The sequence below is a fragment of the Scardinius erythrophthalmus genome (assembly GCF_964197995.2).
Source record: "Scardinius erythrophthalmus genome assembly, chromosome: 12".
In the NCBI taxonomy this organism is placed as follows: Eukaryota; Metazoa; Chordata; class Actinopteri; order Cypriniformes; family Leuciscidae; genus Scardinius; species Scardinius erythrophthalmus.
Window position 1 is genome coordinate 32,704,802 of NC_138232.1, and position 144,179 is coordinate 32,848,980.

A 144,179-nucleotide genomic window follows, 5' to 3' on the forward strand; every position below is an offset into this window, starting at 1 on the left:
CGCATGTCTGATTCACCGTGAGACGGAGCAGACCTGAGGTCCATGCTCGCGCTGGTACTCGCCGTCTCAACCATAGTTGAAAAGGGCGCATATTCATCAAACCCAACTGTAGTACTGACGAGGCTGAGGCCATGAGACCCATCATCCTCTGGAACACTCTGAGGGGGAGATTTTTCCCCACAGTTAATGTCGCCGCCAGGCGCTGTATCACTGCCGCGCGTTCTCGCGTCAGGCGCGCCACCATACAGTTGGAGTCCAGTTCTATCCCCAGAAAGGAAATTTTTCCAGAAAGGAAAGGAAAAAAAGCGCTGTACATTTCCTGCACTTAGAACATGAACGGCGTGAGCCGGTTTGACTGATATGGACCCTGTGGTACTGTGGGACACTGCATGGGTAGTGCTTGTGTGTAAGAGTGAACACTGGGGAGTGGGCACAATTCTTACACTTAGTGGTCGGGCGGCTTGAGCCAGCTTTATTGTTTTCGACCTTGAATGAGTGTGACACACAGTGAGGGTAGTGTTTTCGTCTAGGGGTGGGCACTGGGCAGTGGGCACCTGTCCTACATTTAAGACACCTTCGGCCTGAGCCGGAATATGACCCGAAATAATGCTCTTTTTGAGAGATATGTGGGTCGCCGTGAGAACAGCGTTTATGTGCAGGTGAGCGAGTTGTGGAACTGACTCGTTGGCTGCTGGATACACCCTTCGAGTCGCCTCTGCTGAGGGAACTGAGAGAGCGGTTCGTGCATACTTCGATGGCAGTCCGGCTGCAGCGGGGCTTGACCATCGGCATTTTCCTAGAGTGGCTAGGAAGACTTGGGAGGCTCAAAGCTCGGCGCGAGTTTGTGCCTGGGTCCCCGGGCGGGAGGCGGTCTGCGGCGGCTGGCAGAGCATGAACGGTGACGTGCATCCCGACCCTGGCGTTGTGAGGTGGGCGGAGGAGGCGGTGGGGGCACTGTTTTCCGAGCGGGCGGCTGCTTCTTAGCGCGGCCTGCTGTGGAACTAGAATGCCGCGGCAGAAAATGTCTCATGACCTGGGACGTTTGCTGCACCTCTGTATAACGCTCCGTGAAGCCCTTCACCGAGGGACCGAACAAACCCGCTGGTGACACGGGGGCGTCGAGGAAAGTGGCGCGGTCAGGCTCGGACATGTCGGACAGCGTTAGCCACAGGTGACGCTCAGTGACGGTGAGAGCGGCCATGTTGCGGCCGATAGCTTGAGCAGCGGTCTTGGTAGCTCTGAGAGCTAAATCTGTTGCGCTCCTCAAGTCCGTCACGCACTCGTCCAGTGACCGGAGAAGGTTGGCCTGGTGGATCTGCAAAACGGCCATGGCGGCGTAGGCGCGACCGATCAGCGTTGAAGTCGTTCGGCAGGCTTTAATGGGTAGGCTCAGCTTGGACCGCCATCCCGCAGAGGGCGGGCACAAGTGAGTCGCTACCGTTTCCTCGACGGGAGGAACACAAAGATATCCCCTGTCTTTCGCGCAGTCAACCGCGGAGAGCGTCGAAGAGACAGAGGATTTTAGCCTGGCTGAGTACGGAGCTCCCCAAGACTTGGAGAGCTCATCATGCAGTTCGGGGAGGAAGGGAGTGGGCCTCGAAACAGGTGCAGAGCGGCGTCCAGGCAGAAAGCAGCCATCCAACCTGTTAGGCGCGGGCTTCTTGGGCGTTGACCACTCGAGGCCGAGGTCTTCTACGGCCTTAGTGATAAGACGGAGAAGCTCGGTGTCGACAGAAGCCCTCACGCTGGATTCCTGCGTCGACGGGGCGGGGTCAGGGATGGAGCCTGACCAGCCCTCACTCTCGGATGCCAAAATCGAACAGCTGTCGTCCTCCGCGATGTCCCGCTCCATCTCGTCGGGCGCCGCAACAGCGGGGCGTTGGCCGTCGAGAAAAGAGACGGGGGACTCAGAGAAAAGGCTCGCGGGGACGCCGCCGGCGAGTGCTCTTTCACAGAGACTTCTGGTGGCCCTTGTGAGCGGCGCTTTTTATGGCGCGGCCCAGCAGAAGGCGTAGAGATAGCGGTTTGATGGCGAACAAAGCCTGTCGAGCCCGCAGGGTCGAGAGAGGCAAAGATTCGCACTCACGGCAGCCGCCCTCGGCGAGCGCGTGATCCGCGTGGTCCTTTCCCAGACAGGAAGCGCACAGCTCGTGGCGGTCCCCGTCGCTGAGAACGGCTCGGCACGAGCCGCAGGACATGATGGGCATTGAAAAATGCCTTAGCTCTTTTAGAGGAAAAGAACGTGCGTGTCGCAGCGGCGAACACACACGAAGAGATTGTAAAAGGATATGAGCGCCGGGAGCGCAGCAGGTACGGCGAGCGAAGGTGGCGAATATCCAGCCGGGTCCTTGACTCGAGCTCCTCCCGCTGATATGCTGATCGACTGCGTTGCTTCTCTCTCTAGATCCAGCGAAGTCCTTCGCTGAAGGAGACGAAATCACTTGTGCAACCTGTGCAGTGGGGTTTTATAGGCAAAGCCACACCCTGTTCTGGCGGGCTATGACGATAGCGCGGGAAGGCTTCCCATTGGAGCTGGAGTCATGCCAAGACGCACTGATAGGTTGCAGCAGTTGCCGCAGAGCAGCCAATAGGCGCGCGAGCTGTCTCGCCTATGTCTGCCTGCTGCAGCAAATGCGTTTTACATTCTAAAAATTAAAGGATAATTTTTTGCTTCAGTATTCTCGAGAAAAGGAGTTTTCCCCGTAGCGTAAGCTAAACTTACGCAACACGTGAGTACTCTCGTAAGAGAACTTTAAAATAGCATAATAGGGGCACTTTAACAAGCCATTAGCTGATGTTGTATGGTTAGTAATTAATTATGATGTGCCTCCTCAAGTAAAGTCATGACACAATGATACACTTACAAATCATTAACTAAAATTTGAATAAAGTGTGCCATCCTTATTCCTTTACATCCATGGTGCAAAAAAACAAAGATAAAAATGATTTTTGGTTATTTTATTTTTATTTATATAATTAAACATATATGGACTCAAAAGAAAGCCCAAACATACCTGTAAAGAGACACATAAGGCACGTTTACATCTACATTACAGCTAATGCTAATCAAAGTATATGTGTACATTTAGATAACAAAGAATACAGTTAATTACAGTGCATAACTTCCTGAAAACTCCAAATAAATCATACATGCAAACATCAACGTCTTTAATTATTAATTCTGTTTACCAAAGCAGTCAACATTTATTAGATTAAAATGCCAGCATTACCGTAGGAACTCAACTAATGTGCAGAGCGAGCTCTGAGTGTGCCACTAATGAGTGTCCAACCAAAAACAGTAGCTATTACTAAACATAAATGGACTATAAAACAAAAAAAAAACAAAAAAAAAAAACCAACAGAAAACGGTTTAGATCAAATAAATTTTATTAGTGGTAGTTATTAGTCTTTTTTCCACATTTGGTTAGATGGATCTGTCTAATTAATGGCTAAATAATCACGTACCATTCCAACTATGTCAAAAAGCTGCAGATGGCAGATTATGATAGTTTAAATTATGGCATTATTAAATTATATGTTTAATTAAAATTCAGATTACTTCTTATTTATTCTTTTAAAGCCTAATTGATTTAGTTTACACCTAAATCTTAATTAATGCATTAACTATCAAACATGTACTTACATGTAGTTAAGGCTGCTGTTATTCATGCATGAATCCTTATGACTCCTGTCTTAGATAAGGATAGCTCTTCACCTGTTCATGATTAGTTCATATATTCACTAATCATGAGTTCATGCTGAAGTAACTATTAATTCAGTACCTTTATAGTAAAGTGTTACCTTTACACCTCTACTATTGAATCCAACGTATCATCAGCGTTTGGATTTGCTTCAATGGTGCTGTCAAGTAGGACTTGCAGTCTGTGAGGTAAACTAAATGCTATTGGCTATTTGAAAAGGGGGAGGAGCCATTCAATATGTCCTGCCTTAGCTTCCTGTTTCAGTGGAAATTACTTCAACGCATCATACAAAGTTGCGCGTTCCAAGTCACTTCAGTGGGCCTTTAAGTTCATGCCTTTCATTCCTTAGTTGTCGGGTAGTTGTCGGGTATTGACAGGGAAAAAAATAAAAGTTGTATCAGAATTCAAATACTTAGGCATCATAATAGACTCTAAACTAACTTTTAAATCACAGATAAACAAGGTCTGCAATAGAGTCAAATTTAACATCGCAAATTTCCGGTTCATAAGATCAAACTTGTCACTTCAAGCAGCTAAAATGTTCATGTACAGTATGGTTCTGTCTCATATCACTTACTGTCTTACAACCTGGTCACAGGCAAATAAAACAACACTAAAATCTTTAGAGTCACTTTATAAACAGACAATCAAAATTGTGGATTAAAAACCATTTAGGTATCATCATTGTGCCATTTTAGAAAAGCTTAAGCTTTTAAGTTGGGAAAATGTCATTAAGTATTCAAACCTCTGTCTGTTTTACAAAATCATCCATGGTCTGTCATCTCCTCCACTGAGTCAGTTTGTAAACATCAGAAACACCACACAGAGAGTAACACGAGGGTCGGCCCGAGGAGACTGTGTTGTTCCTTTACGGAAAAGTGCTTTTAGTCAAAGTGCCTTTTCAGTCATAGCAGCACAGGAATGGAACTCTGTCCCCCAGAACATCAGAGTACTCACCACATACACTCTGTTTAAAAAACATCTAAAAAAACTGCCTAATAACACATCAGACATGTCAGCACTAATAAGAATATGTATCTTCACTCAACCCAACCTGCTGCCACTTGTGTCTCTGCGGTGTCAATGTGTATAATATTAATTCTTTTTTTTTTTTTTACATAATGTCTGTATTTTGGTAAACTTGTATTTATCAACAGGATGTGAGGAGTACTGCTTTTTATATTTGTATTGTTCATTGTAATCTTTTTATTGTGTTTTTTTAGGTAGACAATTTTAAGATCTGTCCAGGGACAACGGATGAAAAATAGCCTTTTGGCTAATTCTGGTGCATTTGCAGCAATGCTAATTAATGTACACTGTCCCTGTCAAATAAATTAATAAATAAAATAATTTTTTTGTGTCTACACTTTGGTTGTTATTGTTATTTGGTTGTATATATATATATATATTATAAATATGCTAAAAAATAATGACTTTGACTAGGGCTAAACAGTGATGGCAAGGCGACTGGGTCAGAGCTTCTCCAAAACGGCAGGTCATGTGAAGTGTTCCTGGTATGCACTAGCAAACGTAGTGCAAGACAGGACAAACGGTGAACCAGCTTCAGGGTCATTGGTCTGATGAATCACATTTTCGATCAGGTGGAAGGCCAGGTGCATGTTGTTTATTGAGGGAGGTGATGGCAGCAGGATGCACTGTGGGGAAGAAGGCAGGCCGGCAGAGCCACCGTTATGCTCTAGGCAATGTTGTTCTGGGAAATTTTGACTAGCCTGGTTAGACAGGTTTGAGAACACAAGGGAGTCCATTATATTTTCTTGTAACTTGCTATGACTATTTACAATGTCTTAAACCTAGACAGCAGTGTCAGATGCAAGTCACTTTAGTTTTTTAGAACCCAACCGAATCGCAAAACACGTTTACTGCACTAATGCGGGCAGATGAGATTCCCATGCTCTGACTATTACAGCCGGTTTAGACAGGTGACATGTCTAAACAGAACAGGCCATGGTTGTGATGTATGAATGCATGAAATAAACTTTCAGTTAATTTAATCTGATTTGAAAGACCATGGGCCCTATTTGAACGATCTAAGCACACTTAAGGCATGTCCGAATCCACTTTTGCTAGTTTAACGACGGGAAAAATGTTCTGTGTGCCCAGTGCATGGTCTAAAAGGGTTGTCCCTATTCTATTAATGAGTAATGGGTGTGTTTTGGACATAACGTGCAAAAAAACAATCAGAGTGTAATTTCATATTTCCTTTAAAGGTCCCATTGCATGAAAATTTTACTTTATGAGGTTTTTTAACCTTATGAGTTTCCCTAGCCTGCCTATGGTCCCCCATTGGCTAGACATTTTGATGGGTGTTAACCAAGCCCTGGGTATTTTTGAGAAAATAAAAGCTCAGACAGGCAAATCTAGAAATCTTCCCCTAATGTCGTCAAAAGGGGAAAGGTTACCTCCCCTTTCTCTGCTTTGCCCGCAAAGAGAATTTGGCCCGCCCATGAGAAAATGAGCTGCGAGAGCGCGACATTGGTTTTTCCTCGAGAGACATGATGGCTTGCAAACAAGAAAAGCATGGCAGTTGCTCAGTGTTTGTACAAATGAACACAAAAGTATTTTTTTAGTTCCTTCGTCCGAGCCTCTGTAGAACCAGTGGGTTATGTGAATTTCTGATGTGTAATTGTTCAAGTTCAGACAGATAATCTTTCTCTCAAAGTCGTTCAATACTGTTTATGCATCAGTAAATCAAACTAGTAACATCAACTTCACGTCATTTCTCTTAGTAGGATGAAAATAATCTTACTTAAACGGTGATTAATACAGAAAGCGATCAAAGAACAATCCCTTTCCAATCGCCCAAGCTGTCAATCACACAGCGCGAGTTTATCTGGACACTTGCCAAAACTCGTTATGAAATCAATGACGCTGTTACACTGCACAACGAAGCTCTTACTGTACTTACCTCATGTTTGCATTGGTGAAATCATTAGTGAGAGTGCAGAAACTGCGTTGCAATGATAAGATCTTAATTCACGCGATCAACAGGCTGTCATCTGCTCAATGCTCATCACTGCAAAATACTTAAAAATACAAAATACTTTTTTCTAAATACTTAAAAAACTTCTCACAATCCGTTAATCTCGATAGCTGGAATAGTAAAAACATATAATAGCTGTAATAGTAAAAGTATTCGAGAGAGTTCCACGTGTAATGCTAGATATTTCATATGCAAGCATGTCAGCCAATCACAGCAGTGGGCGTTTACACTGATGTCTCACAGCAGACACGCCCCTTCAAACAGAGTGTTCAAATCAGAGGCTAAAATCAGGCTAGCAAATATGCCTTTTATTTCTAAATTATAACAACTTTTGTTCTAAAAAACATACTAACATTATAAGGGCACCCTAGGAAACATTCTAAAATAATAAAATAATCCATGCAAAGGGAACTTTAAGAGTCAGTTGCGCTTGCGCAATGGCGGATTACTATTTATATGGCGGAATTTGCAAGTGGAAAGACTGAACCAGCCAGAGAGCTAACGGATCTGCTCGTGTGCAAGGTTAAAGCGTGCAAGCAGACCATCTACAGGACAAGCCGGATTCCACCATATCTTTATGTACACAATATAATCCTTTACATTGTAATCCTTTTATTTGTAATATTTGGCTAGTTTGTGTGCTGTTCGGGGTCCCTGTGTGTGTAATAAGCAGAGTGTATGCGCGTTGTGGACCCGCCTATAGGCGCATATTACTAACGTGCTCTTTAATAACAAAAAGAATTTGCGCAATTGACTTTAGACCAGGTTTCAGTTGGTCAATGGCGCAGTCTATTCTAGTTGCCTCAAAATAGCAATACGCCAACAATGCACCTGAACACACCTCGTTTTCAGACCAGCATGCCCATGGGCAAACAGATGGGCGCAAATGCATTTGCTATTTAAACAACGTGGTGCAGGACGTGAAAATGATAACTGCATCAGGCTGAAACTAGCAAAAAACACTGGCGCTGCATTCCACCAGGTATATGACAGGGCCCCAGGTGTTCAAAGTAAAGGAGCTTCTCCTGAATCTTCATTCCATCATATCCAATGGAGAATTGCTTACAAGACCAAACTTTCATGCCATTCTGTGAGCAGACAATGGAACAGCCCATGGCCTGATTTTAAAACTGGCAGAAAACAGTGTGTAGCTGACATAGTCTTCTTTCACTGTAAAGATAATTTGCATAACGCTTACACTCAAAATACACCAAGTGGAACATTTGCTCAAGGCGTGGACATGACCAACCAAATTCTGTAATTGGTCCATTGAGAATTCAACAGTGCACAGAGCCTTCAAAGCCATCACGGGAACTGTGGGCACCAGCTGTATTGACCCATTTGGATGACAGCTTGCAGAAACAAAGCCCATTCTGGTAGAGCATTGTTAATGGGCTGTATAGTGGGCTGCACAGGACAGCTGTGCATGTGCCACTCTCCTCAGATCTCCCTTAATGTTGCCGGCCTAAACTGTAATGATGCCGGCTGAATCAAAGGAGGAAGCAGGATCCACATGCAACAGCTTTATTAAATAAACTCAAAACTAGACAGACAGACAGACAGACAGACAGACAGACAGACTTAGACTAGGGAACATGACTCAGGAACAGAACAAACAACATTACAAAGTCAAGAACCCATAAACACTGACACAAGACACAGGGCTTAAATACAGAGGCAAACAAGCTAAACAAGATAACAAGGGGACATGGCTAATCAGAAACACCTTAGGAAACTAATCAACATAACGGGGAACTGCTAAACAAGGGACAAGACAGGGGAACACAGACATGAATCATGACATAAACATTATTTTCTAGTTTCCTAATGAGCAGAAGTGTGTGAAGGTATACAGTACAAGTTGCAAATGGAGAATATGACTGAGTTTGAGTAGTTATAACTTAAATATACAGTTCAGCCCAAATTTAAAATAATTTACCCAGCTTTATGTCCTTCCGTGGTGGTGGGAAAAAAAATGGGATGGGAGAAAAAATATTTTTCACAACTTTTGTGTTCCCCGAGAAACTTTGCGTTCCCTCACCAAGATATTTACGTTCCCGTGCAAAAACTGTTGTGAGCTCGGACAGACATTTCCCGTTTAATATCCACTAGCAGTGTTTCAGACAACTCCATGCGTTAAACTTGGACTCAAATATTAAAAAAATTTGGTCAGAGTGCTTCAAGGAGTTCAGTGAAGTTGGCAATAGGCCTACAGTATATTCAAAGATTCGAACTTCCTGGATCAATATTCGTGAGCTAAACATTGTTAAAACACAAATGACACCTTACAATAGTAACGACAACGAGCTATAACCCAATTTTCCTCAAAACGAGCTTTATAATATAAATTTGTCTCTAAGCAGGCGGTTGAAAGACATGTCCGAATAAAGTACTGTCTACAAAGTGCAAAACCCAAAACCCTTTTGCACATTTTATATCATGAAAAATATTCAATAACTTCACTGTGACAAACTGTACTGTCACCAAATTCCCCTTTAAAATACAAATGATCTGGTGCTCCCGGCACACAGGGTGGAGCTTCAACAGCTCCTGTGTGTGTGTGTGTGTGTGTGTGTGTGTGTGTGTGTGTGTGTGTGTGTGTGTGTATTAGTAGCTCTGATTACCTCACACAGACAAGCACTAAAAATGTCATGTCATGTTTATGTTTAAACTGGAGTTGGACAATGATGGAGAGACTCAAGAAGAAGTGACAACATGTAGAATGCAACAGGACGTTTTTGAATGTTTAGTTGATTTATTTATGTTCCTGATGTGGAGTTAACTATCTTCATGTCTTTGATTAGCATATTCTGTCATGATAATCTATAAAATCGGTCGTGTGGGAACTGTTGGAAGATGCCTACAGAGTGACATGCTATTGCGTACTGCATTGCATGTAAAAAAAAAGACGGATGCGACAGCTTGAGCAGACTCAAAAAATGTGCTCAGCAACTCTTCCTCTTCTCAACATGGACTGCGTGTTCCCGGGGCCGGGGTTTTTATTTTATAGTTTATATTTTAGGGTTGGTGATGTCACTAACCCGGGAGGAATGTTGTGTAGTCCCTACCAGTGAGGGGAAAATGGCGGCGTGAAGTTGACAGCGTGAGTGAATCAGTCCGTGAAGAATTGTCTTTAAACGTAATTTAAAGTGCATCCTGTTTAATAGATATAATCTGTACTCGAAAGCACTTTCTGATCATTTAAGGGTCTGTTTTGTTACTTATTTTATTTTTTATTCTGGGATGTTCGTTGTCGTGAATTAGGCCTATCCTTTTATTTAGATTTTCTTTAATTAGGCCTAACACATTTTAACTTTCTCGTCACCTTCATTTTGTTCGTCAGCGTTACGTGCTTGAACCGCTGGAAGGATTTTTTAACTATGACATAAGATAAGAAACACAAATCTAAGCTGATGGATTCAACTTTAGATCTCGGTGCAAGTGTTACTGTGGACTTCGGCTCGTGCTCTGATACAGTCATTTCTCTACCTGAAACTCGGATAAAGGAACCATCACACAAAAAAGGCAGGAATGATGATGATGATGAAGATCTGCATTCCCCTTTAGCCATGATGATGATAAAATCTCTCAAGTCTGTCATTAATGAAAGAGCCGACATCCTTGACAAAGGTATTGAAGAAGTGAAGGTATCAGTCAAATTTCTGGCAGAAGAAATTAAAGATGTAAAGGGGAATGTGGAGCGAGATGATAAGCAGGTGACAAATGCCAATAGACAAATCTGTGAATTGGAGAACAAAGTACAGGATCTTTCCAGATACAAAAGGAGATGGAATATGCGGCTCCACAGTCTACCTGAACAACTAGGAGAAAACATCAGGCAGAAAGTTCTGGATATATGCGACTCATATATAACTCTCATGAGTTAATTGATGTGGTACACCCTTTGGGAAAAGTGAGGAGCGACGACACTCTGCCCTCTAGTAAAAAAAACAAAAAAAAAAACATGCGAAATTATTCTTCAGTTCCCAATGCGTTATTTTCAGGATGCTCTCTGGAAAGCCACAAAGAACTTTCCTTATCTTACTACGCACCACTTGTGTTTCGCAGAAGACTTGTCCCCCGAGGATCGTTGGTCTTTACTTTGTTGGTCCAAATGCGTACATCGATGGCAAAGAACTTATTTTGCAAGACATGGAGGTCGTTGAATGATTTGAATTTGATTTTGTTGCTAGTGGTACCGTTCTGCTTTTATCGTCATGTTTCTGACTTAAGTAACAGTTCTCAATCCTCAAAATGCTTACTGAAAGATTAACAGGTTATTTAGAAAAAGTCACTTTGAGGTTCATCTGCGGAATATTATTATTATTATTTTAATTCTTATTTATTTTTTACTGTACATCTTTTTTTTCCCCTGAATGACCCCAATCTTGTTTATTTCCAAGTAATTATTTTCTCATTTACAGGATGTCATGGACTGACTCACTTGTTACAGTTCTGGTGTCATATTGTTCATAATGTTTCCTAAACTTTCTGTTTGCTCAATTAACGCAAGAGGGTTACGTAATGACTTCAAACGTAAAGCTATTTTTCTGTATGCTAAATCTCTTAGCACTGATTTTTGTTTTATACAAGAGTCTCATGCAAACTCTAGCGATTTTAAGTTTTGAAAATCACAATAGGGTGATGAGTTGTTTTCTTCATATGGTTCTAATCTTTCAGCAGGAGTCTTAACTTTAAAGCACAAGTTTAAGGGTAAAATAATAGGGACAAATGTCTGATCCTGAAGGTCATTTTCTTTTTTTATGAATTACCTTAAATTATTGTATCTTTGTCCTGGGTAACATTTATGGATTTAACACTAAAAAACTTTAAGTTGTTTAATTCAAACATATTTAGACTATTTTAAATCTAAATATTCTAATTTGCATATTATTTTGGGTGGAGACTTTAACCAAACTATAAACAGCTCTTTGGATAGATCACCACCTAGAATATCTAATGGATCATCAGGCCTCTGTGAGTTGATTTCCCGTTTTGGTCTGACTGACATTTGGAGGGAAAAACATCCTCATGCTTCACAGTTTACCTGGTCTAACAGCTCTGGATTGACTTCTGGTTAATATCTGACTCTTTATCTGATTATGTCACTAAGGTTGAAATTTTGCCTTCTCCACTGTCCGATCATAAGTCTATTATTCTGTCTTTTGATAACCCATCTTACTCAAGAACTCAAGAACAAGTTCATATTGGAAACTAAACTCAATGAAACTTGTCAATCTGTAATTTCTAAGATTCATTTCTTTTTAATAAAGATTGAAGTCTCTATTAAAATTATTCACAATTGCAGTTAATTATAAATTTGCCAAATTTAATAATAGTATTTCTATTTCCCCCTTGTGCTCCTTTTGTCATCAGTTTGATGAGACAATTATTCATTTGTTTTGGGAATGTGTGTATTGCAAAAAACTTTGGGTTGACTTTTCAAACTTTGTTAAAAGGTATCTATCTTTAAACTTCTGTATAAGCCAAAACATTTTGTTTTTTGGTGACTCTGAAATTAGACCCTTATCATTTTTAATTTGTTCTTAACTTGCTACTTTTTCTTCCCAAATTTTATATTCACAAGTGTAAATTTTCAAAGAAAACTCCTCCTTTTTTATTATTAAGAAAGATTTTTATATATATATAAATTATTTGAGGAACTCTACTGCATGTAAGACTCTGCAATGGTGTCATTTAATCATCAATCATTTAAGCTTAATTTTCTTTGTTTTTGTAATGTAACCCTCTGTATTGTTTAATTAGGGGCCAAGCCCCGAATGGGAGTCAATGGCAGCCCTATCAACGGAACATAAGAAAATGATGAAATTTGGTACACTTGTAGTGATGGTAGTGAATAGTAATTGGACCAATTTTTGAGCCTCTAGGACCAACTCTATAGCGCCACCACCAGTTCAAAAATTCAACATTGAAATGGTTATAATTTTTTAACCCTTTGATCTACAGAAATGAAACTTAGTACACTTGATTCCTCTCATCATGGTGATAAAAACCAATATAGTCCATTAAGACTCTGCCCATTACAGTAGTAGCCATTTTGAAAAGTACAGTATTCAGTTTTTTCACTACTCCTCCTTCAAATTTTGTCCAATTTTGTCCAAACATGTGCTCAAATGATCTTCAGACTGAACTTATACTAGAAAAAAAAAATTATGATGTCGCAAACTTAAGGAGGTTGACCCAAAATTGGTTCAGAGGCTGTATCTCGGCCAAAGTTTGATCAATCGAAATGAAAATTGATACGCTTCATCGGAAGTACGGTTTGAGGGTCCATGCCAAAGTTGGGAACAGCGCCACCTACGGGTCATTAGATATGGAAAATGGGTATTTTTGTCAATAACTTTTGAACAGTTTGTCAGAAAATCATAAAGTGGTATCTATGGATTCCGTGGATACTGATTTTGCCAGGATGGGACATGTCCGCCATTTTGAATTTTGTCATAATTTGCAATAACTTTTAAACTATTTGGCATATCTTCACAAAATTTAGTATGGATCATCGACACAATGTCCTGAAGTTACATGAGAATATTGAACACAGCGCCACCTAGTGTTCCAGAGATATAAGTTTTTTTGCAAAAATGCTTATAACTTTTGAAAACACTGTTCAAATTTTGATTTCTTTATGGCATTATGTTCCTTGGCTTATGCCGATTCCGACGATATCTCATTTGTCATTTTCCAATAATGTGACTCTCCGCCATATTGGAGCAAATGAAAAACAGTTTTTTCGCTACTCCTCCTTCAAATTTTGCTCAATTTTATCCGAAATTTTATCAGATGATATTTGGACAGAGCTGCACAGTGGCTCTGAAATGACTGAACAGATTTTTGATATTCGCTACAGTTCCCGAGATATTTGTCTCCGAATTTGATCTAGCCTGTGTTTGTTGCCTTATGCTAGTTAGCTTAGCATAATAAGTAATTAGCATGCTAACCAGATGACATTCTTTCTAATGTGGCTCTTCAGCTATCAGGATAACCATAAGCTACATTAGCATTAAGCTAGCTTAGCATGCTAATCTCGTTAACATGATTTTGTGTGTTTATTCTTACACTGAAGCCTCTCCTCTGCAGCTTTGTAATTTACGTCCTCTGAGTGGCGCAAGTTGCTAAACCACGTGTCATGAACCCCGAACTATTCTGATCGTAGGTTCGAGTCCTGTGAGGGATTGTGTATTTAAAATTGTGTATAAAGTTGTCATTTCAATTCCTTGATTATCTGGGTAAGAGCTGTACTAATGTTTCTTACAATGGGATTATAAACAAGTGTGTTTTTTCTACATTCTGTGTTCATTCTCATCAGAACTTCTGTTCATTTTGATTTCATCCTATCTGTACTTCTGAACCCTTCTGTTCTTCATGTACATTCTATTTCTGCTGTTTTTGCTCTTCCGGCTCTGCACTGCTGTTAGTACTTAAATGCTTGCTGCACTGCTGTGCTTACAGGACTTGCTGTGCTGCTGTACTTGATGTGCTGCTGTGCTTGCTCTGCTTGATGTGCTGCTCTGCTAGCTGTACTTGCTGTACTTGTAGCTTGCTGTACTAGTTCTGCTTGCGGTGCCTTCAAGGGCTTGGCCCCGGATTTGTCACATGTCTGTCCTGTCTTGTTCTGCACTTGGGTGTCTGTTATGTTGAGCCATGTGCTTGTGTTATTGTTAGCCCCGCCCTACTTGTTATCTGATTATTGTTTGAGTTCTCCCACCTGTTCCCCCTGATTAGTTTCCCTTTATTAGTTCCCTCTTGTTTGCAGTCTGTGTGGATCGTTGTCTCTGTTTCCCCCATGTTATGTTCTTGAGTTTTTGGCCTGTCTTGTTTTCCCCCACGAGGGAGTTTTTTGTTCTGTTCTTGTTTATTATTTTTTAAATAAATTCCTTTCCTGCAAGTGAATCCTCGCTTTCCTTGACTACCATGACAGAACGATCCACCGCAATGAGGATTCAGCAGAAGGATTCCTGCCCTCACCTTAGGCGCATCATGAGAGTCAGCAACTTGGTTTCTCTCCGACAGCAGGGGACCAGGGTGAAGGATTTCGCCCTGAGATTCAGCGCGGCAGCAGAGGGACTCGGGCTTGGGGATATAGTCCTTAAGGACTTTTTTAATGTTTGTTTGGACGATCCCTTGCCTCGATGGGAGATGAAGGGGCTGGAGATTTTAGACTTTCCGAGGTTCACTAAGTATCTCCACTATCGTGCTCGGTGGGATACATCGGACCCGCCTGCAGCCCCGCTGCCCAGCCCAGAGAATGCATCGCCGCTGCCCAGCCCAGAGAATGCATCGCCGCTGCCCAGCCCAGAGAATGCATCGCCGCTGCCCAGCCCAGAGAATGCATCGCCGCTGCCCAGCCCAGAGAATGCATCGTCGCTGCCCAGCCCAGAGAATGCATCGTCGCTGCCCAGCACAGAGAATGCATCGCCGCTGCCCAGCCCAGAGAATGCATCGCCGCTGCCCAGCCCAGAGAATGCATCGCCGCTGCCCAGCCCAGAGAATGCATCGCCGCTGCCCAGCCCAGAGAATGCATCGCCGCTGCCCAGCCCAGAGAATGCATCGCCGCTGCCCAGCCCAGAGAATGCATCGCCGCTGCCCAGCCCAGAGAATGCATCGCCGCTGCCCAGCCCAGAGAATGCATCGCCGCTGCCCAGCCCAGAGAATGCATCGCCGCTGCCCAGCCCAGAGAATGCATCGCCGCTGCCCAGCCCAGAGAATGCATCGCCGCTGCCTAGCCCAGAGCTCCATCCACCATTAATTCCGTCCAGACCAGAACCTGCACCTCACCATCGAAGACGGCGGAGGAGGAGGAAGACCTCCGGCCTCCCCAATGTCCCGGAGGATTCCGTTGCGGAGGAGCCAGAGACTGTTCACGTCACGTCTGCCCAGCCAGAGACTGTTCACGTCACGTCTGCCCAGCCAGAGACTGTTCACGTCTCGTCTGCCCAGCCAGAGACTGTTCACGTCACGTCTGCCCAGCCAGAGACTGTTCACGTCACGTCTGTCCAGTCGGAGCCTGGTCACGTCACGCCTGCCGAGCCTGTGTCTTCGGAAAAGATGGCCGCTACCGAGAGTGTTCCCGTCACGTCTGCCGAGCCTGTGTCTTCGGACAAGATGGCCGCCGCTGAACCTGTTCACGTCAAGCCTGCCGAGCCTGTGTCTTCGGACAAGATGGCCGCCGCCGAGAGTGTTCCCGTTACGTCTGCCGAGCCTGTGTCTTCGGACAAGATGGCCGCCGCCGAACCTGTTCACGTCACGCCTGCCGAGCCTGTGCCTTCGTACAAGATGGTCACCGTAGAGCCAGTGTCTGTTCCTGAGTCGGAGCCCGTGTCTGTTCCTGAGTCTGAGCCCTCAGTGACCGCGACTCTGGCCAGTATGGCCACAGCCATGTGGTGTGTGTGGGCTACACACACACTTGAGCCGGTGGTGTCTGTTCCTGAGCCGGTGGTGTCTGTTCCTGAGCCGGTGATGTCTGTTCCTGTTCCTGAGCCGGAGCCAGTGTCTGTTCCTGAGCCAGAGCCCGTGTCTGTCCCTGAGCCCGTGTCTGTCCCTGAGCCGGAGCCCGTGTCTGTCCCTGAGCCGGAGCCCGTGTCTGTCCCTGAGCCGGAGCCCGTGTCTGTCCCTGAGCCGGAGCCCGTGTCTGTCCCTGAGCCGGAGCCCGTGTCTGTCCCTGAGCCGGAGCCCGTGTCTGTCCCTGAGCCGGAGCCCGTGTCTGTCCCTGAGCCGGAGCCCGTGTCTGTCCCTGAGCCGGAGCCCGTGTCTGTCCCTGAGCCGGAGCCCGTGTCTGTTCCTGAGCCGGAGCCCGTGTCTGTCCCTGAGCCGGAGCCCGTGTCTGTCCCTGAGCCGGAGCCCGTGTCTGTCCCTGAGCCGGAGCCCGTGTCTGTTCCTGAGCCGGAGCCAGTGTCTGTTCCAGTGTCTGTTCCAGTGTCTGTTCCAGTGTCTGTTCCAGTGTCTGTTCCAGTGTCTGTTCCAGTGTCTGCCAGTTCCAGGGCCTGAGCCGGTGGTGCCAGTCCCAGTGCCTGAGCCGGTGGTGTTTGTTCCAGTTCCTGCGCCGTGGCCGCCCGAGGGGTCTTCACCGCCGTGGCCGCCCGAGGGAAAGTCTCCGCCCTGGCCGCCCGAGGGGTCTTCACCACCGTGGCCGCCCGAGGGGTCTTCTCCGCCCTGGCCGCCCGAGGGAAAGTCTCCGCCCTGGCCGCCCGAGGGAAAGTCTCTGCCCTGGCCGCCCGAGGGAAAGTCTCCGCCCTGGCCGCCCGAGGGAGAGTCTCCGACCTGGCCGCCCGAGGGAAAGTCTCCGCCCTGGCCGCCCGAGGGAAAGTCTCCGCCCTGGCCGCCCGAAGGAGAGTCTCCGACCTGGCCGCCCGAGGGAAAGTCTCCGCCCTGGCCGCCCGAGGGAAAGTCTCCGCCCTGGCCGCCCGAGGGAAAGTCTCCGCCCTGGCCGCCCGAGGGAAAGTCTCCGCACTGGCCGCCCGAGGGAAAGTCTCCGCCCTGGCCGCCCGATGGACAATCTGCTCCACCCTGGTCGCCCGATGGACAGTTTGTTTCTCCCGTCCCGCCCTGGTTTGTCTCTTCCGTCCCGCCCTGGTCTGTCCCTCCCGTCCCGCCCTGGTCTGTTCCTCCAGTCCCGCCCTGGTCTGTTCCTCCAGTCCCGCCCTGGCCTGTCCCTCCCGTCCCGCCCTGGTCTGTCCCCCCCGTTCTAGTGGAGTGTCTGGAAGCCACTCCTTAAGGAGGGGGTTATGTCACATGTCTGTCCTGTCTTGTTCTGCACTTGGGTGTCTGTTATGTTGAGCCATGTGCTTGTGTTATTGTTAGCCCCGCCCTACTTGTTATCTGATTATTGTTTGAGTTCTCCCACCTGTTCCCCCTGATTAGTTTCCCTTTATTAGTTCCCTCTTGTTTGCAGTCTGTGTGGATCGTTGTCTCTGTTTCCCCCATGTTATGTTCTTGAGTTTTTGGCCTGTCTTGTTTTCCCCCACGAGGGAGTTTTTTGTTCTGTTCTTGTTTATTATTTTTTAAATAAATTCCTTTCCTGCAAGTGAATCCTCGCTTTCCTTGACTACCATGACAGGATTGCTGCTTGCAGCTATATTATTGTCTTGTTTTTGTATTTGTTATTATAGCATAATAAAAATAAGAAAAATAAAATAAAATCCCTACCAGCCGTTTGTTGTAGTCCTTAAAAAACGATTTCTTTAAAAGCAAATATCTTCCTTTGCTTTGAACTTTGAGTGTTATAACTTTGTAGATGTTGTTTATGCTCAAACAGCAACATTACACAGTGAAATCATAATCCACCACCCCTTTAAACAGGAAGTGTCTGTCCGAGCTCACAACAGTTTTTACATACGCAAATATCTTTTTTGGGAACGCGAAATATTTAAAAAAAATAACTTCTCCCATCTTATTTCCACCACCACGTCCATTTACTTGCTCCACCTTCCAAACTGTGAACATAAAAGATTAATGTGCTCTGTTTTAAAATGTTTCCATTGCATGGTAAACATATGAACTGAGTAGCGTGTAGCTCATTCACTTTCAAAACGTGTGATAAACATCAATAACAATGATTTATTCTTAGCCATTAATCAGCTGTTGTCACTAAGGTATGTAAATTTAGTGAATGCAAGTTGAATCAGATGTCTTCATGCTTTCTAAGAATCCATTTCACCTGAGGGTAGGCTATAAGTACTATTCCAAGTAGTACACTGTGCCGAAGGTGGAAGTGTTTTTTCTCAGTACTGTTCCTCCCTTTTCTCAGTACTTCTTTGGTTTGTCAGTACTAAGTTCATAAATAAGATGTTTTATTTTATCTTATTTTTATCTTATTGCTAACAAGCATCGGTCAATCCTGAAGCCACTTTTTTAAAACTCTTCATACAGTCTGCATTACCAAGATGAATCTGGGCCAAACAGTTAATCTCACCTCCAAAAACTCACTCAGTTTGTTTGTTTATGTGTAGAACTCACAGATTCAGTGTGCAGGTGTTACAGATGCTATTCAATCTTTCCATATTTCAGTGTCAGACAGGAAGAATTGAACAATTTACAATGCAACAAACTTTTATTGCAATTTATAACTTGTTGCAACCGTCCCCAACTATCAGCCATGACAGAACATCATATGCCTGCTAGAAACAACTGACTTTGACACATGCTAACCATGTTACTTAGAAGTCAACAAAACAATAATTCAAACTAAGTAGGCTAAGTTTTGATTAATTCATACAAAATGTCAGGACAGTATGACAAAAATACATCTCATGAAAAAATTTACTTTCATACCTCCAAAACAAGTTTTGTTCAATAAATGCAGCAGCAGCAGATGTTGAATACGTCTTCTGTCTTCTTGGTGGGGGGAGGGTGTAACTGTGCATGTGTAGTATGTTAGCCTAGAAATCTAGACGCACCCTAGCGGCAGCAAAATTTATTTTGCAGCCAGGGTAGTCTAGCAACTCTCCATTGACTTTAGTGCTGGAAAAACCTAAATTGGGTCAGGCCAATCATGTCGTGTATAGAGTAGGTGGGGGCGGGCTTAACATAATGATGACAGAGTTGCAACGGTTCCCTGCTACTTGAAAACAAAGAATGGCTGCTGCTGCTGGAGAACAGTCTTTCGAATCGGCTTTGGCGGTAACTCTGGAGGACTTGGAGTCAAGTTTAGCTCCGCTGTTGGGAAAACGCTCTGGCTGGTTGAAGCGCTGTCCTATTGGGTGCAGAGGGAATTTGAAGGACAGCTGTTAATCCCGCCCCTCGGATTGAGCCGTGTCTATGGTGAGTTGCCAGAACTAACATCTTGATGTGGGTCTGGCTTGCCAGGCTAGCAGTATGTGTCACTCTAGCTATGTGTCACTCTAGCTTGTCACTCTAACCATTCCCTGTTGCAACTCTTCAAACCACCTCACTCTTCAAACCACCTCACTCAAAACTCTTCAAACCACCTCACTCAAAACTCATCAACTCTTCCGTAAGAGCCTTCGTTGAACTTCGTCAAAGAAAACCCTTGCAGAGTTGCTCCAGCAGCTCCTCCAGAATCAGAGGAAACTCCGTTGCATAGCAACCCGCAAATCAGAAATAATTGTCTTGGGCCCTCCAAAACTGAGGAATAGTCTCATTAAGGAGCTGGGTAACCATTTCCCCTCCGTTTCCTCTCAGGTCAGGAACCTTGGAGTCATTCTCGACTCAGAATTATGTTTATCTAAACAAATTAATTCTGTTGTAAAGAATAGTTATCAATTGCGAATAATTTCCAAACGTAAAATTATTTTTGTCATTCCAAGACTTGGAGAAAGTTATTCATGCTTTTATTACCTCACGCTTGGACTACTGTATTACTGTAATTCATTGTATTTGGGTCTTCCTCAATCATCGCTTGCACGCCTCCAGATGGTGCAAAATGCAGCTGATATTTTGATAGCATCATGTCGAGGAGACGCTGTGCTCTACAATGTGAAGCCTTTTTTTCACTGCCCAAGCACAAGCATGTGAAGAATCAGTGGTTAAAATTCATCTTTACCATGATATCATAGCAGTATAATTCTAAACTTTTGCTGTGTTCCCTTTATTTCACTGACGACTGCTTCTCAAATGTCGGAGTTCAATGCAGGATTCGCAAACCGCTTGCTCTTGAAACATGGTGTTCAAAATACTTAATTTTGAGTTTCATATTGTGTAGGTCTCCTGCTAACTGGCTAACTCACATTATTACTGTCTTACTGAAATACTTATGCTAATCAGTTTGTGGGCCAAAACTGTGTCTATTAATGCAGATTGCCTGTCATTCTCACTACTTTGAGGAAAGATTAAAGGTGCTCTAAGCGATGCCACGCGTTTTTTAGGCCTTTTTTTTTTGTCACATACAGCAAACATCTCCTCACTATCCGCTAGCTGCCTGTCCCCTGAACACACTGTAAAAAAAACGCGGTCTCTGTAGACACCACAGGCTCCACAAACGGCAACAAAAACAAACTGGGCTCACCCGCACCACGAAACATAATAAACAGTGCTCCAGCCAATCACCGACAAGAAAAATTTGAGGGTGGGGTTTGTGCACGTTCACATGAAGTGGGTGTGGAGCGTGTGGAGGAGAGAGAAGCATGAAGAGGGAAGTTTGAATTATGGCCGAAACACGACCAAAGAGACGACGTTCCGATGAACAAATTGCAAAAAAGAGGGACAAGGATAAGGAACGCGCGAAATACCGAATTTACATCGGAAAAACCTTTTAAAGGTGGCGAGAACTCCGCCGGCAGAAGGGCTTCCGATCCGACATTCAGTTGCTCTGTTTTTGCAGAACAGGTAAATCCATCTTTCTTTCTAAACTGACGTTCATGTTCGCCAAACCAACACAAGGATGTAATTAGCTAGAACTACGCAGTCAGCGTTAACTTTGGTGAATACAACATATAACGTTATGTTTCTAGCAGCTAGTGATCAATCTCTATTGTAAATGATCAAGCAAATTCACAGTAGGGCGACAATTTGTGTGAATGATTGTTTTCATCCACAGTTTGTTATGAATTTGAACGTTTATTTATAGGCTATTAACAACTGACTAAATTTGTTTACGACGCCGCCGTTGTTTATGCTCACTGGGAAACGCGAAGCTAACGTTATCTTGTTATTATTGCGTCCTTGTATGGGAGCTATAGTTATAACCTCAGGTGGCGAAATGATTTTAAGATAGCCTAATGTTTCTCTTTTTCTGCATTCTGTTCTGCAATATATAAAAGCATTTATCTAACTTGGCGACATTACACATTGAATGAAGTATCAGTAAAACTTAACTTTGTTTGTGACTACTTTGACTTTCCTTTATGTCGGAAGGGAGGGGAGGAGGGAGGAGACGGGGTGAGGAGGAGGGAGGGTCTAGCTAGCCTCCATTTTGTTTGACAACAATTCGAATGTCAACAAGAAGTTTCGACTCCCGGGATCGCTTAGAGCACCTTTAAGCATGGAGCAAGATTTGTTTTACCAACATTTATGTTACATAAGTCATTCATTGCATAAATGCACTGTTATTGATACAGTTTCCACGTGTTCACCGTAATATATTACAAAAATACTCTGTAAATAAATAAGTACAAGTAAAATAATCAGTTTGTTGATGGATATGCACTTGTTAATGCTGATGGTGAGGAATTACAGTTCATAATGTACCTAAAACTGAGTAGTGTATCACTGAGAAACGTCCTGCTCGAGTCGTCCTTGCTATGGGGGTTCAGGTTGAATAACTAGTTCTTCCAGTGTTTCATTATAAGACTCGCGCTCGCATTGATATGGTAAAATTGACGTCATTGTTCTTTACTGTGTTTAGTTTACGGTGTAGGACCAAAGACAGTATAAGAAGTGGACAGAGCCATCTCATTGGAACTCAGTTGAGACAAGTGAAGCCCATTTTTAGCTATTTTTTAGGACTTCCATTCCTGACGCGCAGACTCAAACTGACCCAAACAGAGCTTGACGACGTAGATGTGACGTGAGCAACCCGTCTGTCTTCTAGTGGCTGTGGCATGAGAAATCTGAATCATTCCCTTCCGAAACTTGCAGAGACGGAGAGTGTGAGTAGGAGGTGTCCATGAGCTTGGAGCAGGAGAAACTTTTGCTAGGTATTCTGATTAATTATTTTGTCATTTTGCCTCCACGTCTCCCCGATTGCCCGCGAGCTTCTCCTCCCGTCCATACGGTAATCTCTCTACTGTGCGACAGAGAGTCGCGTGGTTATGACGCAATCGTTAGCCTACTTTTACAAAAACTGCTTCTACGGGGCCATAACATAAGCTACAAGGTAATGGAGCATTTTATACATTGTCGTGTTTCTTTAGAAATAAATAATGGACAAATGGAGTCTTCAAACGCCTCAGATGTAAAGTTATTCGCTGTCAAAGTGACGCCAAAATGAATGAACAGCAGGTGAAGTTCTGCTACAAGATGGTGGCACGTGGCCGGCTTCAACTTCCGGTCGACTTCCTTCCCGCTTGTGTAGGACGCCTCAGGAGAGCTGACGTTGTCATGGCAATGGCCATTTTTGTTTGCGACGCTTGCACTGTAAGTGGTGAACCAATCACAACAGACTGAGCTGTCTGGCCAATCAGAGCAGAGTAGCTTGCGGAAAGGCGGGATTTAGAGTGATTGATTCATCTGACGAGTCCTTGAGAATCATTGAAAATGTGGTGATGTGCAAATGTACATTATGAGGAAATTAAACTGTTTTTTTTTTTTTTACCTTTGATGCATGTAAACCTTCCAAAACACAATTAGGAAACTTTAAAATAGCATTATAGGGGCACTTTAACCTAGCTTCATGCCCGAGATGCTGCAAAAAATGCAAGCACAACGTCCATCTAGTGCGCGTTTGCCTAGAAAAGAAATAATAAAAAGCAGCGCAGTGGAATGAAAAAGTGCGTTCTGTATGAACGGACCCTTATGCAAAAACAAATATGCTTGAAAATATGTTTGTACTCAGATTTCCAGATACAACGTTTCTTGATTGTGTACAACGTTCTTTAACAGATTTGGAAAGGTGTGCTCCTCCATCTATATGAAATCCATGGATCACCCTTCTGTGTTGCTGTTTGTTCATACACAAAAATACAAAAGAATATTACAAATGAATAAAAGACTATCTAGTAGGCTATGGAAGCCCGTCTCATATACTGATAATTTATCATTAATGTTATTCACTGCAGAGCGTGCCATGTTTGCTGTGATGCATTTACACGGCTTTGACCAGCGGATGTCGTTAACCCTTCTGCTCCACTGCTTTGCGCATGCGTAGAAGTGCGAGAAAATAAGTCATTATTACGAGAAAGTTTCTCATTATTATGAGATGTTAAGTCATAATTATGAGAAACTTTCTCATTATTATGAGAAACTTTGTCAATATAACGAGGTACAAAGTCATAATTATGAGAAAGTTTCTCATTATTATGACTTAAAGAATTTTTACTCAACTATGGTGGAAACGGGCTTAAATAACATAGTTTTGTTTGTTGTGTTTGGGAAAAATGGTGCACAAATGATTGTGATTTTTGTAAAAAACAATAAAAAGAGCTGCATTGTTTTTTTCCTGATATGTTAAGGTTTTGGTTGGCTGTATGAATACTGTGAAAACATCTGGAAATTTTGTGCACAGTGTTTTGAGAAAATGATGCATGTGATTTGTAATTTGCATGAAATGAAGGAAAATTTACAACCTCTTTAGGGCAATTACAAAGTGTTCAGATTACTGTGTTAACGGTTTTGATAACAGTTACCTGAGTTTGGCGATATGTGTCAAATCGATTGAGGAAAAACTGTAACTGTTGTCTAAATTGTTTTGAAGTGGAACTATTTTCTTGGTTGAGGAATTTCTGTGGAAGGAGTCTGTTTGCATAGTCAACAGTGCTAGGCAAACAGCCAATTCTGCCTACAATCCCTTCCGCAATAAAAGAGGAACTTCTCGTCATTCTCTTCTGCCTCTTTAGAAAGTTTAAAAATAGCACCTAGAAATTAAAAAAATATATATTTTAAAGGTAATTTAGCTAGATACTGTCAGATGATACCAGACTCAAGAGATGTTAGTATAGGTTAAACCCAATTGCAGATATTTATTGAACAGTTCTTCAAAGACAATGGTAACACGTGAGTATGATAGACGGTTCAACGGATAATGGCAGAATAATGATTTTAGTATAGTTGTTTACTCAGATGCAGAGCACACTTGCAGTGGAGCAGAGGAGACAAGTAGACAGACACACAAGGATTAATCAGGAGACACTGGAGATCAGGAAGGTTTTCAGTTAAGAGAGTCACTAAGATGCTGAGTGAGTGGTTATGTGTGCTTTTGTAGTGCTCTGAGTGGGAAGGTGATCGGAGGGAGAGCCTGCAGGTGTGACTGTGACCGATTACTCACGCACAAATAATACAGGACAAAGGGTAAGTGACATCAATAGAGACCTCCACAGTTAAATGATGTGGAAGTAGGCTACATCACAAAACTGGTGTGTGGTCTACATACACAAGCATATGCTCTTTTCCATCATCTGTGAAGCACACAGTTTTAGTAAATAGCAGTACACTAGTTTAATATTATAGGATACCAGTAGAGAATCAGCACTATTTTTATTGTAACACTTTGGATGCTGAGGATTTTTTTATATAGCACTTTTTATACAATACAGATTGTATCAAAACAGCTTTACAGAGATAACAGGAAAATAATGCAACAAAGTTCATTTCCAGAAGAAAATAGCATCATAGTCCAGCTTAAGTAAGCTCAGTGATGTTTCATTTTTGTTGTAAAAAGTTATTAATTTAGTTAATTTATAGATATAGCCGCTCTTGAGAAAACTGTGATGTCATCGTCCAGCTCAGTTCAGTTCTCATATAATAGTGTCAATGCAGGCAGATCAATAATATTGTTGAAAATTAAATTAAATGTCCCCCAGATACTGTCACAGATCAGCCTAGTCACCATCCTCTGCACTACATTTCCCATCACTCTCCTCGGTTCCCATCTGCATGTCATTTCCCCATCACTCACAAAGGTGGCACAGTCCATAAAGACATGCTTTCTGTTGTGTAGCTGCATCTTCAGACTTTTCATCCAGGCTTGTTGCAATAGCAGTTGGTCAGTCTTCAGTCTTTGTTCTCCTTTCAGCCCTGCATGAGAAGGCTCTATCAAATGGTGTTGCACCGTTCATAGATATGCAATCGAACACTTCACACTCCCACAAGAACAGGCACTGAATATGGGAGCAAACACTGGTTCCTCTTTCTGAGGCAGGATGCAGGATGTGAACTTGGGTAGCAGGGATCCTGTGATTTTAAAAGAGCATAACAACAGCAAAAGCATACATGTGGCATTTGTCATTGGTCAGAGGACTGATATGGTCAGATTAAAATTTGTCTCTGGCAAAAAGCCCTTAAATTGATGTACTTAAAAAGATGGTCAAGGGAGAATAAAATAAGATCTTACAAGCTCTTACACTTTTTTTGGAAACATTTAAATAAATTGCATTACAACAAAACAACAAATGCTGGTTTAAAACCCCATTTCATGAAGAATATCAGCAAAATAACCAAACACAGAGATTCAATTGAATTAATGTCCAAAAACATTGTTGAAGTCAAATGGATAAAATACAAATAAGCAGAAATCAAATAAGTTTCAGAAATGTTTCAAAAGCATTAATGAGAATAGGCTGGAATACAAATATTTGTACTTGGGTAAAAATGAGAAATACTGACATACATTTTAAAAGTTTAACTTGGTGAGACAAATAATAACTTAAGTGATTAAGTAAATCCAAAGAAAAACAAAACAAACAATTACAGTGTATGATATTCACAGTTATAATTCAGTCTAGATGTAAAGACTTTAAGAACACTGTATGCATTATTTTTTTTGAGGCAGAATCAGCTGCAGATTTGACTTTGTGTGTGAAGATCAAATGATGTCATCTATGGCTGCATTTAGCTGTGGCTATGTGTAAATTCAATCATGCCCCAAAACAAAGGTGAGGAGGTTTTAAAATTGTGATGCAAATTCGATCCTGTTTTTATTTTCCAAAAAATTGCTATGCAATTCAGGTACAACAATTATTTCCAGTTTACACAAGATACATGATATAGAATGCATAGCATCTACAACCTTTTAACCTAAGTGTTTCATACAACACTTTGTAAATTGTAAAGCAATTATGTGTTTTAAAGAATACACTTAATTAGCCTATGTTTACATGTAGTAGCACAAACAACTAAGTGTGTTCTATGAGCACAATGTGTTATGCACTACAAATTTGAAAATACAAACAGGATCATTGCAACTTGGATATTAAATTTGTTGCTATTGGGCTACTAATCCACAAGTGAAGTTAATAGCTGAAGGCCTTGCATGAACAAGGCAGTTAACTCACTAAGAGTTTTACCTGTACGTGCAGATCGCTGATTTTTACCCTTAGAAAGTGGTTTTGTATTTTTCTGATGGTGGAGGTCTGCCCCTTCCCAGTGACCAACATTTTTCCTTTGTATGGCCTATTTTCTGACAGAAACTGCAAAACATGCTTTCTTTACCATAGGGATGTTTGCTATGTTCTCCTGGAGTTTGAGGGTTTTGTAATGCTTGTACACCATGTGTTCTGTTACATGACTCTGCGCTTTTACGGTGTTGCATCACCTTAAAAACTGAAATAGGCACACTTTCTTGGACAGTTGAACATGCATTTTCTGAACTAAACGTTTCAGATTCATCAGAGCAAGTCACCTTCTGTGAACATGCTTTTTAGTCCCATCGCTGTTTTGCATTTTGGGAGACATGGACTTTTTAGCATTCAGCTTAGCCTTGAGATCTGCAATGGTCTCTTTGTGATTTTTACACTTTTCAGTCAGGGCTAACAGTTCAATAGTAATTTATCTAGCTGTGTTTGAAGATCTTGAATCTTTGCCTCAGACTTTTGTGCCTCTGCATTTTTAGATTGCACTTCTTTACATTTAGCATCTATACTTGAAGATAGACACGTTGTTAACTCACGTAGCCGTGTAAAACGTATGAAGTTTAAAGCCTCAGGTATTTCACCATGTTCTGATTTCTTTTGATGTTTGCCAATGGTGTCCCACCATTGGAGCATTTCCTTCCAATGTACTCTTTCTTGAGTTTACACAAGGTAGGCTCAACTTTTTTGCTCATAAAGCAAACGATATGTCACTATTATCAGAAATTTTCCCTTCCATCCCTGAGCAGATCTGAATATTCATGAATTGTACATTAATGGGACTGTTGAAGCTATTTAAATCCTTCTAAATTCTGTTTCATTCAATTCATCAAATGGAGACTTTTCCTATCATACCATAAAACAATGAAAACAGACTTACCCATTCCATGGTCAGAAGGTCAGCTTTAATCCATTCACAAAATCAACTGTGAAAAAATGTCCTCATTCTGATGACCGATCAAAGTAAAGGGTTCCCGGGTTTCGGCACCATCTGTAAGGGTGGATTCCTGCAGAGGTTCAAGCTGCAAGACTGCCGAATGACTAAAGAAATGTTATTCGCAAGATGGTAGAAAACTACATTTCTTGTCTTCCACCCACTGCTACTTATACCAACAACGGAAATAAGCACAGGTACAATAGCTTAATATGTGGGAGAGCGTTGCTATAGAGAGTGACGATATTGTATTGCAATTTGTAGCACTTCAAAGTCAATACCAAATCAAAACTAGTTAGCACATTATTTGTAATTGAAACAGTTTAATGGAAAAAATATGGTTATGGTTACACTTAAAATGTTACAAAATAGATGTATGAGATGATGATAACTTATACCAATAATCTTACCCAGCATGTAAAATGTTACCAGAGAGAGAGAGAGAGAGAGAGAGAGAGAGAGAGAGAGAGAGAGAGAGAGAGAGAGAGAGAGAGAGAGAGAGAGAGAGAGAGAGACCCAAACAAGGGAGCCAGAGCACCAAAGAGACAGAACATCAGTTACAATCTTGTTTTATCCTTTTTTTTTTTTACATTTTATTCCTTGTTTTAACTATTTGAACTTGACATGGGAACTTCAAAAACACAACACTGAGTGCTGAACTCTGGTCAAGCCAGTCACAGCGAAAATAGTGTGCACAGTTATTATGACATTATTATATATACATATTATTGGACAAACTGATTAATCCAGGTGTGTCTGATTATTGTTACTGAAGTCAGGCACACCTGGATTAATCAGTTTGTCCAATAATGGCAGACAGGAAACAAAAAAGAGCTGGCTGAAGTTCAGGAAGTAGTGCAGCTGTGCATAAAGCCCATTAAGAATTTATGGGTGGACTTGAAAAAGGCTGTCCACCATTCAAAATGATTGTGTTTGAACAGTTTACTTTAGCTGTTTATTTTGGAAATGCCAACTTATTTCTGCTTTTCAAATTACCGTATTAATACTTCCCAAAAGTCACATTTTCACAATTTTAATTTTATAAATAAAACATATTTTCTCCCTGTTTTTTCTGAAATGAAATTGATAATTGTTTGGAAAATCTTTCCCAGAACTGTTGTAAATGAAGTAGCATTTTCCCTCCATTGAAGTCTTGACATTTACTTTGCCTTTGTTTGATCCAATTTTAAATCACTAAGTCTATGACGTTCCCTCCACGAATGCGAATGCATAAAGAAACACACGTCCCCAATCATGTAGCATAAATGCATTGAACAACAGTGAGCATCCGACCGGACAGTGCTTGTGCTCAGGGAAAGACATCGCGCGCTTTGGCACTGGATATTAAGCACTGAGGGCGGGCTGATTCCGTAGTCGTCTTTCTTTCGTTGTCTGCACTCATTAGATCTGGTCCCAGAGTTTTGCGAGCTCATGTGGAGCGTGACTTGAGACAATAACATGCTGGTTGCGTAGGCTACCGAACTGGCATAAAATAAAGTAATGACAGAGAGAAAGGCTGTGGTCCAGTTCTTTGGCGTGGAAACGGCTCAATGGATTACAATTTTAGTGTAGTAAATGTTCACACGTGGACATTTATTACTGTTCAGTTTTGTTAAACAAGCGGCGCGAGCCGCAACTCGATCTGTCTACAGCTGCAGTAAGTGCACACTACTCCTTCCTTTCCATAGACTTGTGGTAGAATCTGTGTGTCTGATTATTGTATTCAGAACTTTGTTAGCTTTTTGTAAGATGATTCTAACTCCGTTTGTGTGTGTGTGTGTGTGTGTGTGTGTGTAATTTGGCTTTTTAAATGAAAGAGTAGTTTAACATTTTAATCTGAATGTGTAATTGTTCAGTGCATTTGTGGAGTTGCATACTTTCACAGTGTAATGACTGTTATTGAATTAATCTAATAGGATGTATGCAGTGTTTAAGTTATGTTGAGGACCTGCTGTCTGTTTGAATGACTTTGTTCCTTATAAAATAGCCTAATAAGTTGAGAAGGAAATTACTGCATCTAAAAAGCTCAATCCATGAACGAAAAGGGAGTTAGCCTACTTTTATTTTCAAGTCTACTTCTGCATGCCAAAATGTAGATTATATAACAAACAGAACATTTTCAGTTGTATGCAGATAACTCTACACATACAGAAGGGCATCTGTATCTACATCTGTCCTAGACAACACATTACCACCATTAAACATTAAATACTGACATTATCAATCAGCTTATGTTTGCCTCCTGTTTTTACTCCACTTTTTATGGAAAAATGACATCCTGCAAATCTGGCTTCTGAAAAGTAGGCTACTCTGACTGTAACAGATCTGTGAATATTGATTCAATATAGAATTAACGATTTGCAAACCATGTAAATAAGACTGGTAAAATAGAATTATAATAAGGAAATATATCACTCAGTTTTTGAACATATTTTATTTTATACAGTTCTTTTTCAGAGACTTGATTTTTGGCAATAAGTACAGTCAGTATTTGGTGTCTCACACAAGGGTTAAGGATGATTGGTGATATATTTCCTTATTATAATGATATTTTTTCCAGTCTTATTTACATGGTTTGCAAATCGTTAATTCTATATTGAGTCAATATTCACAGATCTGCTACAGTCAGAGTAGCCTAGATTTGCAGGATGTCATTTTTCTATAAAAAGCTAAGTAAAAACAGATTGTGCCTGGCAAGATATATGTTTAGTACTCTATCCTAGTTTTGGTTAGACTATTGGATCAGTTGTCCAAGTGCAGAAAAAAAGAACCAGAGAACCAGATCATACTTCCATCAAAGCAATAATAATAATAATCATAATAAGTGTTTTTTTTTTTTTTTTTTTTTTTTTTCATTTGAGGAGCACTTGGTTTGTTCCTCTGCATACTACCCATCAAAATTTGCCCTTATTCTGTCTCCATTTTTTTTTTTTTTATAAATTTACAAATTTTACATTTTACAAAATGTCATGCAAACCCTCTGTTTGGATTGAAAAAGCTTTTCTTCATTTTTTTCCTCTCTTTGGCAGGTTTGCTTAAGTGTGTTTAAAAGCTTTGCTGATTTAAAATTCTCCTCCACTGTGTATTGCCTTTGCTGTCGTAGGCGTTTGTTTCTCTCGGTGGTATTGGACACATGCCAAATATGAAGGACCAAGAGGCAGCAGGTGAAATTATTTATATCCTCTAATTTGTGATAGTGGTAGCCTAATGGTTAAGGATCTCAGCTTCAAAACAGAAAGATTGCAGATTAAATCCCATGGTGTGATAGGAGAGGTACATGATATTAATAATTATTCATCACATTTGTGCCCTTGAGTAAGGGCACTCAACACCAGGTTGTCACAGAGATACCTTGTCTATAATAATTTTCACACTGGATGCAAAAGAGCATTAAACATTAAATAAAAAGAACTGTGGAAAAATTTGCATATTTGGGGTGCTGCCGTTGTACTGGCACTCACTTAGTGATTTTTTTTTTTTTTGCCAGCACAAAGCTGGAATTGTGCACCTGACTCACACACTTTAAGCCTTACTAAGCATGGTGTTTGTATCCATTTGTAGCATTTGTGTACAGTAGGCAGCTTATCAAATGCTCTTAGGTGTCTAAAACTATGATTAGAGAAGGTTTTTTGCATGGACAGAAGAATATTTTAAGTGAAAAAGGATATGGAGACATTGTCTTGTATAAAAGCTCCCCTTTAGCAGATTTAACAACAGATCCCAACCACATTGAATGCTTGATATTATCTTCCAAAAAAAGACAGATATTTCATAAAATCTTTCATCTGAAATCTTGCAGGAGCATGCTCCTGTTAAGACCAGAAGCGTCCCTTCCACCCACTCTTCTCCTTGGTACACCCCTGAGCTTCGTATCTTAATAGAATGTAGTTTTGTTTTGGGTTTGTTGTGGCAAAAATATTCATTAAACAATCATCACTGCGTAAGAGACACTCTGAAATCAAATGATCATTAAAAAGTATTTTATTCTTGCAAGAAGGCCCAGTTGCCACACAGAAGTCACCAGTACAGTCTGTGAAACAAGTGCGACGACGAGAGGGAGGGCAGAGGAGCCTTTATACTGCTTTCAAGGTCTCCTGCTTACAGGCCCTTATCTAAACAAGGGAAGGTTTCTCTGCTAGTCATCTAATTCTGCTGAGTTTATTCTTACAAACTCACAAGTTCTAAATTGGACGGTCTCTGACCCTAGGGGTCAGAGCCCTTTTTCAATCTACCTCCTCCTGATGTCTCACCTGTTTCCCAGTGTTTAAAAACACACACACATTGGTCATATGTTGGCAGACTACGTACAGTCCAGCAAAGATCATTTCAATGTCTTAATAATGAAAATAATGAAAATCAACACTGTAAATCAATGAAAATCAAAAATTTCCATTACAAGGTCACGTTTCATGTTACAGTCATGTTTCCTGTCTTGTCATGTGATTCCCTTGCCCTCATTTGATCCTGCCACGTGCTTCTAACTATTGCCCTTGCTCAAGGGCACAAAGGTGAGGAAGAATTATTTATATCATGTACCTCTCCTCTCACACCATGGGATTTAATCTGCAAGCTGAGATCCTTAACCATTAGGCTACCACCATCACAAATTAGGATATAAATATTATGAGAAAATGAAAGTTTTTTGACCTTTGTAAGACTGGAAAAACTGGAAGAACTGGAAGAGAAAGCTACTCTATTTGAACTCACTCTTGTAAAGTTAGCATCACCATTTAAGATGCAAAGTCTCACCTCAGAATACATCTATTCCCCCACTCCCCCTCTCTCATGCTGAGATCACATGAAAATCACCCAAAAATCCATATGGTTTGATGTGAATAATTATCAGAGTATTATACATGTTTGGCATCATTTGAAATGTCTCAGTGCGACTGGTACAAAGGTCTCATTCCCAAATAAGTAAAACAAAAGGGAATAAGGTTTTTAAAAGTTTAGAGATAACTGGCACACAAAGGAAGGTGGTCTCTAGGCAAATTGTCTCCTACTCCCAGAAGGTGTCAACTCTGAATGTAAATTCCCATTGTTAGCAGATGTTTCCATGTGAAAGAAGTTTCTGTCTATATAATGAAATGCAACTAGAGGATCAGGGCGATTCTGTAACCTAGATCAGCCTGTGATGCGAAGTTTAAGCAAAACACTTTGCATCATGTATTTTATAATGTCAATTCCAGAGCATTTGATGTTTTGTATCTATTATCTTTGAACTGATTATGAAATTGGCATGATACATTTACCTGACATAATAAATTGTAAACATTTTATTTTATTCTAATCGACTCTGACATTATTTTCAGTAAAGAGTTAAAAGGAATAGTCAAACATTCGCTCACATTTAATGTTGCTCAGATATCATTAAAACCTTTTCATTCATGGAATCAGATGAAATAACGAGAAAATACATATGAGAACATGTATTGCATTTAATCAAATTACTTTGCCACTCGGAAAGACAGTAACACGCAGAGACCTTCCCCCACTAATCGGATACCTCCATTGGGCCGATTGAGCGTGGACTTACACCTTTGAGGTAAACCTGTTGTAGGAGACTCCAAAACTACATTAGGAAACTTTAAAATAGCATAATAGGGGCACTTTAAATAATGTAAATTGATAAATCATTTATTTTATAATAAATGCTGCAATATTCCATAAAAAAAAATAGAATGGTCAATTTAATTTTTATTGTGACTTATGTTTAGTTTTTTTTTTTTTTTTTTTTTTTTTACTTTATACTGCCACTTTTTCCAAGCTAGAAAATGTAACTTACATTTTTTTACAGCGTGAATCTGAATCTGGTTGCTATTTTCCATGTAATTACAGAACATTAAACAGGGACTGGACATTTTAAAGAATGCTTTTTCATTTTTTCAACTTTAGTTAGTGTGTAATGTTGCTGTTTGAGCATTAAAAGGTTTTGCAAGGTTACAAACTCCACTCCCAAAGGGAGATAATTATTGTCTTTAACAGAAAACCGTTTTCAAGAACTACAACAAACAGCTTATTGGGACTATATTTGTTTACTGTACATACATTAAGGGAGGTATTGCCAATATTTCGCCTGTAGTAAGTCAGTCTGGTCACTGGGACAATACTACAACCTTTGGAACATGAAAAAAAAAAAACTTTTTTCTGAAAATAATTGTTTACTGTAAATACATAAATGGAGGTATTGACAATGTCACCTGTAGTAAATCAGTCTTACCAGTAGGAACCTACTGCAAGCTTTGGAATTTGAACATGTCTGTTTTTAAATGTTAAAAGTCATTTTAATTAATACAAATTTTACATTTTAAACACTTCGTGGAGATGGGGGAATTGAATTGGGAGATGTTCCCTTATATGCATCATGCGCTGTTGTAGCACGTCAAAGCATTCTCAGGTATAAATATGTTGCTATAATGCATGTAGGTTGTTTTGAATTTCATGTTGATATACAATGGTTACATACTGTTAAAACTAACCATGGTATAGAGTGGTGGAGGTGTGACGTCACTTTGTAGGCCAACCAGCAGTTAGCATCACACTGGTTCCCTCGACAAAAACCCGACGTTTATCTCCTCGGCAGCCTCTGTAGTCCCATTTAGCCACTTGTTAGCAACCGCCTTTTTCAAGACACGTAACAGTCAGCTTCCATGTAACAGAATTACGAGTGGGACAAAGTTCATGTTTTATGTTGTACAATAAAACAAAGGTTTTTTGAAGGTGTCTTGAGCTTGTGTTCACCACAGATCTTATTTCAGCCATTTAACCAAAACCCCATTCAAAAAACCCACTGATCTCGGGACGATGGAACTGGAAGTGCTAAAATGCTAACTCTCTTCCGTGTTTTGGCCTACAAAGTGATGTCATACCTGCACCACTCTATTGATATCTTTGTAAGACTGCCGACTCTATAGAACAGTGGCAAGGGAAAACGAATATCGAACCTAAAACTAACTTTACCACGTTCTGGGTGTCCCCTAGTGGTAGGGAGCATTTTCGTTGTGTTGTGGCTTGATTTCGTTGTGTTGTGACTTGTTTCTGTTGTGTTGTGGCTTGATTTTGTTGTTTTGTGGCTTGATTTCGTATGTTGTGGCTTGTTTCTGTTGTGTTGTGGCTTGATTTTGTTATTTTGTGGCTTGATTTTTGTTATGTTGTGGCTTGTTAACATTGTTTTGTGGCCTTTTTCTATTGTGTTGTGGCTTTTTTCTATTGTGTTGTGGCTTGATTCCGTTGTGTTGTTGTGAACTTATGTTTGCTTTTTAAATTTCGTTGTGTTGTGCACTAAGGGGGGACCATATTAAACAGAGTTGTGTTTTCCGAAAGCATCGTTAGCCAACTATGGTCGCCAGCTCCGTCGTTATCAACATAGTTCAATGAGTCGGTGTTTCCCGAAACCGTCGTTCGAAACCACTCGCAAACAGCATTGCAAAGTTGTGTGGTTGAAACTACAGCTCTCGACCTGTGGTTAGAAGCATAGTTTCTAGTTTGCATGACGTGGACTTAATAAATCCTTATCTTGAGAAAAATAAGCAAGCTGACATTCAGTGCAACCTGTGTCTTATTTAGAATACATACAAATGTAATTTACTTTTTAGTTGGTCAAGAGATTTAAAGCACCGTTTTTGAAGACTGCAGATGTGCAAATGTGCTCTACTATGTAAGAACAAGCCTATGATTGAATCTGGAAATAAAGCAAAATAACTGAGAAAAATGAGAAATAGTCCTCAGATGCCATGTCTGTAATTTATATCAAAACATCTAGCGTTGATTCGATCTTAAACAGTTTCATTGAAAATAGTTGTTACTCCACCACGTGCGTGATGTCATAAATCAACATGGTTGAACGACCACTTTGCAACAATTTGGTTTCGGGAAACAGTCTTGACTAGCTAGTTGATTTCTTCAATGATGCATCGTAATATGGTAGCGAACCAGCGAGTTAGATAATTGTACGGGAAACGCACCCCAGTGCGTTTGTGACACACTGGGAAGAAAGGTGCTGCAATAATGTAAAATATGTGACAAATATGGCATTAAATATTGCAGCCAGTGACTTCACTCGTCACCATAATGGCAGTCTGTCATCTGTAGAATTTTTGCCTCAAGCCCTTGTTGATTTCTGAACTTTGTGACAATACAGTTAACACACTATAGCCTACATAAATGCTGGTTGGAATAATAGCATCTGAAATGCACCTGATTTCCTCTGTATCATTTAAAACCACTGTTATTAATACTAATAGGAAACAGAGACTCTGACCCCAGGCAGATATACCAAACGTATGGGTAACCTTTCACCCTTATCTCATTTAATACTGTTATTGAATGAAACACAGAGAGTAGGTGCAAAAAAAAAAAACACACACACACAAAAAAACATGTTTTTCCGGTCTGGGGATTAGATCTGTGTCTTTCCATCTTATAAAGTTGCACAACTACAAATACATAGCTATGTAAAAATCTTTGTGCGATTATGTTGTACTGGATAACAGTCAATTACACAGTTAGTGGTCAGTATACAAAAAAAAGAAATGACAAAAAGTATGATTTTTGCAAAGTACTATAGAGGTATTATTAAGGTTGTATTTTAAGGTATAAGGTATTATAAGGTAACTATTTTTCACATTACATTGACATTTAAGTTTAAAATCTTGACATCCAAGATATTGTAAAATAAAATAAAAATAAATTCCTAATTTGCATTCCACAGAATAAAGAAAGTCCTACAGGTTTCGAACAACATAACAAGTAAATTATGACAGATTTTTAATTTCTGACTGAACTATTCTTATAAATGTGCTATATATATATATATATATATATATATATATATATATATATATATATATATATATATATATATATATATATTTAAAACGTTCAACCATCTAATAAGTTTAGATACCGGTTTCTTCCCAGTTGAGCTAAAATTTTCTATTGTTTTTCAACTTTCAAGCTCTTTGAAGTGTCTGGCTAAACATGTTTCAACACTGAATGTAATTTCAGTATAATATTCCGTCATTTATTTTTCTCTACAGAAAATGACATTTAACTCACCATTAAATTTCTCTGTACTGTAGGCTACTATACATGCTATAGCCATTAAAGAAAAAACATTTATTTTCATATTTATGTTTAAATAGCCAAATATAATGTTTTTTTTTTTTTTGTTTTTTTTTTCTGTTTATTGTATATTAAAAGTGAACAGCCTGAGTAAGATAGGATCATAAGATGCGCAGTATATCGGGAGACATATGGAGTGGTTCAGACATGATTTTGACCACTTCATTAAGTTTTGTTTTGTAGAAAACCTTTCTTTAAACCAAGTGAATTTAGTTTTGTATAAACTGTATCATAATTTTAATCAATGTTTCATCAACCAATTGCTTGGATTTAATAAATAAGAATATAGCAGACAATATAATCAGGAAATGGAGGCGCCGATGCGATCACTTGCTTTCCACGTGAACTGGAGCTCGTCTCATAAATGAACCGAAACTCGGCATATAAGCTACTTGCCTCACAGACATGAGAAATATATATATAAGAAAGATTGAAACGTCTACTATTAAACAAAACAATTCAAAATTAAAAGAATCAGACTACTCTCTGCTTATGTAATCCATATGAAATGTGCATTTATCTCTATAGGCGCATTCAGTAGATGGCGAGTCAGCATTGTCAACTTCATCTTTGCATTTGTACTGCGGTTCAATATAGCTGAACACGCTGTTTCAATTTTAATAACTTAAGGCTACACTGTGTAGGATTTTCGCCCATCTAGCGCTGAAATTGTATATGACTACCAACTGAATATTACTTTCTAGCCCCTCCCATTCCGAGGGCATTTTAACTCCTACGGTGGCCGTATTATTTAAAATCTGCCGGCAGTCACGGGTAATCTCCCCCTCGCCTTCGTCACGGTGCCACTGAGTGTAAAAATGCGAAAGGTGAAGCTTGAATTTCCAGGTGTGTCCCTCTTTGGCTAATGTATTATCAAGATGGAGGCGCACCATTCGAGTGACTCGCTCGTATGTATTCTAAATGGCAGATTCTACGCTTACAAAAATACTTGATTAGTTGGTAGAAGCAATTACACATCAATGAGCACAGATCAATTTAAAAAGAACAAAGTGTTTTTTGCTAAGAATCAACTTAAAAAATGACACAGTGTAGCTTTAACTTTATTATTTAACTTTAACACATTATTTTGCGATGTTTTAGCTATAAGCCGTATGCTCTGTTATGGCTATAATAAGGAACTCTAGCAGTTACAGTATACGGATTGATCGTGCTTGTGTCAGAGACTCCTTTTCTATGGAAGATATTTATTCCACGCAATTTTTTTTTTACATAGGAACGATGATCCAGTGTTTAACCAGAGTTTTTTTATTTTTATGCAGTTACATGAAATACGTTTTATGTGTTCCTTTCCACATCCGTTTTAACGTAGACTATTCCACACAGGCTTTACGCGATCACAGTTAAGGCCCTGATATAGCTACTCAGGGCGAAGTTCTTTTTCGTTCTTCATTTAGGGGTATAATGAAGAAACACGTGAGCAACGATATACTGTTAGAGAACATCTGACGCCGCCCACACTGCTGAGAGTTACAGTAAGATGAGTTAAAGGGGTACTTCACCTCTGGAAAGATGAATGTGTATTTAAAATAGGTAATTTATGTACAAGAAATGTGAAATTATTTTTGAATTTGGAGCTTTCTAGACTGAGAAAATCCAGAAAATTTATTTTTGGCTTATGAGGATGAAAGACAGCAACTCCCAGAATGCACTTGCTTCGCTGCCCTACGAGGCCACTCCCAAGCCACGCCTACCGGTAAGAAAGCGCAGTTGAAAACAACAAGGCTAGGCTACTAGTGAGACTCTGTGACGAGTTTGCCCGGGATTTCGAGATCGCCCAAAATGTCCGGGATTCGGCTTTTGCGTTCTACAGTCGCCATTCATCATGTTTACTGTGGCGAGCAGGACGAGGCTGACGGCCGCGGGAGAACGGCCGTAGGCCGGTGGTGTCATTACTGAGACGCGCCGGTCTCGTATCTCTCACGGAGGAGCGGGAATTTTCTTAGCAATGTTAAAATGCACATCAACCAATCACTTTTTTAGCGTTCATGCAAACACTACATTCAGATTCACCAATCGGAATGAATTCAGTAAGATTGAAACAAAAGGTGTGCATGTAAACAATGAATGGCGACTGCAGAAAGCAAAAGCCGAATCCCGGACATTTTGGACGATCTCGACGGCCGGACATGTCCGGGAAAAAGAGGATGGTAACCCCTACTACTTAGCTTTCTTTTACTACTCGGCTTTCTCCACAGAACAAGAGCCTGCTAGCTTAGCTTCCAAAGAAAGACGTCTGAAACTATGTGTACATTCTGTGAGTGAGATCCCCCCCTCTATGGGTGGGTTGAAAACATGCGGGACAGCTCCTCCTACTGGCTGTAGTCTTTAGCCTCTGGCCAAAAAATTCTCAGATGACGCAAAATGCCGATTTTTGCATCATCGGAGGATTTTTTCCAGACAAAAAATACAGAAATCTCTCGTCTCAGGGGGATATGAGGGTGGAAAGCACGGTAATTCGAAAATACTACATGTTTTCTACTAATACAAAGCTTAATGCTAAATCCTGAAGTATCCATTTAATTTGCTGCGCACTTTCCTCTCTCAATAATAAAATAAACACAACAAAATTAAGAAAATAGCAAGCTGTTTTGTAATTAGATACATGTTAAGGGATTTTCTCTAGATTTGAAGCAGGATTTTTATTTATTTTTTGCCACCCCAATAAAATCACTGGGTCTTACCTGGGCTGCGTTCAGCCCCGACAAAAAGTAGCAAAACGTTTTTTAAATGGAAGCGGTGGTGCGTTGAACACCCTGTTCTGATGACCCAAGAGTTGCAACTATGGCAGGTGAGAAGGCTTTGTGTACTTTTTGAAGATATGTCGGAGCCTGATGAAATCGGTATAAATGTGTTTAATACTGCAAAATACACTTGATGTTACAGTCACTGCCTTTGCCGTCCAGAATAAAAGAGAACATCCCAATCGAGTGAAGGGATTTGTGGAAACTGTGGTTCCTAATTATTGTGATCCAACATTTGCCTCGCATTTCAGGATGAAACAAACATTTCAGGTGAAGGATAATCCACTTCTTACCTTCGAGACTGTGTTATGATCTATATGACCGTATTATTTTTATTGTATTAGGCTTATCATTATTTATGATCACTGTTGATATGCTATATTTTTACTATAAAACGCTTACGACAAACATGTCTTCTAATATCTTCAATTGTCGGACACATTTGTAAACGACTTTACTTGGACCTATTGTGCGAGCTGTCTATTTAATACCGTGTGGTTTACATGTTGCTGACATTTTTGAAACACCCACCAAACAAGAGAAAAAGTATCTCAAACCCGTTGCACACAGTTTCCAGGAAACATGTCGTTTAACCTTTAAACCATAGCAAAGCATGGCACACCAGTTTAAGCTTGAACGTGCCCCTGGCCACCCCTGAAAAAAAGTTGGGGGAGGCAAAATAGAGCCCTGTGGAAGGCCACAAGTCATAGGTGCCATGGAAGAGGAGAAATTACCCATCTTTACAAAAATTTTGTCAGACAGGTATGATTGAAACCATTTCAGAACAGTAGCTTTTAGACCCACCCAAGACTCTAGTCTAGATAATAGAGTAGGGTGGTCAATAGTATCAAAAGCAGTCGGAAGATTTAAAAGAATCAGAACTGCAGTGTCTCCGGAATCAGTAGAGAGATAAATATTGTTTAACACTTTCAGGAGGGCGGACTCAGTGCTTTGAGCAGACTTAAAGCCAGATTGAAAAACCTCATAGATACAATTACTTGACAAAACGTGTTGGAGTTGATCCAGCACAATTTTCTCCAGTAGCTTAGAAATGAAAGGTAAAACAGAAATAGGCCGTTTTTTTTTTTAAACGAAAGGATCTAGTGAAGGCTTCTTGAGCAGAGGAGTGACCGTAGCCATTTTAAGATTGGCAGGAACAGAGCCCATTTGGAGGCACTTGTTTAAGAGATACCATACCTGGCCCAATCGCATCAATAATTAATTTTAAAAATCTCAGGTGAATGATATTGTTAGGACAAAATAAAGGTTTGCGCTTGACAATCACTTCCTTCAGTGTCTGGAGGTTGATAGGTTCAAAAACCTCCCAAAAATCAGAAACAGGTGACAAGATTGTGGAAACAGTTAAGTTAGGGCAGACGCTAAGTCTTAAGTTAGTAATTTTGTTAATAAAAAAATCTCACAAAGCCTTCACATAGAGCATCAGAAGCAACAGACAATGTGTTAACAGAAGGATTTACAACAGACTGAATAACTGAAAACAGAACCTTTGGTTTAGAGTGATTGGATTGGAGACATACAGCCTGTCCCTTTTCCATTTGCATTCTGCCTTTCTACAAATTTGTCTTTGGTGACGGGTGTCAGAATGTTGCCAATGTGCAGATTTTGGTTTGCACTTGTGAGGCTTTAAGGGAGCAGTCACATTTGCTACCTTAAGCCAAGCTGAATTTAAAAGGCTAAGATGTTGATCCGCATCCAGGTCAGATAATGGTTGATCCAAGTGCAACTGAGAGCAAAGTTCAGCAAAGCACAGATTGAAGTTTGTGCTAAACTGTGGAGAGTAGAACTGAGACAATGTTACAGGTGTAATAGAAAGTTGAGAGAGATCCAGAAGAGAGAGTGAGAATAAAATAGGCTTATGATCAGAGAACAGAAAATTTGAGAACACAATATCAGTGACATCAAACCCATAAGAGAGTACAAGATCCAACGTATGGCCCTGAATATGAGTAGAGTCTTTGATCCACTGCAATAGATTAAAAGCATATATTAGATTAAGGAACTCCTGCGACAAGGGATTAGACTTACATCACGTGGTTGTGGAAATAGCACGAAGATGATGATAATGATCTTTAATGACAAAACTAAAACTTTGACAAATGTTTTACAAACTAAAAAATGACAAAACTTTAAGGAGAAAACCACACTAAACATTGACGAAGACTAAGGGAGAACACAGGGTATAAATACACAAAGCAAACAAAAGGTACTAAATTACAGTTACTTGATTTTTGTATCCTGATTACATAGCGCCGTTACATGTATTCCGTTACTCCCCAACCCAGACAATGGCACATACAATGACACATGAGCCAGGGATTCAGAGGGGAAAATATTTTGATTCTAGCCCTTACAGTTAAATAGTTATTAGCAGAAACGTAAGTGCTACTTTAAACAGTTGGTGGCACTAGAGGGATTAAGTTAGAGACTCAAAAATTGTTGTGGTTAATGCGGGAAATGTGGGAAAACCAACTGATACAATAGGTGCCTAAGCACCTTTAATTTTTTTACCAATATTCAGCCAGCTTTGTCAAATAATGTCAAATTGGATACATAAACAGCACAGTTCTGACAACTTCTATAGTGACTGTCAGACAGTAGTGACATTTGATCACAAATAACTGTGGATTTGAACATTCAGATAGCTCAAAATAAAAAGTAAAATGACAGTAACAAATATATTTCCTCTGAAATGAATCATTTCTGGATTTATTAGTGTCACTTTTCCTATATGTTATCAATGATTTTTGCATATGTCCCCTCAAACTCATATTAAGCACCACCCCTTTCTGTTTCATTCCAGGGTGAGTGTTGTGAAACGGAGTGATGATAGTCCTGGACTCTCTTTTGCCGTGCCTACGGCATTTCATAAGGCAGTCGTCTCAACTTCTCCTGCTGGTCCTGCTGGTCTGGATGCTGCTCTTCTTTGCCATCTTTTCCTACTTCACTGACTCCCAGGTGAACCAGCTCCATAGGATGACTTCCGTCTTCAACTCTGAATCTCAACACTCAACCCATGTTCAGCGTAGTTCCCGGGCCATCATGGCGTCCCATAATGTCCCCTGGGGTATGTTTGCGGAGAGGAGGGGTACTTTCCAGCGCAAGCAAGTGTTTCAACCTCCTCGTGCTAGAGAAGAGTTTCATTTCAGGAATTTTGGCAAACGTCGGGTTGAGTTTAGGAAGAAAGTGATGAAGCCCCCTGAAACTGAATTCAACACCTGGTCGTTGGTCCGTGGTCTGTGGAAGGGACAGGTGTCCTCCAAATTGCTAGGCCAACGACTAGAGAAAGCCAAGAAGAACTATATTCTCTCTAATGATCTCAAAGCTTTCTATAAAGGCCAACGTAAGGCAGACAAAGGTAGGCAGGAGATACTGTGTCAGATAAAAGAGCAAGCTCAGCTCAGGACTCTGAATAGCTCTGAACAGCCCTTCGCTCACCTAGGTTTTCAACAGCTGGTTCCTCCTCAACTGCAGCAGGCATACAGGACATGTGCCGTGGTGACTTCAGCCGGGGCAATTCTTAACTCATTACTGGGGCGTGAAATTGGTGAGTTGGGTGGGGATAATATGCATATATACACAACTACCAGACAAAAGTTTGAAATTTAGATTTTAAAATGTTTTTGAAGTATTTTATGCTTACTAAGACCGCATTTGATGAAAAATACAGTAAAAACAGCAATATTGTGAAATATTATTACAATTTAAAATAACTGTTTTCTGTTCATTTTAAAATGTAAATTTTTCCTGTGATGACAATGAATTTTTTTTTGCAGACATTACTCCAGTTGTCAGTGTCACACGATCCTTCAGATATCAATCTTGTGCTGATTTGGTGCTCAAAAAACATTTCTTATTATTATCATTGTTGAAAACAGTTTTTTGCTGCTTAACAGTTTTGTGGGAACCATGAGACACTATCATTTTAAACTGTAGGGTAAGTGTTTTTTCAGCAAGGATACATCAAAAGTGATAGTAAAGTCATATATAATGTTACAAAAGATTTTTATTTGAAATAAATGCTAATCTCTTGGCCTTTCTATTCATCAAGAAATCCTGGAAGAAAAATCATGGTTTCCACAAAATATTAAGCAGCAAAAAAAGTTTCTAATACAGCTGTTGCCGTAATGCATCTCTATATATTTTTTTCCTCTTTTAAAATGTCGTTAAACAATTCTTTGTGGATTTTTAGCTTTTGCTGATGGAGCATGGGAACAATAATATTTGGTTATAAATTTTATTAGCAATACAGTTATGTGTTGTCTTTGATATTCATCAATAATAAAGCATAACAAATATTTTGCGCGGCTACAGAGTGCTGCAGAGATAACATATTGTTGTCGGTCAACCCGGAAATCAGCATCACCCTGGTTCCCTTGACAAAAACCCAACAGGATTTTTCCATTGGCTTTTGGATTATTGCAGGAAATAAGATCTATGACCAACAAAAGTTTATGTTTCTTACACGTTCTGTTCATCAAGATAATCTTCTCGAATTAACACAACTTTTATGAATTTTGAAGCCTAACCAGAGGTAGAAAGTTAAAGTAAGGCTAAAAGAACGTCTCAGGTTACGACTGTAACCTATGTTGCCTGAGAACAGGGAACGAGACATTGCTTAGAAATGACGCTAAGGGGAACGCCTCAGGCGTGACAGGTGTCTGAAATCACAATCAAATCACGGCAATCAGATTGACCGGCGACAGCCCATGAATCAATAGCGTGCGACCTGGAAGTATAAAAGGGCTCCTTGCAGACATGATAATCACCTTATTGTCTGAAGGGACTGTTAGGCAGGCAGGCCCCGAGGCATGGCGAAAAGACGCAGTGTCTCGTTCCCTGTTCTCAGGGAATAGAGGTTACCGTCGTAACCTGAGACGTTCCCTTTCGAAAGGGAACTTGCACTGCGTCGAAATGATGCTAAGGGGAATGATATACCCACGCCGCCATGCTAAGAGGAGTGCGTGATCATTAGCAGTAACAACTGTTAGAGCCAGCAAATTCAAATTAAATGCCACTCATCCTCAGGTCACACTGGGCTGTCAGTGACAGCATTCTCTACAGTCATAGCCCAAGCTATAAGCCTCACAGGGAAACCTCCATAAACATTGTTTACCGAAAGGCCTACCTGTGCCTGCTCAGGGGCCTGGAACCACAGCTTCAAATTAGAAGGGGTCCCTTCTAGGGAATGTGGCTAGGTAACCCAAAGGAGCCCCAGCCATTCAATATTCAGGGGAACATACTCACCCAAAATGCCACCAGAAAGGCCTGACCTGGTGTCACTTACATTAGATACATCAGTCTGGCCAAATTCCTGTCTAAATAATTATACATGAGATTAAATAGTGATCTGAGATGTCATCGCTCTGCTGCAGAATTTCAACGGCATCAACATTGATTCCATGTGACAATATTAGATCTAAAGTAAAATTATGACAATGAGTAGGTTCTGACACGTGTTGTCTAACTCCAATAGTGTTTAGAATGTCTGTAAATGCTAATCCCAATGCGTCTTTTTCATTATCTACATGTATATTAAAATCACCTATAATTAGGACTTTATCTGCAGCCAGTAATAACTCTGAAAATCAGCAAATTCTTTGATTCAAATATGTATGGTGCCCTGGTGGCCTGTATATAGTAGCCAGCACAAATGTCAAATGGGATTGATCACTTACGCTAGATAACGTTACAGAAAGCACCATTACTTCAAAATAATTATACTTGAAACTAGACTTCTGAGTAATACTGAAGATATTGCTATAAATTACAGCAATACCTTCCCCTTTTCCTTTTAAACGAGCCTCATGTTTACAGCAGTAATCTTGCGGGGTGGACTCATTTAAAGTAATGTAATTGTCTGGCTTTACCCAAGTTTCTTTCAATCACAGCACATCTAGGTTATGGCCTGTAATCATATCATTAGCAATAAGTGCCTTTGAAGAAAGGGATTGAATATTCAGCAACCCGAGCTTTATCATTTGTTCATCTGCATTATATTTGTTTTTTATTTGTTGAACATCAATCAAATTTTTACCCTTAAATGGGTTTGGGAGTTTTTTGTATTTCCTAGTTCAGGGAACAGACACTGTCTTGTGATATATCTAGGTGAAAGAGTCTCTATGTGATGGGATTTATCTGACCTCAGTGACTTGAGACAGCTAGGCAAGGTCGTGAAGGATCCATCTGTTGTATCCTTCATCCACAGGAAAAACGAAGGCCACATCTGAAGGAGCCTTCAAATTGGGACAGCCTTCGTTGCGGCGCTGTGATGCAATCGACCTCTTCGAATGCGGCCTTCGGAGGATACAGCCTACATTGGCCTACATCTCTTCCTCTCATTTCAACCAGATGATCCCACAGTAGCTGCATGGATCTCAAGCTGTCTGGCGGACATCTCGACATGGATGAAGGAACATCACCTGCAGCTCAACCTGGCAAAGACTGAGCTTCTCGTCCTCCCTGCCAATCCGTCTCTACAGCACAACTTCACTATCCAGCTAGAATCATCATCAATCACCCCATCAAGGTCGGTCAGAAATCTTGGAGTAACGTTTGATGACCAGCTGACCTTCACAGATCACATTTCAAAGACAGCTCGATCATGTAGGTTTGCACTGCACAACATCAGGAAGATCAGGCCTTTCCTAACTGAGCATGCAACACAACTTCTCGTCCAGGCCCTGGTCATTTCTAGGCTTGACTACTGCAATGCTCTTCTGGCTGGACTTCCATCATGTGCAACTAAACCTCTGCAAATGATCCAGAACGCTGCAGCTCGTCTTGTCTTCAACGAGCCCAAGAGGGCCCACGTCACTCCTCTGTTCATCTCTCTGCACTGGCTACCTCTCGCTGCTCATATCAAGTTCAAGGCATTGACGCTTGCTTACAGATCTATCACAGGCTCAGCTCCCTCCTACTTTCACTCACTCCTACGAGTCTACATCCCTACCAGAAGCCTACGATCGGTCAAAGAGCGACGTCTCGTGGTTCCATCACAGAGAGCCACAAAATCACTTTCCAGAACATTCTCATTCACAGTTCCATGCTGGTGGAACGCGCTCCCCACCCTCATCCGGAATTCAGAATCCCTGACAACATTCAAAAGACAGCTGAAAACCCATCCCTTCCGTGAGCACTTAACCTCATAAAAAAAAAAAAAAAAGAAGAAAACCTTTCCCTTTAAAACCTCACTTATCGGGCTTATGCTACTCTGAATAATGCCTGAACTTTGTATCTTGAGCACTTCTTGCGTTGTTTTTGCCTCCTCATGATGACTCGCTTAATTTAGTCCTAATTTGTAAGTCGCTTTGGATAAAAGCATCTGCTAAATGACTAAATGTAAATGTAAATGTAAATGTAGATGGTTCCAAAGCGGCTTTACATTGATAATAGGAAAATAAAGTAACTTTATAAATTGTTTTGGCTTTATAATAATCAAGCATGTAACGCAAATAACGTTTATGATTCAAAACTATGAATTTTCAGCAAAAGGGGGTGTGTTTGCAGCATTCATGTTCTATCTATATTTGTGAATTTTAATTATCAAAGGAAAAAATATTTCTTTTTGGGGAAGGAAGTTGCATTCAAAATCTTAGCTTCAAAAATCTGTGTACAACGCTTCTTATTACACACCAGCTTGTGCTAAAGTTTCTTCTCAGACTTTTATATGCCAAACTGCCACTTTCTTGTCTTGTTTTGATAGTTGCGCTCTCTTTCTTTCTCTCTCGATTTTACTTTCTCTCTGTCATGCAATTTCTTTCTACTCAATTCATCGTCTCTCTTTTTTTTTCTCCTTGTTAGTCCTTGTTTTGGTTTGCTGTTGAATAGAGACATTGATGCACAGGGTCCTAATTGTTGAATGTGTTGGAACATGAATACTGCAGCTGACAGCCAGTGGCGGATTTAGCAAATTGGGGGCCCAAGGCGAAGGTATGTATGGGCCCCCCATCCGATCTTTAAAGGTGCAATGTGTCATATTTCTGAGGATCTATTGACAGAAATGCAATATAAGATCCATAACTATGTTTTCAGTGGTGTATAAAGACCTTACTTAATGAACCGTTATGTTCTTATTACCTTAGAATGAGTCATTTATATCTACATAACCGCGGGAACCCCCTTCTATGAAGATCGACTTATTGTGACGTCTAAAAATCACACACTGCACCTTTAAAAGAGAGCGAAATCTTTTTTTTTACAGACTGAATGGTGAATAGGCAGGTAAAGGTTGGAGAGGAGAAATAAAACTTCCCCTTTAAACCTTGCATACACGTATTCACTCCTAAACAGAAACGTTACAATGTTTACATGGTACAATTTCTGGTAAGCTCTGTTTTTTTTTTTTTTTTTTTTTTTGCTTGACAAATTTCACCATTTCGATTCAATTCTTGTGATTTGATTCAATATTGACTCATTTGGATACATATTAGGTACACAAGATAGGCGTTAATTTTTCTCAAGAAAAAAAAACTCACATAATGCTGTGAACATACAGAGAGCCATATCAGCTGGTATTATTTAAGGTTAAAAATAACTAAAATTAAACAATGCTTTTTTATTATAATTAAATTATAAGTAAACAATATACTAAATAATTAATATAGTAGGCCTACACATAGGCCCTATTTAGCTAAATACTCTTTATATCTTATTTTTCTAGTCAACTAACATGCTATAGCCTATATTATGGTAACTAAGTGGATTTCCTGAGGAACGTTAGGCTAAATGTTATGTGACGATTGTTCTCCAGCTGTTTTACCTCTTTCCGCGGTTGAAAAACACTGATTGGTCGATATTATGAATAAGGAATACATTTTGGTAAGTTATTACCGAAGATGATCAGTTCACGTGCCTCTAGGGATCGGTCACGTCACATTACAAGCTCCAAACGGTATTTATTATTTCGTAATAGAATTGACAGAATCTGAGACCTGAGATTTTTCATATCATAAGTAATTTAAACTGCTCTGTTTTGTCTGTCGGTCTCCATGTCCTCTTTGCTTCACGATCTTTCTGTGCGTTGGACGTTTGTTGTTCCTAGCCATAAAAAAGTTTGTCATCTTTGGCAGCTTTCCCAAATAGCCTACTTACAGTATCTGAGTCTTTTTTTCTTTTATTTGAGACGCTTGGGTAACTTCGAAACTTTTCATTTTCACGTTTAGACTCATCTTGCTCTGTTTGTGTATTTCCTGTATCGTTGTTGTCATTGTCAGCGGGCATCACAAAAAAGTTTGTTACCTTATTCTGCAATTTTTCCTCCTTTTTTCAGCACCGCTTGTGTAGCTTCGCTTCATTTTTACTCTACTCTGTACACTCTGTCAATCACTTCTTTTTCTCTGTCAGTTTTTTGTCGCAATACAGCCTTGTCACTTTAGCAGATGCGTGAGATAATGGAATAGTCCAATGTAGTGAGGTGGGGGGCCCCCTCCTTTCTGCGACTAATGATTTGATGCCATTTTTCGCAAATGGAGATTTAGAAATATATAATTTGCGAAAATTAAAAAAAAAAAAATTAAAAAAAAAAAAACGTAAGCATAAATTAATGGGGCATTTTGGGGGCCCCTAGGTAGCTTGGGGCCCAAGGCAATTGCCGACCTTTGCCTAATGGTAAAGTCCGCCCCTGCTGACAGCCAAGATAAGCATGAGAGCAGTGCTCCCTGTTCTCTGGAAGCCCTTGAACAGCATTGCCCTGTTTCATTGTCAGAAAGAACGAGAGCAATTCTGTCACACACGTGTTTACGTGTTTTTGTTTATTTGTTAGTGTCTTATTGGATGTTTTATTAAACAGGTTCAGAAACTGGACATGGACTTATGTCTAGAAACTTACAGCATTACAGCAACATATTTTACATTTCAAGCCACCACAAACGTGTGCTCTGAATTGTTTATTTGATCGTAAAATTAGTTTTACTTACATTACTAATAAATTGAAAACTTGTGATGTGAGTCTAGATCAAATGGTTTCTATTGCCAAGTGAATTGCATTTTGCTGCTATCTAGTGGCGATTGAATGTCTTGCACGTGAAATATATTGATGGAAGAAGATAATGCACAGCAGACAGATGTTTTGATTATTCAGGTCAGTGAATACGGAATTACTCAGTTTACTAGGGATATAGAAGAAGAAAAACAAGCCAATATACCTGTACATCAGGCTCCTGTCCATTAGGAGTTTAATATGATTAATATGAGAATTTGCCTTACAACATTTTTTTTTTTTTTTTCAAAAATCATTTTCAAAACTAGTTTGTCACACAACTGGTTTGTCACACCTGGTGTGTCACATATAATTTGTTCTATCTCAATAACTGTGGTTTTGTGTCAAATGTCCTATAACACATGCTTGTTTTATGTTGGTTTCAAATACTAAAAATTAATTAAAAAAATACTATTGAAATCATTATTCAATACATTCAGACAAGAGTCAACTATTATGCAGGTATTTTGGCTGAAAGGTTAAAAGGTTAGTCTGTTATCTCAGAATTTCAGACAAGGGTATGTTTCATGTCTGGTCAGGGCAAGTTTATTGTTATAAAAATTAAGTACATTTATTTTGGGGTAAGTTGTCAGATGTTTCAATGTACGCAATTTATAAAGGTGAAGTAAGTGATTTCTGAGAAACACTGTTTATATTTGAAATCAATACAATCACACCCCTCTCTTCATTGCTCTGCCCTCAAAATACATGAACACTCAGGGCCCTATCTTGCACCCAGCGCAATTGACTTTGTACACCGACGCATGTATCATTCCTATTTTGCACCCGCGCAAAGCGCGCTTTTCCCTCCACAGAAGCACGTCGCTAAACTAGGGAATGAACTTGCGCTCCCTGGGCGGTTCAGCGCAAAAAAGGAGGCGTGTTCCAGCTCAAACGTTCCTTCATGCTATTTTGCAGGTTTAGAAAACAATTGCGCAACTAACCAGGAAAAAATAGTTTAAAGTCAGTGGCGCGTTGCGCATGTTATTCATATGCTATTTTAAGGGCGCATGCTTGGCCATAATCAATGTAGCGTGTGCACAACGCGGATACACTTTGATTCTCTCATCTACACAGAAGCAGCAGTTTTCATTTTTGCAAATCATACATTATTATGATAGATAGATAGATAGATAGATAGATAGATAGATAATTTATTATAAAAGCATACATCTAGCTTACACATTTACCCAAATTATCATACGCCTTTTTAACCGAAGTTAATTTGGGTGGGTTTCTCCATCCCCAACGTCCCTGACGAGAGCGTTGCTCTCCTCGGCTGTGAACCGCTCCTGGCGCGCACCTGGCAAATCTGCCGTTACAATAGGAATCCGCTTTAGAAAAAGCGCGTCTGCTCTTAAAGGGAATGTGAGATGACTGATTGGTTTATTTCACGTTACGCCCAAACCACACCTATGAATAATGAAGCTACTTCAGACCAACCCATTTTAGATTTGCGCCTGGCGCAAGAGTCATTTATCCCGCCGGGAAAATAGCAACAGCGCCAAGACCCGCCCACAAAGTTACTTGCGCTTTGACACTTGCGTTTCAGATCGTTAAAATAGGGCCCTCAATGTCTCTTTATAGTGGAACTTCAGTGAAGCAAAATAATGCTTCACAAAAAAATAAAGCAAAGATGATGAAGGAATGACCGAAAAAAAAGAAAGAACATACAGTACACAAGAGTATTTACAAGCAAGAGTTGGTTGTTAGTCGCCAGCATCACAAGTTCCTGACAAACAGTGACACTCAAAACTGTTCTGTTACTAGGGCTACCATAACTACAGCCAATCTTGGTTCTGTGAAATATAGCAAAACCAATGTTACTCGCGTATGGAGCGAAAAACAATGCAATGTCAGCGTCCGTTTTCAGGCCTTCCCGCTTAGGTCTCTCCAGTGCTGGAAAGCTTTTCTATTATTAAAGGTGCTCTGAGCGATGTTGGGTGACGTCACTTCTTGTTGACGTTCGAAGTATTGTCAAACAAAATGGAGGCTAGCTCGACCCTCCCTCCTCCTCATCCCGTCCCCTCCCCCTGCCTTTCGTGCTTCCTGAAACAGGCTTTTACGATGTAAATTCGGGACTTCGCGCATCCCTTCTCCTTTTCCCTCTTCTTTGCTATTTGTTCATCGGAACGTCGTCTCTTTGGTCGTGTGTCGGCCATATCAAAATTCAAGAGAATATAATTCTAACGTTAGTCGTTGTCGTTGTCTAGGACATCTCTCCTCCAGCTAACTTCCCTCTTCATCCTTCTCTCTCCTCCACTCCCCCGCCCCCCACCCCCCCTTCATGTGCACGCGCACTAACCCCCCCAACCCCCCCCCCACTTCATGTGCACGCGCACTAACCCCCCCCCCACTTCATGTGCACGCGCACTAACCCCCCCCCCCCCCCCCCCCCCAATAATTCTTGCCGGTTATTGGCTTGAAAATTGTTTGTTATGTTTCGTGCTGCAGGTTGGCCCAGTACGTTATTATTGCCGATTGTGAAGCCTGGGATGTCTTCAGAGGCCCCGTTTTTTTTACAGTGTGTTCAGGGGACAGGCAGCTAGCGGATAGTGAGTTTGCTGTATGTGACAAAAAACAAAAAAAAATCAGCCTAAAAAATGCGTGACATCGCTTAGAGGACCTTTAACATGGATCCTAAAGCTTCTGCCTGATCATGACTTTTCTTTTACTCTAGACATTTCTCTTTTGTAATGTCTCCCAGCCATCTCTTTCTTCAGATCTTCCTCTTGCTCACTCTCTCTACTCCACATCATGAGTGGACATGCCCTCGACTGCTGATTGGCTACAAGTGTGTTGTGGTGCTTGGTCCGATCCACTTTCAACAGCGTTTCTCAGAAATCGCTTACTGTACCTTTAACTAAAATATTTTTTCATCAAAACAAGGAACTGATATTTAAGTATGTTTTACTGTATAATTATACTGTTTAAATTTACAGCAGCTAAAAAAAAAGCATGCATTGCTGAATAATGACAGGTTTCACTATGACAATGTACCCCATAGTGCCACAAAAGGTCTGCATGTGTTCTCCCTTTGTAATTTAACTGGTCCTTTGGATTGACTGCTGTTTTTGCCATTCTAGATTCTCATGATGCAGTTCTGCGTTTTAATGCTGCACCCTCCAAGGGCTATGAAAAAGATGTGGGCAGCAAGACAACCATTCGAATCATTAACTCTCAGGTTTGGGTCATTTGCATTAATGCACAGAGACACAAACCTTCACCCTCTGACTCATTCCCTGTCTCCCTGTGTGCAGGGATTAAATGGAGATGTGTTCTTCTTTTTTATCAGATTCTAGCTAACCCCCAACACAGATTCAACAGCAGTTTGATCTATAAGAACATTACCTTGGTAGCCTGGGATCCGGCTCCTTATAAAATTGACCTGCATAAGGTATGAAAATCATATCAGAGGATCTGTCAGGAGTGTTATGCTCTTCAGCCCTATTAAACTTTGCTTGTGTTGTTTTCTTGCTTGAAAAATATATTTTGTGAGGCAGGAGCAGGGTGACTTTGTAGGTATTTAAGTGACATTATCAGCGCACTGGCCGGCAGAGGAATCATTTATAATGATTAGATCCAGAGCTTTGCATCACTGACTGAGAATGAAATCAAAAAGCGGTGGACGTAACAAAAATGGCTGATATTTTCGCTAGAGTAGCCAATTTGAGAGGAATACAAAGATGACGATGAAACAGAGTAGGAAGGGGAAAAAAAGATCCCTAGACTGGGACTATCATAGTAAAATCTTTTGCAGTCTGGTTTTCTAAAGTAGTCTCCTGATTCACCAAGGCTGCATTTATTTGATCAAAAATACAGTAAAAACAGCAATACTGTGAAATATTATTGCAATTTTAAATTAACTGGTTTCTGTTATAATATATTTTGCAATACAGGGGCAGTCATGGCCTAGTGGTTAGGGAGTTGGACTGGTAACCCAAAGGTTGCTGGTTCGATTCCAGAACCGGTGGGAAATGACTGAGGTGCCCTTGAGCAAGGCACCTAACCCCTAATCGCTCCCCGGGCGCCACACAAAGGCTGCCCGCTGCTCTGGGTGTGTGTATCCACGTTTGCAGTGTGTGTGTTAACTACTCACTACTCTGCTCCTAATGTGTGTGCATTAACTTGGATGGGTTAAATGCAGAGGTCAAATTCCAAGTATGGGTTACCATACTTGGCCGTCACGTGTCACTTTCACTTTCACTCTCACTTTCAAATATAATTTATTCCTGTGATGGCAAAGCTGAATTTTCAGCATCATTACTCCAGTCTTCAGTGTCACATAATCTTTCAGAAATCATTCCAAGATCGGTTCTTATTATTAATGCTAAAAAACTGTTTTAGCTGCTTTTATTTATTTAATTTTTGGAAATCACACTACCATTCAAAGTTTGGGGTAAGTACAAAAAAAAAAAAAAAAAAAAAAAAAAACAATACAGAAATTAATACTTTTATTTAGCAAAGGCACAATAAATTGATCCAAAAAAAAAAAAAGTCAGTAAAGACATTTATGACATTAATAGTTATTACAAAAAAGTTATATTTATAAATAAATGCTGTTCTTTTGAACTTTCTATTAATCAAATCCTGAAAAATAATACAAAACTAATAATAATAATACAAAATATTTCCACAAAAATAATTATTATTAATTGTAATATTATTTGACAGTATTGCTGTTTTTACTGTATTTCTGATAAAATAAATGCAGTCTTAGTAAGACTTTCAAAAACATTAAAAAGCCTTAACGTTTCCAAACTTTTGACCGGTACGGTGCATGTTTTTATATATACCGGTATTTATATATATATACGATCAAACCAAAAATTATTCAGACAAAAGATGTATTTTTTTTTATATTTTTTTTACTAGTGGGTGCAGGAAACTATAGTTTATAGAGGATAGCAAAATAAAGTAAACTGTGACATATCATACCCAAAAATTCTTCATACAGTGGACTATCAGTAAAATTTATACAAATTTGGGACCAAAATGTATTCCGACACTTTAACCTGACCATGTTTTGCTTAAATGTTTTTTCTTTAATTGCAAATGTGACCTTTTTACACCACAAACTGAACATAATTATAAGGTAATTGGTTGACCTAAATTGGGATTATCTAATTGTGTACTTAAATTTAACAGCTGACAGCTATTCAACCTGATTAATTTGTGAAACAGTCTAGAAGGATGGCCAAAACCAGTGAAATATCAACTGATTTGCTAACTTTGATTTCTTGTTACAATTTTCTAAACTATAGTGGATATACTGTGATAATGTGAGAAATGTTGAAGGTGTCTGTAAATTTTGGTTTGACTGTGTATATATATATATATATATATATATATATATATATATATATATTAGGGCTGTCAAAAGATTAATCGCGATTAATCGCATCCAAAATAAAAGTTTGTGTTTACATAATATATGTGTTTGTACTCTGTATAATTATTTTGTATATATAAATACACACACATGCATGTATATATTTAAGAAATATTTGCATACATATACTGTATATATTTATATATAATTTATATTATATATAAATATAATTTTTTTTTATATATAAATTACACATTTTTCTTAAATATATACAAGCATGTGTGTGTATTTATATATACAAATTTAATTATACACAGTACACACACATATATTATTTAAACACAAACTTTTATTTTGGATGCGATTAATCGCGATTAATCTTTTGACAGCCCTAATATATATATATATATATATATATATATATATATATATATATATATATATATATATATATATATATATATATATATATATATATATATATATAGTTTTTTCCTTCACTAATTCATTTGTTTTTTATCTTAGTATTAACAAAATGTTTTACCAAATTACTTGATACGGCTTTCTTGATAATGATTTTTTCTTCATTTTCTTCATCAGCACAGCTTTACCACTTTTTAACTTTGTCTTCCAAAACTATCAAAATAATTTTTTATTCAGAAATGAAAAACATGTTCATCATAGAATAGGTATATTACAGCCATTCTATTTATGGATTGCAATTTTAAATAAATCAATAGATCCAGTGTCAGCACTTTATTTTTAACATAATATTTGACACTTTTCTCAATGTTCACAGTGGTACCAGAATCCCAATTATGACCTTTTTAATCCATACATAACTCACCGGAAGAACTTCCCTGAGCAGCCATTTTATATCCTGCATCCTTCATTTATCTGGAAACTTTGGGATATTGTGCAAAGCAACACACTGGAAAACATTCAACCCAACCCTCCTTCCTCAGGATTTATAGGTGAGTCTTTTCACCATTTACATATTCATACATATACACAATATCTATCCTATTTTGATCCCTGCACTCAAGAAAATTGTTGTGCCACATGTTGTGACAGTAATTTTAGAGGGATTTGTCATGCTGTGCAGTTGACACACATTCGACCCTAATTTAAGCAAGATCATGTTTCTCTGCCTACTTCTCCAGCGTCTTCTGCTGACTTACAATTCACGAGTTCACACTTACATATAATTTGAATGGGTAAGTTTAATGCGTATATGGCGTGCTGTCTGGAGGGAGGGCTCCGAGCTCGGAGTTCAGCCCGAACCCAGAGTACTCCCCCCGTATGTAAGTGTTTAGTACTAGAAGTGTGGAGAAGGGGTGGTGGAGGGATGCTGCAAAAACTGTCAATGGAATGAGGTGAGACTGCTGAGTATTTATAGCTCTCACCATTGATTGCTGAGTGCTTTCCACTTGTGTTAATTATCTGAACGTGCTCCTCCCGAACCTTGTTAATAAAACATCATATGATAATCACATCTGTTTGTATTCAATGTTCCTCTTGAATTCATTTATGTCTGAAGAGTGCAGGATGTGTGTGTGTGTGTGTGTGTGTGTGTGTGTGTGTGTGTGTGTGTGCGCGCTAATGCTGAAATGTGTTACTAGGTAATATCACTTTGATAGATGCCAGTTTGGGTGCATGAAATGATTATTTCAGTCAGAAAGGCAGCTCATGTGAGGAAAGTAAACTCTCCATAAAATGTCTAGAGGATACTTACCTTGCCGGAGGCTGTACTGGCAGAAACAGTGCCCAGTGCCCGTGACAACAAAAAGCCCATGAATGTTCAAGGAAACACACACACACTTTCTTGTTGTCTCCTTTTGTTTAGCAAGTTCATTGCTAAATCTTAAAGGACAAGTTCGGTATTTTACACTTAAAGCCCTATATATGAATATATGAAATATAACAAAAAGGCAGCCGTGGCCTACTGGTTAGGGCTTCGGGCTTGTAACCGAAGGGCCCACATCCACGGCTGAAGTGGTCTATCTAAAAAATAAATTGAAAATGTGCTGTTTGTTTGTGAAAATGTTAACTTTTTAAATTTCAAAATATATTTCAAATGAAACAATTTGCAAAAGTTAAAACATATATATGTAAACATATATGAAAATATATTTATTGGGCCAATTTCAAATATTTGCATATATTCCAAAAATATATTTTGAAAATATATTTCTAATATATTTCTTTTGTGTATGGGAGTATTGGATTGTACCTTTAACATACCATTAGAGCTTGGACGTAAAGGAATATTGTCATCATTTACTCCCCCCTCATGTCATTCCAAAACCATATGACTTTCTTTCTTCTTCGGGGAACAAAATTTAGCATTATGTGATTCTTTTACAACAAAACAAAAGTAAACAATGCTTTTAAATCAAAAAGCTTTTTTTTTTCTTACGTTACATAGTGATATTTCACAAGCTCAGTGCCAACTTGTTTTTGCATAAAGGATTATGGGTGATGGTAGAATATACTTGATGCATCCTTTAAAAAATCTGAATAAAGGACGCAAAACGAAGGCTGCCTTCCAGAGGTCTTGATTACGTGGAAGCCCAGATATGCAGCCTTACTAGGGCTGCCTTTAAGTCCATTTTTTTAGTAGACTCGCTCCCTGTGTCAAAATCGAGGGGGTCAAGGGTCTAGCCAAATAAACTTCCCTTGTCCACTTGATGAAGTTGAACACACTTCAAAATGGCGTTGGGGATTCCCCCGAGGGGAAGTACTTAGGGAAGTTTGCAGGTTCATGTCTGAAATTGGACTTGAATGCAGCATAGAATGCAGCCTTTCGATTGAGAATATTTGTTTGGGTGAATTCAATACCGTTACAGTACATTGCCTCCCTCTGGACTGGAGGGTGATGTGCAGGATGGTGCAAAGAAGGACAGTGGTGTCTGCCATGATTTTACTGTACAGCTGCTTAAAGGAACACTCCGACTTTTTGGGACTTTAGCTTATTCACAGTATCCCCCAGAGTTAGATAAGTCCATACATACCTTTTTCATTTCTGTGCGTTCTGTAAGTGTTATTTGACGCACCCACCGCTAGCCTAGCTTAGCACAAAGACTGGATGTAAATGGATAAAGTAGCATACTAATCCCAATAAGTGACAAAATAATGCAAACATTTTCCTATTTACATGTTGTGATCTGTATAGTCACAGCGTGTACAAATAACAAGGCTATATGAGACAGAGACCATTTTTAATCGTATAAATACTGGGAACTATATTCTCACTAGGCGTAGGAGCACAGCTACTTGGGCGGAGTGGCTACTTGGGCGGAGTGATTAGCGCAGCACACGAGACGCCCTGTTGATGGTTCCGTAACCAAACAAAAGTGACTAACTAGCTAGTAGCGAACGTGACTCATGATCATGGCTGACTTTGAGGAATTGTCAGAGGAATTTTACTGGGTATCAAACCAAGATCCAGAACCATATAGTTTTGAGCCAGAATACACAGACGAGGAGTTACAAACTTTGGAAGCTGTAAGACAAGATACAGCGAACACCCATGATTGTAAACTATAAATTTACTATCTAGTAATTGCTGACTCTATTACTCCAACTCTGAGCGAACTCTCTGCTCCTCACCACAGGGCGTCTCTTGTGCTGCGCTAATCACTCCGCCCAAGTAGCCACTCCGCCCAAGTAGCTGTGCTCCTACGCCTAGTGAGAATATAGTTCCCAGTATTTATACGATTAAAAATGGTCTCTGTCTCATATAGCCTTGTTATTTGTACACGCTGTGACTATACAGATCACAACATGTAAATAGGAAAATGTTTGCATTATTTTGTCACTTATTGGGATTAGTATGCTACCTTATCCATTTACATCCAGTCTTTGTGCTAAGCTAGGCTAGCGGTGGGTGCGTCAAATAACACTTACAGAACGCACAGAAATGAAAAAGGTATGTATGGACTTATCTAACTCTGGGGGATACTGTGAATAAGCTAAAGTCCCAAAAAGTCGGAGTGTTCCTTTAAATATTGAGGAGTTTTTCACCAAAAATGGTCAGATAGACCACTTGGTAAATGATCAGTGAGCCACATGGACTTTTATTTTTACTTATACTGCCATTGTACTGAATTCACCCAACCGGATATTCATTAAATAATCCATGTTCAGCAGCAGGAGAAGAAAAAAACATACAAGTTTGGAATGAAGGATTTTCCTTTTATTAAACTATTCCTTCAACATCACCACTAGTGACCAAGTTTGGATATACTGTCTTGGGTCACTGGACTACTTTGAAGCAATGATGTGACTAATGATCCACTTGTCAACATCCTTGATCTCCAGAAGCTAATGGTAAGATTAGGATCAGGGTACAAATAGAATACAAAGTAGTCATGGGTGGAGGATTTTACCAGTTTTGAGGATGTTTCCTCCAAATTTACAGCTTTATTCAGACCGGGCCTTAAATGGGTTGGGAACATAAAAACAACATAGGGCCAAGCACATTTATAAGTAATGCACCAGCACATGATCATCACATCCAATTTAACAAGTCACCAGTAACTGGTTGCACTTTTCTCGCTCTTTGTAACATTTATATTGACAAATGACATACAAATACTGGTTGGTGTGTTAGGTCAGACAACAGTTTGACGGCTATAGAGATCACTTTGCAACAGTTCTGATTTTCAGCTTTTGATTGGTAGGCACTCAACAACACTACACAGACGATTTTGTCATAATTTTTTCAAAAATGGATGTCGTGTTTTGTGTAGGGTGGAGCTGGAACATAAAGGTGTGATTTGTGTGTGTGTGTGTGTGTGTGTGTGTGTGTGTGTGTGTGTGTGTGTGTTTGTGTATTGGTTCAGCCCGAGACAGGGGTGCTGCAATCATTTTGGAGACCAATGGAAGGAGGTTCGGTGCCAGCCACTGGGTTGCTATAAGCCCTTCGGTTGAGCTGGATGACAGTAGTTTTTGAGGGCAAAGAGGACTGTCCATTCTCTAGAGAGCTGTGTTTGCAATGAAACAGGATAAGGAAACACCTGTAAAACTGCACAAAACACAATAAATTACCACTCATATTTTCAGAGACACAAAAGATGCAGAACCATTAAACATTTGTGTGAAATCCTTTGAATTGCACCTTCTCAGTACATTTTTGTAAATTAAATGTAATTTTTTGTTTCATTCTTTTTATGGCCAATTGTAGTGGGATTATCTTAATAGTAAGTGTTCACAATAAAGGAACAGACAAATAATTAAAAAATCAAGTTTAAAACACATGTGCCAAGTTTTTTATAATGTACTCTTCATTTTAATGTTGGTTTCATATGGTTTAAAAAAATAAATAAATAAAATAAATTCTCTAAAATCTTTATCTTACAAGTAATACATGGAAGTGTACATATATTAATCATTCTTTTCAGAGGTTTTATAAGACATAATTTTACATGAATTATTTCTTAGTATCATGGATTATTAATTCATGAATATTATTACATTTTTAAAGGGTCATCCCACATGACATTTTACAACCTGAACTAAACTCATGTCATAAAAAGGTCAAAATTATCTGATATTTTAAGAGCTTATTGACATTGACTCACTGCAGGGGTCTTTTCTGTGATATAATTTCTTGTTTAAAAAAAATATATATATATACATGTTGATTTGCGCACTTTTGTTAAAATATTTATTTTCTAAAAAGTATTCATAAAAGATTAAGCCAAGCAACTTGATGTCGTCTCTTCAAGAATTTGAAGATTCATTTTATATAATTTTATTATTATTATTATTATTATTATTTTAATTTAATATTTAATTAATATATAGAACAAAAATTAGAGTCATTAACCCAATAATTACTTGTTTCTTATTTCTGATTAGATGTCGGATGTTAGATGTGTAGAAATAGCTGTTTACATTCAAACCAATGTGTGTGTCTCTTCACAGGTTTTGTAGTATGCCTAGGGATGCTATTTAAATTCAATCCAGTCCACATTGGCAGGACCTGAACTACAGTAAACAACATAAATCGCACACCCTGCTGATTCTCAAATGATAGTTGCAGGGTTGATGCTAGTCAATACACTTGGATCACTTTGTCACCATGACAACCTATAGATGTGTACACTGAACAAATGGTCTAAGATGATTGGCTATCCCAAGGGGTGGATGCCCTGTTGTTCATCTCATGATACACATTGTCTGATTGGCTGGGTGAGTGGTCTCGACCCATGCATCCAAGCCCCTGATTGGCTTTCATATTGTATGTGGTTACACTGCCAAGTGTTTGATGTGTGTCCCCTGCATGTGTGCGTGTGTGTAGTGAGAAAACTCTGTGTCTGATCTTGGCAGGGTGCTGTCAAGCTGTGTATGTTGACAGCCTGCGGGCAGATGACAGAGTCTTGATGTAAAACAAAAATTCAACAGTTCACAGAGTTGGCCAACATTAGACCACCGTATATACAGCTGACAATGTGTACCGTGTACTAACATAGATTTAACATAGACTTTGAGTAGATTCTTTCATTTACTCACCATCATGTCATTTCAAGTATGTATGACTTTCTTTCTTCTGTTAATGTACTGGTTCTTTTTTCTTACAATGACTTCGGTCTGGAGTTTTCAAGTTTCTTATGAAGTCTTTTGAAATCATATCCACCTCTTTCCTGACGAGCTAACTCAACTGCGTTTTGAATTATGGGTGGCACTTCCGGTTTGGGATACTTCCATTAAAAAAAGACCGAAATGAATCATTTCAAATAATAAGGTTGCCCCTACAAATAAAGCTTATCCACCAGTTTGACTGAATGAGCTGTCAGTTTTCCTTCATGTTTTATTTTCCGACATCATGACGTCATAACGTTACACTTGGTATTTTAACGTGACATGATATAAAAAGGATATCTATGGCAAGAGCTATTTTCAGTCACTGCATTGTGTAAAAGTATGAAAAAGGACAACATATACTGCACATTTGTGGTCTTTTCTCACGATTTATTTTATGATATTCTCCATTAATAACTCACTAGAATGCATGGAGACTCTATCGTTTTTTTCTCCTCAAACCCTCACGTCTATTTCCAGGTTTGTTTTTGCAGGTAAATACAATTTATTTATCTGTCTAAATGACGGAAATCACTACGAACATTTAATGAATGGCAGTTAATGAACATTTTTCATTAAGGCAACGTATGTTACACAATACAGATATATATTACTACAGTGATTTTTAACCCGTCCATTATTGCTGTGGAAAGAATCGCGCTTTGGAAGTTATTCATGGTGTGTTAAAAGTACCTTGTTGATGCTTTTACACTTTTTAATGTCCTTTTAATGTTCGATGGTTCGAAGGGTGAGTAGAATAATGTCATCTCATTGTACCCAGTAAAAAAAAAAAAAAGAATTATTGCGTTCATAGAGCGAGCCTTTCACTGATTGTTTACAGCTTAACGGAAGTTACGCCCATAATTCATGCAAAGCGTCATGGGGCGTAGGAATAAGGTGAATATGATGTATGTTTACAGTTACAGTACACAAAAGATTGTGTGAGGAACAAACTTAAATGCAAGTCATTATTTATTGACTATCTTTCTCTCTGGTTCCTTTCATTCTTCGCTTGGGGTAAATAGTTCAAAATACCTTTGCAGCAGTATACTATTAGCAAACATCCGACGCTGCTATAGGAGCAGCGTTTAGGTGAATATGTAAACATGTGCTGCACACCTTCCTCTCAATAACAAAATAACACAACAAAAGTGACAGCAGAGAAAACAGCAGTTAAGAAAGCATCTGATTGTAGCGATGTGAATATGTTTGCATCAGCTGTGCAATTCAGCACTCCAGTCAAGTCACATTTATTATTTTATACAACAATATTTTATACAACAGATTTCTTTAAAGCAAGCAGATTTACAGTATTAAACAGTGTCAGTGTCACTTTTAATTAGAATTACAACTTCAGTTTCGAAATTAACCCCAAATAAACTTAAATTTGGCTAATTTTGTTTGAAATGACGTGGATTTTTTTTTATAAATATAAAAAACTATTTTAATAATTAAACCCTAAATATAACCGTCACTGGGGAATGAGCAGATTTTACAAAAATAAGAAGTCATATGAATGAGAATGTTTGAATTCATATAGTTACAGATTGTATACTGTTTAACTGTATTCCATTTATTATAATGAATATATCAACTTTATGTGTATCTGTGTGTTTATGTGACAGGTATCGTCCTGATGATGAACCTTTGTGAGGAGGTCCATGTGTATGAGTATATTCCTTCTATGAGAACAACTAATCTGTGCCATTACCATGAGAAGTATTACGATGCAGCCTGCACATTTGGGGCATACCACCCTCTGCTTTATGAGAAACTGCTTGTTAAGCGTATGAGCACATCTTTTGAGGAGGACCTCAAGAAAAAGGGAAAGGTCACACTGCCAGGATTCAGTAAGATCAACTGTCCACTGTGATTTAAAGACATATCACAGTACAAACCCATCTGATCTAAACCAACGCAGACTTTTGTCATCTAATAGGGGTTTTACATATAGTTCTTATAACAATCTGAGACAAGACATTATAATTAGGAGGATAATTAAACCGCACTTTCACAGAATTCTAGATGAGAGGCTTCGTCTCATATGGCCCTTATACTAAAAGACTGGCAACATGTTCAGAACTGACCTCTATTCACAGATGCTGTGAATACAAAACATGTTTGTGATGCAGGACAAGACGAGAGTTTCAAAGTAAATTCTCAATTTACTTGGACGAGCTACTGAAATTAGCACAGAGATTGTAAATATAAGGATCCACTTACACTATTTAATGAGTGGAATCAAATTCTAGTTTGTGTTCTAATTATAACAAAGAAAAAAAGTGTGAAGAGAGGATTGAATAACGTAAGTTTTAAATTTTCCAAACGTTGGGATTTTTTTTATCATTGTCATTTAAAGGTGCAGTGTGTAATATTTAGGAGGATCTGTTGACAGAAATGCAATATCATATACATAACTATGTTTTCAGTGGTGTATAAAGACCTTACTTAATGAACCGTTATGTTTTTATTACCTTAGAATGAGCCATTTCTATCTATATACACCGCGGGTCCCCTTACATAAAAATAGCCATTTTGCACCGACATGTTTCTACAGTAGCCCTAAACGGACAAACGCGTTTCATCACAATGTTGTTCTTCATGTAAAGAAGCTAGCTAAAGTTAGCGAATAAAACACTGATACAATGATGAACAAGTAACAATAATATTCGCAATAACATATCAATTTACTGAATAATTAAGTAAACCTAAATTCTTAATTTATTTTGTAAAGAAACCTCATTGCTTAACTAGCTACTCTCAGCTGTCTCAGATGACAACATTTTTTCCTGTCAGTCACCGTAACTTCAGTTGGTTGCAATTCGCAACCTCACCACTAGATTTCGCTAAAATTACACAGTGCACCTTTAAGGCTGCTCACATATTGTAAAGGATGATTACCTTTTTTTATTTGAATGTTTGATGTGGTTAGTGGAAAGAGATTTCTCAGATTTCGTTCTGTTTTGTGGTAAATTGTGATTAAATCTTTTGCACTTCTCATCAATTAGATGAAAATTTTAAAGCTGTTATTATATTATAGAGCCAAGATAATTGGATTTTTACTGTAGATAATTGAGAAATGTTTTTATTAATTTAATTTAAATTTCATAAATTACTATGAATACTACTGACAGACCTCTCTGAGAAGCTGGACTCATATGCATATCATTTCTATTATCCTTTTTACTTGTTGCTCTATATAATAAAAAAAATGGTACATGTATTTTAAAAACCTGCAATGTATTTTCACAGAAAGAAAGTTTTGTTTTAAGCTGCACCAATACTTATCTGCTGTTATTGTCTAAAGAACTCACATTTTAATAGGGCAGTGGTCGGCAATGAATGGCATCTATTTACCGAGGGTTAATCACTGGCACGAAAGCAAAAGAGAGGTGTATTTATTTCATTAAGATAAAATACCTTGTACCTACATTCAGATGTAAATGGTGTAAATGGAACTGTTTTACCAAAACGGATAGCCATCTGATAATTTAATACACATGCATGACCTGGTATAAATAGGCCTTTTGGAAATCTGTTCTTCAAAGTCTAATTTAAACCTGAAAACAAACAAACTAAAGGATTTTGAAAAATGTAAAACAAATTTTATGAAAAAACTGCTTCAGGAATATTTAAGGTTCTGTTCTAAGGTTCTATTTCTATGTTAGCCATTATGAATATTTAAAATGTGTTTGTGGGGTGGGGGTTGTGGCACAGACAGTGATTAACCCAGAAACGTAAAAATGGCACTTCATGACTAAAAGGTTGCCGACCAAGGGTTTAATATTATTTATAATTTCTTACAATCATTCCAGTACTTGACATTGTTACTTCTATTGGGTGGTAATTTGTTCTTCATTGTTGTGGATGTAAGTTTTTACTGAGTAAAGACAATGAAATCAGTGTATTTAATGGAAGGAATGTTAATTTAACCCTTGTATGGTGTTCGGGTCTGTTGGACCCGTTTTCATTTTTTATCAAAAGAAAAATGATGAAATTAATTATTTTTTCAAACTGAGACTCATTGGCCTTGGCTCATTTTCTGTGAGGAATATATATCAGAACACATTTTTAATGAAAACACTGTACACCCCCCCTACACATTTATATTACACACAGGATGTTCGGGTCCACTGGACCCGGGGCTAATAAAAGTGTGGAAATTGTAGGTCCTGTGTACCTTTACTCTGTCCTCCTCCTGTCAGGGCCTGCTGTTAGTGTGTGTATGTTCTTGTATATGGTTTATGAGGACACAAATGTGTATAATGACATGGGTATTACAACGTAAACATGGTTTATGACAACATCTGTGTCCTCATACTGAAACATACTAAATGGTGTTTTTTGAAATTCAAAAAATGGCAAAAGTTTTCTGTGATTGGTAGGTTTAGGGGTAGGGTTAGTGTAGGGGGATAGATTATACAGTTTGTACATTAGAAAAACCATTATGCCTATGGAGAGTGACCGTACACCACATATCCAAGTGAGTGTGTGTGTGTGTGTGTGTGTGTGTGTATGTGTATGTGTGTCTGTGTGGGTGTGTGTGTCTGTGTCTGTGTTGTGGGTGTGTGTATGTGTCTGCATGAGTGTGTGTGTGTGTGCGTGCGTGTGAGAGAGAGATTGTGTGTAAGTGTGAAAGAGTGCAAGAGTGAGTTTTGTGCTTCTACTCCTGCCATTCCCACACGAGGTTGCAATTCTTAAATGTGATCTAACAAAGGTAAAGAGAAAATATTGACCATATATGCTGTTTATATTGCTTGTAATTGGGATGAAGTAAACATCTGTTGAGTATTTTAACATAACATTTTTGATTGTGTTGAATTAAAAACCCAAAAATGCAGCGGGTCCACCAGACCCACGAACACTGGCTGAGTAACAAAAATATGAACACCACACAAGGGTTAAGCACCCATGTGGTTATATATGATATATATTGAGAAATATAAGAAAACATATCCTATGATTCAGTGCTAAATAAAAAGTTGGAAATGTCTAACCTGTTTGTTCATAAGGATGTAAATAAGAGGGTTGATGACTGTGCTGCTTTTGGCAAGGAGGGACGGCACCACGCTCGCAATGGGTGTGATGATCCCTGGATGTCCAAACGTAGCCATCATTGCAACAACCCCATAAGGCATCCAGCACAAAAGGTAGCACACCACTGTAGTGATGACCATAAATAAAATGTGGTACTCTCTCCGTCTTGCTGCTGTCTTCCTGATACGCCCTACCTGAGGAAAAACATGTAAATTAGATTGTATTTTTTGTTTGCACCAGCAGATGATTCAGAACTAGTCTTCAGGATACGCAAATCCTTCAAGAAAGAATTTCCAATCCACTATAGAATGAACCTACATTGTGGTTTAGAGGAACCACTGACTCATCAGGTTCATGAACATAATTTATTGATATTTATAAGATTTCAGCAATTTCACATATTTATGAGTGTATGAAAAGATAAAGTAAAATGCATTCCAAATATAATGAACCACATTTAACAAATTGTTATAGGTTCTTCTTTATTATGTTAATGCACAATGTTTCATGTTCACTTTTAAAAGCTAGAATCTAGAACAGTACATTCTTAAAAATAAAGGTTCTTTATTGGCATTTATGGTTCCATGAAGAACCTTCAACATTCAATGAACCTTTCCGTTATACAAAAGGTTATTAGTGTGCTCTGTGCTCTGTTAGTGTGGTTCATTTGAATAAGTGTTGAACCGAACCCTGGTGCGCACCAAACAAGCGGACCAAGACCCCTGAAAAGATGGGTCTCGGTCCACTTCCATATGAACTCTGGTGCGGTCCGAATTAAATATGAATGCAACATGGACCAAAGACATGTAAACGACCCAAAAGCGGGACATTATGTCACAAGATGCGACCCTAAAAAGGACAGAATGCTCAAGCATACCAGTTTTTTTCTCGTCATAGTCGCAATGTTGCCCATCTCAGTTCGGTTCAGGCATCAGAACAGCATCTCCTTGCAGCAGATCCTTGTTGTGTTTGTGACGGAGGGATTCCTGCCGCTGTTCTGACTACTTTACACATTTTATAAGCTCTTCAAGAGTTCTCAGCTAGTTAAAATACCATCATATATAGGCTACGCACATACAATGAGTGCATTTAGCCCAGCATACTGCATTGTTTTGGATGTTCGGTAAGTTCCGTCATGAAATAGTATACGTATAATAAAAGCCGACCAATCAGGATGTGAACATATCCCAATGACTTTATGTTCCGTATCTTTAGGTTCAAATGCTAAGCGAACCAGGATTAAATGTTTTTTGTTTTGTTTTTTGGTCTGGACCAAGCGAACCGAACTACAAGTGTGAACACCCTTAAAGGTTCTTTTAGGGAACAAAAAAAAAAAATAGTTCTTCTATGGCATTGCAGTGAAAACCCCCTTTTGTAAACTTTATTTTTAGCACTGATTTATCAAAAAAATAAAACAATAATAAAAAAAAATAGCGTAGAGAGTGTGGACTTAAACATCATTTGAGGCGGTTTAAACTTTATCTGGAGTCTGAGATACTGACCAAGTTTAAGCTAAGAGAGACATAGTTTAGTTCCAAAAAGGATTGTAAACAGCACTGCAGGCAACAGTTTTGAGTTGTGAAATCTTTAAACTCCTTACCCTGTTATGTAGAAATTTTACACACATAATTATATTGTAATATTAACTTTGAATTGATATGTTTTGATGGAATTTACCTGTTTGACAGCACAGAGGAGCCGACTGTAACAATACACCATGACCAGCACGGGGAGTCCCAAACAAAAAATGAACAGGCAGATGATATAGGAATGTGACTGGGGGGTGTTGGCGGTCCATGTGACCGAACAGCTGGTTCCTGCCCCTTCCAGTCCATAGCTACTCCAGCCCAGCAGTGGGGGAACCGTCCAGAACAGTGAGTAGAGCCAGGAACCCCCGACAGCCAACAAGGGTTTGCTGTAGTCTGGGGCTCTCTTGTTGTAAACAGTTAAAGTGCTGTAACGATCATACGAAAGGATTGCCAGAGAGATCAATGATACAATCCCTGTTAAAAAAATGAAAAGAGAAATTAGGCTGTATGCTCACAGTTAAACTACAGAGCCACAGTTAAATAGGAGGTTATTCAGACACTGCATATTTGTTATTATTATTTAGCATCGGGCTTTAAAACTATCATGTGATATACTGTATGATCAAGAGCATGTAATATTATATTAATTATTATAATGACATTAATTTATTCCCTCCTAATGCCAAAATCACAAATATGATGACTGCCTCATGAGGGACCCCCTTTCTAAAATATAAAGAATGTTAAATATTGTATATGATCAATAAATATTGTTCCAAAGCAATTTTAGAGAGAATATTCCTTTAGAAATTACAGTGATGAGCAGTGTTGGGGAAAGTGACTTTTAAAAGTAATGCATTACAAAATTGTGTTACTCCCTAAAAGAGTAACTTAGTTACTTTTTAAGGAACGTAATGTATTACATTATTTTTCATTTCAAAAATGAAATGAATAGGCCTCAGGCTGAATGAAATGCAAACTCCTGTACATTATGGCACACCATTCTGGATTGCAGAAGAATTGGGCAGGAGAAGAAAGTTCAACACTCTTTCTTCTAAAAAAAAGGAAACACAAATGTGATTTTTATCTAATGTCATTTTTGCTTATTAGTATGGATGAATTGGATCAGCAGCAAAGACAGTGGTTAAACATATAATATTATATTAAACAAAGTATATTTGTGTAATTTAACATTTAATTATTGCAGGTTTGCATAATATTATGAGTTTGCATTTCACTGTTTTTATTCATTTTAAGGAATACTGAATCTGTTTTTGTGCAAGTGAGATGAGTAAATGCATGTTCATATGACTACAATAAGCATCATGTTTAGACAGCACACCTCTGCAACATACTCCCGATTTCTCTCAACATGGGGACAGGAGAGCTGTCATTCAGTAAATGGGAAAACAAAGTAACTTGTGTTACTTATTTGAAAAAAGTAACTCAGATATTTTGTTGTAAATTTAAAAGTAATGCATTACTTTACAAAAAAAAGTCATCTGATTACGTAACATCTCAGTTACGTATGTAACCCTCGTTCCCTGAAGGAGCTCCCTGTCGTGAGACTAGCACTGATGAAGGGCTAAGCTTAACGCAGGAATACCAAGGCACACTGGGAAGCATATCCCTGTGGAAATATGCAACACAGGGAGGTCTTAGAGAATACACATACGACCCGAACGGGATGCAAATGGAAAAAACCTGAGGTGTCCAGCCCGCAGCATGGAAGTTTCAACCCCAGGGGTGGCAAGGTGGTCTTGCCTAGGCAAAGACAAATGCTCAAAGAGAGTTACCATGGAAATACACATGTTGGGGTTGCCCAACGGGGGAACCATGCACACGGAGGCACCTAGCCTGACACGAGGGCTGCCGCTGACATGCACTCTGGTGTCGACAACAACAGTGCTGGAGTAAACTAACGCACATATCCAGTCAGTGGAGTGGAATGGCGAAGCAAGCGATGACACCGAGCAGGTCCCAGTTACTGGCTAGTAGAAGCGAGTACACGGGAGGACACAGGCTCCACTCTGAGATTGTAGAATCTCACTGTCTGTTAGCGAGGCGCCATGTGCTAGAGCCCAGGAGGAAGCCACACACCTGGTGGAGTGTGCCTTCACCCCTAGGGGGCGTGTCTGCCCAACTGGGCTCTTTCTTGCAAGAAAATGACACCTATGAAAAGTTTCAGTCTGGGTTCAGGCCGCATCATAGCACTGAAACTGCGCTCGTTAAAATCACAAATGATTTACTCTTAGCTTCTGACCAAGGCTGTATCTCAATACTAGTTTTACTTGATCTTAGTGCTGCGTTCGATACTATAGATCACACAATACTCTTAGATCGGCTACAAAACTATACCGGTGTTCAAGGACAAGCATTAAGCTGGTTCAGATCATACCTATCTGACCGCTACCATTTTGTCTATTTAAACGGAGAAAAATCGATCATAACTCCAGTAAACTATGGAGTGCCGCAAGGATCTGTGTTAGGCCCTCTATTATTCTCAATATATATGCTGCCACTTGGAAATATTATAAGGAAACATGGAATTAGTTTCCATTGTTATGCTGATGACACTCAACTATATATTTCATCACGGCCGGATGAAAACGCTAAATTATCCAAATTGACAGAGTGTGTTAAAGATATAAAAGATTGGATGACGCACAATTTTCTTTTATTAAATCCAGATAAGACAGAGGTAATACTTATCGGTTCAAAAAACCGCCCACAAAACCTCTTACAATACAACTTTAACATAGTAGGGTGTCCTGTTACTTTATCCTCTACAGTAAAAGACCTGGGTGTTATATTAGATTGTAACTTGTCTTTTGAAAATCATATTTCATATGTTACAAAAACAGCCTTTTTTCACCTTAGAAATATTGCTAAATTACGTAACATGCTATCTGTTTCTGATGCAGAAAAGCTAGTTCATGCATTCATGACCTCGAGACTAGATTACTGTAATGCTTTATTAGCTGGTTGTCCTGCATCCTCAATAAACAAGCTACAGTTAGTCCAAAATGCCGCCGCTAGAGTTCTTACTAGATCAAGAAAGTTTGACCATATAACACCAATTTTATCATCACTACATTGGTTACCTATAAAGTTCCGTATTAATTACAAGGTATTGCTACTGACTTATAAAGCCCTAAACGGCTTAGCTCCAGTTTATTTAACGGATCTTCTATCGCCCTATAATCCATCGCGCTCTTTAAGATCACTAAATTCGAGGCTTCTGGTCATACCTAGGATATCCAGATCCACCAAAGGAGGGAGAGCATTTTCACATTTAGCACCAAAACTCTGGAATAGCCTTCCTGATACTGTTCGTTGCTCAGATTCACTCTCCCAGTTTAAAACTAGATTAAAGACGCATCTCTTCAGCCAGGCATTCATATAATATTTTAATCTTACAGTTAAATCCGGTCTCTACTTCATAAACGCCAGAGGAGAACTGGCCCCCAACTGAGCCTGGGTTCTCCCAAGGTTTTTTTTTTTCTCCATTAGGTCACCTGATGGAGTTTTTCGGTTCCTTGCCACTGTTGCCTTTGGCTTGCTCAGTTGGGGATACTTAAATTGATTAATCGATTCACCAGTGCTATTGATCTGCATTATCAAACGTGGATGTTTTACACCAGAAACAAACACTGATGTACTATTTTATTTAATACTGTGAAGCTGCTTTGATACAATCTGTATTGTGAAAAGCGCTATATAAATAAAGTTGACTTGACTTGACTTGACATGGCAGGCCCTGCGCTTGGTAAGCTAAGACAATGGCGTCCACTATCCAGTGAGACAGCCTCTGCTTGGAGAGAGCCTTTCCCTTCACCTTCCCACCGAAACAGACGAAGTGCTGGTCTGAGGTCCTGAAACACTGTGTTCTGTCTACATATGCACGAAGGGCGCGTGCTTTTTGCCAAATAAAGAAAAATAAACATGATGTGAGTTCTGCCTACTCTCTGTCAGTGAAGTCAATTCTGAAACGCGTCCGAAAATGAACAATAACTCAGCGAATACTCAGTCAAACAGGCATCCAGACACACAGGCATGAAGCTTGAATTCTCTTCTTTGGAATGAAGTAATTTATATAAAAAACAAATATTCTCAGTTTATAAAATATGTATGAAAAGAGAGAGATGTCAGTCGTTCTCATCTCAGCTCATTATTTTTAATGTGATCCCGCCCACGGAGAGCGCGCGCTATTCAAACGCAAATGACTGAGGCAATCCATGCAAACTGTGAACGCCCCCATATCAGCTCGAGAAAACACATCAAGTTTATTCAGATCACTGTGCTTGTTTACACCGTCTCGCAGCGCTGTGAGGAATAATACTATCATAATAATAATAATGGAAAATGTACCTCAGAAGTGCTGGTATTTCGAGGAGCAACGGATCGCTATGGAATACTGTAGTAAGTTTTTTTTTCATTCTCAAGTGAATCGCGTTTCTGTGTGTGAATGAATGAATGGCAGAGATGCACGCTGTTTACCACAGCTCACAAAAAGACGGTTTAAATTTGAATCGTGTTTCTGTGTGTGAATGAATGATCCACTTTTAGCAAACTGTATTGCTATAAGCTACTGAGATGAGTAAAAATCGACTGAAATATGTTGAAATAAAATGTATTTGTATAAGCAACGTATTAAACTGCAAATTAACATTTATATTCCTTATAATAAAAACGAAAGACCTATGTTACAGACATATGAAAGACAACATTTTGTTGACTAGTTTTGGATAGATTATACATTTTTACTGTAAAATAGACTGCCACCTCAAATAAGCTTTTGTTTGCCGATTTTTGCTGATATGTTAAATATAGTATGTTTTGTCAAAAATAAAGTAATCAAATAATATGTTATTAGGCTATGTGTTTGTTCCAATGTAGCCTAGGCTATATTCAAAGTAATGAATCCTTAACTTTGAAATATGTATGATAAAATGTATATATGTATACTTTAGTTTTTACAAAGAAAGATTACACTTGAATTGTTGTTGTAATTGTAACCTTTTTAATAAAAAAATATATTTACAAGGTAGATGTAAACAAACTATTAAAAGGTAAATATAAGCCTTTTCTTTAAATCATTTTTATTGTGTTTTATTAGTGACAAATTTGGGGAGAGGATACATATTCCAAAACTGAAAATACAGTATGAGAATTAACTGCACAATTACTAGACATGTTTTCCTTGGATATTATTATACAATTTGCAAGCACAATTTGTGGAAAAATAAAAAAATTGTAGATGCTTCCAACCGTGAACCAACTTGGTAGAATATATATATATATATATATATATTTTGCTCTTGCATTCTTTCTTGTGGCTCAGTGACACACCTGAATGAATGGCTCATTAAGTATGCGGGCCCCATTGTCTCCTCAGGTGTGAACCACTCAATATTCATGATGGTGTTGGATCGTTCACACCCCCCTACATATTGCCTTTCCAAACAAAAAGTGTCTTGCAAAATTTAAATCAATGTATTGTTTTATGTGAATGATTAGGCAGGATGATTTTCAGATCATTTTGAAGAAAAAACTCTAGGCGACGACATCCATTATTCAGAAGTCTTGTGGACACATATTTAGTATGTGTTTTGTGGCCTTATTTCAGAAACTTTCATTTTTAGTTTTTTCAATAACCATGCATAAACATTATTCTTTCAAAAATACAAACATGTACATACATGTTGCTCACATATTATGGTAGCCCTGTTTGTGCTAAATAGAGTGTAATTACACCTTTGTCATTAATATGTTTATAAGCAACTAAAAAAAGCACAAATGTCAGGGCATGTCAGAATATCTCAAGGACCCCAAAAACACCTTAGACCCCAGAGGGTTAAGGGTGGAAGGAGACAGCCTTCGTTCCAACCCTTCAAGTGAAGGAGAGCACAGACCCGATCAGGCATTTTCTGGGATCTCCTCGGCGAGAAGAACACAAGGTGACGAAGAGGTTCCACTTCATTTACATTTACATTTATGCATTTGGCAGACGCTTTTATCCAAAGCGACTTACATTGCATTTCAAGGTACATATTTTACAAAGTTCTTGCTTTCCCTGGGAATCAAACCCATGACCTTGGTGTTGCAAGCGCCAACGCTCTACTGTTTGAGCTACAGGAAAGTCCATTTCAGAGATGGTACCACCTGAGATGGTAGGGTACTCAAATCCTCTGCGTCCACAGATCGGGACGCGGGTACCAGAGGGTGCCCCGTCTCTGAGAAAGGAGGTCCTTCCTCAGAGGGATTGGCCAGGGAGGGGCTGTTGCAAGGAGCACCAGTTTGGAGAACCAAGTCCGGATGGGCCATTGAGGCGCAACCAAAAGGACCTGCTCCTCGTCCTCCCTGATCTTGCACAGGACCTGTGCAAGAAGGCTCACTGGGGGAAATGCATACTTGCGGAGGCCCGCGGCCAGCTGTACGCTAGTGCATCCGTGCCGAGGGACCCCTCGGTCAGGGAGTAAAACCAGCAGCAGTGGGAAGTGTCTTGGGAGGCAAACAGATCTACCTGTGCGTCGCCAAACTGTTCCCAGATCAGCCGAACCATCTGGGGATGGAGTCTCCATTCCCTGGGACATAAGCGTTGTCGTGATAGCTCATCGGCTGCACGATTGAGCTCGCCCGGAATGTGAATGGCACGAAGCGACCTCAGATTAGGCATGCGCCGGTATCAAATTTTCATGCTGCGATTAATTGATTGAGCTTTTATCACGGTATACGGTATTATCACGATATTCTAATTGCTCAAGAGAAACGGATGGATTGGGGGTGGGATGTAGAAAAAAAACAACTTGCATCACAATAGGTGTAATTGTCAAAACATTTGGTAACTAAACAGAATTTTACACAGATTTCACGATTTCAATTCAATTTTTGGGATTTGATTTCAATCTTGATTCAATATTGACTCTTTGGATAAATATTAGGTAAGCTACAGTAGATAGCCTACATGTTAATTTTTCTCAAGAAAAAAATATATCTCACATAATGCTGTAAACATACAGAGAGCTCTGTCAGCTGGTATTATTAAAGGTTAAAAATAACAAATTAAATACAATATAATTTGGTTTTCATTATAATAACAATTATGACACAAGTAAAAATATAATACAAATGTAATATAGTGCACATATTTAGCAAAATACTCCTCTCTATCTATAGCCATTTTTTCTAGTCAACTAACGTGTTGGTCATTAAATGGCTTTCCTGAGGTAAATGTAACGTTCTGTGACATAATTGTTGTCCTGCAGTTTTATTGACCTCTTTCCATGGCTGAAAAATCCTGATTGATCGATATTATGTATGAGGCATAAATACCTTTCGGTAAATTGTACTGTATCTTTAAATAAAAAGTAACAGATGATCGGTTTGCTTGAACTGAGGCACTACAGCGATCGGTCACGTCACATTACAAACGCCAAAATGGTATTTATTGTCTGAATTTCATAATAAAATGGACAGAACATGAGGGCTGAGAATTTTTTTCATATCAAAAGTAACCTGCTCTGACTAGTCTGTCAGTATCAGGGTCTTTGCTCCGCAATTTTTCCCTGCGTGAGAAAATGGATGTGTGGCGCGAGTCTCACACTGAATGCGTAGAGTTGGCAGCCCTGCTTTTAGAAGGGGGATAAATCAACGGCAGCGTTCCTCCTTCCGCCGTGCTTCTTCTCCATGTGAGGATTGTTTACATTAGACTAGAGTGCACACTGCGCCGCATGCACACAGCGCTTCATGTGGGGATTGTTTACATCAGAGTGCTGCACGAGTTTCGCGCAGCATATACGCAGTGTTTGTTTAGCGGTTGATGGAAAATAAGCTAATGCGCGTTCTATAAATATAAATTCTGATCTATTATTTTTCACGGTATTTTGAAGTGCCCACGATAACAATATCGTGCATATTCATTACCGCGATTTATCGCATTACCGAATACCGGCACATGTCTACCTCAGATTGACCCAATTGACCCCGAAGGCCCAGACGGGCGAGGTGCCGGAGCACCAGGTCCCTGTGTTCGCAAACCTGCTAAAATCAGCCAGTCGTCGAGATAGTTCAGGATGCGAACCCTGTGTTGCCTGAATGGCACAAGGGCTGCCTCGACGACCTTCGTGAAGATGGGCTTTACGGAGACAGGGCTAACTGTGTACTGGTATGCCTGCCCCTCAAAAGCAAGCCGAAGAAACAGTCTGTGTCGAGGAAGAATGGAAACATGAAAGTACGCGTCCTTCAGGTCGATTGCTGCAAACCAATTCAATGGACGAACACATTCGAAAATGCTTTTGACTGTCAACATCTTGAATGGAAGCCTATGAAGGGTTCGGTTCAAGATGCGCAGGTCCAGGATTGGCCGTAACCCACCACTCTTATTGGGTACAAGTAGGGGCTCGGCTGGAGGGACAGCCTCGATCCCACCCTTTGCCAGTAGGGCGGCGACCTCCTCATGCATGACAGGGGCATTGCCACCCACCATGGTATAGCAGACTCCCAGAAAGCAGGGAGGAGACCGTGCAAACTGAATCGCATAGCCGAGCCTGATAGTTCGTGCCAGATTGAGAAGCTCTAGCCAGGCTCCCAAAACCTGATCCAGCGGGGTCATGTGAGGCATCTGAGCCAACTGTTGGGCAAAGTCCTCGACTGCGCCGCCAAAAGGGCCCAGCCTGGGATATGGGAGAGTTGAGGAAACATGTTCGCTCAGCCTCTTGCATATCAGCCAGGTTGGGCCACAGATGGCGTTCCTGGACCACACATGTGGACATCACCTGACCCAGGGAGCGTGCCGTCACCTTCGTCGCCCGTAGAGCGAGGTCGGTGGTACGCAGCTCTTGCATGAGCCCTGGATCAGCCCTGCCCTCGTGCATGTTTCTGAGCACCCGTGCTTGATATACTTGCAGGATGGCCATAGCATGCAAAGAGGAGGCAGCCTGCCCCACAGCTCTATAGGCTTTAGCCACGAGATTGCACAAAAACCTACAGGCTTTGGAGGGGTGCTTAGGGTCACCACGCCAGGTAGAGGCACTCTGGGGACACAGTTGCATCGGCACAGAATGCTCCACCGTTAGGACCCCAGTGTACCCTTTGGCCGCGGCCTCATCGAGGGCAGAGGAGGCGGAAGAGGCCGCTAAACGGTCGCGAGAAATCAAAGGAGACTTCCACGATCTTATGACCTCTTCATGCACTTCCGGGAAGAAAGGAATTGGGGGCGGCCCCAAAAACCAATCATCAAGTCTTGAGCGCTCGGGACATGGCGGAGGGTTCCACACAAGCCCGATGGTCGCGGCTGCCCGGGAAAGCATGGCTGTCAGTTCTGGATCAGACTCGGGCAATGCTGGCACCCCTGAAGGAGGCAGCACAGCTGAGTCTTCATCTCCAGATGACTCAAGCCCACCTTGTGATGCGGCAATAGACATGACATCATCTTCCGGGGCGCCAAATGAATCAACTAAAATCACCCTGGCCACCAGCCAAAGTATCCCCTCTCGTGGAGGGAATTGATTGGGGTGTGGCGGAGGGGACTCTACCTCTACAGAGGTCATCGAGTCTCGATCGCAACATTGCGATGATCATATTCCTGAAATGAGAACATGACACATCCACAAATGCTGCCTGAGCGTGATTCAAGCCCAAACACACCAGGCAGTGTTCGTGCCCATCAGCAGAATTAATCTGTCTACTGCATCCAGAAATACACTGGCGAGACATCTTTAAAAAGACGTGCCGCGTGCAGCTCTTTTAGAGAGGATAAAACTCAACAGCAGTGCTGAAACGCCCAGGGAAAAGACATACTCCACTGGCAGATCACTGGCAGGACAACACTGGCAGATCACTGCACAGACCAGCAGCAGAAATGAGATCTCACTGGAACACGCCGTAAGACCAACACCGCTGAAGAGTCGCTCATCTCGTATCTCAGAACTCGTAGACAGCTTTGCAGTGGAGAGAAGTGAAGAAACACTCGGCTCCGAAGCAGAAATATAATGCGAGGTTGCACGCGCAGCTCCTTATATACCCACGAGGTGGGGCGGAGTTGCACTATGCAAATTCCGCAGACCCATGGCATTGGCTCGTTTTGTAAGAACTCGAAGGTGATAGGCTTCTAAGCGAAACCTCCATTCCGTCAGTCACTGATGTAACTCGTAATGACTGACTGAAAGGGAACTTGCGTTACTTGTAATGTGTAACCCCAACACTGGTGATGAGGAGAAAGTTCCTAGAAAGACAAAACAAAGGACTATTTTTCAATGTTTTTACAAGGAAGGAGAGATTAATGTTGACAAATAAATAAATAAAAATGACAAACTTTTATGCACTATTTGTTTTTGTTTTTTTCTTAATGTTTGTCTTTATTTTTTAATGTTAAAAACTAGAAAAGCAAAATGAAATGATAACATCAATATTGTCACAATTATATTCAGTTTAGTTTGGTTTTCTGTCCTTGTGTTTATCTCCTGTCTGCGTGTTGCTATGGTTTCTGATTTAATTGTATTATCCTGTTCAGCTGAGTTCACCATGTTAACCTGTGTATTTAATTTCCTGTGTTTGAATCTTTATTTATCTGGTATTGTCAGTGTTACGTGGTCGTACTACTTTGCCAACCTGCCTTTATATGAGTTTGTTCTTTGAATCTTTATTATTAAAGACTAATTAGTATCTTGATCTTTATCGTCGTGCTTTGGACTTCCAAGAGTGTGACAAATATAGTAGGCCTACATGCTACTTTTTCCTATTTTTTAACAATTTAAAATCCCTTAAAATAAAGAACCCCAAAACCACTGAACACCCTAAAGTGAAACCCCTATTTTAATTAATTCACCTCTTGAACTTTAGGATAATAAATGATCAGGAAAATAAAATCAGCACCAGTCTAATAATAAAAGCAATTTAGTTTGAATGTCTATTTATCTGCATTTATGTACATCATAAAAATGGATAAGATAAAGAATATTTCAGACAATACACAAAAATTCATTGCCTGAAAAAAAGCAAACAGTATATAATAAAACATTTCGGTGTATTGTGAAATGTTAAGTAATTTGGAATAATTACAGGGAATAAAATACAATCTGCCTTTCTATTCACTTTGGCTTCCAAGAAAATAACTTAATGTCAAAGAGATGTTATGATTTAAGAAACAAAAATTAGAAATGACTCCCACATACATATATTTTAAGAAACAAAGTGGGCTATTTCAAGCATAAAGTGGGAAAAATCCCACAGTCCCATTTTGTTGCTTTTACATATTAATTAAAATGCCTTTAAGCAACATTCATTCACTGATGTTCTTCAAAGGGCAAGTGTGGAATATTTCAGACTGGGTGATGAGACATATCAAACATTTGTATGTAAATAAGTTCATTCATATCATGCCAAAACAGATTCTTCTCCAACATTCAGATATGAAAATTCATTATGGACATTAATTCACCAGATATTCACCAGAATATGAAGGGGACATTTACTGTCCCTTTGTTTTCTCCCTTTAATTATGTAAAAGCCTGAGTTAATAAAGATGTTTGAGTCTGTTGATGGAATCTTAGGCTGTCTTATTTGTCACTGTGTATGCAAGAAACGGCACACAAGCTGAACATATTTGCACTCCAGAAACACACAGAAGAGGATTACAGGGTAATTTTCATATTCTGAGTGTGTTGTTGAACATTGTCAGACACTATAGCTTACATTCTGAAGAATGTTAAAGAGGACCTATTTTTTTTCTTAACTCATATATATAATATATTTATAAAATATATTTTTTATAATACAGTATATAAACAATGTAAATGTATATTACATTCTAAGAAAGATTAATATTCATTGATTTTTAGATGCAACCCCAACTCCAAACGTTCTTGGCAGCAGATAAAGACAAAAAAAAAAATATTTACCACAACCTTTTATTATTTTTGTGAACATTTTATCACAAACGCTTGTTTGCAGCAAACATAAAAAAGTCTAAAATTTGGAAAACTGGTGGAGGGCCACCTCCTCCAGAATACACTGTGGCGAAGGAGTTGGCTCTGAGTAGCAATAAGGGACGGCCGTTTATGGATGGGATTACAGGTGCTGTACAATCTGACCCTTGTGCTGGCTCCTCTAAGCAAGTAACACTGGGTACGTGTACAATACATTACTACTTTTTTAAGTTTTAAATATGGCTGACCATATGTTCTGCAGTAGAGGGAAATACAGTGTACCTGTTGAAGCAACTGTCTCCCACACAGAGGTCAGTATGCAGCAGACAGAACACCATAAACATAACCTGCTTTACAACAGTAATGTTTTGTATTGGCCTACTTTTTTTATTAGGGTGAAGCAAATGATGAAGACATTCTGTCTGTGTGTTCTGAGACAGTTGCTGAGGTGAATGCACTGGGTTTTTTATTATGGCTCACATTTGAATGCGTGGCATAAAAAAGTGACTGGCCCTTACACATTTATTTTATTGTAGGACTTTTCACAACCTGCCCCAGAAACTGAGGCCTCTACCTCAAATGCCTTCAGAAGAAATGTGAACAAGGTAAGGATTTAAAACCCTTGACATAAATTACAGTCAGTCCTGTGTTTGAAGTAAGTCAAGGAACTTGAACTTTTTGTGACCCTTTACAAAAAGAGCCTATAGAACTAGACTGGACACTAAAGGAGTTGGACTGTGAGCTGAGGAGTCTCCAAATTTAAAAATAAATAAATTGGATATCAAACAGCAAAAAAAAAAAAAAAAAAAAAAAAAAAAAAGATCTCAGTATGTGAACTTATTTAACCAAGTAACACTTTAGTATGAAAACTACTGTATGAATATTTATAAATTTATCTTGCTGTCTTTCTCCCTCCCATCCCACAGAATCAATAAAACAGTTCGAGACTTATCTGCAGTTGCAATGTGCTTTTATTAAGTGTAATATTGTATGGTGATTGCATCTCTGACAGCTGCACCAGTTGGGTGGTCAAGTGTGATCGGGTCAATGTCATCAGGGAGAAGCTGGCTTTGTGGTGGTTCTTGCTCCTTTCTGATGGTGGCTATATTGTGCAGAATGGCACATGCAGCCACTATCTGTGATGCTCGCTCTGGTGATACTCTTAAGTGCCGAAGGCAGTTGAAACGTGCCTTTAGGATGCCAAAGGTCATCTCGATCTTCATTCTGGTTTTACTGAGGGCCACACTGAAGCGGTTCTGTGGCCCTGTCTGAGGGTCATGATAAGGGGGTTAGCAAAAACTTATGGCATGCATAACCCTTGTCTACTACCAACAGGCCATCAAAAAGCCCTAGAACAGAAAAGTGAAAATTGTGTAGGTTGTGCTGTCCCAATTCAAATTAACAGTGTTTTGTACAGTACCAAATTTAACTTTTGTAACGCACATCAGATGGTCAGATCACCAGCTCTATCTCTCTATATGTTAATGTACTGAAATTAGCCTGTCTTCTGCTCTGAGACCTAATTAAATCACTGGTGTCCTAATCCACAAACACCTCTATTGCCTCAAGATTCTGCCTTCCTGGACACCAGACCCCACGGCGCCAACAAATGGCGCAAATCATTAACTGCCTATCTGAAAACAGAGATTCCTTACTGCTGACCTCGGAATTATGGCTTGGCGAACATCCGCTGACCAATAAGAGCAATCTCGAGAGAACCCCAAGGATCCTCTCTCTGACATTCATTTACATTTAGACACTCAGTCAACACGTAAGAAAACAACCAGACTCTGTTCGACCGCTAATCTAATCAAAACTAGTAACACGCACACACATAGACTCTCATCCCGTGCTCGGGGACAAAAGTTCAACGCAGCAGGATGAACCTTCAGTGACTCTTCCAGCACACACACACAAGGAAACACACACAGATCCTACCACGTGTGAATCAAAATCATCTTGTGAAATGTTTAAAATGTATTCTCTTGATGTATGCATGATCCCTTGTCCCAAATATTATGCCTATATAGTTTATTGATTTGTAATCCATTTGATGTGACTATAATCGCGAAAAATCATGTATCCGCGGGTGACTATGTCATAAAGATACCATTCGTGGTATCATTGTGCTCCATAAATCCCAACGGTGTGGAATCTTTAACACAAAATCTCCGAAGACGCATTATTTTATTAAATCCAGTGTTATTAACGATAGGAACAAGTTTAGCTTCTCCATAACTATTAAGAAGGGGCGTGAGCCTCCGCAAAACGTCAGGAGGTAGTCACAATCGCCCTTCCAGGCGATTGGGTCATGCACCTAAAGAGGCTGGGCTTAACCCCTTCAAAATGCCGCGCTTCTCTGATCTCAGTGCACATCGCCAGAGAGAGAGAAACGACACGCCTTCTTCCATCCTTGGAAGCTTCGTTCGCGTTTATTTTCATTTTTCTTCCAAGTTTTATTTTCTTGAAACTACTTTTACTTCAGTTGATAGTCTCCTTCAACCAACCAACGAAATCAACTTAAAGCTAAAGTCATCTTGCTAAGTTTTCGCTCGTTTCCAGTCGCCATAGCAACCAGACGCTGTGACCTCTGTTTCGGTGACCACGTGACCAGACGCTTTGTCTACTCCGACTCGACGCACGGACACACAAAGGCCGAGCTTCACCCCGAGTAACGTAGATTTTAACTTTACAATCTTAAGTGCTGTTTAAAGTGTCTAACATTACTGTGTCTATTGGGGTTTCGTGTGAATGACTGAACTGTTCTACCTATCTCTAATTTCTCTTCACTCACACTTACACACTCTTTGACGCACACATCTGCACATACACACATACACGCCCACCTATTCACGTGGTCCTAGACAGCAACACACGGCCACGTGCTGCTAAAGGCGTGCTCCTACACACACACACACACACACACACACACACACACACACACACACCTCTCCTTACCACGCTCTCAGTGTACACCCACAAAACCCATTCTTAAAATTCTCTCTCTCTCTCTCTCTCTCTCTCTTATATTCTCCCTTTTCTTCCCCTACTCTAACCTTTTATCTTACGTTTATTTTGTTATATTCCTTATTTGCGATCGTATATTGTTTTGTTTATGCATATTTACTCCTGTGTGATTTAAAATTAGTATATGTAACCAGTAGCTCGTTTGAATAAACTTTGTTAAATCATTTGAATTAAGTTTGCCTGTTTGTTTCAATACTGAGTCCCTGAGTAGTGCAGATCTTTACCTCTTAACGCTCTACGATAAATTTTGCTATTGAAAGAAATCTCAAATGGTCTAAAACACTAAGATAAGTTATTTTCTTGTGGCCACAGAAAAGAAATTGTCTATCAGTGTTAAAGACGTGAGATTTCCGTTCAGATATTGTACCTTTTGTGTGCTGGACATACAGTTCGTACAATAAATGAACATTCTTCAACTTATACCTACAATTTCCCCAAATTGAACATATTCTACCCGTCTATATCAGGGAGTACTACAAGTAATTGTGTAACCGCTGATATAAGCCGAGGTTTTGACCAATTCCCTATTTGGTAATTCTTTAATTCATGTAAGCAACATATGCATATTCACATTAAGGCTAATTTGAGCTAATTAATTCCCTAACATAAGTCATTGTTGTTACACTTTCCTTCCTCAAAGCACTGACACAACACAGACTCACGGAAAATTTGTGAGTCATGCACTGAGCCAGGCCATTTGGCATCCAAACTTGTGATCATATGTTCATGATCACAAGTCATCTGCAGATGAAATGTTCAGTAGAGCATATGTTAATGTTACTATTAATTTAAAGATTCATCTCACAGAAAATAAAAATCATCTAACATGTATTCCTACCTGAACATTAAGGCTGTGAAAGAACTTCCTATTAGCATAATCTGCCTCATGTTTTCCTAGAGCAGTGGAGATTGCAACATGCGTGCAGTCTATTGCTCCAATTACTCTAGGAGACTCTGTTTTTAACATGTATTGTATAGTACATTTAAGTGCTCTAAGTGAAATCTGCTTTTTGAAAAAAAAAAAAAATGTTCATGTGATGTCAACCTATCAATATATCATACCAGCAATTTTATAAAAACCCTCTTTTATGGACATGGACGATAAATGTCCGGGGAACACAATGAAGCTATTAATGTACCCCTACAGAGCGAGGACCACCTTGCGAATGGTTCGACAAACCGTGTTTTTCCCTACAGTAGGTTCTCCGCATCACCAACCGTATACAAGTATGTACCACTTGCAAAAAAACGCAACGCAATTCATACCATTTGCGGTACAGTAAGTACATGGCTTCGATGTGTCACATTTTTTATTTGCGGCTCAAGAAGTTTGCAAAGATAAGATATTCCTTCCGCAGAAAATCTGTATCATTCATACAAGTACCAGGAAATGCAAGGGGATTTTGTCTGTCCCTAAAAACTCTTTCTCTACGAAGTGCTCGTCTAACAGTTTGGCTATGATGTTCCCAGGATTTGGAAGAAAAGGTGAAGCCACTGCAACAGACACTTGGAATTAGTTATGTCACCTATATGTTTCTTTGCTCACAGCTGATTGGTCAAACTTCAGTCTGAGATCTCGAATCCAGAACATAACCTGCCCTGGAGCAGGTTAGCCGTGCAGCGTAAGAGACCATGGTGACGAACACCAATGAAAGCCGAGCTACCTTTCATAGTACCTAAAACCAAGGGTTGGCGCAAACTAATCTTAAACCACCTAAACCGGCTTCATGGTACAGGCCCCAGGTAGATGAATTTACATGTTACTGACATACTGCATAATTTTCAGTGGGCTATTGCTTTTTAACAACAGTTGAGTAAACAAAATGTCTATTTTTGCTTTCACAAAAAAAAAATCAAAAAAAAAAAATCAACCATTGTGTGTCTCAAAACAATGACAACAAAACATTAGTTCCTGGATGAATCAAAGTTTTTTTTTTTTTTTTTTTTTGGTTCAGTGAATGATTCAGTGTTTTGTTCATGAAGACTCTTTCTATATTACTGGTGTAATATAGAAAGAGTCAATGAAAAATCCCCACCATTAATGCACAGACTGACAGTTTACTACTATATGTGGAACATGCAAATGCAGACAAGTGGAATAATACAAACAGTGAAAAGTCCCAGTGGACTAAACTCTTGGAATGCTACTCAGCCAATCAAATTAAATGACCAGAACTTAATTTTGTCACAAATGTTATCAATAGAGCTGAACTTGTATTCAACCCGAGACATTTCTAAGCTTCACGAGTAAGTTATATGTTTGTAAACTCTGGGGTAAAGATGCGCAGAGAAACAGATGAGACAATTTCTAATACCATGTTTATTTTCTTAATGTTTGCTTTTTCAGTTCTATTATTAGTCTTTCTGGTCTTTGGGATTTTCTACATACTTGCATACAGCATACACAAAGCCAGCTACAAGGGGATAATAGCATCATACTGTAATAGCATTTGACATATGTGTGTCAGTATGGCTACATTAGCATTTGCATATCAGTTTTATAAGTTTTAGCAACTGACTTTAGAATCTCTATAAAGTAAGTGGGAGGACTGGAGTTCAAACATTGCACAAACCACCTCAACCAGGGTTTCTGCAGGTTTCAGTAAGTCAAATTTAAGACCTTTTTAAGACATTTTAAGACCATAAAGACTGAAATTTAAGACCTACACAACACATTATCCAAGTTAGATAGTTACCTCGGGATCATTAGAGTATCTATCTATCTTTCTATCTATCTAGGATTATCTGATGTGTGTGTGTGTGTGTGTGTGTGAGAGACAGGGAGAGGTTATCTACTAACATGTACAGGTTCAAATAAAGTTTTGACAAAAAAGGATTTATACAAAGATAAACCTCATATTTCAGCCTTTTTTTTTTATAAAAAGAATGAGTCAAAAAAGAAAAATTACTGACATTTATACATTAGCTTATATTTATTAGTAGTGTTTGGGTGCACCCCCATCCTTCATGTTGACTGAGCTTTCAATGTTGTTATGGAAAGGGGTGATTGGTTGGTTCCTGTCACATGACCTGCGGTGCGTTTGCGGCATTCTGAAAAGTTTAGATTTTTTTCATCTCGTCTCGTCGGCTTTCACAGGGTTGTTTTGGAGATATGGAAGAGGCGCGTGGGGAAATGGCGGCGGAAGGAAGGAAAACGTGGGAAGAAATATCAGAATATGATAATGAACAAGAAATGGATTTTCAAGAAGTAAGATTTAAAAGGAAGAAAAAGAATAGCATGGGTGATGGATCTGATTGTGAACAAACAAGCAATAAAACAAAGCAAACAAGAGGTGTATATGATAAAGAGGAAGAAAGACAAATCAAGGTACTAATTACTTTTGCTAAGCAGTCAGAACAACAAATTCATCCTGTTAAGCTATCGAAGGCAATTGAGAAAGAGATCGGAGTAGTAAAAGCTGTAGAGTATCTAAACAATGGAAGAATAATGATTAAATGTAAGGATGAAAAACAAAAACAAAAAATTTTAAAAATGAAATCACTGGCAGGAGGAAAATTATCATGTACAGAAATAGGTAATGGAATTAGAGGGGTCATCTCAGGAGTGCCTCTAAATGTAAGTGATGGTGATATCAAAGAAAATCTAAGTGGAGGAACAGTTGTCTCTACTAGAAGATTGCAGATGTGGAAAGACAACCAAAGATGTGAGAGTATGAGTGTAATGATTCAGTTTGAAGGGAATAATCTACCTACAAGAGTGAAGCTGGGATTTGTTAGCTTCTTGGTACGAGAGTTCATACCTCCACCATTGAGATGCTTCAAGTGCCAACGGATGGGACATACTGCAAATTTTTGTAAAGGGAAAATGAGGTGTGCAAAATGTGGAGGGGAACACGAATATGGCAAGTGTGAGGATGGTGTAGGGATTAAATGCTGTAATTGTGGCGGTGGACATAGCGCAGCATACGCAGGATGTCCTGCACAACAAGAAGCCCGCGAAGCTCAAAAAATTAAAACTGTGCAAAATTTGACATATGCAGAAGCTGTGCGGAAGATAAAAGACAAAGGTAAAACTGAACCGGAGGTAAATGTGCGAGGAAAAAGGATAGAATCCTGTTCCCAGAGAGAAGTAAATAAAGAGAGGAGTAAATCAGAACTGCATATCTCAGTAAACAAAATTGACTTTGTGGCATTTATTTGTGCAGTGGTGAATGGCACCTCACAAGTGGAAAAGAAATCTGACAAGTTAAGGATTATAGTAGAATGTGCTAATAAATTTCTCAAGTTAACAGGAGTCTCAGCAGAGGAGGTGCATGGTATTCTGAAAGCGGAGAAAGGAAATGCTGCCATGGGTATGACTCAGAGTAGTTGTACTTAGCTGTACGATGTCTTTCATACTACTACATTGGAATGCTAGGAGTTTAATAGCAAATGGTCAAGAATTTAAAAAACATATTTCAGAAATGAAAAAGACACCAGACATCATGTGCATTCAAGAGACGTGGCTAAATAATTTGTTGGACTTTAAGATCAATGGGTATGTAGTAGAAAGGAAAGACAGAGTAAATAGAGGGGGCGGGTGTGCAACATTTATTAAAGAAGGTATAGGGTATAAGAGAATAAATATAAATAATACATTAGAATGTGTATGTATAGAAGTAATGGGAAGGTATGAAGAAATTAGAATTTCAAATTTTTATAATCCATGCAAAGAAATAAATAATAGTATTCTAGAGGATGTGTTAAGTGACTCACAGGGTAAAGTTATTATATGTGGGGATTTTAATGCACATAATGGTCTATGGGGTAGTAAGAATACAGACAATAATGGGTTAATTGTAGAAGAATTTATGGAAGAACGCTCATTAGTATGTTTGAATGATGGAACACCAACAAGAATGGATATAGGTAAAGGCAGCTTCTCGTGTCTGGATCTCACAATAACATCAGCTGCATTAGCAGGTAAGTGCAATTGGTGCGTTCAAGAGGAAAATTGGGGTAGTGATCACTGGCCTGTAGTATGTGAGATTCAGAGTGAGATACAAAAACAAAGCTACAGTCAGTGTGCAAGGTGGGGATTTAAACAGGCAAGATGGGAAGAGTTTTCTATGTTGTGTGAAGAAAATTTCAAAAACATAAAGTTAGAAGGGAATATTGATGAGAGATATAAAAGAGTAGTACATGAAATCATTCTAGAAATCACTCTATACCATTAATAAAAGGTAATGGAAAAAGAAAGAAAAATGTTCCATGGTGGTCTGAAGAATGCACAATAGCGATTAAAGAAAGGAATAAGGCATTCCGGGTTTTAAAAAGGATAATAACTCAAGATACAGTAATAGATTATCAGATAAAAAGGGCAGCTGCAAGAAGAGTAATTAAAAGTGCAAAGAGGAAAGCATGGCAGGAGTTTTGCAACACAATTGGGAGAGAGACTGGAATGCATGTAGTGTGGAGAATGATAAGGAAAATGAATGGTAGTAATATACACAAACAAGTCCCTGTAATTGAGGAAGATGGAAAGGAGGCCAGAACAGATAAAGAAAAAGCAGAAATATTGGCCAAAACATTTGCTAAAGTCCACAGTATAAACAATTTGAGTGATGAGTTTTTAAAGAGAAGGCAAGAGTTAAATAAAAAGTATGAGAATGTGTGTATGAAAAAACAAGATGACTATAGTAATATGAATGATGATTTTAATATTTTTGAACTTAAAATTGCGATTAGTACATCAAAGGATACAACACCAGGGAGAGATAGTATAAGTTATAGTATGTTAAAGAATTTACCGGATGTAGCTCTTAAAGTAATAATGGATGTATATAATCAGATATGGAGTGAAGGAACATTACCAAAAGAGTGGAAAAATGCAATCGTGATTCCAGTAGCAAAACCAGGTAAAGATGCAACAAAATCAAGTAGCTATAGACCAATTGCTCTTACATCTACATTATGTAAAGTGATGGAAAAAATGATAGTTAGAAGATTAAATTATTTTCTTGAGAAAAATGAGATTTTAACATCAGCTCAAAGTGGATTCAGGAGGAAAAGATCTACAATGGATGCCTTGATATTATTCGAAAATGAGGTTAAAAAAGCTTTATTAATGAAAGAATATCTTGTTACTGTTTTCTTTGATATTGAAAAGGCATACGACACTTTATGGAGGGAGGGACTATTAATTAAGTTATATACAATCGGAGTGGGGGGGAGAATGTATAATTGGATATTGGATTTTTTGTTTAAACGGACATTTCAGGTAAGAATAGGGGAAGAAATGTCAACATTGCAAGATATTCTGAATGGGACTCCACAAGGGAGTGTAATCAGTCCCATATTGTTTAATATAATGATTAACGATATTTTTGAAAGAGTGAAACCAAGTATAGGGAAAGCATTATATGCAGATGATGGTGCAGTTTGGAAAAGAGGTAGGAACTTAAGGTATGTAGTAAAAGGAATACAAGATTAGATTTAAGAAGGAAAAAGCTTACAATGATGTACTGGGTTAATTTACAGGGTTGTACAAAGAGTCATCGTACACGAGAAATTTTAAATGATTGTTGGGAATATAAAAAGGATAACGGAAATAGTTTTGGGTGGAAGCATAAACAATGGGTTAAGGAATGCGGTATGGAAAATATAGATATTTGTCCTAATATGCCATTAAAAGGGGTAGCGGTTTGGAATATTCCCGAACCTAATGTTGAGATGAGACTGCTGGAGGATCGAGAGAAGGCAGAAGGAAAATATTCTAATAGATATGAAATTAATGTTTTTATTAGAGAACGTTTTTTCTCTTATATACAGATCTATACAGATGGTTCTAAAGATCCAGGAGAACAAAAAGTAGGAGTAGGAGTGTATATTCCAAAATTTGAGACAAAAATAAGTTTAAGATTGAGTGACAAATTATCCGTATATTCAGCAGAACTAACTGCTATAATAATAGGATTGCAGTGGCTAGAGCAAACTAAGCCAAACCTGGTGCCGACTGTAATTTGTTCAGATTCTGCATCAGCACTTAAAAGTATAATTTCAACAAAAACCGATAGAGATGATCTGCTACTAGAAATATATACATTATTATATAGGCTGAATACTGAGGGTATAATTGTATACTTTTGTTGGGTGCCGGCACATATTGGGATTGTAGGAAACGAAATAGCGGATAAATTAGCAAAAGAAGCGTTAAAAAAAGACTTGATAGAAGTAAAGATACTTTTAGGAAGAAATGAAGTTAGATCAATAATTAATAGAGAAATAATAGGAAAGTGGCAACAAAGATGGGAAAGTAGCAGTACAGGTAGGTGGTACTATAGTATTGTAAAATTTGTAGCGGGAAAAGAATTGTATTATGGAAGGCATAGAAAGGAAGAGGTAATGATTTCTAGACTAAGGATGGGTCATACAGGGTTAAATTCAACCCTGGCATTAATGGGAAAGCATGGGAATGGTATGTGTGATGAATGTGGTGTTGTTGAAACAGTAGAACATGTGTTTTTAAAATGTAGTAAATATGAAGAACAGCGTAGAGACCTTTTTATTAATATAAAGAACAGACCAGTGGGCATTATGGATATATTGGGAAAGGCTTTGAGTAATAGTCAGAGGATTAAGGAAGTAATAACTTTTTTAGAGGTTACAGGACTAGATCACCGGATTTAGACTATAAGAGGAGAAAGTATAGATTTGATCATCCTGGAGGTGAAGAGCTTAATGTGTAAGCTGGAGGAGCTGAACACGCAGCGCCAGCTGAAAGTGGGCTCTGATCCTAAAGGAAGTTTTTTTTTTTTTTTTTTTTTTTTTTTTTTTTTCTCGCAAATCAGATCCATCAATCATATGTACTAAGTAAACAGTAGGTGGCGGTAATACTCCTAAGGAGTCAACGGCCATGGAACAAAAAGAAGAAGAAGAAGAAGATCTCGTCTTGTCTGGTAAAAAAAAATTAGCGCGTTGCTTCATCAGCGCGCTTGCCGCGCGGCTACATTTGAACAAACTTGAGCGCGCAAAAGACGCTATATGTGAACGGCCTCTGGCGAGCTATCTTATATAAAGCCACGAGCTATTGGAGCACGCGAGCGACGTGTAGTCCCTGCTAGAGCTCCGATTTGTAGGCTACAACTCGATACTTTTTTGCTACTTTGTAATAACTTTCTGCGGCCAGCGTTTCTGGAAATGAACGAGGGTAAACACATTTTAAGACCTGACTAAATTAAATTTAAGACCTAGGATGAAAATCTGGCCGTTTTTAAGACTTTTTAAGGCCTTAAATTTAAAGTTCGGAATTTTAGACTTTTTAAGACCCCGCGGAAACCCAACTGACCACCAATATGACCCCTCAAAAAAGGTGCTTAATATTAAATAAAAGTTTAGTTTATCTTCAAATTCCATTATGATGTACCTGTTCTAACAATTCTTCTTCAGAAGGGACAAGATTCAGTCAGCTGGAAAGAGGCTCTAAAATATCTTCTTGATTAGGACATGCTCATTACATTATAGCATCTAGGGAATTTTTTTCACACTCAAATTTTTTTTTTGATGCTAATCTGAATTAGATCATTGCTAAACCCAAATGCATATTGACAGAGCAATGCAAAATATAAAATATCTCTATAGCTACAAATGCACAAACATTAATTTACTATCCAATTATTTTTGTTTTTGCCTCAGGGAGCAATGTATAGTTGAAATCTGAAACCTACACCCATCCATAACTCTGAATTTACAAAACTGAGATGAAGATGAAAGGTTTTCTAATCTCTGCAAGCTATGCATCTCTTTGGTAGACTCCCCTCATCCAGGCCTAGTTGTTCACCGACAGTTCCTCATATTAAATGAATTTGCAGAAACATCTATGAGACATGCAAAGCTCTAGGGGTGCCCAGATCAGACATCTGCTGCTGTAAGTTATCCACTTTAAGTTTTGACATGTTGCATTCAGAGATGTTTGAACCAGTCATAATTCTACTCTAATCCCTCTTATTAACAAGTCTTCGTTTCACCACAGAGCTGTTGATACCACTGGAATTTTGTTCCCATTTGGGAATCAGGGGCGGACTTTACCATTAGGCAAAGGTCGGCAATTGCCTTGGGCCCCAAGCTACCTAGGGGCCCCCAAAATGCCCCATTAATTTATGCTTACGTTTTTTTTTTTTAATTTTTTTTTTTTTAATTTTCGCAAATTATATATTTCTAAATCTCCATTTGCGAAAAATGGCATCAAATCATTAGTCGCAGAAAGGAGGGGGCCCCCCACCTCACTACATTGGACTATTCCATTATCTCACGCATCTGCTAAAGTGACAAGGCTGTATTGCGACAAAAAACTGACAGAGAAAAAGAAGTGATTGACAGAGTGTACAGAGTAGAGTAAAAATGAAGCGAAGCTACACAAGCGGTGCTGAAAAAAGGAGGAAAAATTGCAGAATAAGGTAACAAACTTTTTTGTGATGCCCGCTGACAATGACAACAACGATACAGGAAATACACAAACAGAGCAAGATGAGTCTAAACGTGAAAATGAAAAGTTTCGAAGTTACCCAAGCGTCTCAAATAAAAGAAAAAAAGACTCAGATACTGTAAGTAGGCTATTTGGGAAAGCTGCCAAAGATGACAAACTTTTTTATGGCTAGGAACAACAAACGTCCAACGCACAGAAAGATCGTGAAGCAAAGAGGACATGGAGACCGACAGACAAAACAGAGCAGTTTAAATTACTTATGATATGAAAAATCTCAGGTCTCAGATTCTGTCAATTCTATTACGAAATAATAAATACCGTTTGGAGCTTGTAATGTGACGTGACCGATCCCTAGAGGCACGTGAACTGATCATCTTCGGTAATAACTTACCAAAATGTATTCCTTATTCATAATATCGACCAATCAGTGTTTTTCAACCGCGGAAAGAGGTAAAACAGCTGGAGAACAATCGTCACATAACATTTAGCCTAACGTTCCTCAGGAAATCCACTTAGTTACCATAATATAGGCTATAGCATGTTAGTTGACTAGAAAAATAAGATATAAAGAGTATTTAGCTAAATAGGGCCTATGTGTAGGCCTACTATATTAATTATTTAGTATATTGTTTACTTATAATTTAATTATAATAAAAAAGCATTGTTTAATTTTAGTTATTTTTAACCTTAAATAATACCAGCTGATATGGCTCTCTGTATGTTCACAGCATTATGTGAGTTTTTTTTTCTTGAGAAAAATTAACGCCTATCTTGTGTACCTAATATGTATCCAAATGAGTCAATATTGAATCAAATCACAAGAATTGAATCGAAATGGTGAAATTTGTCAAGCAAAAAAAAAAAAAAAAAAAAAAACAGAGCTTACCAGAAATTGTACCATGTAAACATTGTAACGTTTCTGTTTAGGAGTGAATACGTGTATGCAAGGTTTAAAGGGGAAGTTTTATTTCTCCTCTCCAACCTTTACCTGCCTATTCACCATTCAGTCTGTAAAAAAAAAGATTTCGCTCTCTTTTAAAGGTGCAGTGTGTGATTTTTAGACGTCACAATAAGTCGATCTTCATAGAAGGGGGTTCCCGCGGTTATGTAGATATAAATGACTCATTCTAAGGTAATAAGAACATAACGGTTCATTAAGTAAGGTCTTTATACACCACTGAAAACATAGTTATGGATCTTATATTGCATTTCTGTCAATAGATCCTCAGAAATATGACACATTGCACCTTTAAAGATCGGATGGGGGGCCCATACATACCTTCGCCTTGGGCCCCCAATTTGCTAAATCCGCCACTGTTGGGAATGCAGTGTAAGCTTTACAAATTTGCCCACAGTAGAGGTCCTTTTGAAACACTACAGGTTTCACCACTATATGTATATACCACTATATGCACCTCGTATACTGACAGCATCTGCACTTTCAAAACTGTAGGTGCATTAAAATCACATTTGACAAGAGCACACAAACAGACTGCTGCAGTTAAAGAGCACTTTAAGTTTTCGTGCGCGTTATGTGATTTTTGTCAACCATATCAGAAATCATTTGAAGACACATGGAACAGTCAAATGTCATTTTAAAGATTGTGAGCAGACAACTAATGTCCTTTCAATTTTAGTCACATACCTCGTAGACATAAGTCTCAAGGTTTTAAAGATTTTAGCTCTTCTGTTACATTTAAAACAGACGATTTGGAAAGCAATGAAGAGCAATGGTCGGAAGATACTGGAGATCCTATACCAAATCAACAGTCAAATGTTACATATATCACTGTTCCTTTAACTCCTTAAAGGTATATTTTTGAGAAGTATATAAAATGTAGACAAAGTATACTTTCTTATTTTTAGTTTAAAAGAAGAATACTAATAGAACACTTGAATAAACCTCTTTTTCGTAAGGGTTGCAATCCCTTGGGCACTTCAAAAAAGATTCACTATAACCAGATGTTTATTGGGTGCCTGTCAAATTCCGTTCTACACTTCCCTTGAACTGGCTCTACATACTAACATTTGGCTATGACAAATCTTTCGCTCCTTTGTTAAAAGACATGAAAGACCTGGATCATCAAGGTGTGTTTGTTAAAGCCCTGAATGCACATCTTAGAGAAACGGTGTGCTGACAGTCTTGGGGCTCACAGTCTTGCTGGCTTTCAAGAAAGCTTTTTTTAAGCTAAGAACCAGTGTAGATTTTGCCAAGACAACAAAGATGACATACAGACACAAGATGCTAGTTGTTTTCAGCTTCGAACAGCACAACTCCATTACAGATGAACTGAGAGACCACAATTAGCTTCAGAGCAGACTTAAAAAAGGTGTCCTCAGTAAGCACCTTTCTTTCTTTCACCCAATAACTCCCACCAGATGTCCTACATGACACATTGGAGGGAAATTATATTTGAGTTATCAATTTGCTTGAAAGAACTCATCTTAAAGGGAAATTTTTACTCTTCTTACTCTGAACAACTGTATTAAATCCTTATAGTTGTATTTGTCTCAGTGATCAGTCTGATTTCATCTGATAGCACAAATTCAACAAGTGTTATACTAAAGCAAAGAAAATGGAAAATTACTGCTTCACAACACTGTTCTGAGACATTGAAAACCTTGAGATTGAGACATTCCCTCTGATCTTCAACCTGTGAAAGCACTACAGCACACAATCATGAGATTAAAATGTGTAGCAATAGTAAAGAATAAATAAAATTAATATAATATGAAAGAATATGAATACAGCAGATAAAGAAGAAATGTTGTTTCAATATGTTTCAAACTCAATTATCTTTCTTCTGAGGCACTCAAAGATATTTTAAAAGATTTATGAGGTGTTTTTGTCAATACAATTCTTTAATTTTTTTTTTTTTTACATCTTTAATCTCTTAAACAATATAAAAGTGTTAGATCAACATGGTTTCATGTATTCTGCTGCCAACGAGTGATCAGGTATTCGCATCAGTGCCGATATGCAGTCTAACAGTACAATTGCAAGTGTGACATTGTTTGGGTATGGGACATATAGGCATCATTTATTTGTTTTTAGTGCTATGGCTGAATTGGAACAAGCTTCAAAACATGACCACCGTTACTTTCCAAATGAAGTTGTGTGTAGGAAGAGTGTGTAGGAAGATGTTTAACACTGGTCCAGCAGAATTCAATCAATAAAAAATGTCTTTTGACCCTGTTTTTATACAGCTTTTTACTCCAGGACACAGAGCCAGAAGACAATTGCACAAAGGGAATGAAATTCTTAAAGGGTTAGTTCACCCAAAAATGAAAATTCTGTCAGTAATTACTCACCCCATGTTGTTCCAACCTCATAAAACTTTCGTTCATCTTCGGAACACAAATTATAATATTTTTTATGAAATCTGAGAGCTGTTTTACTCCTTCATAGGCTTCTATTTAATTTCATTCTGCCGGCCCAGAAAAGTTAGTAAAGACATTGTTAAAATAGTCCAAGTGACTACAGTGGCTCAACCTTAAGTTTATCAAGCGACGAGAATACTTTTTGTGCGCAAAAAAAAAAAAAAAAAACTTAATTCAACTATTCATATGTGACCCTGGATCACAAAACCAGTCTTATGTTGCACAGGTATATTTGTGGCAATAGCCAACAAAACATTGTATGGGTCAAAATGATAGATTTTACTTTTATGCCAAAAATCATTAGGATATTAAGTAAAGATCATGTTCAATGAAGATATTTTGTAAATTTTCCACCTTAAATATATAAAACATTTATTTTTGTGAATGGATGCAGCACTATCGCCAATAGAAATGGACAACTTCAAAGGCGATTTTCTCAATATTTAGATTTTTTTGCACCCTTAGATTCCAGATCTTCAAATAGTTGTATCTCGGCCAAATATTGTCCTATCCTAACAAACCATACATCAATGGAAAGATTATGTATTCAGCTTTCAGATGATGTATAAATCTCAATTTTTAAAAAATTACACATAAGACTGGTTTTGTGGTCCAGGGTCACATTATTATTCTGTGTGGGCCTCTGATGTGAGTTCACGAGAACGCTACGACGCATGCGTGAGAACTGAGAAGATGACGCTCACGATCATTTGATGGGAAAGTGTGAAAGGTAAGCCATTCATTTTGCGGCATTGGTAAGGCACTTTTACGTTTTCTTGTTGGTTTCTCACGATTCGGACATCCAGGAAATGCACACTTTAGAACCATTTTAAACACTACATCGAGACCCATCTGCGTCATCTTCTCAGTTCTCGCGCAAGCGTCGTGGCGCTCTCGTGAACTCACTTGTGAACTCACTTGATATGGTTTCAATGGTGCCAACAGTGCAAATCTTGGGCTGTGGACAATGTCAAACATGTATTGTTCTCTGATGAGTCCACCTTCACTGTCTTTTCCACATCCGTGGGAGTTACAGTATGGAGAAGCCCCAAAGAGACTGAACATCCAGACTGTTGCGTGTCCAGAGTAAAGCATAGGAGTGGATCAGTGATGGTTTGGGCGGCAATATCATTGTATTCTCTACTGTGCTTGATGGGTGCGTCACTGCAAAGGACCAGATCACAGTGATATAAAAGACCAAACTTGCACCTTATTGGAGATGTAGGCTGTACTATATAGGCTACAGGCAAGCAGATGGACTCAGAATATGAACTTAACGCGCAAATTTTCATGCTCAGCGTTTCCCAGTGATATACTGGCATAAAATCAACACTTGATCAATTAATACTAACACTTTCTCTTCTATTCTACACACACACACACATATATATATATATATATATATATATATATATATATATATATATATATATATATATATATACACACACATGTACATATACTGCATTAGATTAAACTGGGAAGGGTCATAGCACTTGCATACTGTAGTCCTATTGTTAGTTTAACTGTAAGTCGCTTTGGATAAAAGCGTCTGCTAAAATGACTAGCCTAAATGTAAAATTGGCTTGACATTGGACATTCGCACATTTAGGGACCGTCTCTAAAGTTGCATACAACTTTGGCAAACTATATTTCTAACTTCAATAGCAAACTTCAATTTATTTGAATAAATATCAAAAATCTAAAGGATGCACATTATGCCTGACACTCACATGAACAATTTACAGTTGGTTTTATGACTGTAAGTCGTTCTATTCAAATGCTATTGAAGTTAGAAACGTGTATACCAATGTATATACCAAATAAATATTAAATATTTATAAACGAAGACAAAAATAGCATTGCATGTAATATTCACAAAGTTTTATCCTTTATTGTGTACATATATTTATTTATTGTGAGTTACAACAGATTTCTAGAAACTTTGCTTCGGACTGTTAAATAAGAGCAAATGTTAAAATGAAGTGTTATTTAATGTGTTTTACTCAAGATTAATATAGGGGGGAGATCTGTTAGTGTTTAATGTTCTATTATTTTGAAATTTAAAAGGTTTTCTGGTATGTGTGAGTTTTTGGGATCACCATTGTGCTGAAGTGTAGAGCCTGAGGTTAGGTTGACGATTGGCCAAATACCATTAAGGTTAAAATTACTATATTTTAAAAGTAATGTCTGTGAACAGTGATAGTATCTTGGCTAAATACTTTAATACATGAAGGTGTGGTTGTGCTTTTGTTAACTAGCTTAAAAAATATAAGAAATAAATTGTATTATATATTACTCTATATACTGTATGTGTGTTTATGCTGCATGACTGAGTAAATTACACATACAGTACCATATCTGATTACATATACATCTATATACTATAAAGTGTATTACTTAATATAAAATTACATATATTATGATATATTAGTAAATATATTGTCACATATTTTTCAATTCAGTCAATTCCTATATTATTTAAAGGTGGGATCAATAGTTTTTGAAAAACATTTTTGGCCAATGTTGATATTTGAAATCACCAAAACAAACACGTCCCTAACCCAAAAGGTTCTCGCCCCTAATTTGATAGCTCCAGCCCACACTTACGTATGCAACCGTAACCCAGGCAACGACTCTGGTGAAATCTGCTGTACCTGCTGGCCAAGGGTATGATGTCATCAATAAGTGAAAGCAATGTGATACTATGGTAATCCATGTCGAATGTGTTCTGGTAGTAATGTGTGTTTTAACGCGTCAATGGTTCAGCTCCGTTTCACGTGGAAGACGACGCTCAACACCCATCCCCAAAACACAAAGTTATCATGATAAACTCGATAGCATGAGCACGACAGTTATAGTAACGAATATATTACAACTATAACAAGATTAGGGGGTTATATCAATCACTAAATGAGGAACCAAACATATATTAGGAGTATATTATCTTACTTTTCAGACACAATTTGGGAGCCGACGCTTGAAATAGACAGTGGAGGAGGAGGTTTAGGCGCTCCAGGCTTATTTTACGAGTTCACACTTACATCACATTAAACAGAGTAAAGATTATGCGTATTTGGCGTGCTGTCCGGAGGAGGGCTCCGGGCTCGGAATTTGGCCCGAACCCAGAGTATTCCCCCCCTGTTGTTGTAAGTGTAGTTAGTTAGGACTAGAAGTGAAGAGATGGGGTGGTGGAGGGATGCTGTTAAACTGTCAATAAACGGATGTAAGTTTGCTCTTAACTCGTTGATTGAGTTGATTAACTGAGTGTGCTCCACTCGTGTTTAATTAGGTTTGATTATCTGAATGTGCTCCACAAGTGTTTAGGTTTAATTATCTGAACGTGCTCCTCCCGAACTTTGTTAATAAAACATCATATGGTGTGGAAATTAATGTGTCTTTTTCATAGCTGAAGCGACCAACAATAAGATCACAAATGAAAAAACAAGCAAAGATGACACACGAGCATATTCAGGCAATGGCCAGCATATTTTAGTTCTGTGAAACAAAGCTAAACAATGTTACTCACCTATCAAGAGGAAATAAAGCAAACTCGGCGTCCGATGTTAGGCCTTCCCGCACCTTGAGTTCTCTCCAGCGCTGGTAAGCTTCTCCAATATTAACACGAGTTCTACCTCTTGCCTGATCGTAAGCCTTTTTTTTTTTTTTTTAAGTTCCGCAGACATTTTCCTCTACTACTGATCCCACCTTTAATATATAGTAATATATTAACACAATATATTATTATGTATATTTTCAAATATACTGTTAAACCATTTAATATATTGATCATTCATATATAGGAAAATATATTTTCTTTTCACAAGGGTAGCGTTGCTCAGCAGCTAGTTAAACTGCAAATTCGGTGGGCGAAATTGCATAGGAATTGTGCAATCGGTATTTTAGTGAGAGGGATTTGTTCCCCATATGGAACTCACCTCAGATTCACGTTTGTGAACTTGAACATGCAAATTTGCCGCATTTATCATAAGCTGCTTGATTTGGAAGTGACCTGAGTATGCATTGGTTCTCGCATTGCTGCATTATTGACATGGACTCTATACCCGAAATCTCGCTGAAGTTATATTAATGACTGCCTCGAGAACTGGGCCCTCATTAAATTATGTAATAATAAAAAAAAAAAAAAAATTACAATAGGCCTATTTGTGGAAAAAAATATGTAAATTGATTAACATAAAAGCTTTTTATTTGTTTTCTTCCTAATTGTCCTTGAAATAGTGGTCGAGTCAACGAATGACTCCTTTGAACCTATCTAAGATTATCTCGATTATCTCGTCCCGGGCCCAGGCAAGACTGTCAGCTGGCCTGGTTGCAAGGCTTGGGATCATATTGATTATTGACAATCTGCCTTCCTTATCTGTTGTCACTGGCAATGTGCTTGTTGCTGCCAACATGCTGTGCTTAAACCCATCAAGTCAGGTCACTCAGGTTTATATAGCATTTCATACAGTGCAATTGTTTCAAGAAGCTGGTAGTCAGTGATAAACAGGAAATAGTGATTCAGTGATGCAAACAGAATTTTATTCTGCTGTAAGCAGCTCTAAAAAGATAATAATAAACAGTCATTATTAATTGAAATCAGATCAGAGCTGATTATAGCCGGGTATTTGTAATTAAGACTATCTAGGTGTTGTTGAAAACATGCTTGTCACTTTAGGCTTATCTGGTGTCACTGCCAACATGCTGTGCTAAGCTTATCTGGGTATCATCAACATGCTTACTGTTGTTATCTGTACTATACTTGTTGCTCAAGGCAATTGTTATCGAAACTTTCTGTTACTTAGGCTTCTAGTTTTATTGCCAACACATTGTACTAAGCTCAGCTCATATTTGTTCCTTAAGCTTATAATGTATCAGAAAATGGCCAAGGTTATCTGGTTGTATTGGAAAAAACGCTTGTTACTCAGGCTTATGTTTATCATTGTAATCCTGCTTGTTGCTTTAGGCTTACCTGGCTATTATTGCCAACATGCTGTGCAGTTTATTTGGAAAGATATATTACAGACCAGAGGTTACAGACCTTACTTCAATAGTGTGAGGTATTTCCAGGTGAAGAGGATATTTGAAGAGGAAATCTCCATCTCTCATCTCTAGCTCACAGTTACTAACCATAAGCATGCAGCGCTTCATTGATGTTGATCACTAAATCTTCACTTTCTTTTATTCCAGACAGCATGTAGTTTATGGAAATATTACATTGAAATGCTCAGAAGAAGAACCCTTCTGTCTGTGCCTGCTTGACTTCAATGTTTGCCTGTTAAACACTTGTTTTTTTTTTCTCTTGCACTGGTTGCTAAGCTAAACAGTCTGGGTAAGGGCAACATGCTTGTTGCTTAAGGCTCTCTGGCTATTGAGGCAACATGCTTGTTGCTTAAGGCTTTCTGGCTATTGTGGCAACATGATTGTTGCCATAAGCTCATTCGGGTAATGCTGAAGAGCACCCCTTTGCTGCTACTCTCCTCCTGTAAGGGGTATGCCTCCCCCAGTCTCTGCTATTTCAGAGGGACATGCTTCTCCTTTTCTGTCCTACTTTTCCAGTATCAGAGTTTTTGCTGTCAGATACTGCCAATCCAAACTGTATGCCAATTGCCAATCATCCTTGACGATAGTGGTCCTGACAGAAAGTGGTTTGGCTTTTAGCACTGTTCATCACCATAGTAACTTACGCTCCACGGCTAACCTGCTCAGGGGCAGGTTATGTTCCAGGTAAGTGATCTCAAACAAAAATGTAACCAAATCAGCTGTAAGCAAAGTGACACATGTCTGATGCATGGGAGTTTCGCTCTCCGTCATGCAATTTGTAAATTCTGTACTATTGCAATGCAGCTCAATGGATGTGCAGGATACCTGTACTTGACGTACTGTAAACTCTAGTGTGAAGGCGCACGACTCGCCGTCGCTTTGCTGAGAGTGCTGTTTCTCACACACACGCAAAGAGAGAGAGCAAGAGTCTTACATTACACGCAGAATCGATGCACAACATGTAAACAATATTCTTTGTTGTATTTTCCTGTCAAAATAAGTTATTTTATAATTATTCAGCTTTTAAGAACAAGCATGAGATTTGCTGGTTTCTTAAATCCCCGCCATATGCCAGCAAACCAATGAGAATGTGGGACAATGATGGCGATACATAACAACAGAGTGTAGGCGGCAAAGCTGCTGTGGATCCGCTTACCCGGAACTATCAGTGAGTGGCAGATTTGATGAAAATTACCGTTGTTTGGCAAATAAATAAATGAATGAGAGTTACATACGTATTACTAACATTTTGTCATGTAAGCTTTATGGTACACATCAAACAAGGGACTTTATAGTAATGTATAGTGTTAATACTAATCAGCGAGTCCATGAATGGCTTGGGTATGGCTTGGGTTCCATGAAACTCATTGGACGGCGCTTCACAGTGCAGATGGACAATGACCCGAAGCATACTGCGAAAGCAACCAAAGAGTTTTTTTAAGGTAAAGAAGTGGAATGTTATGCAATGGCCAAGTCAATCACCTGACCTGAATCCGATTGAGCATGCATTTCACTTGCTGAAGACAAAACTGAAGGGAAAATGCCCCAAGAACAAGCAGGAACTGAAGACAGTTGCAATAGAGGCCTGGCAGAGCATCACCAGGGATGAAATCCAGCAACTGGTGATGTCTATGCATTCCAGACTTCAGGCTGTAATTGACTGCAAAGGATTTGCAACCAAGTATTAAAAAGTAAAAGTTTGATTTATGATTGTTAATCTGTCCCATTACTTTTGTCCCTTAAAAAGTGGGTGGCACATATACAAACTGTTGTAATTCCTACACCGTTCACCTGATTTGGATGTAAATACCCTCAAATTAAAGCTGAAAGTCTGCAGTTAAAGCACATCTTGTTCATTTCATTTCAAATCCATTGTGGTGGTGTATAGAGCCAAAAAGATTAGAATTGTGTCGATGTCCCAATATTTATGGACCTGACTGTATACTGATATATATATCAGTCTGGCGAGTACACTGAAAAATGTACTAGCCAATGGCAATTCTAATTGCCAAGGTGTATGTAGAGGGTTGCAATGCTTATTTAAAATAATAATTTTGTATGATTTAGATATTATGTAATAATCATACCCTTAATTCATTACAAATGTACAATTTTAGTTTATCTATTATTAAGCACTTAAAATGAATAAATATATAAATATAACGATAATATAAATAAGCTTTAGAATCAATAGATAAAGCAATAACAATGACTGCATGTGAGCTTAAATGTTCAAATCTCTCTCTATAGTATATCAACTATATAAACAAACTTCACAACTTTTATTTGCACTGATTGAGCAAGATTTTTGCTTTTAGTTGTCTTCTTTCATAGACAGCTCTTTTCTTCTTGCTATGTAAATTTGTAATTCAGAATCATAATATTCTGCAGAAGAGAGAAGTAAATCGCACTGCTTCTCTCACAAGAAGAGAAGTTTCACTGTTGCACAGCATGTGATTGGCTGTTCACTGCTGATGTCACACCTAAACTCCTATACTCAGGATCAAAGGCTGATTGGATTGATTTGGTTCTCTTACGAGAGGTCTCTCGTACTGCGTAAGTATCTTACGCTAGGGGAAAATCCCTTTTCCGCGAGATATTGAAGCCAAAAAATTATCCTTAATTTTGTATTATTGTAAAACGCGTTGCGGCAGCATACAGACATAGGCAAGACGGCTCGCGTGCCTATTGGCTGTCCTGCGGCAACTGCAACCTATCGAGCAAGGCCAAGTGTGACGTCAGACCCAATGAGGGTGCTTCGCGCCCGCTGCGTCACATCCCGCCGAAACGGGCGTGGCTTAGGCCTATAAATCCAGCTCGCAGGCAGCTGATATCTGATTTTTCATCTCTTCAGCGAAGCTCTCGCATCGCTGGATCCGGAGAGAAGCCGCGCCATCTGAAGTTATAATACACGCACGCCTGCAAACAAACGCCGAAGAAAACGTTGACGCTTTCGTATATGCTCGTGCATCTGAAAGCCTATGTGTTCCCCCCTGTGGCTCAGTGGCGGAATCTTAGGTTTTTCACACGAGAGACCAGTGTTCGAATCCCGGGCTAACGGCAGATAAATTATGCCGTCAATGCTCTGCTCTGTCAGTTCCCTGAAAAGGCGACTGCAGATGTGTATTTTGCAGCCAACGAGCGCGTTGTACAACCCGCTCGCCTGCACCCAAACACTATCTCTATGGTTCCCGTGCGTCACTGGCGAAAGGAGAAAATAGTGTTTTTAGTCCCGCTGCGGCCAGACCGACCTCCATTTCTCACACATTTCTCATTCCCCTCTGAGGTTCAGGCGACTGGAAATGTCAATATTGCAGTGAGCGAGCCTGTTGTAATACATGCACGCCTGCAAACAAACGCCAGCATGTTGACGCTCTCTGATAATACTCGCGCTAACTGAATGCCTATGTGTCTTCCCCTGTGGCCCAGTGGCAGATTCTCAGGTTTTCGCGCAAGAGACCCGTGTTCGATCCCGGGTCTACCGGCAGATAAAATTAAGCCGTCAATGCTTCGCTCTGTCAGTTCCCTTAAAAAAGCGACTGCAGATGTGTATTTTGCAGCCAACGAGTGCGTTGTACAACCCGCTCGCCTGCACCCAAACACCCTTTCTATGGTTCCCGTGCGTCACTGGCGAAAGGAGAAAAGAGAGTGTTTTTAGACCCGCTGCGGCCGGACCGACCTCCATTTCTCACACATTTCTCATTCCCCTCTGAAGTTCAGGCGACTGGAAATGTCAATATTGCAGTGAACGGGCCTGTTGTAATACACGCATGCCTGCAAACAAACGCCAGCATGTTGACACTCTCTGTTTCTATGGCAACTTCTCGCTCGTTCAGTTCCAGTAAATGTGACTGTTCCAGTGTATTCTGCAGTGAACAAGTCGGCGACACAGCCCGCTTGCCTGCACACAAACGGCGCTTTTACGGCTACCAAGATAAATCCCATAAGAGTGTATTTTCTGGTGTTCCGGCCACGGGCGATGGTGTTATGAGTGTAGAAAAAATGCCCACTGCCCAGTGCACAGCCCGTCACACAGGGCTCGCGCACAAAAAATCGACCCAGATCGATTGCGCATTAAACGTAGTAAATGTGCCCACTGCCCAGTGCCCACAAACACTACGCTCTGCATGTCTCAAGGTTTCTGTAAAAACGAAATGCAGACAATGCTCTCAGTGCAGTAAATGTGCCTGCTATCCCGCGCCCACATTCACTCATAGACATGACAAGTCCTACGGGACTCGCCCAGCCCTCCCCCTCTCGGTTGACCGCCGCAGAGGAGTCGAGCGAGGGCAGTCTGCCCGCTGTGATCAGCGCGCCCCCTGCCTCAAATGTAATAAGCGCAACGCTTATGTTACAGCACACGGAAGCTCCTCTGTCGCTAAGCAACCAGAGCGCGCTCCGCATTCAATCCCTAGCCATTTATGCAGATGCATGGGCAATGCTTCCCGGGGTTTCGGAGTGGGTGCTAGACATTATAAAGAGAGACTATTCGCTACAGTTCTGTCGACGCCCTTGCCGCTGTGCGACACGCGTCGAAACTACGGTGAAAACAGAAGTAGCACACCTACTTCGAGCCGAAATATCGAAACTGTTGAGCAAAGGGGCCATAGAGCCTTTATCTCAAGCTCAGAGCGAAGGGGGGCTATACAGCAGATACTTCCTGGTACCGAAAAAAGATGGGGGGGGACCCATACTAGATCTAAGACAGCTGAACAAAGTGCTTGTGAAGCGACAGTTCAGAATGCTCACAACCAGAAAAATCCTCGCGCAAATTCGCCGAGGAGATGGGTTTATGTCAATAGATCAGAAGGACGCGTATTTTCAAATACAGATAGCGTCACGTCACAGGCGATATTTGAGATTCGCCTTCGAGGGCCAGGCATATCAGTACACAGTCCTACCGTTCGGCTTGTCCCTAGCACCCCGTACATTTACGATGTGCATGGACGCAGCGCTCACACCCCTCAGACTCCGGGGCATGCGAGTATTGAACTACTTGGACGATTGGCTGATTCTAGCTCAATCACACTCGGAGCTCATAGAGCACAGGACCATTTTACTTGATCACCTCGAGAATCTGGGTCTCAGAGTCAATTGGGCGAAGAGTTCTCTGTCCCCCTGACAGATAATATCGTTTCTGGGCACAGAACTGGACTCGCTGTCCATGATAGCGCGACTGTCACCACAGCGCACACTGGATATTCAGCGCGCAGCGAGCTCTTTCCGCTGCGGCGCGTCTGTCCCGATCAAAAAATTTCAGAGGATGCTGGGTCTCATGGCCTCAGCATCATCATCAGTACTTCAGCTGGGCTTGCTTCGCATGCGCCCGCTACAGTTCTGGCTGAAAGCGCGAGTACCGCGCCGAGCGTGGACTTCCGGTCTGCTTCGTCTCAAGGTCAATCAGATTTGCATCGCAGCTCTGAAACCTTGGAAAGCAACCGACTGGTACCAATCAGGTGTAAGCCTGGGGACTTCCTCGAGTGTGAGGGTGGTGTCTACGGACGCATCCACTTCGGGATGGGGAGCGCTGCTCGAGGGCAGACCGTTCTTCGGCCAATGGTCAGAACGGGAGAAGCTTCTGCACATAAACTGCCTGGAAATGTTGGCAGTAGACAACGCGCTGACGCGTTTTTGTCCCCAAATAAGAGGACACCACGCCCTGGTCCGCTCGGACAACATGTCAGTGGTGTCCTCCATAAATCGCCAGGGGGGCCTCAGGTCCCGAAACCTGCACAGGCTGACAGAACGCCTCCTGGTGTGGGCTCAGCGCAACCTGCTCTCGCTGAGAGCAGAGCATGTGCCAGGGCTCCTAAACGTGGGACCAGACAGGCTGTCCAGGAACAATGTTCCAACCGGCGATTGGTCTCTAAACCCACAGACAGTCCAACTGCTGTGGAAGAAATTCGGCAGAGCGAAGGTAGACCTGTTTGCGTCTCAAGAAAACACTCACTGTCTGGAATTTTTCTCCAAGAGCAGGGACGCGCTGGCTCATGTTTGGCCCCGCTGCCCGCTCTATGCTTTCCCCCCCGTCTCTCTCCTGCCTCAGGTGATAGAACGGATCAGGAGAGAGGGATGCTCAGTGCTTCTCGTAGCGCCGTTCTGGAAAAACCAAACCTGGTTCCCAGTTCTGATGCAGCTAACGAGCACTGCCCCATGGCCAGTGCCAGTGAGGAGGGACCTCCTCTCTCAGGCCAAGGGCTCGATTTTGCATCCTCACCCAGAGCTGTGGTTCCTTCATGTTTGGGCCATTAACGGGTACCCGCTGTCCTCCCAAGGGGAGTGTTAAACACGATCACGCAGGCTAGAGCCCCGTCTACGCGATGGCTCTACTCCTCAAAATGGTCAGTGTTCTCCAACTGGTGCACAGCTCGTGGCATATCACCCCCAGACTGTGGGGTGACGGAGGTTCTCTCCTTCCTACAAGAGCTGTTGGATAAGGGTAGGACCCCTTCCACGCTCAAAGTTTATGTGGCGGCCATAGCAGCGTTCTCTAAAACAACGCTTGGTCAGTCAATAGGAAGGAACGATTTAGTCATCCGCTTCCTTAGAAGAGCTAAGAGACTGAATCCTCCCAGACCTCCCTCAGTCCCTGTATGGGACCTTTCTACAGTGCTGGAAGCCATGAAAGGTGACCCATTCGAGCCTATACAGACGATTGATCTTAAACACCTGTCTTTCAAGACAGTGTTTCTTCTGGCTCTTGCTTCAGTGAAGCGCATAGGGGACTTACACGCGCTCTCACTAAGCGCGACGTGCATGGAGTTTGGGCCGAATGACACAAGAGTTATACTCAAACCTAGGCATGTTCCATAACCTAGGTTATGTTCCAAAATCCCTCAACACACCGTTTAGGGCGCAGGTCATTTCCCTGTCAGCCCTACCGGTCTCTGACGAGGAAGGAGACGCGAGCTTCCTTTGCCCAGTCAGGGCATTAAGAGCTTATGTGTCTCGCTCATCTGCCTTCAGACAGACGGAGCAGCTCTTTGTTTCATTCAGCGGGCGTTCCAAGGGACTAGCCGCGTCGAAACAGAGCCTATCCAGATGGATAGTTGACGCTATAGCGCTGGCGTACACTTCCAAGGGCATGCAGTGCCCGTTGGGTGTCAGAGCGCACTCCACGAGAAGCATGGCTTCATCGTGGGCCTGGTCAAGTGGGATTGCCTTGCAAGATATATGTATGGCGGCAGGCTGGGCCTCCCCGTCTACATTTATAAGGTTTTATAACCTAGAGGTTCCCGCCTTACAGGCCAGGCTGTTGTCGGTCTAAATAAACCAGTACTGTCTGTTCTGATGCTATCGGTTCAGAATACTGTGTCCGCTGAGCGCTGGTCGCTGATCGACCATAAAATACTTATGGGCAAAATGAATAATCCATCCATCCATCCATCCATCTTCTACCGCTTATCCGGGGCCGGGTCGCGGGGGCAGCAGTCTAAGCAGGGATGCCCAGACTTCCCTCTCCCTAGACACTTCCTCCAGCTCTTCCGGGGGGACACCGAGGCGTTCCCAGGCCAGCCGGGAGACATAGTCTCTCCAGCGTGTCCTAGGTCTTCCCCGGGGTCTCCTCCCGGTGGGACATGCCCGGAACACCTTCCCGGGAAGGCGTCCAGGAGGCATCCGGAAAAGATGCCCGAGCCACCTCAACTGACCCCTCTCGATGTGGAGGAGCAGCGGCTCTAATCTGAGCTCCTCCCGAGTGACCGAGCTTCTCACCCTATCTCTAAGGGATCGCCCAGCCACCCTGCGGAGAAAGCTCATTTCGGCCGCTTGTATCCGGGATCTTGTCCTTTCGGTCATGACCCACAGCTCATGATCATAGGTGAGAGTAGGAACGTAGATTGACTGGTAAATCGAGAGCTTCGCCTTGCGGCTCAGCTCCTTCTTTACCACGACAGACCGGTACAGGGACCGCATTACTGCAGAAGCTGCACCGATCCGCCTGTCAATCTCCCGTTCCATCCTTCCCTCACTCGTGAACAAGACCCCAAGATACTTGAACTCCTCCACATGAGGCAGGAGCTCTCCACCAACCTGAAGCGAGCAAGCCACCCTTTTCCGACTGAGAACCATGGCCTCGGACTTGGAGGTGCTGATTTTCATCCCAGCCGCTTCACACTCGGCTGCAAACCGTCCCAGTGCATGCTGGAGGTCCTGGTCTGATGAGGCCAACACGACAACATCATCCGCAAAGAGCAGAGATGAAATCGTGTGGTCCCCAAACCCGACCCCCTCCGGCCCCTGGCTGCGCCTAGAAATTCTGTCCATAAAAATTATGAACAGAACCGGCGACAAAGGGCAGCCCTGCCGGAGTCCAACACGCACCGGGAACAAGTCTGACTTACTGCTGGCAATACGAACCAAGCTCCTGCTCCGGTCGTACAGGGACCGGATAGCCCTTAGCAAAGGGCCCCGGACCCCATACTCCCGGAGCACCCTCCACAGGCCGCCGCGAGGGACACAGTCGAATGCCTTCTCCAAATCCACAAAGCACATGTAGATTGGTTGGGCAAACTCCCATGAGCCCTCCAGCACCCTGTAGAGGGTATAGAGCTGGTCCAGTGTTCCACGACCGGGACGAAAACCACACTGTTCCTCCTGAATCCGAGGTTCTACTATCGGCCGGATTCTCCTCTCCAGTACCCTGGCATAGACTTTCCCAGGGAGGCTGAGAAGTGTGATCCCCCTATAGTTTGAGCACACCCTCCGATCCCCCTTCTTGAAAAGAGGGACCACCACCCCAGTCTGCCAGTCCAAAGGTACTGTCCCCAACCGCCACGCGATGTTGCAGAGGCGTGTCAGCCAAGACAGCCCCACAACATCCAGAGACTTGAGGTACTCAGGGCGGATCTCATCCACCCCCGGTGCCTTGCCACCGAGGAGTTTCTTGACTACCTCGGTGACTTCAGCTTGGGTGATGGATGAGTCCGCCTCCGAGCCCTCAGCCTCTGCTTCCTCAATGGAAGACGTGACGGCGGGATTGAGGAGATCCTCGAAGTATTCCTTCCACCGTCTGGTGATATCCCCAGTCGAGGTCAACAGCTGCCCACCTCCACTGTAAACAGCGTTGGTAGGGCACTGCTTCCCCCTCCTGAGGCGCCGGACGGTTTGCCAGAATCTCTTCGAGGCCGACCGATAGTCCTTCTCCATGGCCTCACCGAACTCCTCCCAGGCCCGAGTTTTTGCCTCCACAACCACCCGGGCTGCAGTCCGCTTGGCCCGTCGGTACCCATCAGCTGCCTCAGGAGTCCCACAAGCCAGCCAGGCCCGATAGGACTCCTTCTTCAGCTTGACGGCATCCCTTACTTCCGGTGTCCACCACCGGGTTCGGGGATTGCCGCCTCGACAGGCACCGGAGACCTTACGGCCACAGCTCCGAGTGGCCGCGTTGACAATGGAGGTGGAGAACATGGTCCACTCGGACTCAATATCTCCAGACTCCCTCGGGATCTGGTCGAAGCTCTGCCGGAGGTGGGAGTTGAAGATCTCTCTGACCGGAGATTCGGCCAAACGTTCCCAACAGACCCTCACAGTACGTTTGGGTCTGCCGAGTCTGTCCAGCTTCCTCCCCCACCATCGGATCCAACTCACCACCAGGTGGTGATCAGTTGACAGCTCCGCCCCTCTCTTCGCCCGAGTGTCCAAGACATACGGCCGGAGGTCGGATGAAACGACCACAAAGTCGATCATCGACCTCCGGCCTAGGGTGTCCTGGTGCCATGTGCACTGATGGACACCCTTATGCTTGAACATGGTGTTCGTTATGGACAAGCTGTAACTAGCACAGAAGTCCAATAACAGAACACCACTCGGGTTCAGATCAGGGGGGCCGTTCCTCCCAATCACGCCCCTCCAGGTGTCACTGTCGCTGCCCACGTGGGCGTTGAAGTCCCCCAGTAAAACGATGGAGTCCCCAGTCGGAGCACTTTCCAGCACCCCTCCCAGAGACTCCAAGAAGGCCGGGTACTCTGCACTGCCGTTCGGCCCGTAAGCACAAACGACAGTGAGAGACCTATCCCCGACCCGAAGGCGTAGGGAAGCGACCCTCTCGTTCACCGGGGTGAACTCCAACACATGGCGGCTGAGCTGGGGAGCTATAAGCAAACCCACACCAGCCCGCCGCCTCTCACCATGGGCAACTCCAGAGTGGTGAAGAGTCCATCCTCTCTCGAGGAGTGTGGTTCCAGAGCCCAAGCCGTGCGTGGAGGTGATCCCAACTATCTCTAGTCGGAATCTCTGAACCTCACGCACAAGCTCAGGCTCCTTCCCCGCCAGAGAGGTGACATTCCATGTCCCTAGAGCTAGATTCCACGTCCAGGGATCGGGTTGTCTAGGCTCCCGCCTTCGACTGCCGCCCGATCCACTTAGCACCGGCCCCTTACGGTCCCTCCTGCAGGTGGTGGGTCCACGGGAGGGTGGCCCCACGTCACTCCTGAGCCCGGCCGGACCCCATGGGGGGAGGCCCGACCACCAGGCGCTCGCATACGAGCCCCAACCCCGGGCCTGGCTCCAGGGTGGGGCCCCGGCTGCGCCATACCGGGCGACGTCACGGTCCTCCTTTTTTTGGGCATCATAGGGGGTTTTGAACCGCTCTTAGTCTGACCCGTCGCCTAGGACCTGTTTGCCTTGGGAGACCCTACCAGGGGCATATAGCCCCAGACAACATAGCTCCTAGGTTCATTCGGGTACTCAAACCCCTCCACCACGGTAAGGTGGCAGTTCAAGGAGGGGCAAAATGAATAAGACCCACAATTTTCCATCAGTTCAGGCCAAACTCCGCCCTGTCTGTATGATGTAATTTGCGCCTGAGGGACGCTGCTATATGTGGAAGACCATGCTATATTTTCGACCATTTCGGCGGGATGTGACGCAGCGTGCGCAAAGCACCCTCATTGGTTCTGACGTCACGCTTAGCCTCGCTCGATAGAATGCTGCAGTTGCGGCAGGACAGCCAATAGGCACGCGAGCCGTCTTGCCTATGTCTGTATGCTGCCACAACGCGTTTTACAATAATACAAAATTAAGGATAATTTTTGGGCTTCAGTATCTCGCGGAAAAGGGATTTTCCTCTAGCGTAAGATACTTACGCAGTACTCGTTCCCTCTTCTAGAGAGAACCGAGGTTACGTTAGTAACCGAGTACGTTTTGTCAACTCAAAACTAATCCTGTAACCCTGAGTTTGTTCAACCACCATCATGATATAGCCCCCTGCTCACTTTGAAAGAAATTTGGAGTTGTTTTCCCTCAGTTTGTTTCTGTCACCGTGAACAGGGAAAAGGAGAGACGAGGATCTAATCACAAGCAGTATTTATCAAAAAAAAAAAAAAAAAAAAAACACACACACAAAGAAAGATAATTCAAACAGGGAAAGCTGATGACAATGGTCCACACGTAAAAAAGAAAAAAAAACATAAATCCAACAAGGAAGACGAGAATAATCCAACGAGGAAACAGCTGACACAACAGCCTAACAAAAATGTGTAAAGACAATGACTGACAGACCAAGACTGAAACACAGGGGTAGAAATTTTTTTTGAGGAGACACGTTTTCTTAGTTTTTTGATATACACATTGGGCCCTATTTTAACGATCTGAAACGCAAGTATCAAGCACGAAACGCAAGTAACTTTGTGGCCAGATCTCAATCTACAACTACACAGTAAGCACTTTATATTAAACGTAAGAGCAGACACGGCTGTTTTTACTTGAATGTGCAAGGCTCCAGTGTCAGACACTTCCATAATACTGTCTATTATGCTGCTTGATGTTGCAAACGGGTATTTGCTATCATATTATTTTAAAAAAATAATTCACAATCGCTGGATTTGATCGCATACAGTTTTATGTTTACTGGACTTGTTGTTATTTACCTATAGTGGCTAATGAATCGGAAATTGTGCTCATTCACAGGAAATGGCTTCCACATTGAAAAATAAGGTGAATAGGTCTGGACAAAGAATTTGACCAATTTCTCATTGTGACGGGAACATTCAAGTAATTCCAAAGGCCTGGAAAATCAAAACTGATACCCTGCCCATTATAGTTATAATAAGAGAGACTGATCAGAAATGGAAACCATGTGGGTGTCATGATAATACATAATGTCATCTATTGAAAATGAGAGACTGTAATTATCATTATTATAATTCTGGTGAGGAAATATTCTAACAGCATTAATCACCTGATTGAATCAATTTCTAATCAAAAAGGTAGAGACAGGTAGATTCACTTATTCATAAATGCTTTTGTCACAAGGGCCGATCCTGAGCTTCTTCTTGGCCTTAGATCTGAAGTTCCTCAGTCTTGGCTTTGGGAAGAGGTGAGTTATGCAATCTATTCCCTAATGTTCTCAAATCACTTCTCGGGCCTCTCTTCTAACAGGACAGCATGTTCTAATCTTCAAAGCTGTTTAATCATGTTTATCTGCGCTTAAGAGGATACTCTGCTCATAAGGATTTAGTCCCAACATGCTTGAGTGAAGACAAGAAATAAGCACAATTTGAGATTAACATGGATACACTGTATGCAGCTCTCTAACCGGGTCTCTCACACATACTAATGAGCTATCGTAATATACTGTAAGAATGACAATATACCAGTTATCTTTGTACCTTTAAGGGGCTGTTTACATATGGTATATTACCAAGGGTCATTCCATGTCAAATCAACCAAATTTCAGACACTTCCTCAGCTCAAATCTTTTATTATGTTAATATATTTTTTCTGGAAAAAGACTATAAATAGCGATGAAAACCAATTTATTAAATGTAATTAACGTATATTGACTGAGTAATCCATTATTTTGTGGAAGGGGTCAAAATTAAAATTTTCACCTGAGAATTGGAGGGGGGGTAAAAATTACAGGGAGGATAAAAATGACTTTAGAAAGATGCCAGCAACCCTATTTTATTTTTACATAGGGATTGGTAGATCTATTAGTTAAATCTGTTTACTTCAGAAATATTTGTTGCCAAATTATTCATTTAAATGTTAGTGCATAGTAAAGACATTAATATAAAGTGGGACAAAGAAATGCGTCTTCTAAGTATGCGTCTGTCACTCACTGTGGTAGTCTTTTCTGCCTGATGATCTCTAATGTTGTATTTCATTACTTCCACATGACAGAGGACATGCTGCACATAATGCAACATGGGGGAAATGTATTAATTATTAAATACATGTAAGACATGGACAGCATCACCTGTGAATTAAGACAGATTACGAGAAAAACACTGTGCAAGCGCATGTTATATAGTGAGAAACATCTTGACATTTATAAAAAACCTTTTTGGGGTCAACTTGGAAGGAAAAGAGGGGACAGTGGCACAACACAACCCCACTGTGTGTTTACAAAAATGTTACAAAGTTATTTGCCTGCTAATTTATTTCCATCTGCAGTCTTGTGTTCCACAACTACACCTCAGCAGCTGCTTCCCCATGCTTTAAAACTTAACTTTCTTGTCCAACTTCCAGGGGACTGTGATGAAATTAAACGTAGTATATTTTTCACCTAACATTTATAGCACTCCAGGGATGAACTCCCTGAAAATAACTGAGAATGTATTAGTCACTACATAATTTAAATGGCATCACTTATGCATGTGAAACTTTAAAAATACTTTTCAACGATTACAGTCTGATTTACACAGGGAGGTTCAACGATGGCTTTAAAAAAAAAAAAAAAAAAAAAATATATATATATATATATATATATATATATATATATATATAAATCAATAACAAAGCTTTACTGACATATTTAATATAAAACTTAATATAAATGTCCCTTGAGGGGACATTTTTTGGCCCCCATGAGGAAAAAGGTTTATCCTCATGGGGACCAGAGTCATTAGCGATGTTTTTTGAAAATGTAAAAATGCAGATTTTCTGTGATGGTAGGTTTAGGGTTAGTGGATAGAATATAGTTTGTACAGTATAAAAATCATTATTTATAGAAAGTCTTCATAAAAAAAATAGTTTTTACATCAGGCTTTTATGGCTCATATAGTGTGATATAAGAGAATATGGAGCTCATACTCAAGGAGAAAAAAAAAAAAAAACCTTTTATTCAGAGGTACCAACTGAGTAAAAATATCCAATTTGGCGCAGTGGCTAATATTTCTATGACCAAAACATATGAAGTTCTGATAGTTTGTAATGTAAATCAATGAGATCTGTATAACAGGCTATAGGCTATAGCAGATTACTTACATAAAATGCATAGATATATCAGTTGTCAATCTAGATCCAATAATATGTAGTAAGATAAGATGAAATAAAAATCTTAGTTTTATGACCAAAGCTCTGTAGTTTTTGTGGGGGCAAAAGAAAATGCAATGCATCACATTTTAATATGATTTTTCTAAAAAAAAGTGTTATATTGATAAACATAAATTGCTTCAGTCCAGGACAGAGTTCATCTTGAAATATCACTGTCTAAGAATATAAAAGTTATTCTTAATCAGTAAGGATTCCACAGCAAAAAGGCATGTGTACGACCTGCGAAGGGGAACATTTTTTGGAATTATTCTAAAAGGCACTTTTCTTGCTAAAGAAGTATAAACTATTAATCAGACAACAGAAGGCAGTAGACTGAGTACAACAGGTTTTTTGTGATTGTTTTTTAAACAAAAATTCTGATAGGGAATGAGTTAAGGTTAGCATAAAAAACAATAGAAGTATATTGGAAATTTGGAATGTTTAGATAGCTAAGTAAACATTTATAACAGAGACAGGTTATGATATGAGCTATATTCAAACCCACAGTTCAAGTTATTATCACCTCCTAACAAAACTGTATTTTTTTTTTTTTGCATCTTTTCAGAATTTGATCTTTCCGGCTCACCCCTACAGTGACCAGACTAATACAATGTCACAAATAATCAACACCTGACCCCAGGTTTACGACTCAACACTCTTATTGAAACTGGGAACTTAAACTGCTTTTGCATTTATTCTGTGCAGTGTTGTATGTCATCCATAACAGTCAGCTGAACTAATAACATTACTTCACTTCTTGCACCCTCACTGACATTTGTTATACATTTGTTAAACACAATCATCTCATTTTCCTGTGCGGATCAGAACAATAAAGCAACAACATTGAAGAAATTACATTATAGCACAAATGCAATAGAAAAAGGCAGAGATGTTATGGAAGATCATATTATTTGACTAGCATCATCCTAAATCATATTCTTATTTATGGGTGCAATTTGCACTACTGAAGCATCATACCCATTCAAACTGAGTAAGAACTTTTGAACCAAGTGATGCAATATCCAAATAATTATAATACATAAATAAATAAAATAATGTAGACTATCTCTAAAAATTAGACACAATTGCAGTAAATAAAATTGGAAAAATAAATTGTGTTGGCTGAATTCACACATTCACATGTCTAAATTTGAGTTGACATGTTTACCAAGTCTGAGTAAAAGTGTTTAATGTCTAAACAAATTTAGACATGTGAATGTGTGAGTTCAGCCAACATATTTTATTTTTCCACTTGTATTATAATCATGTCTAATTTTCAAGGATAGGCTACATGATTTTATTTATTTATTATCATTTTTTGGAAATTGCATCACTTGGTTCAAAAAGTTCTTGGTCGCTCAAATAGAGTTGCATTTTCTGAAAATGATTTGCTTTAAATTAAAAAAATCATTATCTACCCTCTCCTGTATCACTTGAAATTTGTATTTTCTTTTTTTCCCTTTTTTTTCCACATAACACAGAAAGAATTAGGCTAATATTGTTAGCTAATACTAAGCTGCCTTTTTACAAACAGCAAAAAATGTAGGCTAACTAAAATGCATGTAGGCTACGTTGAATTCTCGATATCACAATCTCGATTTAAACAGTACATAGCGACAAATGATTGTCACCGTGAGTGTGTCATTGAATCACTCATTCAACCAATTCATTCAAAAATGCTAATTCATTCAGGAACAAAACAGCTGTCTTTAAGAGTGAGTCATTGATTTAATCAATTTGTTCAAAAATTATTTGCACATCAGGGAAGTTTTAATTCCTGATTCTCTTTAGTCTTGGCAAACTAACTTAATAGGAAGCTAAATATTTTATTTAAACTTTTAATAAAATATTTCATTTAAATAAATTCCTAGAATTATAAAATTCCCTAATTCCTTAAATATTTCAAAAGATATTTACTTGGACTGAAAAATAACATTTTCTCAGAACCTTTGGTAAATGACATGTTTTGTTTAGTAGCTTTACATTCAGGTTTTCTAGAGGAATGACTGACAACATTTTCTTTAGAATTTTGAGAGAATATTGATCTCTTTTTTAAGCAAAAAAAAAAAAAAAAAATCATTTTCAATTTATCCAGAATCATGCAGCTCTAAACCGTGTAACTATTTTTGCTCAACGTATATCAAGCAAGCAAGCAAGCAAAAGCAACTGTTGACCACAGTCAACACACATTAGTGGCGTTTAGTTCCTTAATGAATTGGTTTTTGAATGAATCTTTTAAATTTCGAACTTTTTGATTGTTTCTTACTCACCAAAGCATGAGTTGACAAATCCGTACCACATGCACCCGTGTCTCCCCACCAGCCACCGGCCGCGAACACTGGCCGCGAAGCTGAGCGTGGTGCCGAACAGACACACTAGCATGTCACTCACACTGATGTTGAGCAGAAGCATGTTCACAGGAGTCCGCAGGGTCTTGAATTTACAAAACAGAACGAGGACGATTAAATTGTTTAGGATCCCGAATACCAGAATAGATCCCAAAATAACAGCGACCACATTGTGTCCCGTCCGTGACAGTTTCTCAGCAGGAGTGTCGCTCCAATCTTGATCTAGCGCGGACAGCGTGTCATCATCATCCGTGCCGTTCGAAGTGTAACTGAAATTAGCTTCTTCAGAAAACATCTTTGCTTTACTCAGTTCAGCTGATATCACTTTTATTGCATGTTTGATGCATGGAGGAAATTCTTTCGGAGCTTCCCCACACCTGAGCGTGGACCATGCCATTCACGAGAAGTTCTGTGAAGAATCGCAGTTCATGCTTCATCTAATAGGCTACTGTGGTCAAATCCTCACACAGCGCGAGAATAAACTTGCTGGGCTCAGCAGCCCACATAAAAAGCCTCCCAGTCCATCACAAACAAATAGGCTATGTAGGTTAAGCATGTATGTTAAGCTTCATGTTGGTCATTTCGGAGGATATGATGCTGTCGCAACGTGTTATAAATTCAAGTCTGCAACTAATGCCACTGCTAAATGTAAAGCAGATTCTGGTTATCTACATACAAGCAGTCAAAAGTCGAAAAAAGGAAGTTAATCTTATCTTTAAATGCTGAGTAAAATAAACAGCAAGGCACATAAAAAGCGACCCAGAGACATCCTTGTTTTTCCTGCTGCTAATGCGTTAAACGGCGAGGAGCTCACATCTCGAGTTTGCCACCTCTTCAGAGCACTTGTAGAGAGTGAGTGCGCATTTGTGTGTGGAAGAAGCCTTGAGAGTGACGTCGACACTCCATAGTAGCTAGCCTATGATCATCATAAATAGCCTAGTGCATTACATTTCCATGTTGTACACGGCGGACTATTTGCACAGGCCTAAATAGACATAAATAGACACTTCTGTTATACTGTATGTGTTAGCTAGACTCTGGGTTTAATAGGCCTATTTGAATATTAAAATAGGCTATTAAATTTTTAAAGAGCAAAATTTTAATGGTAACGTACAAAAATATTAAACAATGTCCAAAGGACAGCGCAGATTATAATGAATTAATTGTACACAATTTTTGGCTACACTTTATTTAAGGTTTCATAGTTACAGTTACATTACTGAGTAATGTTAACTACATGTAACTACATTACTATAGAGTTAGGATTAGGGTTTGGTTTGGTTTGGTTTAGGATTAGTTGCATGTTATTATGCATAATTTATAGTTATTCCTATAGTAACTACATGTAACATAATGTAACAATGACACTGTAACATAAAGTGTTAACCTTATATATATGTATATATATATATATATATATATATATATATATATATATATATATATATATATATATATATATATATATATATATATAAGCTATATAGCAAACATGTTGTATTGTTTTAATGTAAGGAGGACAGAATTCACTATTCTGTCCTCCTTACATTAAAACAATACAATATGTTTGCTATATAGCTTGGTGAAGAAAGTGAATATAATAAAACCACACTAGAAAACCTTAGAAAACCTGGGGGATATATATGAAGAGTTCAGATGCAAAAGCCTCTAAATGCCATCTGAAATTTTCTTATAAAATGATCATTTTTATCAAGCTCGTATATTTAAATTCAATAATTTCACTTAAATGGCAATGAAGATTACCTATTAATTATGATTTAAGTGAAATTACTGAACTTAAATATACGAGCTTGATAAAAATTATCATTCTATATGAAAATTTCAGATGGCATTTAGAGGCTTTTGCATCTGAACTCTTCATATATATATATATATATATATATATATATATATATATATATATATATATATATATATATATATATATATATATATATATATATATATATATATATATATATATATATTTATTTAGATCTGTGCATTTGAAATCAACATGAAAAACCACCTCTAGGAATATATATATATATATATATATATATGTATATGTGTGTAATTCAATCTTATAGCCTTTGTGGCAACTTCCTTGTGTGACAATAGCCTTTTTCTTTTTTGAAAGCTGCTCAGGGCTCATTTTAAAAGTGAAAAATTCCTGTTTTTATGCATCTCAGAAAAAAAAGTACAAAAGCTGTCACTGGGGCGGTACCCTTTCACAAGGTACTTACAAGGTACTACTATTTAGGTACTAATTTATACTCTTTATACTAATATACCCTAAAGACAATCAATGTCTTGTAGGCCCCCCCTTAGGCAGGCCTAATGTATAGTTTGTCCAAGGACATTTTAATTTTGCATTAAGAGTTTTAGTTTACTGACTTAAAAGGAACTTTGTTGTACTATGCTGGAGTAAAGTTCATAAATGATAGATCTTTCCCATATAGGATTTTGTAAAACTATGTTGGGTAAACCTCTGTCCCTCTAGGGGGGTTCGGGGGCATGCTCCCCCGCAAGAAAATTTTGTACATTTTAAGGTTAAATGCATCAATCTGGTGCTCTTTGAGAGCTCAAAATTAAGAGCTTCAACGGGCTTCAACCCATGAACTGTGCACAAATAAAAAACATTGACTTGTACCTGGACATTAAAGGGGGCTCAAACATATTTTTTAGTTATGATATGGAGTTTCAGTCTACATTACATTATAACTGGTGTTTTAGTATGCCAAACAATTAGTATAATAATATAATAATGATTTCTATAATTATTCCTATGACATAAAATCCATATAGCCTAATAAATGAAAATGAATATTTCAAAAGTATATTTTACATTACACTATAGGAAAATTACAATACTTTTGTCCTAATGTCTTCACTTGCAAGAAATAAACCCTTTGATCGCGTGAGCAAAGTGCGCACTTTTCTTTAAATCACGCAGCACAAACATAATGACTATATAGGATACTTAAAGTCTTGTGCTGTTTTATAAAGCACAAAACCATATCACGGTTTCGATATTAGTTCGTTGGCAAAATATAACGCTAGAGACCTTTATGTTAGGCTATACATTTTACATCTCATGTGTATTGGGAAAAGGGAGAAGAGGGAGAAGAGCGAGTTCGGCAAAAGGCGGATTCGAACTCGAGTCGAACGCGTCAAAAGCTACTTAGTTTCAAGCACCTCACGCACGCCCAACGACCCGTGCAACTGTAGCTATTTAGTTGTGGGTGCCTTTTTTGCTAAAAAGACAGGCACTTAGTGCAAATTATACGCGCCATTATCGGAAATGTAAAAGAAAAAAAAGTTTATTGGCACTTTTTGGTCATTTCATGACTTTCAAATTGACATCAACTACGATGCTGTTGCATCATGCTTGTAGTTTCTTTTGCGCTTTATTTATAAATTATAATAAAGTGACATAAAGCGCTCTGCCGCATTTTTTACAGTCTATGCTCACAACACGCTCTCAAGCCCCGTTCACTGATCTACCTTCTCGCAGCGACATAAATTGCAAACACACATATGACGCGGTTTAAACGGCTAATTAATCATTCAGAGAGCTTGAAATTTTATTTTTGAATATAAAAAAATGACCGAGGTCCGGACCTCGGTGACCTCATAGCTGGCTACGGCCATGTTTGAAACTACAATAGCTTTTGCACCCGTGAATGTGGATGGCTGGAAGATTGACAGGTCACTAGGTGGTCATTCAGTTTGGTCTGAGGATGCAGAAAGTTTGCAAGAAACATCAGGCCCATCCCATGCATTTCATCTCCTATAGTGGTGATCAGAAATTGTTTTGGGCTTGAATACTCTGTCCACATGATCAGACCACCTGAAATGGACAATAATACTCAGTGAGTGTGAATGGTGTATTTTGTACTGACTTCAGTGATCAGATTCAGATTATGTTATACTACTACTGTTACTAGCAGGGGCACTGTATTATTTATTTTTGTTAGTTAGTTAGTGCACAATTATTAGGGAGATTACAAACAAATTAGATATTGAAGTTGCTTCTTCCTTAAACTGTACAATTTAAAGACTCTTGATATTCTGCATACAAGGAATGATGTATTCCAACTCAAGATTTCTGACCTTGTCCAACCACTTGAATACCAAATATTTTAATGCATGGATTTATGCTCACCATGACCCTGTCTGTTTAGTCATGCTCTGGCAATTATTTCAATATTTAAGGCTAAACTTTTTTGCTGAAGGCCTGTAAATTCATAATGCATTGATTAACCTTGTTACATGTCTTCCCACTGTCTGACATCCAGACATCAGTACAGTACATCCATACATATGTAGTAACTACACCAGAGTCACACCATCACTTGGGCAGTAAGGTTTCCAACAGGACCTCTGTATCAAAAGATGTTTATTTGAATATCTACCCATCCACATCTATTCATTGCAACATATTAAAAAAGCTCTCACTTTAAGATCCAATATTTTTTATATTTTACAGATGCGTACTGCACATTAAAGACAGGGTTTCTGCAGATGAAACTAAGCTCTTAAGATTCCTCAGGGCCATGACTCATCGGCCTCTGAAAAAGGCACAATATGACAATGATCTCATATTATAAGAAGTGTGACATTTGAGCTGATCCAGAGGTCCATTAATGAGTCTATCTATAGCGCTTATAATAAGTGGAGTGACTGACATCACGTATCTGAAAGAAATGCAAAACAGACCAAAAGGTCACAAATCTCAAAAGTCTAGCATGATTTAATAGTAAATTAGATGTAAATGGGAAACTGAAGACACTGTGTAGTAAGACGCACATCCTGATTTTGCAGAGTTAGAAGTGTTCCTGGGTCAGCAAATTTTGTTGATCCTGGAACAACAATCCTGTCCAAAGATTTTATGCTAAACCTAACCCTAACCATAAGTTATCCCTAAAATTTTGAGGAAAATTGTGGAAAAGATAAGCACCTAATCTGGTTGAAAGCCTGAACTGAAAATCTGAGTGGTTGATTGGAATGTTGTTCCAGGATCAACAAAGATGTTTATCCAGGAAAATGCTGAACTTGGTGAAGTCACGTTCTGCTATAAGACATGGGCCTCTGAATTCAAATGGCAACAAATAATCATACAAATGATACAAACCAAACATTGTCAGCTTCTGATAGGTCGAAGCAAGTCGATCACAGGCAAGCAGGAAGTATTGCAGGGCAACGCAACTTCTCTTTCCCTATAGAGCTGGTAAGTCCCGCCCCTTCCGCAAAACCCCGCTGGACCTCAAAGTTGAAAAACCGTCAATGCAAGTGAATGGGAGAAAATAATTATTTTCTGGTCCCGTTTGAATTGTGCCATGAATGTGAACATATGTTGTCTGTGAATTTTTTATATAACTTTTCGTGTAATGCTGGGTACACACCAAAAGATTTTTTACATCTTATAAGATTTTCAAAATGTGATAGACCACAAACATGAGGACAAAAAATCCTAGATTTAAGCGTTTTGCTCCTATAGTGTGTGGTGTGCCATGATGTGACATAAGACAGCACACCACACACAAACAGATTTTCAACCAGATTCTCGACTGTGAACACAGGAAATCTCGCAAAATCTCGCGAGACTTCAGAATAAGCATGGCGGATGATATGCAGCAAGAGATTATGATGATTGTGTTTGGAATGATTTTCACAGAAAATTCACAAAAAAAAAAAAAAAAAAAACATTGTACCCACCATTATATATAGCCTTTTATACAGAAATATATTCATTCTTTATTGTCTTTATTTATTCTTTATTGGAATTATTGTCTCTTTAGAAAAAGTTATTTAATCCCTCTATAGAACCTCACTGAACCCTTGTAACACTCAGCTTCCTGCATGTGTGTGTGTGTGTGTGTGTGTGCGTGAGAGAGAATGACCGTGTCTTCCATCATCTCCTATATCCTGATTGGATATAGTTTACTTTCACGTGATAATCTCCAGAGCGTGCGCGCGTTTGTCCTCGGGGTCCCCCCCACACATCAGGATTTCTGATCGTAAATATTAAACATGTTGAATATTTATGATTCGCGATCGGGGCGGCTCCGACGTTCTTCCGAGCAGGTTTGGACACTCTTAACACACCTCACACCAAGGGAAAATCTGATAAGATAATCTGTTGAACCATCAAGATAATCGGGACATAGCTAGGATTGTCGGAAGGGGGGAAATCGGCCCAAAATAAGCCCGATTATCTTTTGGTGTGTACCCAGCATAAGAATGCTACAATTTAGCGGGTAGAAGTTTGATACGGTTAGACTTTGTGTGAGAGCACTTTGTGGACTACAACTCTCGACGCGTTTGAAACGTCAACACCACTGGCACACGGACACTAGCTCACGGATCCCGCTAAACATGGCTGTGTCTTTGGTGCACTTCACCTCCTTCTTTCAGGGAGAGGACAAAATCGTTGAGGTTGGCGAAAACCACGGGTAAGTCAACTTTATGGGGTGACGTCACATAGGCGACATTTCTCGTTATGTCTTTTCCACAACTGCTAGCCGAAGAATCATACCATACTGTCAAACTCGTAACATGAAAAGTTATATAAAAAATTTACAGACAACATATGTTCAATTCATGGCACAATTCAAACGGGATCAGAAAATAATTTTCTCCCATTCACTTGCATTGACGGTTTTTCAACTTTGAGGTCCAGCGGGGTTTTACGAAAGGGGCGGGACTTACCAGCTCTATTCAGGGAGCCATCTTGAGCTTAACCTATTTATGTACAATTTAATTCTAAAACGAATTTTAGGGTCACACAAAAAAAGTCACATTAACCACAAACCATAGCTCAAAATAATAGAATTTATCTGAATTTATCTAAAAATAGAAAGCTTTTGTAACAGTATACACTACATTTTAAAGAAATTAAAGAAAGTAATAGCATACTTTTCCCTCAAGAAGATTTCGTGTTTTCTTGCGTGGCTGGATGTTGGACTCATGAACAATAATCACGTTGTTTGAATTCACCAAACTGATTTGCCGAAATCAAAACCCGGCCGGACAGTTAAAGGGATTTGCTGTTAGCGCGAGTCCGGAATCTCCGGATCGAACCGGGAGCGACCAGACAGCAGAGGATTCTGTTCGCAAATCAAACAATAATTTGATATTAGTATGGTCTGATGCGCGTGAGTGTGGGCTGTGAATGGATGATGCGGTCTCGTGATCATTCTCAAGTGTCGTGTTGCTGTTGTATCAGCAGTGGTTAGATCAGCGTAGCAGTCTATTTAATCGGGACAAATAAATTAGACCCAAAATTCGGGACGGCCCGGCTAATTCGGGACAATTGGCAACCCTAAGTGTGGTGTTTTATAACATTTCGTTTTATTGTTGCCTAAAATATACATACAGAGATAACTGGAGCAGAGTGAGCGGAGTGACGCAGAATAACCGGACTCGCGTCCTCGGGAGTCATTCTCCTAAATCGGACTTGACAATTAAAGGTAGGGTAGGTAGGATTTTTCTCTTTTTCAGAGTACTTACATTTTAATTATGTATTGGTATATAAAGACCGTTTAAACAAATTTGGAATGTTTTTTTTTTTAGAAAAATCCTACCAACCCTTCAAGTCCGAACTTTGCGTACTTGCTATCGAGAAACGTCTAATGTCGGCGCTTGGCTTTTTGTGACAAACACGCCGAGAAGCAAGAACAAGATCTGCTGTATGTCATCCATTGTTGTTTATGTTGCTTTCTTCACGCGAAAATGACATTGTTCCAGTCTCACACAAAGCCCGCCCTTTTACCCATAGGCCTATATGGATTGGCCAGAAGGTGGGCGGGGTTAGGATTTCCGAGATTTTCCAAGATGGCGCCGCCCATACCTCCCATAAACGGCTTCAAACTCGTTCTTCAGAAAGTCTATGGGTGACGTCACAGACGCTTTGTCCATATTTTTTACAGTCTATGGTTTTGACCCTGCCTTGGATTACCATTTACGACTCTTCTCTGCCTGCCCTTGATCTCTGTTTACTTGGACTCTCACTTCTGACGTTAGCTGCCTGCCCTGTACCACTGCCTGTTTTGACCACGTTTGATGTCCTGTCTCTGATATTGTTGTTCGCCCTGGTTTTTTCGACCCATGCCTGTTTGTACACTGAGCTTGCGCTATTTAAATAAACTGCACATGGATCCGACTCAGCCTGAGTCTGTGTTACACAATGAAAGGGAACTTAAGATCTGTACTTTTTCTCTGTGCAACATATTTTTTATCTTTATTTTATTCTCTAAATATAATGGGAGTTTCCACCTCAGGATAAAAGGTAATTCTGACAAACTTTAAAATAAGAAATAAAGCCACATTGTGACATTAATAAATAAATAAATATATATTGTAACAACTGAGAGACACAACACAAGTCACAAATGTGATATCTAGTCACAGTTAAAAGAAATATTCACAATCATGACAAACAACATCACCATACACCATAATTGTGATGATAGTCACAATTACTACAAATAGTCACAATTGTGAGATATAAAGTCACATTTTATAGATATACAATTGCAATGGGTATAAAGTTGTAATAAGAAAAAAGTCACTTTACATAAAATAAAATAAAACCTGGAGCAGGGTAAAAAGGTTTTGATTTATTACAAAAAAATACCTAAGTTATGCTGAAACACAGGATATAAACAGAAAAACAAAGAGCAGACTTTATGAGTCAGTCGTTGGGATAAACAAAAAGATGAGAAACATGATGACATAAAACAAGGTGTTAGAGAACTGTTTTCCCTTTTTATTCCCAAGTCTAATTGCTGGTACAATTATTCCATGTTATAAGCAGGAATAAGGGTTAAGGTTTGATGGTTCACCAAGTAGCATTTTAAGCAGTGAATACAGTTACAATAATAATTTTTCGCAGATTGTTGCTTAACCAAAACGTATGAGGGGGTGGCTCATTGCTCTTCATAGAAATTGTGTTTCTTGTCGATACACTGCATTGGCAGCAGAACATGTCATGACTGAGAGAAGATATCCGGGCATCAACTTTTATAGTGAACAGGGTATCGACATTGTATTGCTTTACAGAGATTATTTCAGTGTCAGTTTCTACATGGTATATAGATCTTGTGACTTTTGCACATTTGCACAATATAAAGTAGGACTGAAAAATATTAGATTCACTTTACACAAAGGCAAACCTTTCAGCAAAATGGTAATAGAGAGAAATGCCACTGTTGTGTTTCTTATTGAATTTTATTAACAAAAGGTGATATATGCATTGCCTAAAATGTCACCTAATACGTTTATCTGAAAGGGGATGAAATAGACATATATTATAATCAAATTGCACAAAATTAGACTGGAAATTATCCAAACATTCAGTACATCTCTTTTAGATGACTATGTTTTATATTGAATGAAGGATGGACCTTTTTGTATCATTATGAGTAATCATGATTTGTTACACATTCACACATTTAGCAGATGTATGCATTTACATGCACAGAATCCCCCTGATGAGTACAGTAGGTCATTAAAATTGGTATAAACTGTATAAAAAAATCTCAATGTGTATTTTGAAAGTTGTTTGTTTAGCCAGCTGAACTCTTTTTGATAAATCATGACGTTCTTCTGTCCCGATTTCTGAAGTCTACTGCCATTGAAAAAATGCAGAGAACAGTTTCTAAGGTTTGCATCCAAATCTTTAAGGACTCGGTGACCCATGTGGCTCGGTGACCCATTGAAGGCTGATTAAAATTAATTTCTTTGGGAGATTCAATAGATTACAAAAGCTCAGGGAGGGATCTGTTTCCCTTGAGAGACCAGCAAACAAACAAACATTTACACTACTATAGGAAAAACAATGAATCATCATACAGGCAGTCACAGATGACCATGAACTCTAGCTGACCCAACTAGATTGAACTAGCTATATGAAATTTGTGTAAAGAAGTGTTCTGCCAGAAAATGTAGACACCATTATATACAATTTTACAGACAAATTCATCACAAGATGTTGTCATGTTCTATGTTATGGTCAGATGACTCAACTTTTAATCATTTGAAAGCAGACAATCTATTTTCCTTATAATATAAGCTCCTTGAAAAATACTTACATTAAAGTTTTCCTTTCCTCGTGAAACTCCTGAGATGTTTGCACTCAGGATATGTTTAGACTACTTTTAGATATCCTTGAGTCTAGCATAACGTCACAGTCAAAAAACAAACATCCCTGTTGATCATCTCATCCTGTTTCAACTGTAAAATATAGGCAAATAGACCTTAGATTTTTTCTGCTTAATTGCTTCATTACATCATTGTATCATTACAACCATCATTACAACTAAACAACTTCCAAAGGATATTACCAAGCAAGAGATTTGCTTGATGTTTCTTTAAATGTCACATTTAAAGCTTATGGCAAGAAACCATAGCCACCTCATGGGATGGAATGATGTCAGTCAGTCAGCGACTGTATGCTGGGATTTTCAGATGTTTGCCTGCCTTTCAGTAATTCATTATGCTGTTTTCTGATAAACACACACACACACACACACACACACACACACACACACACACACACACACACACACACACACGCACACGTTGAGTGTCCATGTTTTATTTACATGAATTTCCATTGACATAATTATTTTTATACTATACAAACTGTATCTTCTATCCCCTTAAAGCTACAATATGTAAGATTTTTGTAATAAATACCCAAAAATCACTTGCACAGTGTGATATATTTCCTGCAGTTGTGTACTTACAATATCCCAAAATTCCAAAATTCGGGTTATCCCAGGTTTAAAATGAGGATCAATATCAGCGTGGCGTTTTCGAGATGCCTAGAGCTCCAAGTCTGTGACATACTTTGACTAGACAGAGACGCCACTCTTGCATGTACTTAACTAGACAGGTGAGCAAATGTACATAAAACGAATCATTGTTATATAGCTCAAAAATGTTAGAATATGATCAGTATGTTATTCTAATGTTGATCTAGCTTACTGCTAGTCTCATACAGACAAACTAACACATGAAATAACATTATAACATTCAACACAGTCAAATGTAGTTTAGTGTGATAGTGTAGACAAAGTGAAACAGCGCTGCATTACCTCATAAGTTTCATTTGTCTAATAAACTGACCTGTGTGAGTATTAATCAGCACTTGCGGGTAGTTCGGTAGAATGAAATGTCCTTAGTCCTTTATATCCACAGGACTCGCGTGTGGCGCTGATATATGTCTCTCATTAGCAATTGCGACCTGCTTCATACCACAGTCATGTTAAAAACATCAATGTATTCACTCAACCATAAACATTATTAGATTCATCAGCATGACAAGTTCCATAATTCTGAGCCATCAACCTAGGCCTTTGTTTTTGTAAGAGGTTAGCGACCCCTAGCGGTGAAATTTTAGCTAGGCAGGGTTGAGCCTGGTTAGTACCTGGATGGGAGACCTCCTGAGAAAACTAGGTTGCTGCTGGAAGAGGTGTTAGTGAGGCCAACAGGGGGTGCTCACCCTGTGGTCTGTGTGGGTCCTAACGCCCCAGTATAGTGAATGGGACAATATACTGTCAAAGAGCACTGTCCTTCGGATTAGACGTTAAACCGAGGTCCTGACCCTCTGTGGTCATTAAAAATCCCAGGATGTCCTTTTGGAAAAACAGTAGGGGTTTAATCCCGGCATCCTGGCCAAATTTTCCCATTGACCTCTGTCCATCATGGCCTCCTAATCATCCCCATATATACTTATTGGCTTCATCACTCTGTCTCCTCTCCACCAATAAGCTGGTGTGTGGTGGGTGTTCTGGCGCAATATGGCTGTTGTCGCATCATCCAGGTGGATGCTGCACATTGGTGGTGGTGGAGGAGATTTCCCCGTTCTATGTAAAGCGATTTGAGTACCCATAAAAGCGCTATATATAAATGTAACAAATTATTATTATTATTCTGTTGTTGCCGAGTGGAGTACCATAGCGAACAGTGGGAGGATTCCTGGGAAGCGAACAGATCTACCTGTGCTTTGCTGAATTAACTGCAATCAGCTGGATCACCTATGGATTGTGCCTCCACTCTCCTCAAAGCGTCATTTGTTGTGAGAGCGCATCCACTGTCGTGGTATGTAGAAATACATGTATGAACAGTAGGTGTCACTAAGGTACCAGTTGCCTAGTAGAAGAGAAATGCCACAAGTGTTGCGAGTCCTTTTTTGTCCTGCATTTTTGGAAACTCCGGGTGAGCCGACGATACCGTTTAATTCATGGATTCGTATGTTTGATAACTACGTGACTGCACTGTCGGCAGAGGACATACCGGAAAAGAGAAAGCGTGCTTTGCTTATTAATTGTTTGGGTACGGAGGGACAGATCATTTTTTATACACTCACTGTGGCTAATGATAGTTATGAGACTGCGCTTACTGCTTTAGGAGCATTTTTTGTTCAGAAAGTGAACGTGGTTGCTGAGAGGAATAAATTTCGCCAGCGCGCTCAGAGTCTCGGTGAACCTATCGTGCAATATGTGGCTGCTCTGCGTGAACTGCTTGTGAACTATGACTTCGGCCCGCGCTCACGGATGACATGATTAGAGATCAGATTGTAGAGAAGACATGCACTCCACGTATTCGGGAACGTCTACTTTTGGAAACGGACCTCACGCTTCAAAAGGCAATTACTATCGCCGGACAAATTGAGTCTGCAGTAGCGGAAGCTAAAGCTATGGAGCGCACTGAAGCTTCAGTTAACCCTGAGGTGTTTTTGGGGTCCTTGAGATGTTCTGACATGCCCTGACATTTGTGCTTTTTTCAGTTGCTTATAAACATATTAATGGCAAAGGTGTAATTACACTCTATTTAGCACAAACAGGGCTACCATAATATGTGAGCAACATGTATGTACATGTTTTCATTTTTGAGAGAATAATGTTTATGCATTGTTATTGAAAAAAACTAAAAATGAAAGTTTCTGAAATAAGGCCACAAATCACATACTAAATATGTGTCAATAAGACTTTTGTCGCCTAGAGTTTTTTCTTCAAAATGATGTGAAAATCATCCTGCCTAATCATTCACATAAAACGATACATTGATTTAAATTTTGTGAAACACTTTTAGTTTGGAAAGGCAATATGCGGATGTGGCGTAAACGATCCAACACCATCATGAATATTTAGTAGTTCACACCTGATGAGACAATGCCCCTGCATACTTAATGAGCCATTCATTCAGGTGTGTCACCTATAGCCACAAGAAAGAATACAAGAGCAATATATATATATATATATATATATATATATAAATTATTGAACTTAAATATACAAGCTTCATAAAAATGATCATTCTAGAAGAAAATTTCAGATGGCATTTAGAGGCTTTTGCATCTGAACTCTTCATATATACACACTACCAACTTGGTTCACAGTTGGAAGCATCGCAATTTTTTATTTTTTTTTTCCACAAATTGTGCTTGCAAATTGTATAATATCCAAGGTAAACATGTCTAGTAATTGTGCAGTTAATTCTCATACTGTATTTACAGTTTTGGAATATTTATCCTCTCCCCAAATTTGTCACTAATAAAACACATTACAAATTATTTAAAGAAAAGGCTTATATTTACATTTTAATAGTTTGTTTACATCTACCTTGTAAATATATATATTTTTTTATTAAAAAGGTTACAATCACAACAACAATTCAAGTGTAATCTTTCTTTGTAAAAACTAAAGTATACAAAACGTATTATTTGATGACTTATTTACTATACTATATTTAACATGAGCAAAATTGGCAAATAAAAGCTTATTTGATGTGGCAGTCCATTGTACAGTAAAAACTTTATAATCTATTCAAAACTAGTCAACGTCTTTCAAAACTAAAGTATACATTTTATCATACGTATTTCAAAGTAAAGAATTCAATAGTTGATGACTTTATTTTTGACAAAACACATATATACAGTATATATTCCTCATCTCAGTTAAGCAATAGAGTTTGCTAAAAGCTGTTCATTCATTCACACACAAAAACTCGATTCATTTTTAAACAGTATTTTTGCCAGCTGTTGTAGCTACACAACAGCGCGCATATGTACATTCAATCATTCATTCACACTCAGAAACGTGATTCATATTTCAACAGTCTTTTTGTGTGTATAGACAGACACTGACTATTGCGATTAGAACAAAGGGAACTGAACTGACCTATTCCTCAGCCGGGTCTGTTGCTCCTCGAAATGAAACTTCTAGCACTTCTGAGGTAAATTTTCCAGGATTATTATCAAGATAGTATTATTCCTCACAGCGTTGTAAAGTACATGAGACTGAAAGTGAACTCGCGGTGTGTGTTATCCAGCTGATTGTGGGCGTTCACGGGTTTGCCTGGATCGCCTCACATTTGCGTTTGAATAGCGCGCTCTCCGTGAGCGGGGTCACATTACAACTTAATGAGCTGAGATGAGAACGACTGACATCTCTCTCTTTTCATACATAGTACATGAACTGAGAATATTTGTTTTTATAGCCTATAAATTACTTCATTTAAAAGAAGAGAATTCAAGCTTCATGCCTGTGTGTCTGTATGCCTGTTTGACTGAGTATTCGCTGAGTTACAGTTCATTTTCGGACGCGTTTCAGAATGGACTGCACTGACAGAGAGGAGGCAGAACTCGCATCATGTTTATTTTTCTTTATTTGGCGAAAAGCACAACACTTTGTTTTTATTATGAGTATACACAAAAAAATACACACTTAACAGGATCGATTGATGTATAACACAAGCATATAAGATAAAAATTAATATTAGTATTTTGATTCTTTTTTGCACTGATAAGGAAAAAAACGAGCATATCGCGCCGGCGCGATAGCCGACCTCAGGGGGTTAAAGTGGTGCATACTGGCTCACGTGACTGTGCAAAACCGCGGTGGAGACAGAGATCTACTCCACGTAAGTCCACAAGGTCTCATTCGATGCCATCAAATGAATCACAGAAAAAGATGATGGATGCAAAAACATGCTTCCGTTGCGGAGTTACTTCACATCTTGCAAACTACCCCAAATGCTTAGCCAAACAGTCTAAATGCAGACAGTGTGGTAAAGTTGGGCATTTTGCCAGAGTTTGTCGCAGTTCTGCATCCACGTGCAATGTACAGGAAGTTTCTGCACCTGAGTTAACTGTCTTAAGCATTGAAACGCCACTGCCGATGAAACAGAAACACAATCTTACATGTAATGTTTCTTTGTACACTGAGTGTGGGAAATCGGTCGATGTTGAATTACTGGTGAACAATGGCTCAGCTGTTTCCATCCTCCCAGAGCACCTGTACCGCCAACACTTTGCAGATCTCTCCCTTGCTGTGCCTAATGTTCGTTTGGTGACATATTTGAAAAAGACCATTCCAGTTTTAGGGTGCCTTGCCATTACAGTTAGATATGAGCGTCACCAGACGCAGGCTTCTTTCTACATTGTACCAGGCAGAACACCATTACTTGGCATGGATCTCTTCACTGCTTTGCATCTGGAGATAAGGGATGGATCTATTGCATCTTTCGCAGAAGACGGCCAAACTACTGTTAACTTCACTAAGCCAGTGGGTGTGGCTGCTGGTTTTGTACATAAAGTAAATGTGCGTTCAGATGTTCGGCCAATACAACAGAAATTGCAGAAATTGCGCAGATTGCCATTTGCAGTGAGAGATGCAGTCTCGCAAGAGTTACAGAGGCTAGAATCTGAAGGGATCATAGAAAAAGTGGCGTCATCGCCTTGGGTATCGCCGCTGGTGGTCATTCAAAAGAAATCTGGAGGAATTCGACTTTGTGTTGATTTAAGAGAGCCAAACAAAGCTGTCGTCATAGATAGTCACCCTTTGCCACATATTGAGGAAGTTTTTACAGAACTACGTGGGGCTTCTATGTTCTCTACAATAGATCTCCAGAATGCATTCCACCAAGTGACTTTGCATCAAGATAGTAGGGATCTGACAGCTTTCGTTACCCATGATGGACTCTATCGTTTCACACGGGTCCCTTACGGTCTTGCCTCAGCACCAAGTGCTTTTCAAAGAATGATGTCTCAAATTTTGGCTGGTCAGGATGGTGTGCAATGTTATTTAGATGACATCATTGTCTATGGTGAGAATCCGGAAGTACATGAGAAAAGACTTCAAGCTGTACTTCGGCGTTTGCAAAGCAGTGGTTTGAAGCTTAATGAGGAAAAGTGCCACTTCAGGAAAACTGAGCTACCTTTTCTTGGCCATGTTATTTCAGCTTCAGGCTTGCATCCAAATCCAGATCATGTTCTGGCTATACAACAAGCACCAGCTCCTCATGATGCACAGTCCTTACGTTCTTTTTTGAGTCTTGCAGGCTGGTATATCAAATTCATTCCCAATTTTGCGACATTGGTGGAACCTCTCCGTGCACTGCTCCGAAGGTTTTTGCTGGACAGAGGAGGCTCAGGAACATTTCAGCCATGTGAAAAGTCTTATCACTGCTAGCCCAGCCCTTGCATTATTTGATCCTTCTTTACCGACGACAGTCACAACAGATGCTTCAGATTATGGCATTGGTGCTGTGCTTACCCAGTGTCATGGCAGTGCTGAAAGAACAGTTGTTTTGCATCTAGGACGTTGTCTGACTGTGAAAGGAAGTATTCGACAACAGAAAAAGAGGCTTTGGCATGTGTTTGGGCAACAGAAAAATGGCGCACCTACCTATGGGGCCGCCATTTCACTCTTTGCACTGACCACAGCCCCTTATCTACAGTACATTGCTTACCACAAAAGGCCTTGGACGTGCAGGTATGAGAATTGCTCGATGGTCTGCACGTCTTCTGTGTTTTAATTACAGCGTGGAAAACAAACCTGGCCGAGACAATGTCACAGCTGACTGTTTGTCCAGAGTTCCACTTCAATCAACTGAATACAGCCAATACCAAGAGCCTGAAATGGTGGCTCTACTGTCTCCTGAATTTGCAGCTGTTACTGTACAGGAGCTGAGGTCTACTTGTGATGCCTGTCCTATCCTTCAACAGGTAAAGACTTGCATTGAAAAGGGGTGGCCTCGTAGTGCAAAAAGCTTGAATTTTGCTATAGCTCCATATCAGTGTGTCCGGAATGAGCTGGCTGTACAAGATGGATATGTACCGAGTGATCATTCCGGAAGCTTTGCAATCAAAGTTCATCCAGCTGGCGCATGTCACTCATCAAGGGATGGTGCGCACTAAGCAGAGACTGAGGGACTTGTACTGGTGGCCTGGCATGGACTGTCAAGTGGAAAATGCCATGAAATCCTGTTCCACCTGTCTCCAGCATGACAAGACTGCAATTACCCATGCAGCTCCACTTTGTCCAGTGCCTACTCCAACAACTGCTTGGGAGAAACTGGCTATTGATGTAGTTGGGCCTTTGAATAATGCTCCCCAAGGTTGTCGTTTTGCAATGACACTCATTGATTACTACAGTAAATGGCCAGAGATTGCGTTTGCACCTGAGGTCACTTCTGCGACTGTTGTGAAGTTTCTGGCTGCTGTGTTTAGCCGTGAAGGAAATCCACTTGAACTTGTGACTGATAATGGTTCACAATTTGTGTCGGCTGAGTTTGAGGCATTCCTTGCAGACAGAGATATTAAACACTACTGTAGCTCTGTCTATTATCGACAAGCGAATGGTGAGATTGAACGCTTCAATCGAGTGTTCAAAGACTGTTTGCAGACTGCTAGCATTGAAGGCAAAGAGTGGAAAGCTTTTGTGACAGAGTTTCTACATACATACAGAGCAACTCCTCATGCTGTGACAAAACTGTCACCCGCTGAACTTTTGCATGGCCATCAAATTAAGACAAAATTGCATGTGGCTGGTCTTCCATTTATAGGCCCGCAAAAGGACAGAAAGAACCTGAAACAAATCATCCGACAGTCACAAAACAAAATGAAAGAGTACACAGATCGGCACTGTAGTGCACAATCTCCAAAGATTCAAGTTGGTTCATTTGTGCGCATTAGGAAGCCAGGAATCGTCAAGAAAGGACTTTCCAAGTTTTCTCAGCCTTTTAAGGTTGTAGCTCAGAAAGGCCCTGCAACATATCTCCTCTCTGATGGAAAAGCTTGGAATGCTATTCACCTGGCTCCGTCTTCATCCTGTGTTACCACTTCTGGTACACATTCTCTAGCAGAAGATTCCTTCAGGCCTTTTCAAGCACCCCAGACATCTCAAATGTCAATCTCTCCTCCTGGTACTTCACGTCCTCGTAGAGTATGTCGTACCCCAGTGTGGTTTAAGGACTATAGTACATAAAGGTACTCAGTAATTATAAAAGGGGGAAAGATACAAGGTACTGAATATTGATCATAGTCTAGAAAAGGTATTTGAGACATTTATGTTATAGTTTGTTTTGTTTTGTGCATGAAAAAAGAAAAGAAAAGAAATAAGAGTGATAGAGAAAATACTTGTTCACCCTTTTCTACAGACTGGAAGCAGGTTAAACATTTGAGTTATTTAATTGCATACTTTTTGAAATATTCAGTGAAATAATGCTATGCATGTTGTTGACATTCAGAACTATTGGTTTTCTTGTGTTCTGTACTTTGTTATATTTTTTTTAGTTTAAGTCAAATCTGTTCTTTAAAGAAAGGGGAATATGTGGTATATTGAAATACATTTATGAAAAGTAGGTGTCACTAAGGTACCAGTTGCCTAGTAGAAGAGAAATGCCACGAAGAAGTGTTGCGAGGATGTTAAAATAAAAAGTATATAGATCAACGTCGAGTTCTCTGAAGTTTATTACTGTGAAATATACAACAACTGTGTGATTGAGCTCACCTGGGATGTGAGTGGCTTACAGTGACTTCAATTGCTGCTGACTCCAAAGAATGATATGGCGGGCAAGTTGTGACGTGCGACATGAGCGAATGCTGCCCTGGCAATTTACTGTACCACCATCACCATGTTGTCAGTCTGAACCAACACGTGCTTGGACCAGGGGTCGAAACCTCAGTAGTTGGTTACCGCCAACAATGCAAGGCTGTTGATGTGCCAACACAGTCGGGGCCCTGTCCTGGGTCCCGAGACTGCATACCTGCTGCAGACAGTGCCCCAGCCTGTGCATCTGTAGCAACACACATTGACACTTGTTCTAAAGGAAACTCTGCCTATAGATTACAAGGTCTGTCCAAGGACTGAAGTGCAGCAACAGATCGGCGTGATGGTCATGCTGTGTGCCATGGTGCCTTACCCATCTCAGGGCTCTAGTCTGAAGCCAGTGCTTACGTGTTCTCATATGCATCAACCCAAGTGAAGTAACCGCAGATCTCGAGAGTGACGGGCTGGTCTGAATATTTCAGAAACTGTGAGGGGATTTTAATGAGCAATCAGCTTGGTGAAATTAAATGTGTCTGACCAGTGATGATTGATGCTCCGAAGTTGACTATTAAAAAACAGCAGAACATTAGTTCACAAATAAAATGTATTGTTTAAATTGTTATAATTTTGGAAGAAATGTAAAACTGCTTAAAACACTTGATGACTTGATGAGATTTATACTTTGTTTTAATAAATAGAACATTAATGACATTGATAATGTAAAAATACAAAATAGAATTTTATTTGGTTTCTTTTACTTTTCTTTTTTCATGATGAAAAATGCTTATTTAACTAGGAAAATGTGACATCATTAATTGTAGGTATAACTGGGGCATGAATTTACATTTAAGAAAAAAAAAAAACGGAGGACTTTGCCTCCTTTGCCATTTCAGAACACCACTTCATGCTACTAATATGATAAATGCATCTATATTCTTTCCATTTATAATAATAATAAGCACACAATCCCAGTTTTTACTGTCACAGTAGACATTGTGTGATAAAAATAAATTAGGTTAATATACGGTATATATACATATTTATTGTTATTCAATATATTTTATAATTCTTAATTGTGCTTGGGGTTTTAACAGTTTGCTCAGCAGTTGTGCTGACACTTGGAGATATTTATTTTCATAACTGAAATAATTATAGTAGTGAAAAAATTAATTGAATGCTTGCTACAACCAGAGCTTATACAGACCTATAGGTTGAGTCTACATAAAGTGAAACATATTGAGAACCTGAGGCAGTAGACTCGGCAGGATGTTGGGAGCAGAACGTTGCCAGCGGGCAGAAAGGAAGATGCAAATGTCTTGAAGTGGTAATAGCAAGAGGTTATTTAAGGAAATATTTCTGCTGCTTTGATCCTTGTTCTTTGGCCTATCAAAATAACTAAAGGAAAAATTAGGTCACACCTGGTGGTCTTATCCAAAACCACCTGGACTGCAAACACAGTCATCCTAATTTGTTGATGCTGCATATATTTCAGAGAGACTTTTCTCGCAGTTTCTAATGATACACTATAAAAGTCAGTTTTTAACTTTTATACTGTATTATTGTCTTTTCATTCTTTATAAAGATCCCAAGACAAGCCTTTCTGTCCTACATTTGAGAACACATGCAGGCCGCTTAGTGTGTGCTTCAGGTTAAAAGCATTCAGAAACAGTATCAGTCGCTGACAAGGATAACAAATCATCAATCATTTTAGTGTTTAATTAGCCGTCAAGAGGGTACAACTCCTTAGGGCAACACAGCTGAGGACACCAGTATTCACTTAAGAAATAATGAATCTGTTTTTTGCATAAACAATTTTATAAAGAATTTGTCTGTTTCCTATTAAGTTGTTTGTCAGTATAACAAATGTTTAGTGTATTTTGTTGTTGTTGTACTCATGAGGGTTTAATGAAATTCCTCTGACTTTATCAGCCTCTGTAAAAATCATCTTGTCATGGATGAATCATGCATAAATATTTCTCTGGTTCTTGCAAGCAAGAGACAGCCAGAGATCAAGATGATGTAAGGATAGAATCAGAGCTGTGTTTTACAATACAGTACATGTTACTGGTAATGTAAAAAAAAAACATCTAATACCAAAGCATAATACAAGTATCTTTCTGAGATCACACAACTAAAAATATATGTTCTTACTCATGTTGCACATGCCTTACTTTGTTTTTGTATGTTTGATAGCATTCTGTAATGGAAATGACATTAACATTTTTGGAATACAATGGCCGAATTATTTTTGTCTTGCCATGGCTAATCTCACAGCTTGCACTGTTTTGTGATGCAAACTAACAGCTTGATTGGAAATTATGCACAAATATATCAGCATATGATAAAATATGGTTTACAAAATACAGACCCTTTCCAAAAAATTAGAATATCATGGAAAAGTTTATTTCCATAATTCTATTCAAAACATTAAACTTCCATAGATTATAGATTCAGGGCCCACAACTTAAACGATTTCAAGTATTTAGTTGTTTATTTGTACATAATTTGGGCTTCCAGCTCATAAAACCCACGAAAACAGAATTTCAAAAATTTTTAATATTACATGAAATCACACAGTAATTACACAGTGATACCATAGTCATTGAACCAGGTTTTGGTTCTTTTGGCAGTGTGGGCAGGTGCAAATCCTGCTGGAAAATGAAGGAAACATGAAGTACTCTGAAAATGTCCTGGTAGACGGCTGCGTTGACTCTGGATTTAATAAAGCACAGTGGACCAAAGTCCTCTTTTTTGATGAGAGCAAATTTTGCATCTCATTTGGAAACCAAGGGCACACAATCCAAGATGCTTGAAGTCCAGTGTGAAGTTTCCACAGTCTGTGTTGGTTTGGGGAGCCATGTCATCGGCTGGTGTTGGTCCACTGTGCTGTCCACTCAACGCAGCCGTCTACCAGGACATTTTCAGAGCACTTCATGCTTCCTTCAGCAGACAAGCTTTATGGAGATGCTGACTTCATTTTCCAGCAGGATTTGCACCTGCCCACACTGCCAAAATAACCAAAACCTGGTTCAATGATCATGGTATCACTGTGTAATTACTGTGTGATTTCATGTAATCTTCTAATTTTTTGAAATCCTGTTTTCGTGGGTTTTATGAGCTGGAAGCCCAAATTATGTACAAATAAACAAATAAATACTTGAAATCGTTTAGGTTGTGGGCCCTGAATCTATAATCTATGGAAGTTTAACATTTTGAATTGAATTATGGAAATAAATAAACTTTTCCATGATATTCAAATTTTTTGGAAAGGGTCTGTATGATTTTTCCTGGGTTTTTTTCACCCATCACATGGATCATATTTCATCTCTAGCATGTTCTTCATTGACAGTTGTCTGAAACAGATGCAGTTGTAATTTCTGCGATTAATTGAAGTAAATATACAGCATCGTTTTTTTTCACTTATTGAGGCTAGTATGCTAATGCTATTATAACGCTGCTAAGAGGATGATTCACACGTGCCATGATCACCGAAAACTAATATCAAAGTTAATATTAATTCTCATAAATAAAAGCAACACTAAATAAGGGATTTATTATAATGCTCATGGGATGTTATGTTTAATTAAATTAAATGAAAAAATGTTATAAAATCAACCATGGACTGTTATTGTCATCTGATAATTTGCAGTATTCTTATTAAAAGTTAAATATATATATATATATATATCTACAGTAGATGCTTGGGTTGCCATGTTTGTGGTATAGCATCTCATGGTTTATGTTGTTTAGAAACACTATCCAGTCAGTTGTGTACTGTAGAATCTGCTGTATCTATTTAGTCCTGGTTCTCCAATTTTAAAGCTCTAATAGGAAGAACAAATCAATCATCAAGGCAAAGCATTGTGTGATAATCAGAAACATAAACTCTCTCTTTCTGTCCCTAATTACAATCAAGAACATTGTATTATACTCATAAACTTGTCTTTCACACATTCATCTTTAGCTCCCTGGCCAGGGGACCTTTTCCATCACTTGAGCACTATCATTAGTCCAGTATGATAATTTGACTGATGTTTTCTGGCATGGCTGTCCATCACATTATCTAGATGTGAGCAGAGCAGAGATCCTTCCCGACAGCTCCAGAGAACCCTGCTGAGTTCCAGACCCACTGCATAGCAGGTCCCTGGTCTGCCAGTTTTTGCATTTCTTATGGATATCTGTCTGCTGACAATAACATAAGACCAAATTATAAGCCTAAGACCAAATCTGGTGTATCAGACTGTATGCTACTCACATCATGTTCCCTTGTTTCAGTTTTGGAACACTGTAAGGCTAAAAGTTAGGTCCATTATTGATGAAGTCTGTCCCGAAAGTTGAAATATGAGATGCATGGCTGTCATTACTGTCTATACACACATTTAATTGTCCCGCATGGTCCATCACTATACAGAAACTGTCTTCTGGGTCACGAAGTTAAAGGAACACTCCACCCATTTGCATTAAGCTTTGCAATGTTAGAAACCCAGTCATACTATTGAATGGTCGTGCAACATTTTCTCATTTTCCCCTGAGACGAGAGAAATCTGTATTTACCTCTTTACACTTCCTCCTACAATGACGCAAAAATCGTCATTTTGCGTCATTGTAGGAGGAAGTGTAAGAGGGGGGATTTCTGTTGAGACTACAAGCACTAGTTCCCACCCTTTCAAACCTGCCCATAGGGGGTTGGACCTAATGTGCTAACAGACCAATCACAGATCAGTGCAGTGCGTTTGATTTCACCGGCAGAAACCTGCATGTCCGGCCGTCGAGACCATCCAAAATGTCTGGGATTCGGCTTTGTTTTCTACGGTCGCCATTCATTGTTTACATGCACACCTTTTGTTTCAATCTAACTGAATTCATTCCGATTGGTGAATCTGAATGTATATTTACATGAATGCTAAACAAGTGATCGGTTGATGTGCGTTTTACCATTGCTAAGAAAATACCCGCTCCTCCGTGAGAGATAGCCCACGAGACCGGTGTGTCTCACAGGCGCCGCTCATCAGTAATCACGCCACCGCCTTTTGCGTTCTACAGTCGCCATTAATCATGTTTACTGTGGCGAGCAGGACGAGGCTAGGGCCACGGGAGAAAGACGCGAGGCCGGTGGCGTGATCGGTTGATGTGCGTTTTACCACTGCTAAGAAAATACCCGCTCCTCCGTGAGAGATACGAGACCAGTGCCTCACAGGTGTCGGTCATCAGTAATCACGCCACCGGCCTCGCGTCGTTCTCCTGCGGCCCTAGTCTCGTCCTGCTCGCCACAGTAAACACAATGAATGGCTACTGTAGAATGCAAAAGCCGAATCCCGGACATTTTGTGCGATATGCGATCTCAAAAACCCGGGCAGACTCACGGAGACTAGTAACTTAGCTTAGCTTTATTGTTTACAACTGCTCTCTAACTGGTAGGCGTGGCTTGGGAGTGGCCTCGTAGAGCAGCGAAGCAAGTGCATTCTGGGAGTTGTTGTCTTTCATCCACTTGAGCCAAAAATACATTTTCTGGCTTTTCTCAGTCTAGAAAGCTCCAAATTCAAAAATAATTTCACATGTCTTCTACATAAATGACCCAATTTAAATACACATTCATCTTTCCAGAGGTGGAGTGTCCCTTTAAGTAAGTGCAGTTATCCCTCAAAGGCTTCCCTCGTTCCCTTAAATGCATATGGTGATGAACTAAATGATGAACAACTGTGATAATTAGTGCCCATGGAAAAAGATGAGTGGCAGGAAACAAAGACAAAGAACATGTGACTGATGAAAACAAAACGTACTCGGTTACCTAATGTAACCTTGGTTCTCTCTAGAAGAGGGAACGAGTATTGCGTTAGTTTGCTTACGCTACGGGAAAGTTGTCTTTTCTCGAGATCTGAAGCCAAAAAATTATCCTTAATTTTGTATTTATTGTCAACGCAGTGTGACAGCCGGCAGATAATGGCAGGCTATATAAGCGTGCTCATTGGCTGTCCAGCGGCAACTGCTGCAGCCTAACAGTGAGCCCTGTGTGACGTCACGCCCAACGTCACGCTTCACGCCCTCCACACCCCTCTAACCGTCAGGATGGGTGTGGCTAGCATGTATATAAGGAAGGGCTCACAGGCTGAAAATCTGGTTTTCATAGTCTGAAGCGCAAAAGCTCATGGCGCGACACGGCAGGTTACGCAATACTCGTTCCCTCTTCTTTGTCAACGCCGTGCGCACCGAGCATCCAGTGCATGAGTCCCAGGAAAACCGGGGAAAACCACATGCTGGAACAGGTGGCCAGTCGGAGAGACGGCCCAGCACATGTAATAAGCACTTTACATAAAATAGAGCGGCGCTGCCGGTCTATGTAGCAATATAGGCAATGCGGCCATCAGCGCGGGCCAGCACAGTACATAAGCACATCATAGGGGAAAATAGAGCGGTCTCGCCGGTCTATGTGTAGAGAGAATAATGCCCAGCGCAACTGAGTGGAGGATAGGCGGCCAGCGGCACGGGCCAGCACCAGTACAGAGGCGCGTAATGGGGACAAAAAGACAGAGTGGCTCAGCCGGTCTGTGTACAGAAAACCTCTTTCCTTGGTGCCATTACCAGAAATATTAACAGTACATGAACGTAGTCTGCACATGAGCGACTGGGCAGAACATACATATCACTTATACTGATAACAGTTTAGCCTGCAAGGCGGGAACTTCCAGGTTATAAAACCTCACGAATGTAGATGGGGAGGCCCAGCCTGCTGCCATGCAAATATTGGGAATAGAAATCCCGCTGGACCAAGCCCACGACGAGGCCATGCCTCTAGTGGAGTGGGCTCTGATACCCATAGGGCACTGCAGCTGTTTGGAGGCATAGGCTGCTGTGATCGCATCCACTATCCACTTGGACAGGCTCTGTTTCGAGGCGGCGAGACCCTTGGTGCACCCACCAAACGAAACAAAGTGCTGCTCGGAACGCCTAAAGGCGGCGGAGCACGTGATATAAACTCTCAGCGCCCTGACGGGGCATAAGAGGTTATCACTGTCCTCGCTATTGGATGCTGGCAGTGCCGAAAGGGAGATGATTTGCGCCCTAAAGGGGGTACCAATCACTTTGGGGATGTAACCGTGTCTCAGTTTAAGGATGACTTTGGAGTCATTTGGTCCGAACTCAAGACATGCGGGGCTAACAGATAGTGCGTGTAGATCCCCCACGCGTTTTACTGAAGACAGAGCTATCAGAAAAACGGTATTGAGCGAAAGGTATTTCAGGTCCACGGATTCAAGTGGTTCAAAGGGAAAAGCTTTCAGGGCCTCCAGGACCAAGGACAGATCCCAAATAGGAACCGAGGGGGGCCGCGGGGGATTCATCCGTCTGGCTCCTCTGAGGAAACGGATGATGAGCTCGTTCCTTCCTATTGCATGGCCGCACGTCATCTCCGCGAACGCTGCAATAGCCGCAACATACACTTTGAGCGTGGAGGGGGACCTGCCCCTGTCCAACAGCTCTTGTAGGAAGGAGAGCACCCATGGAACCCCGACTGTACGTGGATCCAGGCTCTAAGTAGCGCACCATTTAGAGAACACAGACCATTTAGACGCGTAGAGCCTTCTCGTGGAAGGAGCTCTAGACTGCGTGATCGTGTTTACGACCCCTTCTGGCAGGTCAACGGGTATCCGTTGATTATCCACACATGCAGAGACCAGTGCTCTGGATGGGGATGCCAGATTGATCCACCGGTTTGAGAGAGGAGATCCTTTCTCACCGGGATTGGCCATGGGGCTAAGTGCGACAGCCTCACTAGCTCTGGATACCAGATTTGGTTCTCCCATCGCGGGGCTATAAGGAGCACTGGGTGGTGCGTTTCCCTGATCCTCTTGATGACCTGTGGTAACAGGGAGATCGGAGGGAAAGCGTACAGCGGGAGGCTGAGCCAGGTTTGGGCCAGCGCGTCCTCGCTCTTCGAGAAGAACGTCGGGCA

General features: G+C 39.9%; 2 protein-coding genes and 1 pseudogene across 3 annotated transcripts; 1 reads left to right on the forward strand and 2 right to left on the reverse strand.

Moving 5' to 3' along the window:
• The first annotated feature begins 29,043 nt into the window (after positions 1-29,043).
• st6gal2b (ST6 beta-galactosamide alpha-2,6-sialyltranferase 2b) lies at positions 29,044-63,495 on the forward strand. The gene is made up of 6 exons (XM_081380351.1): positions 29,044-29,269; positions 42,319-43,062; positions 52,581-52,678; positions 52,790-52,891; positions 55,626-55,800; positions 63,040-63,495. The coding sequence occupies exons 2-6, from the start codon at positions 42,342-42,344 to the stop codon at positions 63,285-63,287; spliced, it is 1,344 nt and encodes a 447-aa protein (XP_081236477.1). The 5' UTR covers positions 29,044-29,269; positions 42,319-42,341; the 3' UTR covers positions 63,288-63,495.
• On the reverse strand, positions 59,006-118,237 carry tmtops2a (teleost multiple tissue opsin 2a). Its single transcript, XM_081380350.1, has 4 exons — positions 117,309-118,237; positions 68,129-68,454; positions 66,412-66,645; positions 59,006-59,855 (listed from the first exon to the last, which is right to left on the reverse strand). The coding sequence occupies exons 1-4, from the start codon at positions 117,781-117,783 to the stop codon at positions 59,670-59,672; spliced, it is 1,221 nt and encodes a 406-aa protein (XP_081236476.1). The 5' UTR covers positions 117,784-118,237; the 3' UTR covers positions 59,006-59,669.
• LOC308699091 (putative nuclease HARBI1) lies at positions 80,882-84,568 on the reverse strand (annotated as a pseudogene). Its single transcript has 5 exons — positions 84,529-84,568; positions 83,997-84,428; positions 83,773-83,888; positions 83,558-83,675; positions 80,882-81,256 (listed from the first exon to the last, which is right to left on the reverse strand). The product of its transcript is annotated as a putative nuclease HARBI1 (transcript).
• Positions 118,238-144,179: the final 25,942 nt, after the last annotated feature.

Excerpts from the sequence above, each read along its gene's own strand:
- tmtops2a (XM_081380350.1), bottom strand. The coding sequence starts at position 117,783 with ATGGCATGGTCCACGCTCAGGTGTGGGGAAGCTCCGAAAGAATTTCCT. Across the intron at positions 66,646-68,128 it reads TCCTCTGTGCTGTCAAACAG|GTAGGGCGTATCAGGAAGAC; the intron begins GTAAATTCCATC and ends GTTTTTCCTCAG. Across the intron at positions 59,856-66,411 it reads ACATCCTTATGAACAAACAG|TTTTACAGGTGTTTCCTTAT; the intron begins GTTAGACATTTC and ends TGTTTTGTGCAG.
- st6gal2b (XM_081380351.1), top strand. The coding sequence starts at position 42,342 with ATGATAGTCCTGGACTCTCTTTTGCCGTGCCTACGGCATTTCATAAGG. Across the intron at positions 52,679-52,789 it reads TTCGAATCATTAACTCTCAG|ATTCTAGCTAACCCCCAACA; the intron begins GTTTGGGTCATT and ends CTTTTTTATCAG. Across the intron at positions 55,801-63,039 it reads TCCTTCCTCAGGATTTATAG|GTATCGTCCTGATGATGAAC; the intron begins GTGAGTCTTTTC and ends TTTATGTGACAG.